Below are 144,179 nucleotides of genomic sequence, written 5' to 3' on the forward strand. Positions count from 1 at the left end.
TTCTGTTTTCAAAATACCAAACAGATCATGCATTTTAGCCATGCCTCATTTCGCTCTATGTGCTGTTTGCTGTCTACGGGTCTGATTCTGCTGACCACGCCCCCCTGCAGGAGAGGGGAGCCGTGCTCTGATCAGCTGCTGGGCTGTCAGAAGAGGGGGAGAAAAAGAGATCTCCGTCCTCCGTGTTTTATTATATAGAGTCGTTATTCATTTGTTTTAAAGCTCAATAAATAACAAAGAAGACCTTTGACCGGCACTTTTCTAATTTTGTCCGGAAGATTTAAACTTTAACGGACATCTTGACTGGCGAAACAAACTGAAACTGAAACTCTGCCGCACGGTCCCCTCGTTCCTTGGAAGAGGCGGAGAGGTGGGTGTTTGTCATCTGCTGGTGGACTAACCGGAGAGAATTACAGTGCTTGCCTCGACGGGGAGGGATTGCATTGCAGCGGGAGCAAACGCTTGCCTCGGGGAGGGAGAAAAAAAGCCACAGCGGAGAATAAACAGAAGGGTAACCATGGTAACCAAGTCTTCTTCGCTGCTTTTGTGGCAGACTACAGCGCCACTTACAGGCCTGGCATATGTACTACAGCGTCTCCAGCACTTTCGAACGGAAATGGCCGTGGCTGTCTCCTCCTGATTGGTGGAGTTGGCCCAATAGCCGTAGCGCCACTTTCCTGACGTCAGTAAAGTGTTCAAATCTGGATCAGTTTTTATCAGATCCGTTGCAGCCCCTTTTTTAGAGATTTGGGTATGGAGGAAAATAGAGAGGGTTGTGTTTTCTGACACTTGGTGAGTTCCCTGGAACACCGGGGACACATATTCATGTATAAAAGACGTACAAAAGTGCATTTTGCATGATAGGTCCCCTTTAAGTACTTGATCTGAGTACTTCTCCCACCTTACACGTAATTGGGGCAACAGAACTCAGAGTTAAGGAAGTTGAAAACGGTGCATTTCTCCGTATGAATATGATGCCTTTTGGCCAGCTGATGGACAGATTGCTTGTGTTTCCGCGAAAATACTTATGGCAAACGAGCATTGACCACATCGACAATTTGACTAAGGATGGATCCACCATGCGATATTTAATGCAAAAAAATAACAAAAGTAATTCAAGCTATATTAATAGGCTTAAATCTAACAGACAATTTGCATAACTCATGAAACCTCCAATAGAGATAAATAGGATCACTGCAGTCTTCAATCCTGGAAACAGAGATACAGTATGAGTGAAAGCTGACCCTTGTTCAGTGACCCGGTGAGATCAACGTCCACACCTCAATGCTGAGATTCTGCAGGCCAGCACAGAGGAAGATATTCCATGGTATAAACCGATACATTCTTTGATAAACTTCTCATACTGAGCTAACTGGGGCTATAAATAAAAGCTGAGGTTTCCTGCAGTCTTTTGATCTGCTCTTTGACAAGCACAACATGTGGATGTATTCATTCAGAACTCAGCAAGGTTCCAACATTTTGGAAAACAGTGAAATTGAAATGTTTTCCCTTTTTAGGGCCCTTATATGAATCCTAGCTTGTAGTGTTTTCAAAGGATATGCTGCATCTCAAGCAGATTTTTTTTCATGAATTGCCAAATTACTTAAAATAAATTGCACAATCAATCAGTTTTTCAAAACGTTCTCATGTTGTTGTAGACGAGATTAAACTCAGAAAACTGCGCTAGTAGCATAAATGTTGTGAACTTTTCATGATTAATTATACAGCAGCATGAACAATCCATTTTGGATGATTACATAAAGAAAACAGCCCAGAGGAGAACAGGTCGAACAGCACAGCTACTGCTGAGCTTCATATGCTTTACATTACTCTCACACACATGCCAATTACTGCAGGCACACAATAACAGACAGTGTGTCTGCGCTTACAAAGACACACAACTCAGACAAAGACACACACTCTGGTGCAGGCTGGCACTCGTTTTTGCCCGTCTTGCGCCTTTGCTCCACAAACACAATACTGTCGCGTTTTGGCGTGTCACATGAGCCAGACAAAGCTGCATTATCAACAACTGGCTGCAGCTCAGGGTGTGTGTGTGTGTGTGTGTGTGTGTGTGTGTGTGTGTGTGTGAGAGCAGCAGAGAGGGTTGAGGCTGAGCTGTCAGCAGCAGACAGGCCCTGTCAAGTCTCCCTCCTCTGTCTCTCACACACTCGGCCTCTCGCCTCAGGAGGTGAGAAGCCGCTAATTGGGAAAGGGTAAAAAACACACATACACTCTCACGGACTGACTGACGGTCGGTTACAGTCACACACAAGCACAAAGACTGGAATGAGAGGCAGACAAAAACACAAACAGACAGATGGACACAGACGTCTGGCTCTGAGAACAGTTATTCAGTGGGCTGTGTAAAACTCTCACACACACACACACACACACACACACACACACACACACTACTGTAGCTAATAATACACACAGCCTCAACTACCCCACTTAGTTGTTATTTCATGACTTGATGTGTTTTATTCACTGTATATTAATAAACTCTACCTTCAGTTTAGAGTGGAGGCTTAATGGTTTAAATAAAGGTTGAATTAATAAAAGACTGAATTACAACAGACTGTGTCTTCTAACTACTACATGTTGATAACATTCATCCCGCATTTAATATTCAAACTGTTTTTCATTATTGCCTTCTGTACATTCAAATAACTGTTGTCTTCTCAGGTTGGTGTTGTCATGGATGAGAAGTCCCCAAAGTGCTCACCATCTCAGAGAGTTTGAACATGTAGTCCCATGGCAACGGAGCAAACATCTGCTGATGTAACACGGTCAAGTTCAAGATGAGACAAACACATATTTTATTATTAGACAAAATACTGTTGTGGCAAAGAATAGTTAAGGGCTCATTTTTATCCTCAACGTACACAATTGAAGTTCTGGATTTACATGTGTGATGACCTTTGCTGATATAACAGCTTAACAATTGTTTTAAAAAGTTTTACATTTAACTGAGAACATTTTAATGAAACTGAGTGGACGGGTGTAGCGTTGACCAGTAAGAACCCGTTACATTACGGAACAGGAAGACGGGACTGTCAGCTTCACAGGCTAACACACATATTTTCCCTTTGTTAACATTGCCAGGCATTTGTGTTCTCTAAATACTTGATTTTAGTTTGATGTGATTATGCGTGTACATCTGTGCTGGCGCATGTTTGTCGTATTAATGGTGAACATTTCATATCAAAATAATTGTCTACTACTGTCCATCATTTAACTGGCCAATAACAGCTCTTCTCCTTTACCGCCCATTAGATCACAACACTAACTGAAGTTCAAGGCGTATCAGAATGAAGAACTACCGTGAACGCCCCCACAGGTCGGAGAGGCAGCTATCTTGGTGATGTTTAAGTGCTTAAAACAATACAACACAAAACATCTTCTTAGAGTGTCAACGATGCTCATTGACACTTGAGTCAGAAACACAGCTTCTCCTCTCAGGCAACGGGACCACCTGAGTCCTTCTAGTCTCATATGACATTTTTGGAAATATTTGTTTAATTCAAATCACTTTTACTGATACTTTGGTATAAATATCAACTCGGACGATAATGTTTTAATTAAGTCTTTCAGGCAAGCCAGTGTTAACCTGTGTGAGTCCCTAACATCTGTTCACATCTGTAAAGACAATCACACCTCTGTATTAAAGGTGCGCTGTGAAGGAGGTTTTTGCAAACAAACAAAGATCTGTTCTCTTGAACTGTTTCCAAATCAGAGTTTACAGCCGTTCTCTCTTCTTCTTTCTTGCCTTTCCTGGCACATTGCTTCTTTGGGGGGGCTTGACTGCCTCCAACTGTCAGTGGAATAGTGTGAAACTGTGTAGGCCCATTACCTAAAACATTTCAACATAAAGGAAAAGCTCAAAAAGGCACCTTTAAGTTATTAGAGAAGACATTATAGTCTCTATAGCTTATAGAAACTATTCTTAAATATACTTTTATCGTGAACTTGCAATAACTCTGCAATAAGAATATGACATGGAATAGGCACTAAAGATGTATTTAAACATGTATAATACAAAGATAAATGCCTACTGGGCGAGTGTAATGCCTGTTTTAACTCTAAAATAAATAACATATAAAAGAGGGTCAACATATAGATGACTGGCACCCAAAGAACTCATCAGTGTTATCCCATAATACTATAATCCCCATACCTCTTGAGCAGTGTGACACCCTGGCATGTTGGCAGTGTTTGCCTCCCGTATGTCTCACAGGTACCTGATCATCATTATTCACTGAACCCTGCAGCAGCCACAGAGAAGCAAGCAACCATCCCAACGGCTCGGATACAAGCATATAAGTTGGTGTCAAAATGAGAAAAGAATTTGTAAATGAGATCAAAAGGGAGGAAAGAGAACTTGAGAGAGAGTGTATGGGGGTCCCATGCAGGGAAACAGAGAGGATAAAGAGAAGAACACAATGAAAACAGTTGATAGGCATACAAAATACCACCGGTTCAATGCTCTAAATCTCCTTCTTATCGACAGGTGACTGACATTCAGCACAAGCAGAAGCATGATCAGCTGATATACAGCTAACAAGCCTGGCAGGAAACCAAACACACCCTCTGCAAGGATTTGATTTCCCCAACCATGCAGAATAAAAAGAATGTGAACTGATCAGTGGACAGTCACTCAGACTCCAGTGCAGTGCCACTGTACAGGGTCACATATAGACAGGGCCGTATCCAGGATTTCCTAAATACCGAGGTCCAAACATGATAAGGGGGTTCGGGGGTATACCCCCCTGAGATTTTTGGGATTTTCATGATCTAAATAGGTGCTTTTTAAGTCCTGTGGGGGGTCACAAATTGGATAATATATTGATTTCAAACCATGTCAGTGGGCTGCAGAATACATTATTTTTGAAAGTGTAATGCATAAGAATCAGTTGATTGTTACTATGAATGATCTGGACATGCAGAAGAGGCTAAAATGATCACAACACATTGTCAACATTCATTTTCCATGTCTCTCTCCTTTCCATAACCTGCAGCCTCTCTTCCATCTTCTTTAGTCTCTCTGTCTTCTTCCTGTTCATTACTCTCTCTGTCCTCTACTCTTTCTCTTTGTTCAATCTCTCCCTCGTTGTTCACTTTTTGCTCCTCCTCACTTGTCGCTCCTGCCAGTGAATTAAAAGCAACTCAGCAATTTAGTTCATTTCACTTGTTTGTTTGCATTATTTTTTTTTATTTAAATCTGTTGTGTTTGATTCTCAAAAGAGAACAAAGATGTAAGCAAATTGTGTGGTTTTATACAATTGTATGTTATTATGACATAACTGCAATAGATATATGTTGTTTTAAAATGATGCCTATTGTCTATATTGTAAATGAAGACTATTGTTATAGATAAATAGATAGGTAGGTAGGTAGGTAGGTAGGTAGGTAGGTAGGTAGGTAGGTAGGTAGGTAGATGGGGTTATTAAGCCTACATTCTTTTGTGTGCCTGTACCTGCAGTTCCTCCCTGACTTCCATCACTTTCTCTCTCTCTCTTTCTCTCTGTCCTGTCTCTTCCTAACCAAAGCTGAGCTTCGACTGACGTAGTCTTTTCATTATATCTGAGTCAGTGTAAAAAGAAAACAATACAATGTTATATCTTCAATGTTTTACTCAAATTGAAATGAAAGAAAAGCATTACAACATTTGTTAAAAGGTAATCCTTCTGACATTGGATGAATGTAATTAACTGTAGCTCTCTAGCTAGTTTATTCACGCAATGTAAACCAAAGTATAGCCTACAGCTGCAATATAAGTTAGTGTGCATGTTGTCGGACGTCCACTGACTAACGTAGAGCGTTCACACAGCATCTGCTGGTCATATGATGTCCTGATGAACAGAAACACAAGCAGCCCGCTTTTTAATATGAGACCGTTGTCAGCTTTAGGTCAAAGTCTGCAACACGGCATGGTGAGTTGTGGTGGATGCTAAATCTATCTTGAGAATGTTTGAATTTGCAAATATCTGCAACAGAAAGAGGATAACTTTTGTTGTAGCAGGTTGCAGATGTTGATATGATACAGAAAATTCAGATATGCCAATATTAACATAATTTTAACATGGCCATATGTGGCAGGGTGAAATGTGGATGGGGACTGTTAATGTAACCTTCATCACCTAAAGATGATGATGAGAGGATCTGTCTGAGTGGATAGAGGTACTTTCATACTTTGCATAAACAGCTGGGCAGCCCCTGGCCTAACACATGAGTGACAGCTCGTGCTATTAGATATAATATAGCCTCCCAGCTAGCTTGTTCATCATATCAAACAGGGAAGACAGACACAGCAGACAGGCAGAACAAACCCCACCTCTGTGTCACCACTCTCAGGGTGAGAGAGAGGGGCTGAAGGTCTAGGTCAGTGGAGGTGCACGGTCCCCCACAGGGGGGCAGCCACAGCGGGGTTATGTGGTTCTGTGGCCCCGATGAAAGGATGACAGTCAAAGCTAGCTGTTAACTTAGGCGTATTAGCTTAGCTGTGCTGTCTGGCGCAGCTTGGAAGGAGCCCCAACTCTGTCCGCAACTTCAGTCGGCAGAGCCCGCGCCGGACAGTCAGGCGACGGTAGCCACTATACTTACCTTCAAAACCTCTCTTAAAGAGCACCTTCGGGGGAAAGCATTGCAAAACTGGCCCCGGTAATGGTACAAATCTCAACCTGTCGTACAATGGACAGCTTCCCCCCCCCATCTATGTATATACTCGCATTTTAGACTCTGTTACTAACTGTATATCTGTAGACTTGGTATGTCTTAAATGTCCGGTTAGGATGTATTAGAACGAAATCTAAAATGAAAATTGTAAATAAGCCATCTGTATGTAAAAAACCACCTGTATGTAAATTGTAAATAAGCCATCTGTATGTCAAATATGTCTTATATGTCTTAAATGATATGATGAATTGGAAATGGGGGACCCTGATGTAAACAAGACGAAAGTCTTTCTCTGGTCTGCATCCCCTTAACAATTGTATGTTTTGAGCTGTACTGTACTGTACCCAATATACAAGCTGTTAATAAACTTTTCAATCAATCAATCAATCACACCCGCTAGCACAACCAAAGAGTCCTCCAGCGTATTGCAGGCATATATAACAATGTACAGAAATAAGTGTGGCAGGCTCCTACCTGTTAATGCAGCCGCTAACGTGCTAAGGCTTCGGGTCTGGTGGTTTACAGTCTGTGATGGTGTGTTCAGACGCCAAGTCCAACTGCACTACAGTGGTTTCGAGTGAGGGGGGGCAACATAAAGCTGAGCTGCCACTGACAGCGCGGTGAGGAAGGGGCTCTGGCGACCCCTGCAGGCCGCTCTCAGTATAGCAGCCCGCTGACCGGGTCACAGGTCAGCTGCAGATCACAGGATCAGATATAACAGCATTAGAGGGAGGCTGCAAGATCTGGAAGACTCAACCAACTGTCTGCGATGATGTTGAATGCTTGCGATATGATTCACGAGATAACAGTGATTGACCATGTTTGCATAATGTTTCTCATTATCACTGAATATATTATTTACAATTTTGCTCTTGTCAATTTTGTGGTTTCATTTGAATTGTTTTAATTGTGCCGCCCTAACCCCTAGTGTTGGAAGTCTTGCTTCAGAACATTTTAAAAGGGGAATTTCCTGTTATTTCTTCAAAAGATCTTTTGCAAGTCAGATGTTACCACGAGTAAATAAACGATATCTCTATGGTACTGTACAAAACAGATGCAAAGGGGGAAAAAAAATCGAATCTTACTTAAGAGGGGACTCAGGGAGATGCTACAATAGAGAAAATACAACAATATAGTAACAGATCATAAACTATTGGAGTAAAAATTCAACATGGTTAGTTAATGCCAGTCTTTACTAGTGTGATATACTGAGGCGGAAGACTTTTCCAGTTAGGAGCAACAATAATGAAAGTAAGATCCCATTTGATCTGAAATTAGCGTGGATCTCAGAACACTCAGTCCTGTGTGGTGCTGAGTGCGTTTCGAAACAAAATCAGTGGCAAAACACCTTGAATTGTGTACATGCTTTGATGTTGAACAGACTTAATGAAAGACAGGGCAGGTGCAATGTTACTCACTCAGTTGTTTTGAATATTGACAGCAACTATGTGCTGCATGGTATCAAAACTGGTTTTCATGCTGTTCAAATCCTGTTTTAATCATTATCTTTTTGTTTAAAGTTGTGTATTACGTTTTAAGATGTACTTGGTGTTTTTGCTTTTATTATCCTCTAAACAACACAAGCAGAGTCCAGTCAGAGAAACAGAAAGCTACCGGTCTTATTTTTACACCCCCAATCTTTGCTACTTAAAAACAGACAACCTTTTTTAAGACAAAACTTTATTCAAAATGTGAACATACAATATATTACATTATATTATATTTAATGCATGTGCAAATTGTAAATCTAAATGTTTCAGGGTTGTTGTCAGGGGATGTTGAGAGCTGCCTTTGAAAATATTCTGCCTTCATAAGAAGACTTGAAAGGTCTACTAGCAGGGAAATAATGCTCATCTCTAGTGTTATTCACTTCCTTAGGGTTGACAGTGCGAGGCATGTCAAAGGTTGACAACTCATGAAGATGAAATGTCTAGCCATTCGAGCTCCAAAATCAACAATGGATGTGTATCCAATACCCCAGGCAATTTTTAACATTTGCCCCAGAGCCATAAGAGGAAATTGGGATGTAATGTTCTGTGACTGGAACTGTGATTAACACTGTTTTGCCATGGTAACCAACCTAAGCAGGCCTGGCAAGCTGCCAAACAAAACCCCCCGCCAGATGAAACTCTGTTAGCATGTAATAACAATCATTAACCATTCGAAAATTGCTGTGAGCGTCACTGATCAGGTCCAAATTAAATACATCTGGACTGTTCGGAAGGAGTCTTGGAAGATGCTGGGAAGTCAACACATGGGGCTGATGAAGGCCACTGTGCAGGTGGCCTCCACAGGATGAGAAGCCATCTCCATAGAAACCACACCATTATAGAAGAACAGGAACATTTAGTGCAATGTAGACAGACTTACATTTGACATTTTTGAAAAAGCAGAATTCATAAATCCCAGTAGTCTTACTATCACAAGGTTACAAGAAATTAATTTAGCCCCTTTTTCACATTAATACTGTGCAACATTGCAAATTAAAAGAATCAAATCAGAGACAAAAACATTCCTGTGTAAACAACTCCAAGTAGTGCCTAACGTATCGCAACCAGTAATGTCTAACGGGGGGCTGACTTATGATATGACTCGGTGATGAGGCAAATACCAGATCCACAGTGAAGGGACAACCATCATTCGCATTGTGAAATGTCATAGTTGTGCAGACTAATTGTGAGCCAGTCAGGCCAAATCATTCAGCTTCAGACCTCATCATTGTTCATGGGCCGAGGAGGACACCGAGCTGAGGACACCTGTGCCACATTCTGAGGCAGAAGGCTCTGTGTTGGCAGCAGAGGCTCAGTCATCTCCAGTTCATCAGCAAATATTCCCAAATACATCAGAGGAGCCATATAGCTAACCTCAAAATATGATGATGGGGACAGGTTTAAGTCTATGGTTGCTTTATTTGTAGTTATTTTCCTCTGGTTCCCTCTTGTTTGTCCCATGATGAAGAGTACAGGGAAGAGCATCCCTCCAAATCCAGCCAGCCAGCATGAGGAAGTGTCATAGGTTCAAGGCGATGCCTCACCGGTCAGCTGTATCACAAGCCTTCCACTTGTTTCTGACTGGATGAGCAGCACACCAGCCTCTGTGCCTGCAGTACTGGGCTTGAACTGGACAGGTAGCTTCAGATAGTGTTGTGATCTAATGGGTGGGAAAGGAGAAGAGCTGTTATTGGCCAGTTACATTATGGACAGTAGACAATTATTTTGATATTAAATGTTGAGCATGAATACATCACATGCACCAGCACAGATGTACACGCAAATCACACATCACAAAACTAAAATCAAGTACTTAGGATTTCCCTTTATGAATCATGACTTGCTAGACTTCAATTCAACTTTAAAACACTGTATTCATAAACACACACACACACACACACACACACACACACACACACACACACACACACACACACACACACACACACACACACACACACACACACACACACACACACACACACACACACACACACACACACACACACACACACACACACACACACACACACACACACACACACACACACACACACACACACACACACACACACACACACACACACACACACACACACACACACACACACACACACACACACACACACACACACACACACTTTAGTTGGGCATTACATCAGTACTCTACCAGAGGCCTGTACTACGAAGCCGGATTTTCTCTTAGCCGGCTAACTTCAGGGAAATCTCTGGCTTCCCGGTCCTACGACGCTGGTTCTCTTTTTAGCGGGCTAGATCTCCATGGTAACTTATGCTGAGCGGCTAACCTCCTCCGGAGCAGGTTAGGTTGCAGGCTAAGAGATCAACTCAGTGAAAGCACCGCCTGCTGACCAATCAGAGCTCCGTGTGCGGAGTTTAAAGCGATCAAGTCATATTACAGGATAGAGGAAATACAGAAAAACTGCCGTTGCAGGAAAGACGGCCGGCAAAAATCAACTGACTGTGTGAACGTGAAAATGAATAGAATATCCCCTCCCATCTTCAGAGCAATCTGACTATTATAATATTAGCGTTAAGAAAGCTTACTTAAATATCTGCCACGACATAAGTAACCGGATCAGAGTAACATTAAGTACAGTCCGCGGCACTGTGAGTGCAGACGTCGATGTGTCCCATTATCATTCATATCACATCACATCATAATGTATCATATATTTCCTTATTTGAGTCAGCTGAGCCGTATCTGGCCGTGCAACACTCACAGTGTCACATACTGTATGCAGAAGTATTCTTTTAAGCAACACATTAAGTTGACGAAACACTCAAGTCAAATGTAATTAAAGTCAGATCGTGTCTTGGACGGGGCAGTGATATCATAAACCTGTTAATGTACGCATTCAAACACTTTTTCTTTTACCAGCTGTATTCACCTTGCAGGTGCAGCTATGTGGCTTTTATCCTGGATAAAGTGTTTAAGTCATGGATGTTTAAAGTTTAACTTCTTCATATTTGACTAATATTAAAGTTGACTTTTCATTCAGGAAGTATGACGCTGCGCTGTCAGTACGCTTGTCCATGTTTGTGATTGGTCGAATGCTCCAAATACCACCCCTTTCATGTGAACGCGCACCTAACTAGATAGGACACGGCTGGCTTGAGCGATCCACTTGATAACCAGCGTCGTAGTACAGCTTAGCGAGAGCGCGTATGTTTTGGATTGGGCCAACCGGCTAACTCAAACATATCCAGGTTAGGTTGAACCAGCTTCGTAGTACAGGCCTCAGGTGTGTACTATGTTTAGAAACATTATCCTCTTGGTCCCAATATCTCACAGAACCTCCCACAGTGAGCAGTCACAATGGGAAGATAACATTAAACAAACTAAGTTTACATCACATAGTTTTTATTTTATTTTTTATTTATTTATTTTTTGGTTCTATTTTTTCCTTTTTCTTTTTATGTTTATTTTCATGGCTCTGTTGTTTAAGTTATATTGATAAGCATTTTTTGGTTTTGCCTGTGCGGGTATGTGTGGGTGGAGGGAGGGAGGGGGGAGTGTAGTGAGTGTACTGTGATATTACAATATAAATGAAATAGCATCGATTACTGTACACTATAATGAAATAAAAAGACTTGTAAAAAAAAAAAACAAAAAAAAAACATAGTATTTACTATTCCTATTTTGTTGCATGAAAGAATTTACATAAAAAAACATCTCTAACAGATTAACACAACAACCCTAACATGGAAGCACAGTAACAAGTAAAAACAGGAGAAGGTACTTATTATAAAGATGGATTCCTAATGCTTCACCTGTCTACTATTGTTATGACCCTGGGTCATTATGTCGCCTGTGTACCGACTTTTTCTTGGGAGTGGGAAGAGTGGGGAGAATGTGCGATTTTATGCTACGCCTAGGTTCCCCTAGACCGGGGCGTAACACTATGAAAATGCAGAAAGGAGCCAGGGATAATGACCATTGGACTCACCTCAGAGAATATTTGGAATGCTTGATGTGGAAGGGTTCCATAGGGTTTACAAATTTCAGCTGCAAGTCAATTAGAGAAGCCACACATCAAATATCAAATCCATGCAAAACATAATTACGATTATTTAGGGGTTTGACATTTATCATTCAGTACAAGTCAAGAGTCATGCAATTTGTATAGGCATGTGGAAAAACAGTGTCCACAATGCGAGTTAGTATAAAGCACTGTTCCTCTCACTTTCTGCTGATTTTTAACCCATTTAACCTGTTCGCATCTCCAGAAACTACTGAAACCAAAGACAGTCCAATTTCTTTGGTTTCGATAGATAGATAGATAGATAGATAGATAGATAGATAGATAGATAGATAGATAGATAGATAGATAGATAGATAGATAGATAGATAGATAGATAGATAGATAGATAGATAGATCATTTCAATTTCTGCTGCAGTAAATGAGAAAGGAAAAATGTTTCTCTCTTATGTCATCTTCAAAACAGGCAACCTCACCTCATGTGTGTCGGATGAGTTGTTGCGGATGTTGACCTTCAGAGTGCTGGACTCACCCACCCGTGTCACTGGGAAGGTGTACAGATCCTGTTGAGAATACACACCCCTCCGCACGGCCTCCTCCTCACTGACAATTATACATTGTGGGATTAAGGAGAACCATCACCTCAAGATGAGAAACCTACTCTAAAGCATGGCTGCTACTTCCTACAGTTACAGACCTTCCCAAGCAAAAGGACTATTGGAGTGGACTCACCTGGTTTTGCCTGCAGAGGCCTCAGCTCTCTTCCTGCTCTTCACTGTGGCCTCCGTCTTCACCAGAGAGCAGTCTCCTTCCTGTGGTCCTGCCACTGTTCCAGACTTTACTCCCTTTGGGGACACGGACACACACACACACACACACACACACACTAGGATTTTGGCTAGACAAAAGAAACATGCTAGCTGCCATCTCCATACTAATTAAAAACCTGGTTACTACAATACAGTTGAGAAAATATCCGCTCTTCATGTTTTAAGTGTATCTTGCATTTGGACACATTAGACTTTGTTAAACTGATTGTAAGAAACATCATTACTCAATCGTATGCAGACATGATAAAAACCAAATGTGAAACATTTTGCATATTCAGTTCCACATCCCACTGTGAGTTACAGATCTAAATCAAAGTATTGCAGCCTGTAGTCACAGATTAGCATTTAACACTCTGCAGGATGTTGCACACTTTAAGACATAAGGCAACAACAACAAAAGCCCTCACATCATAGCCACTTAACCTACTTATGTGGAGCCATCTATCTGACATCCCTCTAGCTGTGTATGTATGCTCTTATGTTAACTGGGTCTGTCACAACACTTCACATTAAAGCGGCGCACATGCAAAGCCTGCAGGCTCATCTCAGCAGGGGGGCTCTGCTTACTATCTCACAACACACTTTTCTCATTTGTTAGGTCTGCCACCAACACTACTAAACCATATTCAAGGTACTACAGAAACAGATTAAGGTAATAGCGCAAAATCTACAATGTTTTTCAGTAAATATTTACATATCTGTCTCCTAAGGTTTGCTAGCAATACATTAGGCGCGTTCACACCGGAGTACTTTTCCCCGTACTTTTCCCCGTACTTTTCCCGTTTAGTTCCGTTAGTACCCCTGATGTCGCGTTCACAGCAAAAAGAGTACTTAGTGCCGGGAACTTTTACCCCCATTTTAAGTGCCTGCTAGAGAGGTGGTACCAAAAAAGTACCAATTTCTATTGGCTGGGCGAATTGCAAACCACGCCCCGTAAAACTCTGAAAAGTTTTTTGAAGCCGCCATTGTATTTGCTGGCATTAGCATTATTAGCATTAGCATTAGCCCCGCGCACCAACAGAGAGAGAATAACTTATGGCAACACAAAAAAAAACATGGGAGCGGTGGAGTGATGAGGAGGTGTTGGCGTTCTGGCGATTTACCCGGCCGGAAGTCCCCAACTCCGGGGACTTCCGGCCGGGGACTCCGGGTGGCAGTATACACCGTGAAGTGGTTTGCGGCATGCCAGTAAACCCAAAGCAGAAGACGACGAAGTGACGTCAGCGGCTCATTTGCGTAATCTTCCCTCAGGGAAAAGCACTCCGGTGTGAACGCGATTGGTACTTAGTGCCCAGGGGTACTAAGTGCCGGGGCACTGAGTACGGCAAAGTACTTGGTGTGAAAGCGGCTATTAACATAAAAAAGGAAGATTGAACAGTCATTTGGATAACCGTATTTCAAGCTAAATGAAACGTCCAACATAAATCACGTTGTCCTTTACTACTTTACCCATTTTTCTCTATTTATTATGGCATAACTTAAAATGAGTCCTCACAGTGCCACAGAGTTGGAAGCGGATTCTGGTTTTCTGCTGAGGCTCAGACACAGGGTGGCACTCCAAGTCCCAGAACTGGACGTAGTCCCCTCTGTCCCTGGGCAGAAAAGTAATAGGCACCTGGAAGAGCAAGAAAACAAGAACAGTCAGAATAGATTAAGCCATATCAATTATTGCTATACACATTAACCAACAAAACGCTTAAAATAAATCTAATCATAATTTGTTTAACTTGACATAACATAACCTAAGCTGGCCTCCATTAAATAAAAGTAGCTGTTGTAAATGGAGTATGGGTTACTATTGGTTATTCTTACCCAAGATTGGCCAGGATCACAATATATTTGTCTAGTAGAAACCCACAACATAAGCAGTCAATGTTGTCCCATCCTTGTAAAATAAAGTACTCTATACAATTTACAGACAACTCTAATTGGTTGTGATTGCCTACCTGCATCTTCTCATGGGCCCCCAGAGTGCCTGAGGCCCCGGAGCATCTAAAGGCAGTGTAAGTGGCCCGGTAAACATCTCCTGTGTTGTCAACCCCCTGTGGAGAGAAAAGAGACTACAGCCTGAGTCACTGCTTTCACTCAATGCCCGGTAAAAAGACACTGATGGATGTTTGAACAACAACATCCAGCAAAACTTACAAGATAAACACAATACCAAAGTGAATCATGAAACAAATGATGGATCTTTTGGATACACAGAGACTAACTAAATGAAAAAAGAAAATAAATAAACTAACAAGTTAAAGCCGCTGATTCTTGAAGAGTTGACAGAAGAAAGAAATTGTAAAAAGAAAAAGCACCTTGACATATGGAGGAGCAAATGATGACAGGTACCACCTCACTTCCACTTTCCCATTCTGCACCTCCAGCTGGGCCTCTGAAGTAGAAAAACAGAGTATAAGTCTCCGACAGATACACAAAACATAGTATGCTGCCTACAGAGCATTACTGAGAACCACATTAGTCTGAAGATTTCAAACCGTTTTCACATTATCAGGCTTCTAAATCATTGTTTTAAGGCTGCTCAGATTGCCAACAACATGTTGCTGTAACGCTCAAACCCAGATATAGAAGACAGAAAGGTTTGAGCTGCGGTCAGCCTCCTCCAAACCTGATGTTTCCCCTGAAGGAGTGCTGGGGAACATGATGGTCTTGTTGCTGATCTCCAGCAGGGCTAGAGGAGCCTGTGGGGTGTGCTGGGGTAGTGACGGCTGGACAGTGAGTCTGGGCACAGTCAGCACTGGAGTGGCAGCCTGAGCAGGCAGGGCTGACAGAGTGGAGTCTGCTGGGGCTGCGGACACATCCAAAGCCAGGTCCCCACGAATCTGGACCTTAATCAACTGAAACAGCAGTCACAACACACACATTCAGGTCTTAGGTTCTCACAGCAATGCATGCCTGAGTTGTCTTGAGGTTTATAAAGCGGTGTGTCCCAAGTGTTCCATACCTTCTGCTGACTGTCGCACTGGACATAAATCTGTCCACTCCATGGCAGCAGGGTAGATTTAGTTGCTAGTGAGGGGTTGGGGCTGATCAAAATCTGTAGGTGGCACCTTTTTTTTTTTAAATGACATAAAAATAGGACACAATAATTCCAATCACATATACACACAGTGACAGAGGATAACATTAGCATTGGATTTTCTCTTTGTAATTAGTTGTTTATTGAAGCTATGTTGACAGTGTGGTAATTACAAACATAACAAATTGTCGCATTAAATACATGGGCTCTAATTCTAACCCAATAGCTTTGCTTTTACCATAACCAATATTTTGATCGAACAACAATGTGTATTCTTACTGAGGCTCAATAACTCCATGCTGAGGGGTGATGGTGAGGCAGTGAGCGGGCCAGGACAGATCGAAGCTCAGCTCTCTGGAAGTATTGTTCCGGATCTGAACCTGACTAGTGGAGGCCGCACCATCTACAAACAACAACAGTAAAAAACAAAGGTCTGCCGCTGTGTACCAATAACCAGAGGTGGGACCAAGTCATTGTTTTGCAAGTCCGAGTCAAGTCTCAAGTCTTTGCGCTCAAGTCCGAGTCAAGTCTCAAGTCAGGATGGGAAAGTTCAAGTCAAGTCCAAGTCCTAAACTTTGACAAAACGAGTCTTAAACAAGTCATTATGTGCTTTTCAACAAATGTAATGACATCGATCAACAGAATAATACTTAATAATCAAACTGCTCTTTATTAGTCACATTAATCATTTAATAATCCATTTCCTCTCTGCTGGTAAAGTAACGTGTTTTCTTCTATTGTAAGAGGGATCAGTAAGGTAATGCTACCGTGACGGTTTGATTCAGAAGGAGTTTAATGGATAAGATCCCTGATGTTGAGGTAACCAGAATGTTTATTTCCACTGTGTACAACATGTTATAAGGGACCCACAATCTATCTTTATGCAAGGGATAATGTGCAGCGAGGCGGTCTCTATGGGGAAAAGAACACCTGAATCTAGATCCCTCTGCAGGTGGTACTTTAACTATATTTTGATGCTAATACTTTTGTACTTTTACTTGTAACATTTTGAATGCAGGATCTTTTATTGTAACCGAGTATTCCTACACTCTGGTACTTTTACTCAAGTACAAGATCTGAACTTCTCCCACCTCTGGCAATAAATCCTGAGTGGTTACCAAAAAAAAAACCCTGCTCTGAAGGTTATTTTCATTTTACAAATCCTGCACTCAGCTTTGCTTTCTCCAAGATCATTGAAATGCAGCCAGAAGCTGCTTCTTTTTTCGGTTTTCGCAAATTTCTTGACTTTTTCCGACGCGCTTGCATTTAAATCCGGCTCCCCGTCACTCTGTGTAGCTGGCCTGTACCACTACACCTGCTGTCTTTGGAGCGTCTGCCCCCCACCCTTCTTTCACATAATGGTATGATCCTAGTGTGTCCTCGCATATGATTGGCCGCATGGTGGCTCAGCAAAATAAATATTAAATAATAAATGTTGGAGACCCCTGAATTAAATTATCAAGTCACCTCAAGTCAGAGGGCTCAAGTCCAAGTCAAGTCCTGAGTCATTGGTGTTCAAGTCCAAGTCGAGTCGCAAGTGTTTTGTGATTTTGTCAAGTCGAGTCCAAAGTCATCAAATTGGTGACTCGAGTCCGACTCGAGTCCGACTCGAGTCCAAGTCATGTGACTCGAGTCCACACCTCTGCCAATAACTCTCTGATGCAGAATCATAAACCTATGGTTTAGAGTAACTTGCTTCACCAATCATACTCAAAATCTGTAGTGCAATTTAAAACTAAGCTGTTAAAATTTCACACAATATGCTTTTAACATATATATTTCCTACTTACTGATGGTGGGAGCTGCAAGGACAAGTTGTTCTGGGTGGAGGGTCCAGGACTCAGACCGCCTGTGTAATGGCTCTGAAGCCTGTGGAGGGACACTCTGCATTGAAAAATATATATTTTATGCCATATGCAGATTAAAAAAAAAAAAATCATCTAAAACAGTAGAAACAGCACATAGATATTCAACACTCAGCTCATCATTAAAGTGGTATCATTAAAGAAGCCTTATGGTACCTTTAAGGTTGGCTCTGCCACTCTCAGTGCTGGACCTTGGGGACCTTTCACTGGCAGCACGTCCAGAGACACATTGCCATTTGTCAAAGCACTGGAAATCACAAAATAAACAATAAAAACAACTGTGGCCCAGGTGATATATTTCATTTAAATGCGTTCACCATAAAGAATGCACAGACCTATGAACAGACAGTATTTCTATTTCCAAATCAGTGTGCGTCTTAAGTAGAGTGTATGCTAAAGCCATGTACATCCCAAATGGATGAGATAAATGTATAACGGAGAAGCATTACAATACCAAACTTCTCTCCTTCCTCCTTTGAATTCCATGCCGTCACAGTAACCCATCCTATACAATTAACCATTGTTGTTCTACACCGTCCACCAGGCGCCTTGGGGGACTTCTTGGAGGAATTAGATCATCTCCTCTCACACATCCCTGAAACTGGCCCTCCCACTGTACTTCTCGGAGACTTCAACCTCCAGACAGAGAAGATATCTGAATTAATATTTATTTTAACCGCCTTTGCTTTCTCACTGTCTCCATCCCCACCAACTCATAAAGCTGGCAATGTCCTTGACCTCATATTCTCAAGGAACTGCACTACTTCTAACCTCTCTGTAAACCCGCTTCACACCTCGGATCACTTTTTCCTATCATTCTCTCTAACCCTTTCCAAACATAACAAACTAATCTCTTCTAATTCTGCACCTGTCCGCCGTAACCTTCGTTCCCTCTCCCCCTCTACTCTTACCTCATCGGTGCTCTCAGCCCTCCCTTCCTCTGACTCGTTCAAACTCTGCTGCAGAAACTCTAGAACCATCCTTAGGGCTGCAGAGCGCAAATGGTGGAAATCCAAACACCCTGATAACCTCCTAACCTATCAGGCTCTCCTCTCCTCTTTCTCTTCTTCGATCTCTCAGGCAAAAAGCACTTTCTTTCAAGATAAGATCCATTCTTCCTACACCAATCCCCAAAAACTATTCTCCATCTTCTCCACCCTCCTTGACCCCCCTTGCCCCTCCTCCAAGCGACTTTGTTAACTACTTAGAAAATGAAGAACGAATATCAACCTTTTTTTCAGACTCACCATTAGTCACCACTGGGTCACCAGACCCACCTTTCACCCACATACTAACCTCTTTTTCCCCTCTCTCTCCAAGTGAGGTTCTTACCCTCATTACCTTTGCCCGTCCTACCACTTGTCCTCTGGACCCTATCCCCTCAAACCTCCTTCAAACTATCGCTCCTGATATTCTATCGTTTCTCACCCATCTCATCAATACTTTTCTAACTTCTGGTCACTTTCCAAACAGTCTCAAGGAGGCAAGAGTAAACCCTCTCCTAAAGAAACCCACTCTCAACCCGTCTGATGTTATAAACTACAGGCCTGTCTCTCTCCTCCCGTTCCTGTCTAAAACACTTGAACGCGCTGTCTTTAAACAACTCTCCTGTTATCTCCATCAGAACAACCTTCTGGATCCGCACCAGTCTGGTTTCAAGGCAGGTCACTCCACAGAAACTGCTCTCCTTGCGGTCTCTGAGGAACTGCACACTGCTAAAGCAGCCTCCCTCTCCTCTGTCATCATCCTTTTGGACCTGTCTGCTGCATTCGACACGGTGAACCATCAGATCCTCCTTCGCACTCTCCAGGAGTTTCAGGCTCTGCACTTTCCCTCCTCACCTCCTACCTCAAAGACCGCACCTACAGGGTAACTTGGAGAGGGTCCGAGTCCGACCCTTGTCAATTATCTACAGGGGTCCCTCAGGGCTCTGTCCTCAGTCCCCTCCTCTTCTCTCTGTACACAAACTCGCTCGGATCTGTCATTAGCCCGCATTGTTTTTCATACCACTGCTACACTGATGACACTCAATTAATTTAGTCTTTTCCCCGCTCTGAAACCCAGGTCGTCGCACGCATCTCTGCTTGTCTAGCTGACATCTCTCAGTGGATGTCTGCTTGCCACGTCAAGCTCAACCTTGACAAGACTGAACTGCTTTTCCTTCCGGGAAAAGATTGTCCCACTCTTGACCTAACAATCAACATCGGCACCTCTGTTGTTTCCCCAACTCAGACTGCAAGGAATCTGGGTGTGACCCTAGATAACAAACTGTCCTTCACTGCAAACATTGCTGCAACAACCCGCTGCTGCAGATACACCCTTTACAACATCAGGAGGATACGTCCGCACCTGACCCAGGAAGCGACGCAGGTTCTGGCCCAGGCTCTCGTCATCTCACGCCTAGACTACTGCAACTCCCTCCTGGCTGGTCTACCTGCATGTGCCATTCGACCTCTGCAGCTCATCCAGAATGCAGCAGCTCGTCTGGTCTTCAACCTTCCTAAATGTTCCCACACCACGCCGCTCCTCCGCTCCCTTCACTGGCTTCCAGTAACTGCTAAAATCCACTTCAAGACACTGGTACTTGCGTACAATGCTGTGAATGGTTCTGGCCCTTTAGTCTCCACTTCACGCAATAAAATGAAAAAAAAAAAAAAAAAAACGTCTTCAAGTTTGTATCTTCTTGGTCGAATGCACTTATTGTAAGTCGCTTTGGATAAAAGTGTCAGCTAAATTAAATGTAATGATAAACTAAATCAGGTATCTATTTGTGTATCAGTATGTTGGAAATGAGTGTGGCAGTACCTGTCTGTCTCTGCTCTGTGTTTATCAGCGGGCAGCAGCTCACTGTTCGTACTTCCAACCAACGACACCACTACCTTACTCATATTTCCATAGAAAATGTGAGCTTCATTGGGCCGCTGAGGCAGGTCGTAGACTTAAAAAAAAAGGTCAATACATTTAGAAACGTCAATATTTTAGACATGTATTACAACTTCATTCTTAAATTAAATCTATTATTTTTTACTATGTTTTCTGTACCTTTATAATAATCTATAAATACATATATATGTGAATACATATACATACACATACACATATACAGTGCATCCGGAAAGTATTCATACTCCTTCACTTTTTCCACATTTTTGTATGTTACAGCCTTATTTCAATTTGGATTAAATTCATTTGTTTTCTCAACATTCTACACACAATACCTCATAATGACAAAGTGAAAACAGTTTCAAAATAATTGTTGCAAATGAATAAAAAATAAAACACTAAAATATCACATAAACATAAGTATTCACACCCTTTACTCAATACTTTGTTGAAGCACCTTTGGCAGCAATTACAGCCTCAAGTCTTCTTGAGCATGATGCCACACGATCGGCACACCTATCTTTGGGCAGTTTCTCCCATTCTTCTTTGCGGATTGTCTCAAGCTCCCTCAGCTTGGATGGGGAGCGTCGGTGCACAGCCATTTTCAGATCTCTCCAGAGATATTCAATCCAGTTCCAGTCTGGGCTCTGGCTGAGGCACTCAAGGACATTCACAGACTTGTCCTGAAGCCACTCCTTTGTTATCGTGGCTGTGTGCTTAGGGTCCTGTTGAAAGGTGAACCTTCGCCCCAGTCTGAGGTCCAGAGCGCTCTTGAGCAGGTTTTCATCAAGGATCTTCCTGTACATTGCTGCATTTATCTTTCCCTTGATCCTGACTAGTCTCCCAGTTCCTGCCGCTGAAAAACATCCCCACAGCATGATGCTGCACCACCATGCTTCACTGTAGGGATGGTGTTGGCCAGGTGATGAGCGGTGCCTAGTTTCCTCCAGACATGATGCTTGGCATTCAGGCTAAATTTGGTTTCATCAGACCAGACAATTTGGTTTCATCAGACCAGACAATTTGGTTTCTCATGGTCTGAGAGTCCTCTAGGTGTACCATGGGGGCTTTCCTGTGCCTTTTGCTGAGGAGTGGCTTCCTTCTGGCCACTCTACCATAAAGGCCTGATTGGTGGAGTGCTGCAGAGATGGTTGTCCTTCTGGAAGGTTCTCCCATCTCCACAGAGGAACACTGGAGCTCAGTCAGAGTGACCATCGGGTTCTTGGTCACCTCTCTGACTAAGGCCCTTCTCCCCCGATGTTCAGTTTGGTTTGGGCGGCCAGCTCTAGGAAGAGTCGTGGTGGTTTCAAACATCTTCCATTTGCAAATGATGGAAACCAATATGCTCGTTGGGACGTTCAATGCTGCCGACATTTTTCTGTACCCTTCCCCAGATCTGTGCCTTGATACAATCCTGCCTCTGATGTCTACAGACAATTCCTTGGACCTCATGACTTGGTTTGTGCTCTGATGTGCACTGTCAACTGTGGGACCTCATATAGACAGGTGTGTTCCTTTCCAAGTCATGTCCAATCTATTTAATTGACTACAGGTGGACTCCAGTCAAGTTATAGAAACATCTGAAGGATGATCAGTGGAAACGGGATGCGCCCGAGCTCAATTTTTCAGTGTCATAGCAAAGGGTGGGAATACTTATGTACATGTGATATTTCATTTTATTATTTTTAACACATTTGCGAAAACTTCTTTAAAAACGTTTTCTATTTGTATGTATGTGTATGTGTATGTGTATGTGTATGTGTATGTGTATGTGTATGTATATATATATATATATATATATATATATATATATATATATATATATATATATACACATACATATACATATACATATACATATACATATACATATACATATATATGTGTGTGTATATATATATATGTGTGTGTATATATATATATACGAGTAGCACAATAAAGACATCTTACCCTCTGTAAGGTTTTCTTCTCCCAAAAACGTTTCATAGAAATTGATGTTTTTCAGCAGACTGTTTTCAGACAGAGCCTTCTTCACAGCCTCCGGTTTGCTCTGAAGCAATCTGAAAAGAGAAAACAGCTTTCTTACAAAAGCAGAACCATCTGGAATTGGATGTACAAACTATAAACGCGTTTAAAAGTTTGCTAAACAATGTGTATTAATTCAAAGCTGTTGAAACCGGGCAGCTGGGGGCCAATCGGGGGCCCATAGAGATGGACACATCTTTGCCGACTTGTTATTAAAGGGGAACCTCTAATGCATCGACTGTTTCACTCAGCCATCTGGGTAACCATTGACAACAATAATGAAATTCCTAAATAAAGCTACATCTATATATATCCTGCAGTTTTGTATTTTTTTTGGACCTTGATAGTTTGTCCTTGATTTATTTTTTGGGAAATGTTCCTAAACTGCATGTTTTATTGAAAGAAAAACAGTATATCTACATACACTTACATTTAGTTGCTTTTCTCAAAAGTTATCAAGGAAATATTGTGTTAGAACATCGGTCCCTTACCTTGTTCCCTGTCTTATGAGATAATGAATGTTGATGATGAATTCAATAAATGTGTTTTTATAATTCTTTCAATAAAAGGGATTTTCTTAATGGCTATTTGTTTTTATTCTTAATGACATTCTGTATACCTGTATCTACAGTTGTGTTGACTTGTTAGTGTAAGCTGCCTTAAGCTATTTCAGAAGTTGGAATGATGGAAAAAATTGGCTGTAGTTTGAGGCAAAACTTTAATTGCATCAGGGCCAATCACAATTATGGAGTTTCACATAAATATTAATTTGTGAATAACAAATAATACGTGACTATGATGTTATTGTGGAAATAATAAAGGATATATTAAAGGAACTGCTTGTTTGATAAATGTCAACTTCCTCTACATTCTTCCTCCTACTACCACTACTCCCATACACGCCAACATGACTCTTTTAGCAAGTTTACTGAACTAAGCGTCTGAAGGCCTCACCTCCTGTACTGCTGCCTGGAGACCTCATCTCCACAAAACAGGCAGACGGTAGCCAGCATTGCATTGGCCGACTGACATAGGGCTTGTTCTCTTTGAGTGGACTTTATTAGTACAGTTATCACCTGAAAACACAAACAAATATTAGTAAGAAGGTCATATTTCTGCAAGAAATGTCCAACTACTAAAAAGGAGTACTGTTTCAAAAGCAAACAACATGGCTGAAGCTGTGGAACCTTTTGTTGAAGCTGCTATCGCGTCAGTATTGAAAGAAGTGGGAGGGATATTTTTGTTAGAAGAACAATTGCTGCACATAAAAGATTAAAAACTATAGTGCAGGGATTGTCCCATTATTCTGGATCACTGGGTCCTCAGCGCACCAACCCATATTGATAACTCTTAACAATGCTCCTTGAAATATAAAATGAGGATTTCAAGTTTAAAGCTAGACTTATGGTCGTCATACACGAGTTAACAATGATGTGATTGTGCAATTTGTGAAAGATTGCCACAAATACTGATACTTTAAGCAGTAAAAATAATTAACGCATTTTCCACAGTCATGTCACAAGATTTAAGAAATTCAATACCAATTAGAGGTTCTAATAAATCTACATTAGAGTTTTTTATTCTAGCGAGCAGTTGTTTACAGGATATTCAATCTTCATTTCCACATAAAACATTTGTTGTTCAAATAATATACTTATAAATACACAAATGGATAAAATATTTCTATGCATATTAGCAGGCCCTGCCTACACGCAGATCACGCAGACTGCGTGGGGCCTCATCTTATGCGCAAAATGCGGCACAATAAAGCGCGCCACAGTTTCGCCGCTGCGAGGCTCCGGCATTCGCAGTTCACGCACGTGCTCCACTAGCAACTCCCCCCCCTCCCCCTGTTGACTCTCGCAACACAGATATTTTGCGTGGGGCCACAAGTTAGCCAGGGGCAGCCCTGCATATTGGATACAAGACTTTTTAGTTAATTACATTGCCTCCACCATAAAGTAATATTGTCTTTGGCACAACAAAAAACATGTGGGGCATAAAGGACTTGTTGCTAGCGAGTCATCAGTGGCAGCCCACACGACTATGAAAAAGTATTAATATGTATTTGCGATTTGATCTGATGATGTGATGCTAACAGACACTAGCTAAGTCTAAATCAAGGGCATTTTTTTTGTCTCATGATTTACTTCTCTTATTTTTTTTTTTATTATTTAGGGCTGGGCAAGTTAACGCGTTATCGCGTCTACGCATTAATTAATTAACCCCGACAATTATTTTATTGCGCATTAACATTTTTTGTATTCATATTATAATTTTGAAAGTTAGTTTCTCACTGGCTTTGAATACACATACAGACAAACCATTGGGTCACAGGAGGGGTGGGATGTTGATCAGTATTGGCTTAGGATGGGCGACATTACGCATCTCAACCACTGAGAGCATAGGGGGTGGGCCTAATGCTGCAGCAGCATTCACATGAACAAACTCTTACATGAACATTTACATCTCTTCAGACGGCGGAGTTGATAGAACCAGAGTTATCACTGGATTGAGGGTAACTTGTTTTTCTATAACAAACTAGATCAAACGTTAATGCCCTGGCAAATAGCTTTGGTTTTATATTTGATAACATTAATTAATGTTGAAGTTGAGATCTACAAGAAATAAAAAGGGAGGGGAAATAGAAAGGGAATACTGCTGTCAAAAAGCACCTTATTTGTTTAAAAGTCTCCTATTATGCTATTTTTAGGCATATATTATGAGTCTCAGATATATAAAAATAAATAAAAAAACATGTCTATGATGTGTTTTGCTCAAAATACCAAACAGATCATGCATTTTAGACATCCCTCATATCCCTCTGTTTTAGCCCTGTTAACTGCAGGTTCGGGTTCTTAGCTTGAAAAACTAAAAAAGAGGAGGGGGAACTAATGGCTGCTCAGAATTACCCGGCAGATTCAGCTCAATGCTGCCGTGATTAAACGCCATATCATGTTCCAAACCACTTCAAGGATTATTTCTGAAACAGTATGGAGCTCAAATGCTTCTTCTCTTGCGGCTTTACCACAAGGCGAGTTCCTTTTTTTATATCCTGCTTTTAAAACACATGTGCTCTCCAGTACAGGTTAGCTCTGAGTGTTAGCGATGCTTGCGAATATAAACACAGACCATATTACATCCAAAACAGTCGGGCATTGTTTCTGATAGCAACTTTCTGATAGTGCCGTGGGTCCGCATGTCCGATATTACGTCATATCGGACGCAAATCTGGATCAGCTCTGTTGTACCCCTGTTTTTCGAGATTCGGGTACGGAGGAAAAGAGAGAGGGTTTTATTTTCTGACACTTTGTGAGTTCCCTGACACACCGGGGACACATATTTATGTATAAAAGACATCAAAAAGTGCATTCTGGGTCCCCTTTAAAGTGTTTGCAAACCAAATGTTACTGCACTTTTGTTCAAATAGCAGTACTTTTAAAATAAAATTGCACCATACACTACTTTTGAGTTCATTATTGAATGTTGCGCATATCAATGAGATTAATCGCAGAAAATACTTTTTTTTAATATTGCATTAGTATTAATATAATTACTAATTCTGGTGTCTTTATTTTATTTTAAGAAACATTTAGAATATCAGTTTTTGTGGTTCAAATCCGTAATAAAAATTCTCGCTACCTCTTGTGTCCTTTCCTTAAGCACAAACTGTGACGGGGCGATGCTGATGAGAGGGGGTTCCATAACTGATCGTGTCTGCACATCTGAGAAGGCCACAGCTTTGATGAAAGCTGCTCTGGAGCCAGTGTTCCTCACGCAAATACACACTTTACTGACACGACCGACAGCGATGTCAGTCAATGTTGCCACATAGCCGTCTGCCTGTTTTCTCTGGTCCTCCAGAATGATGTTGCTCGTCCCACCGTAGCCCGACAGTGGAATCTGAAGATAGGACACAAAGGAATCTAAATAAAGCCAGTCTTTCAATAGAAATGAAGAAAACATGAAAAAAAAACGAGGCAGGAAAAGAGAGTAAAAATGGTCAGGTCTGACAGGGGTCATGTGCTCACAGTGAATTTGACCCCTGGCTGTGAAGGCCGGACTCCAGACTGTTTAATCTCCAGTTTGGCCAACATGCAGGCCACTCTGGTGGGAGCAAAGAGCAGGTGGACGGTCACATCTTCTCTGGGACGAATGGACAGCTCTCCGTGTCGGGTCAGGCGCTCTTCAGGACTGAACATACTCTGCAGCTGAAAGAGAAACACGTTTTAATACTGTGTTACAGTGTAGGGCATTATTCACATCATCTTTTAGGGTTGTATAGCCGTTCTGTTTTATATAAACAACTATGGCACTATGACAGGATGTGCAAACACAAAAACAGGATGTGAGAAAGATAAAAGAAAATAGAGATGACATGTTTTCCAATTTGCAAATATTACAATCTACCTGAAAACAATCCTGGTCTTGACCACGGATAAGCAACCGTAGCTGCTGCGTGGCGTCGGTGGAATTGTTCCTTAGAACCAGCTTCTGTTGCCTGGAAAGCAATGGCAGATAAGTCATGTAATAACAATGTGTCCAGCAGTCCCATGGCAAACTAAATGTCTTTGACAAACTATGATTTGATATTGAGTCATTATATTTGTGTCCTGACCTAATAAGACAGCTGAGCTAAACCTGGGTCCAAGAGAAAGAATGCATACATTGTGTTTGGGAATTTTAGCTCCTTACTGCTGTCAGTACTTTACCTCCATTCAATGAGAAATTGTCCATTATGTTGCTTCTGAGAAATAACACTCCCTATAGACTTCGGTCCCTTCTTATCAAAACCATTACACAAGATTTAATTGAAAAACATAGACGACTGGACTTCAGGTTTTTTATGGATTACTTTTCAATGAATAATTGATACCTATATAAGTGTTTTATTTAGTAACAAAAACAAATTATGAAATGAATGGAAAAGTTACTTACACAGCTCGTCCCAGAGTGACTCCTCCCCAGGCTACAAACTGTTTATTAGAGAGAATTGGTGGAACATCATTGGCCACAGCGAGAACAACGACATCAGCAGAGGGACTGGGAGCTTTCCCTGAGTCCTCTGGGACAACTTCGCCTTTCAGGGTTACCTCATACTGAGGACCTGATGGCAGCACCAAGATGGTGAGAAGGCTGCAACAAAACAAGCACCACCAAGTCAATCCAAATGGGTTGTAAAGATGGCCACTGAAGATGTGACATGTTTGGGATATACAAGGATATAACCCAAGACTCTTGCTTATGAACTGTTCATCTAAGCATATCAAATCCCCCTAATATAAAAAGATAAGAGATGTCAAATGCATTATGTTGTTCTTTGTATCCAATGTACAGAACCATGGCTGTCCATGTGAACTACTGCAAAAGCAATTTATGTTTGTATACCTTTCTTGATATTTCCTGCTGCCCTGTGCTTTGAAGGAGACCACGATGCCTTGCTCCTCTCCCATCCTCAGGGACAGTTCATCAGGTGTCACAGAAAAAATGTCCTCAGCATCACTGCACTATAGAAGGAATATAAGTGAGAGGGCAAATGTTTGAATGAGGCACGAGAATGATGGGAGGCAACAAGGAGGAAGAGATGGAGAATAAAAGTAGCTAAATAGCAATGAATCCCTACTGTATGTTTCACAGTCTGAGCACAAAATGTCACAGAGGCTTACCCAAACCCCAGATCTGATTGGAAAAGTAAAGGTCAGAATTACCTTGAGTTTCAGCTGCACGTCAATGTTTCCAGCATTCTTTAATGGCAGCGTCTGTTGACTAGATTTACCCAGTGGAGCAGACAGACTGACAGTCTAGACAAAAGAAGCACAAAAAGTATTTTACTGCCATCTCTACAGAGGCCAGGAAAAGCTGAACAAAGAACTAAACATGATGATGAACATGATGATAAAAAAGTTTGAATACAAACTAAATTGCTTGTATTCATTATTGATCTAGTCATTTTATTTCCCAATGTCTTTTGACATCATATGAAACACTTTCAACCCTTTTAGATGCAGTTTGAAATATACAAAAAGAACCCAGCAACATTTCAAAGTTTTAAGCCATGAGTGCTCATGTGTACTTGTACAGATGTAAAACTAATTCTCCATCTGCTTGCTGCTGTTTAAACATTTGGATGATACTACAATTGCAAGATACCCTCTCTATGGCTAAGACTATCTCACAGTTAAGTTTAACTAAATAACCTATTTTAAAGTTGCGTAAGCTACAGGCTTACAGCTCTTAAACAGAAATATGAAGTAACTGATTAGACTTATTGTCCAAATTGGTAGGTATTTTCCATGCATTTTCTTTTTTGAGACTACTTCTTTTTCATTATCTTTAAATATACCTTGTTCGGGTAAAGTGATTTCCAGTTCAATTAAATTGGCCAATGGAATTCAAGCTGGTGTATCTAATCAGAGATACAAACATGCATAACAATGTTTTTGAACTGTAGTGGTGGGCAGAGATACACTGTCAGTCGACAAAAAAAACATGGCAGTTTTACTACCTGCAGGTCTTTAGGAGCATGGACCCTTGCAGTTCCACATTTGGCCTTGAGGGGAACACTCCTGATCACATGACTAGGACCAGGAGAATCCACTTCAATGTCCACACGACCATTGTACTCATCAGCAGGACCAAGCTCTCCTGACAAGCACAGCCACACACAGATAGGGTTAACAGAACATATTTGGTCTGTAAGTACATTTCAAATGGTTTGTGTATGTATGTTTCTGCTGATAGTCTTTAGTGTCATAGAACTCCAGGTGTACAATAATGAGAAATGCAAGGATAGATATTGGACCAAGTCATTGTTTTGCAAGTCACAAGTAAGTCTCAAGTCTTTGCACCCAAGTCCAGAGTCAAGTCCCAAGTCCCGATGGGCAAGTCGAAAACTTTGAAAAACAAGTCTTAAACGAGTCATTATGTGCTTTTCACCAAAACAGAATATAATATCTAAAATGTACACAAATCATGAGTGCTTTTACACAATGTATTTATTTCTCAAACAAGTTGCCCCTGAACTCAAAACACTAATACAAACAAAAACAATCAGTGAAAGCATAGTTGTTCATTATTGAATTGCAGATCAAACTGCTCTTTATTCGTCATATTAATAATTTACTAACCAATCTCTCTGCTGGTAAAGTAATGTGTTTTTTTCTATTTTAAGAGGGAACAGTAAGGTTGGGCTACTGTGACGGTTTGATTCATAATGAGTTTAGTTTATAAGATCCCTGATGTTAAGTTGACCAGAATGTTTATTTCCACTGTGTACAACATGTTATAAGGGACCCACAATCCATTTCTTTGTAAGGGATAATGTGCAGCGAGGTGGTCATTATCGGGAAAAGAACACGTACTTAATACGTTAAGTAGGTATATACGATATGATAATACTTTATTGGTCAGATCAAGTCTGAAATGTGACTTGCATCACAGCAGCTCCATGTCCAACACCAACATAGACAAATATCAAGAGACAAATATCAAGAAACACATGAAACAAACAACGAACATTTAACATAACCGCACAATCACTGAGAGAAAACATTTTCATGACCCTTCAGCGTGCATTTGATCTGGGATTCAGCTCAAAGAGGATTGACTGATGCACAAAGGAGTGCTTCAGTCTGACCTTATTGAATCGTGGGACCCTGTATCTCCGATTAGATGGTAGCAGTTCATATTCACTGTTCAGAACATGCTTTGGGTCAGAGATGATGTTGTTGGACAGCATCACTAGGTTGTTATGATAGGCTGAGTCATAGAGTCTCTGACAGGGTTGACCAACAATCTTTGAGCAGATTTTTAACAGGTGGAGCAGTTTTGATTTGAAAGCTGCTGACAAACATTTGTACCAGGTAGTATTGCAGTACTGTAGAATGGACATGATCACAGATGTAAAGAACAACAGAAGAATTTCTCTGCTCGCCCCAAAAGACCTAAGACGGCAGAGAAAATCAATTCTTTGTTTTGCCCTTTTGTACAGATATTCAATGTGCTCCTTCCATGACAGCAGATGGTCAATCATTACACCTAAGTATTTGTATGAAACTCCCTGCTTGATTTCATCTGTATGGATGACAATGGGGACTTTATGGGAGTCAGATGGTGAGACAAAAATGGTATAGGTACTTTAAGTATATTTTGATGCTAATACTTTTACTTGAGTAACATTTTGAATGCAGGACTTTTAATTGTAACAGAGTATTCATACACTCTGACTCTGGTACTTCTACTTTTATTCAAGTATAAGATCTTGAGTACTTCTCCCACCTCTGGCAACAACAACATTAGAACCCTGCTCTGAAAGATATTTTCATTTTACAAAATCCTGCACTCAGCTTTGCTTTCTCCAATATCATTGAAATGCAGCCAGAAGCTTCTTTTTCTGTTTTCGCTCATTTCTTGACTTTTTCCCCTAAGCGCTTGCATTTAAATCCGTCTCCCCTTCTTTCTGACTCTCTGTGCAGCTGGCCTGTACCACTATACTTGCTATCTTTGGAGCGTCTGCCCCCCCTCCCTTCTTTCACATAATGGTATGATCCTAGTGTGTCCTCGCATATGATTGGCCGCATAGTGTGCCCAGCAAAATAAAGTCCCGCCTCTGCCTGCATGGATTTTCAGCAAAGCTGAGTAGGAGCGGCTGAAGCTTGCGATCGACGCATTGAGACCCCTGCATTAAAGTATCAAGTCTAATCGAGTCCAAGTCCCGAGTAATTGGTGTTCAAGTCCAAGTCGAGTTGCAAGTATTTTGTGATATTGTCAAGTCGAGTCAAAAGTCATACAATTTGTGACCTCTGGCAGTTACTATAATAAAGTGTCAAGTATCTAATCCAAATTGATTACCTGAAGTAACTGTGTACTTCTGAGGAGCCTTAAAGTGAACCCAGACCATAAAGCCCTGTGGATTCTGAAAAAAGAGAACAAAAGTGCAATTTGTCATGTTACTGATGAAGCAAATTCCACTGCTTACTAGCGGATACAGAGAACTGGAACTGTGAAACTATGTTACCCATATCTCCACCTGTCTTATCACAGCAATAACAGTTTTCATTTTGGTGGATACCACAATTGCCTGAGCATGCTTTAGTTAAAACACAAAACAAAAACTGGCAGAATGAATAAATAATAAAATAAGAGACCAAGAAGCTGAATGAGGTTATAAGGATTATGGCAATTCTAACCTGTTCGTAGCTGGCATGCATCACATGATTCATCACCGAGGGAGAGGACACTGCGGCCATGTGTCCAGCCTGCTGTTTCGCCTCAGATGTGTTGGTAACAGGGTGCTTGGAAAAGGTGAAGCACCTCCAGGCTGTAGCGTTCTGGGTAAATGAGATGTGAAAAATGAACCACTCAGATATTGTTTATCATGCTCACTGCTGTGTTTTTGCACTTTTGCATTGCAAAGAAAAGCAAGTGCTTGTAATGAGAACATTTCTAAATGGTACTATTTACTCACTGCACTGATGACCAGACGGATGGGCACTGTAGCATGAGTCATGTTGAGCAGTTTGAGAGGAAGGGATCTGGCACTGCCTCCTGAAAGGTCTCCAAAATCCAGACAGCCTGATTCATTTAATTCAACCTGGGAATCAAACTCAATTTAAGAACCTTTCTTGCAATTGATAAGCAACATATTCAATTTAAATAAAAGTGTGATTAGCATTGAATCTCTACAATATTAAAACACAATGTTGAATGAATCTCTGAAGAGTGTGATCTTTGCACTGGGGCCCTTACCTCTAGCGCAGGATTCTCTGCTATAGCAACCAGAACAACTCTTTTAGCAAAGATGTTGGCCCTGGCTGCAACCTCTGTCTCGGCAGATGCAGGCCAGGAGCAAACACTAAAGACACACTGGTAGACACCAGCCTGTGGAGGGATAAACAACAACTTCTGCTCCTCTGTACTCTTGGGGGCAATGATGGTCTTGTTTTTCACTATAAGCCACTGGAACGGGAGGCTATCCACCTGTAGGGTTGGCAACAAAGACAGAAGTAATAATTTGAGCATTGTTGTCAGTAGGGGTGACCCTGAATATTAACTATTAAGCGATTTAAGGAACCAGGTTAACTGCTAATCTTACAGTCAATCATACAATACAGCTTTATTTATAAAGCACTTTAAAACCTCCATACCAAAGTGCTGTACAGTCAAATAAACAAAACATACAAAAAGTAACACAGCTCAGCTCACACACACCATAAAACAAGTACAAGAAAAAACAATAGACTATTTAAAAGCATAAAAGCAACAATCAAGATGTCAATACGCTAAGGAGAAGAGCTGGGATTTCAGAAGCGATTTATAAACAGGCAGTGTGGAGGCCTGTCTGATGTGCAAGGGCAGATCATTCCACAGTGTGGGAGCCGCTACAGAGAAAGACCCCTCTGAGCTTAGACCTGGTTCTGAGCACATTCAGGAGCAGTTGATCAGCTGCAATCATCACAGTAGTGGTTAAATGGTGTTCATGAAAAACGTTTCTGGATTGCTACATTGGTGGAAATGGAGTTAGTGCTGGATTTACAATCACAAAATGGTTGTCTATTCGATTGATCTCCAAACCGTGTCATTACAACTAGACTCAAATTATTTTGCAAGTTATTACAAGCTGACTTTTTTTTTTGGACCCAATCTTTTACGATATTTGTTGCATTATGCTCTTTGCCACTGTATAGCATCAAGCCAACTCTGCTCACCTTCTCTCCATCAATGGCCAAGCTGGTGACAGTAATTGCTACTTGCTGCCATCTCTCCGAGGGGTTGAAGAGACTCAGGGAGGTTTGTGAAGCGATGCCTACACAGCAGGTGTGAGGGAACCGCAGTTCTTCTGGCACCACCACTTGTCCTGAGGATGACAGTGGAACAGGGAGAGCTGATACAGGGAAATGCTGCCACTCCATGGAGAACAAGTTGGAAGTGGTGTCTTATTGTAGGAGACAATCTTGCAGCAAAAATGAGTGAAAATGCTTGATACAATCTTCTAAAACAAAACTATCGTCCTGTATTTAACAAAACAGTTTTCCACATACTGTATATGACTTATTATGGTATTACAAGATAAAACATTAAGAAGAAAATCATTTCAAGAGTGTACACAATATAATAAAATAGGTAAAGGAAGTGAAGTCCATGGCTACCTCTCAGATCCTCAAGACCACCGGCCCCAATTGGCTCTACACCATATTGACTGAAGGGTTTTCCCATCATTCCCCCGTCCTGCTGGCCGTAATGGGGTCTATTGAGGTGATGTGTTCCAGCAGAGCCAGGAATCCCCAGAGGAACTGATGTGGGATGGACGTGTCTCCCTGTTAGTTCAGTGTTGGGTATGCCTAGTAAAAAAATGGGAGAGAACTAATTTATCTCATTGTATTATATATTATAGGGGCTTTAACCATCATGTTGCATCATTATTAACTTTGTAGTGGTTTTAGTATATCTCATTCATGAAAGCAGAGACAAAAGACATGCCTGTAGAGGACACACTGAAGAGACCATGTCCTGTTGCTCCCACATGATAGGCACTAGGATGTAATGGAACTTCAGGTCCCAAATACTGCTGAGCCAGCTGCGAGTTGAAAAGTGAGCGTCCAGCGAGAAGGGACTGTATATCTCCTTGGTGGGGAGGGTCAATCAAGCCAGCACACTGGGGCTTAAAGCTGGGGATGGGTACATAGTGAAGTCCCCCTGATGTGTATGATGGCATTCCAAGGCTACCAGCATACACTGACGATGCCATTGAGCTAGCAGCTCCCCACTGAGAGCTCGGAGGTGCACTGCTGTTAGTTTGCTGAATGTTCAGATTACTGCAATAGCCTGAGTCCACTTTAGTGAGCTGTCTTACATTGGACTCAGAGATGTGCTTGTGGTTCCCGTAACCTGCTGAGTGATCCCCAGGTCTGTCTCCGGGGAAGTGGTAGTTACATTCACTCTGGCTGCGAGTGCAGCTCAGACCAGATGCACTACGTGAGGGCTCTGGGCTTTTACTCTGCTGTGCTGGTAGTGGGTCCAGACTTTTAGAATGCTGTGGTCGCACCTGGTCCAGGCTTTTAGGCAAGCCAAGAATATCTTGGGCAGACTGTTCATCTTGATCCAGAGGTGGAGTTGGACTGAACCTGATGATGGTGGTGCTCAGTGCCATGGTACAGTTATTCTGTGGACAGAATAACAACTCAAGATAATGAATACGACACTTGTGAGTAATACATACACAGAAAAATAAAATATACATATATCATTTTTAATATAAGGTTGTCTGTGCATTCATCCTATCCAAGTATTAAAAGCAGTGGGCAGCTATTATACAGCGCCAGGAAGCAGTGTGGGGGTTCCAGTGCCTGGATCAAGGGCACCTCTGCAGTGCCCCGAAGGCAAACTGGCACCTGTTTGTTTTGTTTTTTTAAATGTGTCTAGCAGGACCTGAAGTTTACCTACGTAAGCACAGACCATTTTGCTTTGTGTAACATGAGGGGAGCTTTTAGTCTGGTTTCATCTAAGGTTATATTCTTGCATGAATTTGTCCTGCGGTACCTTTTGCCTGTCAGGTGTAGGTATGACAGTGCCATCATTCATTGAGATGTATGTGAGCCTGCTGAGACTGGGGCTGGAGCAGGTTGACTGAGGAGAGAGGTCAAGATCTGGATGTCTGCCTGCTAGACCACCACTGGATGAATCAGGGGACACCATACTAGGACAAGAAAACATGAGAACAAAGAAATACATGAATAATGACTGAAAATGCAAATGTCCTGTGTCTAACCGTAATAATATGAATCAACTAAACAACAGACTATTTATGATTAAGTCATTATTACTATTTCATGTAATCTACTATTATTAATTTCTTTGATTCACTGAAAACCATCTGTAGAACAGTACCCATCAGCTTTGGGAATGGAGGTCTGACTTGGAGAGGAGTGAGTAAGCGGAGAGGTGGACGGTCGGAAGTTATACTGCGTCTCCTCCGCGCAAGGCTCAGCAAAACCCTTCAGCAGCTCTGGGAAACAAGTATAGTTACAATACACATTTATGATGCCATCTCAATGTTCTCAGAGGGACAATACTTTCTCATCATGTACTTTCATATTTTGTGATGCTTGCCGAATCAGTGAAATCACTTTTCAAAACATAGCATTTAGCAGTTTTATTTCCGTTTTATCATAGTCTATAACCTTGAATTGATCTGCATACATCCTGTGTTGTTTTTAATCTTGCTTTAACTATGTAATGAACATGTTTTGGAAAATTGCATTGCATTATTATTATTAATAATATGGTGGCTACTGGTCTTCACAGTTGTTTGAATAAGGGTGCTTACAACTGTTGCATGTGTACGGTTTTAATTAGAAACTCCATATTTCTGTATTTGTACTCACCAGGTGCAGGGTCTAGTGGATGCTGGTTGTTTTGGCCAGAGAAGCCAACATGCTTCTCCACAGAACTACCAGGTAGAGGAGCAGCCATGATATTCTTCGCTGGAAAATTGCTTTGTCCCTCCTCCTCCTCCTCCTCCTCCTCCTGCTGCTGCTGCTGCTGGCCTGCAGTCTTCACCCTCTGTGGCGGAGAAGAGGAACCTTTAGATGAACCTGGTAGGATATTTTGCATTCCAGGTGTAGAAGAGGATCCTGTTTCACTCTTTTGTGATGTTTCTAAGGAAGATCTAATATTGTTGGAGGCCTGTTGGTTCCATTCTCCTGGCTTGACATTTTCTGTAAGGTCCCTGCCAGAGGAAGTCCTTTTGTCTGCCAGAGTCGTGAGAGTTGAAGTCTGCCTTGAGCCCTCAGATCTTCTGGCAGAGCTGAAAGATGTACGGGGACGAGGGATAGAGCTTATTTTTGAGTGACCCTTATGACCGGGAGATAATGAATTTGGCTCTGTAGACAAGCTAGTGTTTGTTGAGGTCTCTCCTCCTCGGCCTTTCTCCCCAGTTTCTGTTATTGTTGGCTTCTGTTGAGTCTTACTGTCCACTTGCTGAGCTGAGCTCCCCTGTTCCTCAGGAAACCCCCCCTGAGGGTTCCTTTGAGAGCTGCTGAGGTTGTTAGCCCAGGCAGTCAGGTCAAAGGTGGTGTGAGCCACAGAGGCGTCAGGGCTGTATGACACTTCAGTCATTTTCAGGTATTTCTCCATGTCAAAGGCACTCAGCTCTCCAACACAGGTGCTTCTGTGCAGTATGTCCAGCAGGCTGCTCTGATCTGGCTCAGGGAGGATCTGTGTAGGGGGAACATTGAAAAAAAGGAGAGGGCACTCACAATGTTGACCTGTCCCTGTATCGTAAATACAGAGTTTTATCTAAAATTGGACACTCCAAAACATTTGTAACGTTTAAGAGGGAAACAAAAGTAAGATTTTGAGTTTTCCTCTAGTGAGATTTTTTAAATAAAGACTAGACAAATAATCAACATATTATGTAATATGTAATAAAGCTATTTATAAAAAAAAATTCAAATTCAAGAAAACAAACCAGATTGAGAGCAATTGTACAGTACATAGTTGATCAAACCAAAATGCACACTTTAAAATATAGAATATCAAGGCCTTACATGTTCCACTGAGTGTGGTTCCTCTGTAAAGTTGACCGTAGGTCCAACATGGTCTGCTCTCTCAGGTCTATTCATCGCCCTACTTCTCTTGGAGAGCGCCATTATCATGGCAGCCAGCTGCGATGGGTCAGTGCTGATGGACGCATCAGCAATGGCTGAAGCAATTGTGCTGATACTCAGCATCATTTGGCTGTTGTTACTGTTAGGGGACACACCGCTTTGGTTACCTAAGCTTGAATCAGAGCCAGAGCCCTCATGGTGGTCAGGTGCAGCTCTTACAGTATGATCCTGAAGAGAAGAAGTGATTTTATGTCAGAAAGACATGCTGCCATGCATGTAGTCCTACATATTACATATCAGAAAAGCCCCTGTACCTCCTGTTCATACGGTGCAATTTCATCTTTCAGTGACATCCTTTCACCTGGTGCCTCAAGAGTTTGGTCCAGGTCTTCTGCAAATGAGATGATCATGAATAATAATCAGAAAAGCAGTCTAAATCATTTAGAAAATGCAAACAAAAAGGTGAGGCTAGAAGGTGATTATGTAAGGGATAATGTGCAGCGACGCGGTCATTATGGGGAAAAGAACACTGACAGGCAGATCAGGAGCCCGACGCGAAGCGGAGGGATCTAGATCGGCATGAAGGTGAAAAGCATCGGCATGAAGGTGAAAAGCAAACTGCATGCAGTTTGCTTTTCGGCCAAACTGTATACAGTTAAATCGAACGGACTTGTTTGTGCAGATGTGAGCGTCCTTAACAACGGTCAATAAGTCCTTGACAGCGGTCTGTCTGTTCTGGATTAACAACGTGTCACGTGTTCTGAATTGACCAATCAGAATCGAGTATTCAACTAAGCCATGTAATAATCAGCAATAACAATATTGTGAACACACCTGGGTTGAGTGTCTCATCTGCTTCACTGGGTTCCATAGTGTCAGCTAGAGAGTTGCCTGTAGCTGATAACTCTGAGGGATGAATGAGGGGAAATGGGTCCCTTTTCTCTGGAGAGGTAATGATGTAGCCAAAGGAAGGCTAGAGGACAAAAGACCAAGCTTTTACTACATGTTACAGTCGGAAGTTAATGCAACCTCAACCATTAGAGTGTATTAACTTGACATAAAGTTAGCAGAAACACAACAACTAATACAACATCTGCAGCTAGATCAAACAGCAGCTGCATATCAATGTGGATGCACATCTCATCTATAGGTTTATGTATGAACACATTTTTTATAGTCTTGAAATCAATTCCCAAAGAGACTGATACTAAGGACATTATTTGTGTAACAACACAAGGAAAAAAGAAAATGGTACTGACCCGTTTAACAAAATCCAAATCATCAGCACTGCCAAGACAGCCAAGGGCTTCAGAGCGCTGTCCAAAAAACTGGCCCAAAGTCAGTCGCAGGTAGCTCTGGTCCCCCTGCTTGTACTCTGTGGAGACCTGCGAAGCCCTCATCAGGATGTTACTGTTGGGGGGAACCTTCCAAGAGGAGTCGCTGTTAAAGGTGCTGTTGCTGCTGGCTGGTTCCATCTTCTCCTCCTGTGTAAACAGCAATACTCACAATAAACCACAAGAGGTTGTGCTTTACTAAATACAGCGTGGCTGAGAGTGTGCCAGACTCTTACAATTCATTTGATTGTGACAAACAATATTTGAAAAAAGGGAGCTGTTGTATACCTGCATAAATTGGTGCTCTTTCTCAAATTTCTCTTGATCCTTAGCCATCTTTTCCAAAGCATCACCTGCAAAGGATTATTTATTAGCAATAGGCATCGATTTATATAAGTACAAAAAAATTGTTAAATAAGCTTTGGACTTTTTTTACATACTGGGAGGAAGAAATTCCTCAGTCTGTAAGTGGCCAACATTCTCTGAAGTCTTCCCATCAACCTCTTTCTCAAAGGAGGAGTAATATGCCAGGTCAGTCACCCACTGTCCTTCATCGTTCTGGTAAACCACACTCTGTGTGGCATGTGCACCTGAAGAGGAGAGCCATGCTGTTAACACGTATATACATATACACTTACACCAAGAAACAAGCCACAATATGTATTGAGATAAAGACAACCTTGTTTAAATTCCTGCTCCAGGTTGTCTGGGCAATAATTCCACCCATCATCTGAATCTTCTGTGTCCTGGTGGATGCTCTGGGAGAAATACTTGGGTTCCAGGGAAGTTGAAAGGGGAGTGTTGTCATCCTCACTGGTACCGTCTGAGGCCTCTGCAACACTTACATTCCCACAAGGCCCTCCTCTTAAGCCCAACGAATGCCTGGCACCATCAGGCTCATCTACTCCATCATCACCATCTTCATTGTCCCCATCATGGCATTCAGGAAGCAGTACCTACAATGTTTTTGAATGCTTTTGTCAGACCTATTATTTAAAAGTGTCTTGAAAAGCTATAATGATAACATTTCTTCTTAAGTAGTTTACATTTGAAATGTCACACAATCAATCTTGATGAGGTCTATAACTTCCCTCTTCAAGGTTGCCTTCTCCATGCACTTTACCTGTAGGGGAAGTTGTGACAAAGCCCAAAACCAACAAAGATGACCAGATTGCAATGGTAGTGTCCTTGTTTCATTGTGTGCTCAAACAATTTCCCAATTTGGGATCAATAAAGTACTATCTATCTATCTATCTATAATGCTGACATCCAGTCAAAATGCCCCAAGGATAATAGGTACATGGGTCTTTATAAAACCCTGACTTTCGCCCATTCCCCTGTTATGTATTGTACCTGAGAGACGTGGAAGCTCCCCTGGGTGCCTTGAAGGTAGGAGAATGTGAGGCTGGCCGATTCCTGAGGTCTCTGGAGTGCAGCTCCACTCCTCAGGTAGGCGGAGTCCAACAGTCTGTCAACAGCAGGCCTAGACTGTGAGCTCTCCATGGCATCCTGGTGTTGAAATGAGAATCACATTGACAACCAGAGCCTTATGTTATATGCATGAATATTTCAGCCTTTGTTTGAGTTGATCACTGTATTCTGTTGTGCAGTGCTTCACATCTCCATGCAACAGACAACGTTACATTTTCTAAATCCTTGAGGCTAACGGTCCTCAGTAACAAACAGGCAAACACACTATGACAGACAACACAGTTTTAGAATGTATATTTTACTCCATATCTAACTTTCGGAAGAGAAAGACTAGATAACTCTTTGTCTGGAATGTGCATGGTCGACAGTTTGCTACTTATTTTGCTTAAAGGGGACCTATCATGCAAAATGCACTTTTGTACGTCTTTTATACATGAATATGTGTCCCCGGTGTTCCAGGGAACTCACCAAGTGTCAGAAAACACAACCCTCTCTATTTTCCTCCATACCCAAATCTCTAAAAAAGGGGCTGCAACGGATCTGATAAAAACTGATCCAGATTTGAACACTGTCCTGACGTCAGGACGGTGGCGCTACAGCTATTGAGCCAACTCCACCAATCAGGAGGAGACAGCCACGGCCATTGCCGTTCGAAAGCGCTGGAGACGCTGTAGTACATATGCCAGGCCTGTAGGTGGTGCTGTTCTCACTGAATCTGCCCTTGCAAAAACAGAGCTAAAATATGTCAAATTGAGCAAAATGAGGCATGGCTAAAATGCATGATCTGTTTGGTATTTTGAAAAGAAAGTATAAATATACCTTATATAGGTATGGTCCTACACTATATTATTCAAATATAGCATGATAGGTCCACTTTAAAATAGAAGCAAAGTTTCAACAAAAATAAAAAACTATATCATACAGAGATGAAAAATACAGTGGAGGAAATAAGTATTTGATCCCTTGCAGATTTTGTAAGTTTGCCCACTTACAAAGAAATGAACAGTCTATCATTTTAATGGTAGGTTTATTTTAACAGTGAGAGTAAGAATATCAAAAGAAAATCCAGAAATGGACATTATATGAAAGATCAAAATTGATTTGCATTTAAGTGTGGGAAATAAGTATTTGATCCCCTTGCAGAACATGTGTTAGTACTTGGTGGAGAAACCCTAGTTGGACACACAGAGGTCAGACGCTTCTTGTAGTTGGTCTCCAGGTCTGTGCACATCTCAGGAAGGATGTTGGTCCACTCCCCTCTGAAGACCCTCTCCAAATCCTGAAGGTTTTGAGGCTGATGCTTGGCATCTGGAAGCTTCATCTGCCTCCACAGATCTTCTATGGGATTAAGGTCCGGAGACTGGCTAGGCCCCTCCATCACCTATATGTGCTTCTTCTTTAGACACTCCTGTGTTGCCTTGGCCGTATGTTCAGGGTCATTGTCCTGCTGGAAGACCCCTCCATGACCCATTTTCAGTGTCCTGGCTGAGGGAAGGAGGCTATCGGCCAAGATTTTACGGTACATGGCCCCGTACATCCTCTCCTCGATGCAGGGAAGTGGTCCTGTCCCCTTAGCAGAGAAACACCCCCAAAGCATAATGTTTCCACCTCCATGCTTGATGGTGGGGATGGTGTTCTGGGGTTATAGTCAGCATGATCCTCATACCCCACAGCGCGAGATCTTGTGTGGAGCCCCTGACCGAGGGTGAATGATGGTAATTTTGTCTTTCTTCCATTTCTGAATAATGGCACCAACAGTTTTCTCCTTCTCACCAAGCTACTTTCTGATGGTCTTGTAGCCAATCCCAGCCTTGTGCAGGTCTACAATCTTGTCCCTGAGGTCCTTAGACAGCTCTTTAGTCTTGCCCATGGTGGAGAGGCTGGAATCTGATTGATTGATTCTGTGGACAGGTGTCTTTTATACAGGTAACAAGTTTATATTAGGAGTACTTTCTTCAAGGAAGAGGACTGATGTAACCGGTCTGTGGGAGCCAGAATTATTGTTGGTTGCAAGGGGATCAAATACTTATTTCCCACAGTTAAATGCAAATCAATTTTTATCTTTTATATAATGTCAATTTCTGGATTTTCTTTTAGATATTTTTTACTCTCATTGTTAAAATAAACCTAACATTAAAATGATAGATTGTAATTTCTTTGTAAGTGGGTAAACTTACAAAATCGGCAAGGGATCAAATACTTATTTCATCCACTGTATATGCACAAAACATCCCACATAAAATGAAAACAAGTCAGGCTATAATAGTAACATTAGAGTTGTCGTGCATATGCACTCACCAGTGCCTCCTGTCTGTCTAGGACCATGCTCCAGTTGACAGAAGAAAGCCTCTGAGTTCCCCTTGATGCACCGGAAAAAGAGCTGGCCTCTCCTATTCCTACAGGACCCACACGGTCCCCCATCTGCAAAACATTGAGTCAATTAAGAAGCAGACCTGCAAAACTATTAGTGGATCATTTATAAACTATAGAGTATTAAATAAATATAATCCACAGTATGAGGGCAAACAGAAAGTGTGTGTGGCCTACACAAATTATGTCTTCAATATGCAAGATGTTGTGTAAGAAATCTAAATAAAAACTGCATCAATAAACTTTGTCAAGAAATGCAGCCAATAGTATTTTTGACTCCTGTGTTTGTCTTTGTTCCAGACATGAGTCTCATTCTTACCTCGGTATGTCTGAAAAGACTATTCCTATTATGTCCTTGCAGATTCAGCTTGCCATCATTTTCCTCACCAATAGCACTACTCCCCACAACCCCCAGCCCACGCAGGGCATCATAGGTGGTCTGGACCACAGTCGCCGGGAGAGGGATGGTCGCAACCCCACCGTCATTTCCGCTTTCTTCACTCCCACTGCTTCCATCCCCACCTCCTCCATCCCCTTCAGTTACATGAAGACACAAAACCAAAGAGTTGACACCTTAAGGAGAGGAGTATTGGTCTTAATTTAGTGTCCCTCAAAACTACAAAAAAAATCAGTTCCCTGTTAAATGATTTCATGCTTTAGTATCCTTTCACTTGGAAAAAACAAGAAAGCAAGAAAACGAGCCAGGGAACACAAAAGAAAGAAAAACAAGGCAGCGACAATCATTTAAGCTGCATATTGTACCCGTGACTGGAGGGTTGATGACCTGTCCCTCAGCCGATCGTCTCTGTTCAATACCAGACAGAGATGGACCGCCGCGGCCACTGGAAGCCTCATCATCAGAACTGCCTCCCTCTAAGCCTGGCCTGAAACTGGGACGATTGCTCTCTCCAACCTGTGTCCACATGTAGACATTAACACACACAAAAACAACAATTGTCCAAAGAAAACTTGTTTTACAAGACCTATGAATAATGGAGCTACTCAATACTTGAGAGTTTAAAAACAATAACAATATTGTTTTCTATTTCTGACCAGTTGTCTTGAAGTGCTGGGCAGCAGCCGTGTCCGGGTAGCATTGCTGTTCCTTCTAGCAGACTCCAGCTCATCCTCAGTGTCCTCATCACTGGCTGGACAGGAGTCCATACCTGTAGCAGCAAGACGCACATCAGGCATCTGAAAGTCTTCCTGAGGAAAACATAGGTACACAAGATACAGAAAGAAATGAGAAAAAATACAAAGTGAAACATATATTATGCAGAGACATGATTTAAGAGTTCTTTAATTTGAGTCAGATTTACAGAAGTAATGTCAGAATTGTAGAATGTCAATAAGTGAACTTTAGAATGAGTAAAGCCGGTGCAATCGGGTTTCTTGCTCCAAATTTCCAGTTAATAATTATAAAACTTAACAGTACTTTCAGGAAGATGATATTTCACGCAGTGTGTAAATGTGCTCACCTGATTGTAGTCATCGAGAAACTGGTGTCTATACTGTTCTGGTTCTGTAGAACATGGGTTTGAATTGTTGTCAGTAGCACCTGGCCGTCCCTATGATCATTGAAGTCAGAAATTAAAATGAATAGGGACAGTGAGTAATATGGATTAAGGGAATGACTCTTGATGCAAAAGTTGATTTAAATAGAACTGTTTTATAAAGGTTCACTTATGATGGCCAGTGTAAGTGAACAAGTCCTAAGAGCATCAAGTGTTTGAAATGGAGAAGAGAATTACTGTCACAGGAATCTCCTGGCCCTCCACTCTGCCTCGCTGCATGGCAGGAGGCACCAGCTTATTGAAATACAGCTCCAGCTCATCATCAGGCAGGTTTTCGGAATCTATGTCATCATCTAGGGAACAATCACATGTTCACAACATGACTCAAGCTTTTACAGAATGTCTGCAATCCATGTTTTTTTCCTACATTTAAAATATAAAGAATGTATGAACCTGTGATATCGCTACTGATGCTGTCCACGGACATGAGCTTCTCATTTGCCAAGAAGCTGGAGTTACTGCCACTGTCCACTCCCTCACGCTGCACATTGTCCTCGTCAGCTGTAGCGGGTAGAGGCTGAGCCTAAATGAATTGCACAGGAAAATAAAAGTATTTGCAAAAGTTTTTTGTTTGAGATAAAAAAGACCATTTTGAAATAAAATCATCCAAAACACAAACCTTTATTTAAACATAGGATTTAACTTGTTATTCCTTAAAGGTATACTGGGTTGTTTTTTTTAATCGTTTTAGAAGAAATACTGTATATTGAAAAAGGTCAAATATGCTTATATATAAAGACAAGCAAAATTGCATGGCTTTTTCTTTTATAATATACAGGACATATTTAGTTTGAGCAGTGAATTATATTTATTTGTACCCATTGACAAGATGGGTACAAATCGGCAAAACAAGACTGTAAAAATAACGGCAAAACAATTATCCCAGATAAAAAGTACAACTGCTATCTGTTCAAGGGCAAACCAGAGTTGGTACCTTTGCATCTGTGTTTTCTTTTTGCCCAAAATGGGCAAACGTCAGGAGCCCCGTTGAAAGATCTGTCGAACAATCAGTAAAAGCTAAATGCATTAGTATCTTCAAGAAAAAGTGTCATCACCTAATAATGAGAATATGTTCTTCTCTTTCTATCAGAAAGCACAAATATACCATATCCATATACACTGTAAGTCCCTGAAGTACTAGGTGAAGCCAATTTGACATCATTACCGATGATCAGGATGGGAGTATTGCCACAGTGTTATACCTATACATGAGGCGAGACAGGTGCACTACCACGTACCAAGCTCTGTGGGCCGGCTGTGCACTGAGCCCATCTGTGGAGAACACAGCCTCAGCATGGAGGCTTGCTTTTGAGATGCACTCTCATCCAAATTAATCTTTACGAGCATGTCTGAGAGACGGTGTGCTGCAATGAAGTCATCCGCATTGTCCCTGTAATACAGTCAGTGATGTATATCATTATGACCACATCAAAGCTTCATGTGAAAAGGAAGAATATAAATTACTATAGTTAAACATATATATGAATGTTCAGTAATGCATTTAACATTTGAGTATTAAAATGAGGTAGCTTTAAGTATGACTGGCTGTAATTGAGGTCCTCTTTGTGAAATGTAAATAACTGTCAAACAAACACACAATGCAAACATACTGCAAGTACAACATTTTTAGAAAGAAAATCTGTTTTGAAAAAAAAACTGAATATAATATGAGCTTTTTTAGTCACAGACAACATTGCAAAACCAAATCAGCTGCGTAAATACTCACAAGTCATCCTTGAAGCTTAGGGCGAACATGGGTTGTTCCCTAAGAAAGGACTGGGACTTGGCCTGCTGCTCTTGGCCCTCCAGATATGACGCCTCAACAGGGTCTTCTCTGTAAAGCAAAACTTAGCATTGATCCAACAAGATTTGTAACAGACTAAACTGCTCTAAATCATGGTTACTTTAAAATAGTGAGCAACTGAACACTGACTCACTATGAACATCCCCAGTGTTGTTCCTGTTCACTTTGTGGGACATTTCAAAAGAAAATAGGGCTGTAACAACTTTTTATTAACAAACAAGTATCCATATTCAGTTCTATATTTGGCAGGCGTGTAAATATGTATCTATCTTTTTGCATATCAGTATTTCCTATTTCCAGTAGCCTTTAACTGCTTGAATTAGTAGAAACATAAACTCTGAAATAGGAATACGAATGATTTCAGCATACATTATTTCCACACTAGTCAGATAGCCTGTGTGATGATTCAGAGAAACATGCATGAGGTCATTTCCATATCAAGTCACATCTGTCCAAAGCAGCAGCATGCTCCCACCTGTTGTCAGATCCTGGGTTAATTTTAGCCACTGTAGAAGCAGCCACTGGAAGCCCTGGGCCTGAACCCAATGTCACATTCCCCAGTGTGGCACGGCCACTGGTGCTGTCCAGAGAGTTGCAGAGGAAACTCGGGAAGGCTTCATCTTCCAACTTGTAAAAGCGGTCTGCCATCTTTTTTGAATGGAGCAGGGAAACAGCCAAATGTGGCTTGACTTCAGTTCATTTGAAGTCCATCTAATGACTAGATACATTAAAAAAAGAGACATTTCGGGGGGATTAGTAGCCTACGTTTTAGTAAACTGTTTGAAACTTTACATTGCACGGATACTTTAATCTAGCAGCAGCTTTGAGTGCAACGTTACATGTTTATCGACACCACCTTGTGAAAACTAGCGGGTAATTTGTAATACTTGTTTTGAATATATGCATACATGTTGTAGCCTGGCTTTACAGTTTGAACTTGTCATCTACAAAACAATTGAGAGCAATTCATTAGCTAATGATGCTAGGTTAGCTTACTCTTTACGCTAGCTAGTTTACGGGACTTGCTAAAAACAAGTGGGTTTGTCAAAACTAACGTTACTCCACTATGTTCGTTTATTCAGTTACAGAGAGAAGTGTTCGAGAACAAAAGTTAGAGGCAACATAGATAGGTTGAGCAGTTAAACCTGCTAGCTACTCTTACCAAAATCCTTAAAGACTGTCAATTTTAGAGAGAATAAGCGTTAAATCAGAACGCAAACGTTATCGTTAGTTGTACTTCAACTTACATGCAATACTCCAGAAGGGCCGAAAGACCACGGTTCTTATTCCAACTCGAATGTTCCCTTATAAACTATTGAACACAAGTTGCGAAATGCAGTTACGTTCCAAAAGTGACTTCACAAATCCTTAAGTTGTTCATTATTAGTTAGAGCAGGCACAACAAACACCGTGCAACAGTTCGAAGCAAGCAGCGCCCAGAATCGGCATGAAGCCCGCGTGAGCGTCATGTTATGTGGGCAGGACTTAACCAAATTCAACCACTGTGATTGGTCAAAAAAAACTGAGAGGGAGGAAATTGTCTATCATGATAGGATGGGATTTATGTTGTTCTTTTGGACTTAGTTGGAAAAGTAACTAATTTCGTCAGTCGTCTTACATGATGGATGAAAGAAAGAGTGGATATGATTGTTTTACACCATACTGTAATGGTAGTATACATGACTTACAGTAACTTGCCAAGGGTGGAGTTTGTTATATCAAGCTTAGCAGCTGCAAGAACGCCAATTTAGCAGACAGCTGCATCCCATGCATTCCAGGTTTTGAGTGACAATGATATTAAATTGTAGCCTCCCTGTCAAAACAAATGAGTTTATTTCCCTAATTTCAGAGTAAAGATCACAAGTCTGTTTCTGCCATCAGAAGTCAAGTCCACAAACACAATAGCCATTGAATTAATAAGGATCAGTTACATAGTCATGCATTTATTAATGAAGTGTATTGTTTGAGTGTAATGGGAAAATTGGGCTATTTATTATTACTTCCAAAAAGGGGTACGTGTGCCGTTGAAAACCTCGATCAGCGCAGTGATAAAAAGTCCTCTGCAGGAATTGATTAGGTTGTATCCTGGAGAAAATAGAGTGCCACAGTGACGCATCCTAAAACCCGGAAGTAAGCTGTGCATGGGTTCCTTCGACAAAAAAGCAATTTCTCCATAGGATTTTGGAAAATAGCTGGAAATAAGGTCTGTGGTTGACACACATTTAAGAGACGGATCACGTTTTGTTCAGTCGGATAATCTCCACGTCTACCCTACTTTTATAATTTTCGAATCATAAATCTAATCGATAGATTTATGGTTTTTGTCGAAGGAACCCATGCGCAGCTTACTTCCGGGTTTTAGGATGCGTCACTGTGGCACTCTATAAGGCCAGCCGATACAGACGTTGTTTCATTAATCCAAAATCAAAACATGTGCTTTGTATTGGACATTCTTTAAAGCACTAGCATACAAAACCAAATATGTGAGATGTTCAGATTTTATTCAAGGTTACAAAAAATGGCTCTACTACTAGCCATACAACAAAACATTTCACAAAAACTTCATGACACCTTTTTCTATATTATGCACAGGAAAAAGAACAAATCATTAGAAAATAGAGACATACATTTAAGTCTTTATTAGAAATGAATGGCACTTGGGAGTTTTGTGCCCATCCCCCAATCAATCCCTTTTAATTCTAGCTATAACACCGCTACATCACTGTCCTTCAGCCTCTGGTAAAGGCAGCAGTGCTCTGGAGGAGAGTCTGTGGGGAAGAGCCTGTTGCTGAGGCTGAATGGGCTCAGCATCACAGTGCTCAATGAGGGAGGAGGGAGGCAGCAAGTGACCATACCTGGTCCCCGCTCTGGGAGGGTCCAGAGGCGGAAAGAAATACCTGAAGCAACACAACATGGATCGAGACGAAGACGACAAACATGTGGACAGGGAGAAGACGATGACAATGGAATACAGAGAGGAAACAATTCAAAGGAGATATGAGATTTTTTTTTAAAAGGAGGAGGAAAAAAAAGTGAATGGCAGACAATAGTGATGGGTGCATGTCATTTTAAAGGTGTATGTTAGTAAAAGAGGTGAACCGTCAGCAAACATATTGGATCAGAGAAAAAGGAACACTGTGGAGAACAGAAAATGCAGTTTTCAACACAAACAGGGCTTTTAACAGCACAACCTAAGATGGGACATTACTCACACATTTCAAATGCATTAACACAAGCTCAAATGGTTGCTGGTTCAGAGGAGACATTAATAATATGCAGGATGCTGCTGGGATATCTTTGGAGAGGTCAGCTGCCGCAGGGGAGGGGCAAAGGGAGCTCTCTTGCCAATCCTGCATGCAACAAGCATTACAATACCATTACTTAAACCACCCAAACTCATTCTTTGTCAACAAGGAATAGGGATGCAAGAAAAAGCTTTTCTGCAAAGTTATTTTCCAGTATGACATTTTAGTACAATCACTTTGGTTGCAAAAGTATTAGAGCACAGAATTTCATACAGTAAACAAATCTTGTTACTCAGGTTAGAGGTTATTCAAAGGTCAAGTCAAAGACGACAAAAAATGCTATGACGGATGTTTTGTTGAGTTAGAGGTTATTTAGTTGAACATAAATACAGCCACATACAAACTCATAAAAACAGTGGTAACTTTGAACCTGTTTTATACGCAATCAAATAGTAACAGTTGCTTATTTATAATCCAAATGTTAAAGCAAGCCTGTGTTACATTTGCTGAACAGCGACCACTGTGGCTTTAGTGAAAGTCTTTGTTTTAAACTTTGTAATTGTAGAAGATGTAGTCAGAGTCAGCAGGAAGTAAGCAACAGAAAGGTTTTGATCAGACCCAACAATGTATGGCTTGAGAGCAATACCCGAGTACACTGTTCGCAATTAAGAAAGAGTGAGTTTTATTGCTCAATTCAACACTTCATTTGTAAAAGAAAGATGTGTTATCTCTTCTTTTAAAAGCCATTTATGTCAGCAGCTGTATCCATACCCATACTGCATGTGTTGTTCTATTTCTGTTGTCATTTTAGTGGGTTAATGAAGTTATTCAAGCTGTTCTTCTGCTCAGCAAAGAGTTTGGCAATACTTGCTCGAGGATACATTCAAATGTAAAAAATGTTTTGAAATTCAAGTGAAATTAAGAGACAGATTACTGAGCTTTGATTGAATTGCTCATCTCAAAATGGAAGTAGTCACAACAATGTTGGATGTCAGGATGTAGTAAACTGAAGCTAATCAAATTTCTCGATATTTAAAAAAACAATCTTCCCCATCAAAATAATAAAATAATCATTTGAAAAAGTCAAATTTATATAAAACAGGTTTATTTTACATTTTGCACCAATTATATGGTTAGCAGGGACAATACAATGCGGAAACTACTCTTGCATGCATCTGTACAAATCAAGAGCAAATTGCCTAATAAAAAAAAAAAAACACAACACATCCAACAGGCTTGATGCAGACTCTTTGCCTTGAAGCCAAGCTCTTTGCCTGAGTGCAGCATTTGGTCAGTAAGGGCCTGGGGAGTTTGTCAGGGAGCAGCTGTAGTCCCAGTCAGTGTGAGGCGGAATAAGGGGTCAGTTCTGTCTGGTGCGGGTCAGGCTGGGTGAGTGGCGGCCACACCACCTACCTTCCTGCAGACATCCCGTTCTGGGTGTTCTGGGATGTCTGAACGGAGGAGCCCACAACAGTGCTCATAGCTGTGGGCTGACCCGATGAGCCGGTGAGGGGGCTGCCGTCTCCCTTCAGGATGCCCGTGCACTTCCAGTTGTCCATGTAGTTAGCTGCAGGAATCAAATCAGTAAAACTAATTGTAACTTAAAATGTTAATAATGTCCTTTACACATGCTTTATTTTGATTTTACTATATTTGTCCTTATTTTTTTAATGTTATTATAGTGTTCTTAAAATGGTTCTCTATCTATGTTTTTTTACTTTTATGTATGTCACGACACCAAGTCAAATTCCTCGTACGTGTCAACCTACCTGGTAATAAACCTGTTTCTGATTGTGATTACACATGGGGAAGTGGAAAAGCTGATGGAAGAATTTGAAAACAGCTTAACTTTTCCCTTTTATAATTTTTCTTTGAGTGTATTTTCTACTTTATGTATATTCTGCATTAAAATGGACAGTTGAAATGTCACACAGATGTGACGGATCTATGGCATAATCACACTAATGCATCTCATGGACTTTTGTTTTGAAATATAACAGAAATGTATGCATCATAACAACTCAAAAGATATGAGCAAGACTGCAATTTTTGTTCAGGGGTCAATGACAAGCTAATTTAATTAGTAAAAAAAAGGTCATACAATTTGTAATAGCAAGCATCAAATTAATATATGACATGTTTGAACGTAAAAATAAAAGAACTACATGACTAGACTGAGACTTTGCTGCTGCACATCATTACGTAGATGAGTTAAGTGCATGGAACACCACTTAGTTAGACAACAATTAGAGTTTCTAGAATTGGTGAAACCCAATCTTAACACTGTGCGAGTATTTCAGATCTGTTTGTGACATTGGACTGTCTGATTGATCATTCCTCAATTGAATGACGTCAGCAATGCATTAGCAAAAGTTGCGTAATACCTGCTGAGAGTCACTGTTCATTCAAAGTAGCATTTTTCCAAAAAAAGTTCTGGTAGCTATCACTAAAATGAAAAGAAGACCCATGAGCAATCATCAACAGAAGCAAAAAATAGCCTGTTACCTTTCCAGAGGCGCACACAGCCATCGTCCCCGGAGGAGGCCAGCAGGGTGCTGGTGATGTTCCAGCTCACACGCCACACCTGAGAGTTATGGTTATCAAACTGAGCCACAATCTGCACTTCCAACTTGGTGGGTCCTGTAGAGGTGCTCTCCTTCCTGTCAGATGGATCCAAGTTTCAAACAATTATTTAAAGTGGAAGGATTTAATTCCCATTATTACGGTGGCCCTTAAGTGCAAGTCAAAACAGCATTTCAGAAAACGATACAGCATTTCACAAAACACTACAGCATTTCAGAAAACACAACACCCTGTATTACAATTAAATCACGGTAAAATATGTTCATTTTGTTGTAGTTGGTATCTACCAAAGTATTTACATGGAGATACGCCCCGCCCCCTCTCCAGCGCGTCTTGTTTGAATGACAGGAGTAAACACAGCTGACAGCCGCGGTGAAACCTGAAACTCGAGCGATTAGAGCGATGTGAATATTCGGGGCTTATATCCATGTAAATACTATGGTAGACTACAACAAAATGAACATATTTTACCGTGATTTAAATTGTAATACACGTTTCAAAATGATGCCGAAGTAACAACATACTGATACCAGTTAGTAAAAACCATGAATTAATGCTGTGACAAGTCGGCAGGCGAAAAACCTTTTTAAATGCGTGTTTTCTGAATGGAGATCGGATCGATCAGGATAAACTAACCTGTAGCTGCTCCGTCCACACTCACAACACCGGCATACAGACATAAATAAAGCAGCAACTGTATTCGCCATGACACAGACAGTCTGTGGTTTGTTCTTGTTTAACTTTTGTCCAGTTTCTGAACAGATATGAGGAGCTGTGAGCTCTGAGTGTGTGCTCACAGCTAACGGCTGATGTTTCGGGACATGTTGCGCTGCCGGGTGCTGACCAATCACGAAGCGTCATTTCTTGACTGGCAGCAAAAACAACCAATCACAGCAGTGCTTCTCTGGCTGGCTCTGTCCAATCACAAACAAGAAGTGTTCTCCCTAAAGGAATACCCTTTCCGTCCAATGTGAAATGCTGTGGTGTTTCCTGAAATGCTGTGGTGTTTCCTGAAATGCTGTGGTGTTTCCTGAAATGCTGTGGTGTTTCCTGAAATGCTGTGGTGTTTTCTGAAATGCCGTAGCGTTTTCTGAAATGCCGTGGTGTTTCCTGAAATGCTGTAGCGTTTCCTGAAATGCCGTGGTGTTTCCTGAAATGCTGTTTTGACTTGCACTTCAGGGCCACCGTACATTATGTTTAAAAACAGTTATAATGTATACTGTCCTGCAGTGAAATGCAGGATTTCATCGACTACACTAATGTGTTTGTTGCGAGTCCTTCACATGAACACTGTGACTTAACAGAGAAAATCATGGAATCAGTCACCTCATAGGAACAAGTTTAAAGATCCTGACATCTTTTGTTGCAATAGCGAGCACGTGGAAAGACCTCCCCAGGTTTGGGGCAAACGCAATGTCATGGACTGCATCTGCGACGGTCATCAGGGTCTCTGCTTTAGCATATTTCCTGTAAACAATGGTAAAACAACTTTTTTAACAATCATTAACATTTTCTTTCAACTAATTGGGATGTTTGATTTTTGAAAAAGAGTGACATAAAGATTGGTAAATTCAGTGAAACCCACCTTGTGTTTTCATTATACTCATAGATCTGAACTTTGCCACCATAATTCACATTACTGTCGTCACTACCCACGGCAAACATTGGTGGGTGGGCCCGAGAGCTGTGTGGAAGGGTGAAAAAGCACACATTATACACTGACAGAGCCTCAAACTCCACTGTCATATCCTACAGGCTGTGCTATGTGTAATATATCAATGTTATATCGATAGCATGATATGAGAGTAGATATTGCCTTAAATTTTGAATCGTAATATGTCATTATTGACTTTTCTTAGATTTAATTCTGCATTACATTAAAGTGGTTTAATGTTATAAATTATAATATTTGTCTTTACCCACTACGTCAGTGGTTCCCAAAGTACTGGGCCCCTGCAGTGCTATTGCAGGGGGGCGCAGCAAGGCAAATGATTGAGGCATGCTTAAGCTCACAGCTGCTGAAAAGATCTGCAGCACAAAGCAAGCCCACACCAGTCACTGAAAATATGTGGTGATTAAAGGTGTATTTTTTGCAAAGGAAATGTTCAGGTTCCCTTTTTTTCTCTCAGGGAGCTGGTTTAGTGAGCCCCACGGACCGCAGGCCTCTGTCTCTGCTCCGTATCAGCTGATCGCTGAACGCCCGTCATCTTTATCGTAATGAAACCTATTAAAAGTTTTAGATCCTATGTTGTTTGACCGCACGCTGTCCTCACATCCCCGGACTGTGAGACAGACAGGCAGAGGGAACTTACTACATATTGTTTGTGAAGCAGAGTATAGGAAGTTACTTTTCTTTATGAAATGATGATTTATTTACTTTTGCAAATAGTGAAGCAGTTGGGCAGCTGTCAGATATGTATTGCAGGACATGTGTTGGACACAGACTGTGTGTGGTCGGACTCTGTCTCACAGGCAGGTTGCAGTGTAACTTCAGAGGAGATGGGGAATCGACAATTCTCAAATTGCACCACTTAGAACTAACTTGTGAATGCAAAGACAATGCAGAGTTGATTAGTAAATCATTGTATTCAATAACAGCGACGGAATTAAACAGTATGAAGTGATTTGTAAATATGAATAGTCATTTGACTAAATGTTTTCATAAATACTTTTTTTTTTCTGTGAAATTGGCATGTGACTTATTTTTACCCTCTCAAAGAATCGAAATCCAGAACCGAAAAGAACCAGAAATGAAAAGCAGAACCAAAATCTGAACCCGAATCGTTAAAATCCAAACGACACCCAACCATTACACAGTTAGACTTTTAATAATTCCACTGTGAAGGTGATTCGTCACTTTATTATTCATTTTCTTCTATCAAATAAGACGTTGCCGTTTTATAAATTCAAATTTTTTAAATCAATTTTAATCGAAGATATTCTCATCTACAAAGAAAAAGTTTGGGAACCACTGCACTACATCATTATATCCACAGAAGTGATTATTTATCAAAAATCTCATTGTACAAAGATAGGTTATACATATAAAAGCAACAATTCAGTATAGTCATAATATAGATATCAAGGTATTAAGTCAAAAAGTGGTATCTTTTTTTCTCCATATTTCCAAGCCCTGAGACTGCATTAGGTGCAGCTAAGAGTACCTCATCAAATGGAAATTGAGTGTATGTCAAGTACTCTGTTATACCTACTAAACATTAAATGTATATTATTTTTCTATGATATAAAACACATGATCTGTAAAATGTCATAGGGACTGTGCATAATAATCAATAAAACATCAGAAAACAGTGATTCTCACTTGAAAACCTACAAAACAATTCTTCAAAATCATTGCCAGTAAGTGTTCGACTGGTTGTTACAGCTCCACCTCCTATAAACAAGATGTATGGCAAAACCGAGATACAGTTCAGCCAGGAAAATGAAATGAGGAACTGTAAATCTCTATATACATTTCAGTGTCAGTTTGAAGCTAAGTAAAACGATGGTCTCACCTTGAGGGGTTCCAGGAGATGCAGCTGCAGCTGAGCTTGCAGGAGATCTCGTGCTGCAGGGACCACTGACTCAGGTTCATCACATCCGGAGCCTCATAGATCCTCACCACTCCGTCCGCAGAGCAGGTGGTCAACATCAGGCCCATGTGTTTAGGGGCAAACTTCACATCAGTCACTGATGTTCGACTGTCCACTAGTGTGGTTCTCTTAATCTATAACGAAACACCATAAAAGATCATGTGTCAAAAAGAAGACTGTAGAAAAAGTGACCAGCAGTTACAATGTTAAATAGGGGGAGAAGTAAATGATGGTGTGTTAGTGGGAAACATTATTATAATAACCACACAACACTGGGGGGGTACTATCATCATCATCATCATCATCATCATCATCATCATCATCATCAACTGAACTGCAAAGAAAATAAAGAAATATAAATGTGTGGTGTGTGCTTTGCAAGTGTATAAGGATGCCAGAGTTTCACTCACCCAGTGGCTCAGTCCTCTCTGCTTGTCGTTGGACTCCCCTACAATCTCTTCCCACACAGCAGCGGTCCTGTCAAAGGAGCAGGAGGCCAGAACCTGCCCGAACTCTGGGTGAGCCCAGGTCACTCTCCACACGGAGCCGCTGTGTGTCTGCACACAGAACAGCTTTAGTCAAACCAATAGAGCCCAACACTAGATACTGATTTTTTTAATATCAGAAAAGTGACAAGAGACAGAGTAGGACATAAACAGTCATTGCAAAAATGCTAATGTGATATGCCGTTATGCAAATACTTGAAATTAATATTTTAGCTGGAAAGCCTTTTAATGGTTAAATCAATGATATAAGCAGCAAGTGGCCTACCTTCCAGCTGGCTGTGCAGTGCCACTCTCCGTTCTCACTTTTGTCCCAAACCTGAATGAAATAACGTGCAGGTAACACAAATTAACAGAAATACGAAATATTTCAGATACGAAGTCTATCTATAGCCTATACTTGTGTGGCTGGTAACACAGGGCTCTCAACGACATTCCTGGATGTGATAACGTGAAGCTACATTAAACTGTGCATCTCAAAGTTATCTGTAGCTACCCTAGCCTGTATGCTACAGGCACCATGGCTATCAAGCTAGCTAAATCAAACAAGGTTTAGATTCCTTCGACATTCAAATGTTTCCATATATATCGCAAATGACCTAACTTTACATCCGTCAACAATGGAATGAGAGTCAGTCTCTCCAATAGGGTGTTAAGAGTGTGATACTACGGGTGGTGTTAACAAGCTTGCTGTGAGAGCTAACATTAGCAAACTGAACTTACCTTCACACTTTGGTCACTGGAACAAGTGGCCATTCTCCGGCCGTGGAAATCATACGAAACATCATGAATGAGATCTTTATGATCTGCTGCGATACTTCGCGCTACAAACATGATTACAATTAGCAAATATTAACCAGCAACCCTAGCTTAACTAGTTTCCTAGCAGGCCTGTCATGTGTCCACTTGTGTGTGTATGTTTGGCGGGTCCTGTAGAGTGCTATCCCTGAAGTTAACCACGGGGGGGCGCATTGAAACCAAGTTTAGGTCAATCCTTTTTTAAGCGACTCCATGATAACATTTATGTTGAAACGTGTCATGTCGATCTGAACATCGAATAGTATATCATTTCGAAAAAATGAAAACTCTTAGCTGAAATGTATTAGTTAACTCTATTAAGTGACATATTCTTACATTTTTCCCGACCGGTCACCGTGGTTGCCAGGTTAGTAGATTAAAACACTTATATTTGAACACTTTTAGACTAGAGGAATGTGACAAACTTGTTTTAAAAAATATTTATTTTGTATTGTATGATACTTTATTTGTTACTCTAACCATGGCTTCTGTAGTATGTAAACAAATAAATAAAGATACATTATTATTTTCTTAAATAGCTACATTGGTTATTGTAGTAGACCAGGTTTGTTTTATTTATATATATTTAAAATACATTTTATATGATTTAACATAGTTGTACACAAAGATAACATAACTATTTGATTTTAGTTGATTCGTTGTTGTTTTTTTATTAAGTTGACAAAAAAGCGCAACTGGCAACCCAAGTCAGTGAGCCTGCATGCAGTATTGTGCAGGAGCAGACTCCCCGCAGGGATCCCCAGGGTTACACACACTGCTGTTTAGATGGCTGACAGAAAGGAGTAACTTGGTGAACGGTGCTGCAAACACTCTGGGATCATCTAGCAAGTGTCTCGGGCAGTTATTACGATAAAATGGAGCAAGAATTTGAAGACATTGATTCGTCCGGGAGATGGCAAAACCTTTACAATGTAAGTCGGGACACTGGGCCTCTGGTGTTTCTATGATGATCGGTTGCTAACTTACTTGGCTAGCTAATATGGGTAGCTAGCCAGTAAGATACCTTTCCCGGTATCTGGTTACTTTTAGCCTTCTACACGACCAATGTAATTGTGTTAACTTATACAACTCGAAACATGGTTTGAGGTTATATGTAGTGCTATGCAGATAGTGAACAGCTTAGAGGCGAATGAGAAACAATCAATCCGCGCTAGTAGTCGCTGACTTCCGTAGCTAGAAAGCTTGTAACGTTAGCTTGAAAACGTGCAGCGGCACAGTGTTCATGGTGGAGCTCAGTTAGCTAATGCTGAATGACGCTAGCAGACGTCAGCTGCAGTTTCTGAGAACTCATAAGGACTTCCAGAGAAAAGCGCATGTGTTTCACCACCAGCTGTCCAACATAGCCCAGCTAGTAGTTTATCATATGTCTGTTCCGGTTTTCTGCTTAGGCTTTCTGCTTAGGCTATGGCCATGTCATATTTCACATTAGCTACTCACCTGGATCGCCTGTAATCTGAGAGGTTGTCTAGCTAACCGTTGGAAGTTAGAGAGGCAAACTAAAATAACGATGCTACCGTAAACAATCATTTTGTTCATTTAACAGGAATATAAATGTTGTCATAGAAGTGAACTAACTTCAGAGTAAATGCCTGAGGGTTGTATAGGGGAAATGTATTATTTGTAGGGGAGGCTGTGGCTCAGTGGTTAGTGTGCTGGACTTCAAATCAGGGGATAGCAAGTTCGAGTCCCACTGCAGTCAGCATGTCCTTGTGTCCCTGGGTAAGACACTTCACCCCAAATTGCTCCTGTGGGGATTGTCCACAGTATTGAATCTGTATGTAAGTCGCTTTGGATAAAAGCGTCTAACAATTACATGTAATGTAATTTGATAGAAAAATAATAGTCTTTATTTGTTTTGCTGACTTATTAATTGCATTAAAGGTCTACAATTATTCAGATGATATTATTATAATCTACTGAGAAGTAGAATACTATTTTTAATGTTACTTTATATTTGAAACTATTATGCGGCCTCTCAAAAACTTCTTTAGATCTATCATAATGTTTTCAGTAGACTCTTATAAATCATCCGAATCCCCATCCTATACACACATGAACAGCTCTGTGTCATAAAAACAAAACACAAAAGCATCACAATAGAAATATTTGTCAGTAATAGATGACATTGAATTCTAATAAACCTAGCACAAAATACATAGTGGATTGAATAGCTTAGATCTGTGTGTTTTGACATGAATGTCGTCAGTGTCTCTGGCCCCTTTAGACATGCAGGATGTGTATTTCACACGTATGTTCCTGTTTGTCTAACAGTATGTCTCCCTTCTTTGTTTTGTAATCAATAATACCATCTCCTAACTCCTGACACTGTTTTTTGTCTCCAACAGGAGATCCGTAACCAAGCCAGCGAATATCCTTACAAAGTGGCAAAACTCCCAATGAATCGGAATTTGAACCGCTACAGAGATGTCAGCCCATGTGAGTCTTAAAACAAATATGGCAGCAAAGCTTTATTGTAAAGGACATATGTGTAATGTATGTATGGGCTCTCATCTGGTTTCAGTCGATCACAGTCGGGTCAAACTTGAAAACTCTGAAAATGACTACATCAATGCAAGTTTAGTCATGATGGAGGAAGCCCAAAGAGCTTATATTCTGTCTCAGGTATGATACAAGCAATATCAATGTCTGCAAAAGAATACGCTGCATCTTTGAAGTATTTGATAAAGAATGCAACATTTTGCTCTGATGTTTGTGAACTTTTGATAAAGACAGGACATGCTTTCTCTATTTATATTCATTTCTTGTGCTTCAACAGGGGCCTCTAAGGAATACCTGTGGTCACTTCTGGCTGATGATTTGGGAGCAGTGTTCCAAAGCTGTTCTAATGCTCAACAGAATCATTGAAAAGGGATCTGTGAGTATACCTCAACACCTGCTTATCATTGCTTTTCTTGCTGTCTGTTTCAGCGTGTCATATCGTGATCAATCAAATGCATTGATATGACACTTTTCTAGCCTTAGGGACCACTACACACAGGACAGTCACACAAGACACACACACATGCACACACTGGTGGAAAAGGCCATACAATGTTTTAAAAAATAATAATTTCCTGGCAAATTATTTTAGAATATGTATATGATTGTTTTTTTCAGTTTTACTGTTAAAAGAAGAAGACTTATTTTCTGTTAAAGAAACTACTGAGAGGAAAATATTTAAATAACATACATTACCGTACCTTTATCAACTACCGCTTATCTATATCAATTACTATTTTGTAGCTATTTACTTTTTAAGACATATAAAATGCTTTGGCTTCAATAATCAGGGTTCTTACGGTCATTAAAAACCTGGAAAAGTCATGGAAATTCAAAATGCTAATTCCAGGCCCTGGAAAAGTGATGGAAAACAATATTTTCCCCAAAGTTTTGGAAAAGTCATGGAAATGTAACTAAAGTTGCATCAAATATAATTTATATGTTATCTAATCGCCAAAATAGTAATACTATAATGATAATAGATACTGTATCGTATAGTAATGAAACTACTAAATGGCATTTAACTGTCGAGGTATTTTGCTGGTGTGAGATTTGAGTTGCTTTAGCGTGTAGAAGCTAGTAAGCCTATTTTATTTGTTTTAGATATTTTCCTGTTCCATGTTAAAATAAACCATTTTCAGTGGTACCGCTGAGAAAGAGTAATTTTTTTGGTCATGGAAAATTAGGTAAAGGTCATGGAGAAGTCATTGAAAACCATTGGTGAAAAAGTGTATGAACCCTGAATAATGATTTGTATCTAATGTGTTTGATGGTTGAACACAATATGTCTCCTACTAAATATCCAGCTGTGTGCAGTGGAGGTTTGAATATGCTTTGTGGGAGCTGCCTATTTATGGATCCTCAATCAGTGTTCATTTATTCTGCACATAAATGTGGCTTCCTATAAAAAAATGAAGTCAATTCATTTTTGTGTCAACAGGAAAAGTGTGCACAGTACTGGCCCACCTCAGAGGAGCATCCAATGTCTTTCACTGACACAGGGTTTGTGGTCAGGCTGCTCTCAGAGGAAGACCAATCCTATTACACAATACGGGTGCTAGAACTGCAAAACACAATGGTGAGCATGAGAAGCAGTCTATAAGATAATAACTCCGTTTTAATGCAGTGGTGCAATTTCAGAGGCTAAAACTGCTTTGTGTCTAGTTTAGAAAAAAGTCATGTTTTTCTTGCTTGTTTTTCTTTATTCAGACTACTGGCTCTGAGTATTACTTGAGCTGTCTCAACTTGTAACATCTTGAGTCGTATTGGCCTAAAAACCTTTCTTTAAAAAAAAGCCTTTGATTAAACTTGTGTTTATTTTTTTTAATATATTACGCCCCTTGTAGCACTTTGGGATTACTTTTAGCAATGAAAGGTGCTTTACAAATAACATTTATTATTATTATTATTGTTGTTGTTAGGACAAGCATCAAAGTCTAAATGTACGGAGAGGATAAACGCTGTGATTGCATCATATGTTGTGTGATGATTTCCTAGTGACAAATCATCATGCAGTGCTCTGAATAAAATGCTCCAAATGATGTCAGTCCTCACGTGTTATCTGTCACAGACGGGGGAGTCGAGGGAGATCTACCACTTTCACTACACCACGTGGCCTGACTTTGGAGTCCCAGAATCCCCGGCCTCCTTCCTCAACTTCCTCTTTAAGGTCCGGGAGTCCGGCTCGTTGGGAGCAGAACAGGGTCCCGCAGTGGTGCACTGCAGCGCTGGGATTGGACGCTCGGGGACCCTCGCCTTGGTGGACACCTGCCTGGTCCTGGTGAGATTGGGGGGGGGAGTGTCCGCACCTACAGTCAGTATTGGAGGGAATTGTTGCTTAATGTTGAAAACAAAGCGTTAAAACATTACTCAGGACATTATTCTTCCAAGAGAGTCAAATGAGATGATGGTGTTATGATTACTTACTGGGACATAGCTGCAATCTGAAGGTGGTATTATACTTTAATGCATTGATCATTTTTCAATGGTTTATGCATTGAAGAAGACTATGACCAAGGAATAACTCTCAACTTCCTGGTCTCTTATTATTTCCAGAGCTGTACAGTATGTGTGGGAAGTAGCCAAATGTCGCATTCAGAATATTTACTTGAGTTTAAGTTGAATTTATTTTGCAAAATTCTTACAATACTAGTTAAAGTCCTGCTTTACTAATAAGGCTTACTACTTTACAAAAGTACAATAAAGTCAAATAACTGATTCCTTTTTTTAATGAAATATTGGGAATTTGGCCCCAGTTATTAAACATCAGACCAGTTTAGGAACTACTTAAAACTCAAGTCATCTAAACTAAGGGTGTTTCTCAATCTCGAGTAAAGCTGCTTCAGAGCCACTATTTCAAGCATACTACGTCATCAGTGCCGCCGAAGTACTGTTCCAATCTCCAGCATACTTGGAAATCTACCGAGCCCGGCGTACTTTGTTTGGAGAAATATCGAGCCTGCACATGTGTAGACTCCGCGGTCTTAAAATCCCCACAATGCTTTGCGCACGGACCAATTTCCCCAAATCTGTGGCGGAAAATGTAAGGCGGGGCCTCTCATATGACGCACACCTGCACACTTGCTAGCGTGTTCCACTCTTTGTTTTCCGAATGCCAGGAAGTATTCTTGCCTCGCTTCTGAAGCAAGACGCTCGGAAGACATGTGCTACCAAGCAAGCGTACTCGAGATTGAGAAACACCCTGTGTCTCAGGTATCATGATCTCTAAGGACCTGTGGAAACCTCCAGCAGGAACCCGGAACTTTTCATTACCATACAGGATTGCAAACATGACACTAGCTTGGGTTCAGCTGTCTGAATGTTTTGTTGTTTAGTTAGGAGCTAAGCTTAGCTGCAAAGCTCTTCCATCTGTATTCCTAACATGTTCATCTGATTTGCAGATGGACAGGAGGAAGAACCCGTCATCAGTAGACATTCAGAAGGTGCTTCTGGACATGAGGGAGTACCGCATGGGCCTGATCCAGACCCCAGACCAGCTGCGCTTCTCCTACATGGCCGTCATCGAGGGAGCCAAGCTCACCCTGCCAGAGTGCTCAGCAGCGCAGGTAGCACAGGGCTGGGGGGTAACCCTGTAATGACCTCAGGCTCATCTCGGGCTGTTATGTTGGCAGCAAACCTCAGATACCTGAGACCAGACAGGAGAAGGCCAAAGTCTGCAACTGTATTCCATCACTGTTATTGAAAGTATTGTGCAGTCTTATGTAAACAGTTTTAGTCATTGAGCTAGAACAGACATTTTTACAGTTTTAAGCTCTCGTTTTTACATTAAAACAATTTTTGGAAGCAGGCGGAGGTTATTCACCAGTCAGTGAGTTTAGGCGTCTTAATCAGCAGCCTTATCCTTGTAGCTGAGGGCTTGGCTCACACACCTAGTATTGATATCATTTATTTGCACCTCTCCCTGCTCCTGGTAATATGCAGCTATTTTTAGGCTTTGACTTTGTAAACTACAAATGTATAAACACAGAGGTGAATTTTGTCATCTAAAGATTCTCTATTAACTATTGTAGAGGGAATCTTTGGCACAATCTTAGGCCGTCAAACATATTTCTTTAGCTTGCCTAAGTCTGTCTTTCTGTAAGTTGGGAGTAAACTTAATTTTTCTTGTGTGTCTTTGTGTCTCATCCCCTGTAGCAGGATAAGCAGATAGTGATGTCTAGAGATGGTTTAGAGGCAGATCTGCCCCCTCCACCTCCTCCACCCAGACCTCATCTCAACGACAACAGGCCCAACGGTCAGCCGGGACCCTGTGCGGAGCCAGAGGCCACCTCAGGAGACCCCCTGTCAGCAGAACCCCTTTCAGCAGAACCCCTGTCAGCAGGAGAGCCAGAGAGTCAGGACCCCGACACAGCAGACAGCTCTGGGCAGTAAGTAACAGACATGGGGCACATTCGCAAATATTCTGACACTCTGAGAGCTCCTAACTCAACCATTTCATGTTTAGCAAGGAGTCCGAGCTCAGGAGTGATTTAGGAAACTAACAGAGCTTTGACAGCGATTTTACCGGTGTGGTTGGGGCAGTTGCTAGGTATGACAAATCCCCTCAAAAGGATTAATTTTCTGATAAAAAATAAATAAATAAAAGCACTCGTATTGACAATGAGGATAGAATCGGAAGTGAAAACAATAAAATTATAATAATGATAAAAATGTTCACTTATATAAAAATGAGCTTTCAAATTGCTTCATAGAAACAGAAAATACGCAGTGTAATTATAAATTAGAACAAAGGACATTTGCGGTAGCTAATTCACATACAGTACTATTTATTTGGTTTTATTTATTAACCATCCTGGTAGTTTTAGTATTTTATTTTAACTCACCGTCATTCAATGTTTGAAAAATATTTCTCCTACCTATCTATGTTTCGACATGTTCTCCTCTGTTTAAGAACCTGAAGCCTCTGAAAAGTGCTCCTTTCAACTCCTAATAGTTCACTTAGAAGCTCTCCTAAGGGCTGAGATGCTTTATGTTTTATCTTTACCAGGATCTAGTCTTAACCGTAAGAGGAAACCATTCTTACCCCTAGATTCCACCGGGTCCGTCTGCGGCGCGTTACGGGCGCGTTACGGCTGCGCCGCGGTGCTCACGGCGATCGCGGCCACTCTAGTCAATGGGTGCTATTCCACCACACGCGGCGCGTTACGGCTCAGAAGCGTCCCAGAAGCGGCTCGGCGCAGGGCTCCTCTAAAATTAGGATCGAATCCTATTTTTGTCGCGGCGCAGCCGTAACGTAAGGTCGGGCAGGCAGGAAGTGGAACTTTCAGAGCATATATAGCATATATATTAGGGCTGTCAAGTTAACGCGTTAATAACGCGTTAACGCAAAAAAAAATTAACGCCACTAATTATTTTAACGCGATTAACGCATGTGTATTTTTTGTCCTCGGCCGCCGTAGTTTCAGAGCGCATCGAGTTTAAAATACCATCTCCAAGCTGATGCTGACAGCCCCACTCCTGCCGCCCGCTTGTGGCAGACCACACTTCCACGCTCACCGGCAGGCCCGGACTGGCCATCGGGAGGACCGGGAGGGTGTGTGTATGTGTGGCGCGAGCGAAGCACACCTTACGTGTTGTTGTTAGCATCTGGTGCTAGCTAGCTGAGCTAACGGATATAAGGAGCTGTTTCAATGAAAACAGAGCAGCGACATTTCGCCGACAACTGCGCCGAGCACTTGACTTTATGCAGGTAGCCAGACAGCACACTCAGCACGGATAGTGCCGCAACACAGCTCATACACACAGGCATATATGCCTTGAGCTGCACATAGCTCCAACGATCCTCCACATTCACACACACACACACACACACACACACACACACACACACACACACACACACACACACACACACACACACACACACACACACACACACACAGTATTGTATGAGAGAGGTTCTAGGTTGAATTGAGGCGAATATTTGTAATGTTCAGGTTGTTGTGTTTAATATTCATGAGAATATTTGTCATTGTTCAAATGATAATAAACAAACATATAAAGCATAGTTGTCCACTCATATGTTGATAAGAGTATTAAAACTTGAAAAATATCCCTCTAAGGTACATTTAGAACAGATAAAAAATGTGCGATTAATTTGCGATTAATCGCGATTAACTATGGACAATCATGCGATTAATCGCGATTAAATATTTTAATCGACTGACAGCCCTAATATATATATATATATATATAGATATATACACACACACAAACTAATTTTGCAGACCCTATCCCTCCGTAGTCTTTCAAGTAGGAGGAGAAATGCCAGCGGTCTCCTCCGGTTTACAGGCACTGTGTAGATTATATATATATAGAATAATTATGATGATGAATGCATTTTTTACCACTAAAATACAGCAACACATCTTTGATTCATGTCGTTTATAACTGGAATATTACAGTTATTATTAACTTTGTCTGTACAAAGTAGCCTGTCCAGGAAATATGCCCAAATCAACAAAAACTGCGAGCCGGCAGGCAAGACGCTCCGCTTCTGAAATGCTTCTGAAACGCGCCTGGTAGGGTATGACGCCGGAGGAGGCCGGACCAAAACCGCAACGCGGCGCAGACGGACCCGGTGGAATTTAGGGGTTAGAATTAGATGTATGAATACAGCCCCTGATCTCTAACCATCTTATAGTTTCATTTGACATTTATTATGTAATAGTTTTCTGGCAGATCAGTGGCACTGTGCGTCAGAAAAGCTGACTTCCTACTGTTACCTTGATCTTGTTTCAGTGTGAGAAAGCGACACCGTGAGGAGAGGATCGCCAGCACCTCCCAGAAGGTCCAGCAGATGAAACAGAGACTGAGCGACTCGGAGAGGAAACGGGACAAATGGCTATACTGGAGACCCATCCTGCTCAACGTGGGGGCTGGGGCAGCGGTGGCTGTGGGCCTGCTGGTGGTCTGGATGTACGCCCAGTGAAACACTGGGTCACTTTAAACTGACTCCTATTTTGCACCAGTACCTGGGATTAGGTACTTCTCTAAGTAGATGTAGATGGTAAAATGTGCATAACTGAGGGTATTTATTTCTTACGGTCAAAATGCGGGAGCGCTAGATCAAATGATTGTGTGTATATTTTTCATGTAAGATCAAACAAACTAGTAACATCTCAGGATCTTGGTGCCAGCACGATGATTTCATTTTCTTTTCTTCTTGTCACTCGATGAATGTACTGTATCTTTGGAAGAAACTTATTGAAGGTGCAGTACAAAGCAAAAAAAAACGTTATCTGTGATGGTCAGATTTGTGTTGATCATCTGTGGACACGTTTTACAATTGGCTTTATAAAATGACTTGTGTTGATTGTCCATCCTACCATAGATATGTAAGAAGACTCCAGTTCCTATAGGTCAGCTGTGTGATTTTCCTTCATTTGTTTTTCTGTAGTGAAAGGTGCATATCAGACATGCATATAGAAGTTTTCCAGAGCACCCCACTTGTTCTTCCATTCACATTAAGCAGGGCATCCCAATAGGGCCAGATATATATTTTTTTGTGACTGGACACTTCATAGGGAGCTGCCTTGCTGATGTTTCAAACTCTGCTAGAATGTTAATCTTATTATTTTCTGTTCTGAGCACCTTTTTTACAGATTTTGGTTGTCACATGGATCATATAAGCTGTCGGGTCCCTCACCGCTTAGTGTGTGTATTTACCCACTGGATGGGTTCATGTGTGTATGTTCATGTTGTCCCACTGTTGTTTTTATGGAAACCAAAGCAAGGCTGTCCTTTTTTGGACGGTAACAGCCAGGCAAGCTGTTCAGTGATGAAATCTTGTACTCCCATGTGGAATGTGTTGTCCGTTGGATTTCTGACAAAACTGCATTACAAAATGATTCATATTAGCTTTACGTTGTGTGTGACTTCTTAATTTGAACCGGTAGAATCATCACTTGTCATCATTTGTTTTCCGTTGACTAGGACCAATCTAAAGCTATAATAGTGCAATTTAGAAGTTGTAGTGGAGAACCTTGGATAAAATTTGAGTTAGGAAAGAGTGATAGCATACACGTTTGTATCTATTTGTTTGCTGGTTGAGCTTTTAATGTGCCTTGAAGTGAAAAAAAATGTGTGCTCCAAGGTTTCCTAGTATACAGATTAAGGTTAATGTGAGGAATAATATCCCACATAACATGAGTAACATGTTAGCACTGCATTGACGGGTTTGTAGTTACTTGAGGTTTGAGTTGATTGTAGACCTAATGTGTCATTAGCATGTACTGATGTCTGAGAGGAAATTGTGTGTTGCTAATTTACTAGTTACCACTGATGGACATGGCTTTTACTTAGTTCTTATTTAACCCAGAAGAGACACATTTGATCATAACATTCCATTCATTCTTGTTTTCCACATAAGATTTCAGGGGAGTTTTGTACACTGCTGAGCTGCAGTGAGAACATGAGAGATGGCTTTTGAAGACGAAAAAAAAAGCAAACAAACATGAAATACTTCTTAAAATAAACATGCATCTTTTTTACCAAATCATGCTGTCTGCTTGTGTTTTTTCTTTAACTCTGGGTCCACCATCAGCTCTCAGCTCCCTGCACTGCTGTGCCGTGCATAATTTAATTCTGACCATGAGCTAAATCAACGCAGCCCGACCGGAGGCCTCAACATGGATTCCAGGAAATGATTCAATAGTTCAAGAAGAGGCCTTGCTCATATTGACCACTGTAGTCATTTCATCTTCTCTTGTCTGTTGACTGGCATCTGCATATGTGGAGTAGGCCTACTGGTCTATCCACAAAAAAAAACTTCCGATTTCTATATACTATTACTAGAAAAAATAAACAAAACGGCTATATTAGTAAGTAAAGTTTAGAGTAAGAATCATTTAAATCGTCTTAATTTAAAACTTGTAGCTTAATGAGTGAAAAAACAAGTAACAGGTGCACTACAATTTGACTACAAAGGGGTCCTCACAGATTACAAAACAATAGGACGACTGATACAATACCTGAATAAAAGAGCGGAACAAAATTCTACCGAAATTATATAAAACTAAATCAGACGTAACTTAACATAAATGATTTGGTCAGTGATATCAAAATGGACGTATATTATGTATTTGTTCTAAGACAGAGTAGTTGAAAGCGACAGTTGTCCTCAGGACTCTGCCAGGCTTCCGTGGAGCCACATTCCCGCTTCCTGTTCCGCCACAGTTTAAAACTACGGCAGCTGCCGTCATAGATATTTGACTATGTTACAGACGAGACATGTTTACAAGGATTGAGATATTACTCAAACACACGCGTATCGTTACTTATTGTACACTATTAAAAAGGTAGTTAGGTATTTGTGCTCAGAACGCTCCCGGACTCCTCAGCAGTGATGTCCCTTTCTCCGGAGAGAGCCTCCGAGCTGAAACAGATCATCCATAACCATCTTCTGAAGGTGAGCAAACCGCTGTAACTTCGGAATGCTCAATAGGCTAGGTTTGGTAGTTATGCATTGTGTTTTCGAAGGTAGACCGGTATGCTAAATAACTGGGGTTACGTAACTTATTTCGGAAAAATTATGTATTGAAGTCAATGGCGAGAGAAAACGTATCTTTCGATCCCGTTTGAATTGTGCCATAAATTACACATATGATGTTAGGTCAATCTTAAAAAATCATTTCCATGTCAAAAAAAGTCACAGTTTGTCGTAAAACTGTTGAAATATAAGACTGAAAAATATGCAACAAGAAAGACTACAAATTCCAGAGTCGCGTAAGTGATGTCACAATTGTTTTCCTCCACTAAGAGATAGCTAAGATCAGCGCCATAGAGATATAATCTATCTATATGGCGCTGGCTAAGATAAGATAACTTTAACAAGATGCCTGTGTGCTTAGTACCAGGTTGTTATCATACCAGCAATGGGTCTTGCTCGTTCTTTCGCTTCCCGTCTGATGAAAGGACCAGGAGTGTCTGGATCAAGTTAGCTACCTAGCTAGTAGCTAGCACGTTAGTTAGCATTACAGCCATGTCATTTTTATTAGCCTTAACATGAAGTAACATTAAGTAACCCAAAATGTTAAACAGTAAGAGTAGTAGTCATATTTCGTGAACCCTTTGAAGAGTACTGTCACCGGTGTGATCATTCTATAATACACACTTTAAGACCGGGGGAGAAATGCTAACGCTAGCATCGGTGATCTTTTGCACTTCATGCTATCTGCACAAATGGTTGACATTAAACATTAAAAAGACCAGGCAGTTCAGAGAGAATCAAAGGAAGGCAGGCAGGCAGCTTTGCATGACATTCTTCAGGACGTGTTTCATTGTGGTGATAGTGAGGGTAGTCAATCGTTTTGTTGACAAGACAGTAGTGACGGCCATCTTGGTGACGTGTGTTGTTGTGCGAGACCAGAGATGTAGTTCATTGAGCGTTTCACACAAACAAATGTGTTACTTCACAGTTTTACGACACTTTTTTTTTTTTTTTTACTTGCAAAATTATCTTTTAAATTGACAAACATCATATGTGTAATTCGTGGCACAATTCAAACAGGATCGAAAGATAATCTTTCTCTCTCCATTGACTTCAATGCATAACTTTTCCGAAATAAGGTCCCATGGAGGTCCACCGGAAGGGGAGGGACTTCGCCACTCTATTACAGCCTTAGCCCCGTCATTTGTATTAGCCTTAAAGCTCCCATGTCATGCTTTTCCGGTTATTACCCGTCCCCTTGTGTGTTATGAAGGTTTTTATGCATGTAAACGGTGTGCAGAGTCAAAACCCTCAAAGTACACCCTGTAGCGAGTAAAACTCTAACACAGAAAATACCTCCCCAAAACGCCTCGTTGGAGATACGTCACTGCCCATTTGAGTCTTCCATTTAGTTCCGGGTACCGCCTGATGTCATGCGGTACCCGGAACGAAATGGACCAATCCCGAAGAGCTATGGCCACACCAGCAGCGGCGTGTTCCTCCTCCAGAGGTTCGAAGAACCGGCATTTCACAGACGAAAGCTTCCAAAAACATTGCCCAGTTTGAGGCCGGATATGCACAGCTTGTTTGGACCGTTTGGAGCAGGGGAAGATCTGGGTATACAACCTGTAAGTTTGCATTGTTATTTGTGTATTTATCAAACAAGACTGTTTAAATGTGTAAACTGTGTTGGACTGCTAAGCCATTGACACAGTGCTAACTGTGCTAACTAAGTTGCTAGAGTTTCCATATATCAACTCTAATATCAGCAGATGGCCTTGCATACATGTATCTCATAGCAGGAGAATGTCTGCATTCACACACAAAATACCTATTGACAGTATACTGCGGGTGATTTGCCGGTCAGTCGCGAAACGTAATTACATTATAGCTGGCGTAGCGATCTAACACACGGAGCTTGAGCTAGTTTTGGTCAGAAAAACATTTTTGTGATGCTACGTTGCTAGCGTTTAAATATATCAACTACAATGTCAGCAGATGGCCTTACATGTTTGTCATGGCAGGAGAATGTCTGCAGTCACACACACGGAAATACTCATACAGTATACTCCGGTTTACCGTACATTGTGACCGTACATATACTGCATGTAGCTAACGAGGCTAGCTGTATGCTAGCGCAAAACAATGTATTCATGCAAGTTACATTGTATGGTAGCAGAATACCCGTATACGATTGCAATTATAAACACGTTATTGCTAGCCTAATATGAACCACTAGCTTTTGTTCATAGTAGTTTTATTACACTGCATTATAGTTGCCTTTCCTCCAAGCTAACGTTCATATCGTGTTAGCTACCAAGGTAAACAAAGCTAGGTTAGCATATTAGCAGGCAAGCTGTTCATTACACAACTACTACTAACGAATCTAAAACAACTAAGTTTCTCTAATATTTTGTGATTTGCATTTGATTTCGTCCAGCCAGATCCTGGCGGACAATCCATGACGGGGAAGGGATTCTACTACTACTGAGGCCTCGTGCTAAATGGCACCGCACCGCACCGGCTGTGCGCAGGCAAGAGGAGGAGGAATGGATGATATACCGTGTATATATGTATATTTATGTTCATTTTGTACATTTCTAAAAATAAAGTTTAATGGAAATACTTAGTAGGCCTATCCTTTCTTCCCTGAATTCATATATAGCAAACCATGATTTGATTTCTCATCAAACAGTAGTAGTTTATAACGGGTAAAAATAACTTACTCTTTGTTATGAGAGTAGCTCGTAGGCCACAACGGAAAGACAAGGAGACATACACGAGTTTACAAAACCACGGCACATTTATTGTGGTAAATGCAAAGATAGGTGGTTGAGAGGATCGCAGAGTTAGTCTTCCTGCAGCCGCTTTGGAGAGAGACTGGGGCCGTAGTGTCCGGAGGTGTCCGTGATCGTGCTGATTAGCTTCTTCAGCTCCACCCCATCGTAAGACAAAGGCCCTGGGGCCGTCACACTCTTCTATAACAACAGTTAAAAATATATATGTATATAAAATATACCGCTGTACCGACGCCATGATAAGACTGATGTTACGCTGAGAGCAGCCGGGAAAAGCACTGACATGGGCGCAGCCTCTCTGGTGGTTGACTAATCAGAACGAGTGGCCGAGCTGACCAATCGGAGCACACTAGGCTCACAGGGAGGGGGGGGCAAGAGCTCCAACGAGTCGTTTAGTGGAGAAAGTGAATACTGCTGAATACACATGCTTGACAGAGATGCTGTATGCGAAACCAATGTGAGTTTGGAAAATTGCACAGTATAAATCTATTTTAGTATACCTCAACAATGTAATTATGATCAGTGGAAATGGCCATGACATGGGCCCTTTAAGATGAAGTAACATTAAAGGTGGGGTAGGTAAGTTTGAGAAACCGGCTCGAGATACACTTTTTGTTATATTCCATGGAATGCTCTTAACATCCCGATAGCAATGAATATCTTAAGTGCTTTGACAAAAAATCCATAAAAAAATATCATCTGTGGAAGCCGTAGTACTGTAAAAAGCACGACCAATCATTTTAGCCGGCCCGGCTGAAATAACTGGATGGCCTACCTGCCTGTCAGCCTTCCATCTGTGCACAAACTTATCTCGTGCCCTCATTGGTCATGTGCGCGTTTGTGTGTGTTGGAGGAGGGGCTCTGTAAGGAAGTGGCAGATTTTTTTCTGTTGTGTATTTTCAAATTCTAGCGCACTCGAGCTGGTTTCTCCAAAATTACCTACCCCACCTTTAAGTAACCCAAAATGTTAAACAGTAAGAGTAGTAGTCATATTTCGTGAACCCTTTGAAGAGTACTGTAGGTGTGATCATTCTATAATACACCGTTTAAGCCCGGATGCCCCCGGGGGAGAAACGCTAACGCTACATTAGCATCGGCGATCTTTTCTACTTCATGCTATCTGCACAAATGGTTAACATTGAACATTAAAAAGATCAGGCAGTTCAGGGAGAATCGAAGGAAGGCAGGCAGGCAGCTTTGCATGACATTCTTCTGGGCGTGTTTCATTGTGGTGATAGTGAGGGTAGTCAATCCCTTTGGCAAGACAGTAGTGACGGCCACTGTGAGAGGTTTCACACAAAAAAAGTCTTACTTCACAGTTTTAAGGCAAAACATTTTTTTTAAACTTGCAAAATTATCTTTTAAATTGACAAACATCATATGTGTAATTCGTGGCACAATTCAAACGGGATCGAAAGATAACTTTTCTCTCGCCATTGACTTCAATACATAATTTTTCCGAAATACGGTCCCATGGAGGTCCACCGGAAAGGGAGGGACTTCGCCTCTCTATGAGTATAGGCGCAGCCCTCTAACCCCAGGATTCCACCAGGTCCGTCTGGACTGAGGTTTTGGTCCGACCACCTCCAGCGTCATAACCATAGACTGTATATATAAATGGGACGTAGGGTCCGTGACGTCACCCATAGGATTCTGTAGAGTGGCCGAGAAGCCTAAAGTAGGCGGAGTCGGCCACTAACGGCTCGACAGTGACTTCAGAGTCTAACTCCCGCCTGCTCCAGCCTGATCCAAATAATGGCAAAGAGGCGGGACCTGCTGCTGAAGCACAAGGCTGGGCTCCAAGCTCCCGATCTAGCTGAAGCTACCAAGCTAGGCTAACATGCTCATATGCTCATGCTCACTTAATAAGCCTTGTTCAACATAATTTCTTTAGCTAATACTACAGCGGGCTGCAGGCGAACCAAGTCCGCGTTTTGCTGCATTCCTTGATCTCCAGTTATAACGCCGGACTCCGCCGCCGGGACGCCGGAGCTAACGGAGCCGCAGGGAGCTAGCTAGCCCCCTGCGGCTCTGTTAGCTCCGGCGGCGGACTCTGGCGGCCACCACTGGGATAATTGGGTCCCTTTTAACATTTGCTCCCATTTAGCATTACGGGCGTCATAGCCATAGACTATAAAAGTCTTACCCAAGGCTGAATCATAAACTAAACTGTATATATATTAGGGCTGTCAAGTTAACGCGTTAATAACGCGTTAACGCAAAAAAAAATTAACGCCACTAATTATTTTAACGCGATTAACGCATGTGTATTTTTTGTCCTCGGCCGCCGTAGTTTCAGAGCGCATCGAGTTTAAAATACCATCAACAAGCTGATGCTGACAGCCCCGCTCGTGCTGCCCGCTTGTGGCAGATCACACTTCCACGCTCACCGGCAGGCCCGGACTGGCCATCGGGAGGACCGGGAGGGTGTGTGTATGTGTGGCGCGAGCGAAGCACACCTTACGTGTTGTTGTTAGCATCTGGTGCTAGCTAGCTGAGCTAACGGATATAAGGAGCTGTTTCAATGAAAACAGAGGAGCGACATTTCGCCGACAACTGCGCAGAGCACTTGACTTTATGCAGGTAGCCAGACAGCACACTCAGCACGGATAGTGCGCGCAACACAGCTCATACACACAGGCATATATGCCTTGAGCTGCACATAGCTCCAACGATCCATCACAGTGTCTCCACATTCTCTCACACACACACACACACACACACACACACACACACACACACAGTATTGTATTATTGTATGAGAGAGGTTCTAGGTTGAATTGAGGCGAATATTTGTAATGTTCAGAGGTTGTTGTGTTTAATATTCATGAGAATATTTGTCATTGTTCAAATGATAATAAACAAACATATAAAGCATAGTTGTCCACTCATATGTTGATAAGAGTATTAAAAACTTGAAAAATATCCCTCTAAGGTACATTTAGAACAGATAAAAAATGTGCGATTAATTTGCGATTAACTATGGACAATCATGCGATTAATCGCGATTAAATATTTTAATCGACTGACAGCCCTAATATATATATATATATATATATATATATACGTACCTGTCCATCAAAGTGACCACGCCCTAATTTATGCAAAAACTTTAAGACCTAATATAAATAAAAGGGTTGCGTTATAAAACAATTCACTCAACAATTAATAATCATTAAGGTGGAATCTAACTATATCCCGAATAATTTTTATTGCATCCAGGGGTAGAAACATGTTTATTTCTGCTGTAAAGTTGGGCATTTTAACATGGGGGTCTATGGAAATTCATCCTTTCTGCTAGGGCTGTGCGATTATGGCAAAAATCATAATCACGATTATTTTGGTCAATAATTGATATCACGATTATTAAATACGATTATTCATTGACTTTGAAAACATCAATTTATTGAACTTTTAAATACAAATAATAATTTGAACAGTATCTTTTTAACTGTTGATTTCCCTGAGCGTATAATTCAACTGAAAAACCAATTCAAAAATAAATAAAATAAATGATACATTTATTTCTACATTTAAATAAATAATATCAAAATAATAAATACCAATTAAAAAAAAAAAAAAAAAAAAAAGATCAACAAATATTTTTGGAGCGCACTTCAACAAGCTACTAAACATATATAAATATGATAAATACAAATAAATGTGATCAAATATGTTGCAGTGCACTGTCACAACCTAGCAAAGCAAAATAATCGTTTTTTTCGATTATGTTGTTTTCGTAATTGTGGCAGGCCAAAATCGTAATTGCGATTAAAATACGATTAATTGCACAGCCCTACTTTCTGCAGTCATCGCCTATCGGCCAATAGATGAACTGCAGTTTGTGGCACTTCCTTATTGGCGTCCCGGCTCTGCCCCAGAGTTTGCCGCTTGGTCATAACTTTACAGCAGAAATAAACATGTTTCTACCCCTGGATGCAATAAAAATTATTCGGGATATAGTTAGATTCCACCTTAATGATTATTAATTGTTGAGTGAATTGTTTTATAACGCGACCCTTTTATTTATATTAGGTCTTAACGTTTTTGCATAAATTAGGGCGTGGTCACTTTGATGGACGTGCCTCACTGTCAGCTAACAGCAACTTGTCCACTCTGCTAGGCTACAACGTTAGCTAGTTGTAGTTACTGTACTTGACCCTTTAGCCGTGTTCGTGGTGATTGTGCCTTTTAGGGAATGTTGTTACAAATACCAGACAAATAAAATGTCGTGCTGTGCGGTTGAATATACTAACAGAACTTCCAAGAAGTCTAAAATGATAATATTATACATGTTAACCCCGTTAGCAGGTGTTTGTGTGCTTGTTAGCTTAGCTTGTTATATAGCTTATTAGCCAGCTAAGGACGTAACCCTTTATACATGTGTGTGTGTATATGTATATATATATGTATATATATATATATATATATATATATATATATATATTAGGGCTGTGCATCTTCACTGGTCTCACGATTCGATTCGATTACGATTATCCTGTCAACGATTCGATTCAATTCGATATCCCGATGCATCACGATTCATACCAATGCGTTGCATCCTCAATTTTCTATATTACTGCACATGGCTTATTTTTCATCAATGCATACATGCAGTAAATACATATGAACTCTCTTTTTATTATTTAGAAAGTGCTTCAGAAATCAATAACATAAATGTCTTGACATTAATTTATAAACCAAAATAAATTAATTGTATAGGTCTAGCCTCCCTATATCTGTGTGTGAAGTTGTTCCATCCTCAAAAACCAAAAACGAATGCTTCTGCAGTCTAGCTGCAGCTTCTAGCAACGGTCTTCTGTTAAAAAAAGGACACTGAATGTCCTGAATGTGGCATCACACACAGGACTTGAGTCTGAACACAGCAGACAACAGGAGTATTTACAATAGCATATACAAACAAAAATACTGCATGTGGGTGCACACTTACATTCTCTGTCTTACTGTTACATAAATCCCATGAATGTATGAGATTAAGTTAGCTTCATTATATCTCAATCAGTGATTAAGTGAATAATAAAGTTTCTATCGGGTCACTATCAGCCTGTCACTCATTATTTTTTTCCTCCTGCCTTCACAAACTTTACACACGTATATATATCGTCTGAAAATTGCTAGAGGACATTCATACTCTGCAATCCAAGACTTAATTAAATCCACCAAAAACCTGACATGATTGTAACGCGATTATTTTTGAAAAACATAAATAAAGCGACACGGAGTGATTCAGAGCGGGTCCTTCTGCTGTTGGTTCTGGACTGGTGTTCTTGTGTTGGTGGATAAAGCAGACTGCTCGTGTTTGGTGCCGCTGTCACGTCTGTTCCCTGATCTCTGCGTCACCGACCGATTTGATATTAAAGTGACAGAAAAAAAAACGTTATAGTAAAGCCGTGGCCGGAAAATCAGGAAGCAACGTTACTACGCTATAATCGGTTATCTTCCGTCACTGCATCAATACCGAATCGTCCACGTCCGCATCGCAATGCATCGTAGAAATGATTATTTTCAACACCCCTTATATATATATATATATATATATATATATATATATATATATATATATATATATATATATATATATATATATATATATACATATACAGTTTAGTTTATGATTCAGCCTTGGGTAAGACTTTTATAGTCTATGGCTATGACGCCCATAATGCTAAACGGGAGCAAATGTTAAAAGGGGACCCAATTATCCCAGTGGTGGCCGCCGGAGCTAACGGAGCCCCCCTGCGGCTCCGTTAGCTCCGGGCGGCGGAGTCCGGCGTTATAACTGGAGATCAAGGAATACAGCGAAACGCGGACTTGGTTCGCCTGCAGCCCGCTGTAGTATTAGCTAAATAAATTATGTTGAACAAGGCTTATTAAGCTGAACATCGCCACAATTGTTCTGCGATCGGTACTTATTTTATTTGATTAACGTGTGAATGACAAAAAATGCACCCCCCATCCAAAAATCCCCTCAAGAAATCATCTGTGCATGTGATGGAGGAATGCACAGTGCCTGTAGGGGGTGTGGTCTCAATAGCCATGCAGTAAGCAGTGTGCTATGTGCATGTGATTGAGGAATGGCATGGATATTCAAGTGTACTTGAATGGCATCTGTTTGTTTTAGTCAAGATTATGCTAAATTAGGGTTGCAAAATTCCGGGAATTTTCAAAGATGGAAACTTTCCACGGGAATAAACGGGAATTTTTGGGAATAAACTGGGAATTTTCAAAATTGAAGGTTGGCTCTTCATAGGGAACTTAAATATAGTTGGGGAAAGTATATTTTAGCATAATCTTGACTAAAACAAACAGATGCCATTCAAGTACACTTGAATTTCCATGCCATAGCACACTGCTTACTGCATGGCTATTGAGACCACACAAAGGTTCGCAACAGGCTCACAAATGTGAGAGTGGAAAAACTGGTTGGCATTCGGGCAAACTTATGGCTCTTTGAGCCTGACACAGAGCCATCCTCAACAAGGCTGGACAGTGACACTGAAGAGGAAGACTCAGAGTTGGATGTTGATAAGGAAGAGCCTGTTGACTGAAAGGGTTTAGCAAAAATGCAGAGGATTGCTTGAAGGAAGATTTGCATGTTTAATGGGACTTTTTGGAGGGAGAAGGGCTCTTTTCATTTAACATTTTGAATGGGACTTTGTGGGGATTTTTGGATGGGGGGTGCATTTTTGTTCATTTTTTAATGAGTGGGGTTGGGGGGGATGAGTAACATTTAACTCAACATTCCTGTTTATGTTCTTCAATGACACAAATAATTGTTCAATAAAATAATTAAAACTTGTTCTGTTATACTTTTTTTTTTTTAAACAATTTAAAAAGAAAATCTGTTGAAATGTCATGTTTTTTTGTTTAATTTTAGATCGAATATTTCCAAAATTCCCCAGCTTAACTTCTGCCCCTTTGCAACCCTATGCTAAATATATACTTTCCCCAACTATATTTAAGTTCCCTATGAAGAGCCAACCTTTAATTTAGAAAATTCCCAGTTTATTCCCGTTTATTCCCATGGAAAGTTTCCATCTTTGAAAATTCCCAGAATTTTGCAACCCTAATAACAACACCCTGGGCCAAGGTCTGTGTGCGAACGCATCCACCCCCAGGGGGGGTGGTCCTGCGTTCTCAGGGAGAACCAGAGGGCACATTGCACGTTCCCGCGTGCAGCGAACAGATCCACCTCCGCTCTCCCGAACCTGCTCCACACCTGGGAGACCAGTTCGGGGTGGAGGCTCCAGTCCCCTTGGCGAGGACCTCCTCTGGACATGAGGTCTGCCCCTCTGTTCAACTCGCCGGGAATATACACTGCTCTGATAGAGTACGTGTTTGCGCGCCCAGCACAGCAGCCGCCTGGCTGTGTTCAGCAGCTGCGCTGATCGTACACCTCCCTGGCGATTGATGTAGGCAGCCGCTGCTTTGTTGTCTGTGCGAATCAGCACATGTTGTTTGTACAGCAACGGGGCGAAGTGCTGGATTACTCTCCATACGGAGAGTAATCCAGCACGTTTATGTGGAGAGACATTTGAGCCGGCCACTGTCCTCCCACTACCTGTGACATGCACGTTCCTCCCCAACCTGAGAGAGATGCGTCTGTGAACACCGAGGTGTGTGACGTCACTCTGCCCAGGGGCACCCCCACTGACAGGACGTGGAGATTTTTCCAGTAGATTAAATCCAAACGCACGGAAGGAGGAATGAACACCATGCGTCTCTTCTGACGCACGGGGTCGATGTGCAGGCAAATAAACCACCTCTGGAGTCTCCTCATGTGAAGGAGACCCAGGGGGATCACCACGTGACCGGCTGACATCACCGGCTGACATCATGCCTAACAGCTGCATCACGGAGAGGGCTGTGACAACCCTGCGGGTGTGTGACGCGTCGGAGGAGAGACACTGTTCCTGGGATGACAGGATTGTTTACTGTATCCCGTTGAACTGCTAGACCGTAGTCGAGGAAACAGGGGGGATGACTCTCTGTCGTCTCCCAGGGCAGAAGCAACAAGCTTCAGGTTCAATAACCCACTTTAACTTAAATGACTGGAGAGAGGCGAGCTCTTCTTGGGAGGCCGTTGCATTTATTTAGTTGTTCTTCTGTTTCACAAAATACATCACAGACCTCTGTTTTTCTGCTGCCTCGTTTCACTTCCAGAAACATACACACGCTCGCTCACTCTCGCTCTACCATCCACACACGCACACGCCACACCCCTCTCTCTCTCTCTTAAAGGGACAGCGATCTCATCTCACTCTGCATGACCCTAATATCATAACATGTGTGTTCTGGAGAATCACAGAACGGACGATCGTCCTTATTATTATGCCGTTTAAACCAATTATTTAAATGTGTTTGTTAAATTCGGCATCATGTAAGTTGCGCTGACAGGTCCACACACTGCTTCCCCGCAACGAGGCTCCTCCTGTTGAAAGTTCACGAGCGTCGAGCTCCTCACCCCCCCCGTTGATAATTCACGATCGTCGCCAGAGCCCTCCACACGCTGCATTTCACACAGGCTCTCATTATGTCGCCGTTTAGGAGAAGACTCGTAAACCGCGCATTCACGCTCAACACCACTAAGGGATGAGCGGAGGTGTGTGCAGTGCTGTCCACACGAGGCGTAATAATGGCCCTCGTGGGCTCATTACGACCGTGGGTAGGAGGTACGTCTGAGACAGAGGAAAAATCCGTGCTGCCTAATAACCGAAAGGTTAAGATAGACGGATTGAATAGTAAGCCCTGCTGTTTATTAACCGATAAGTTAAAAACAGCTGGTTTATGCACCTCCACACGCTGTATTGCACAGTGGCTCATCATGTCGCCGTTTAGGAGAAGGCTCGTAAACCGGACATTGAGGCGCGTTCACGCTTAAACCCGCTTGAGGAATGAGCGGAGGTGTGTGTAGGAGGCACATTATGCAGCTTTTTTTTATGTCATCCGGAGGAGAGCTCTCCTGAACCGGGTTAACGGGGAGATCTCATTAGGCGGCTGCCTTTTCCGATGATCTCCGGGAGTTCCTGGAGAATACCGCCTATCGACGGCAGATAGGCACCCGGGACCCAGTGTCAGCCCTGTGTCCTCCGTCCGGAGGAGAGGGAGGATGGGGGAACCACATGGTGATCCGTGAATGGAGGGGAAGGAGTCGTCTGACTGCTGCCCGCCACTCGGATCCAATAAGTCAAGGGCTTGGTCCACGGAGTAAGACTACTGGACCAGCCAATCATCCTCGGCCGCAGCAGCGAGAGCGTCCGCTGTCTGTGGGCCAGAGGGAGACGGACACAATGAGTGCACGACACCTGGGGAGTGAGAGCCGCGTTTGCGTGCTCCAATCCCAGGCAGGACTCACACTGTGAGCGTCGGTCGTAACTCATAATGTATCCTGTTTGGCATCTTAATAATTGGAACAAAAGCTTTTTAGAAGAGCAATCTTTGCTTTTTAGCCTGCAGCTCTGAAAAGAGCTTGTGCCTGACGGTGCTTCTGCTGTGCTGAAGAAAAGTGGGAGCAGATTGTCGGGCCTCCTTCCTATTTATATGGAAGTGAGTCCGTAGGTGGGGCCCACGTCATAGGTGGGCGTGGATTAAGTCTGTCAGTGCTGCGCATGCGCAGTGGGATTACCCAATAGCGATAGCCTTGGAGGGCGAAGCCTATACGATATAGAACATTGAGAGTAGTGGTGGTGAGGAGGGCACTTACCAACTATTGTCCATCATTGTCGACCCTACCCTCTCCACCAGCAGCTGGACAGACAGGAGCTGCTTCTCTACAGGCGGATCAGCCCGCCCTGTCACAAGTACAGATACAGGATTCCTGCAATAACACTTTACAACAGTTAACAGTTATTACATCGTTTCTTATGTTGCTTTGATAACTGGACTTCACTACCTTTATAAACCGTTCTTCATCAATCTTTCTTCACAATGTACAGATACGAAAAAAGGTCTTTTACATTTAGATTTAATTTAATCTGCTATTCCTTGCACACTTGTCAGTAATATCCTACTTTAAAATCTTCGAAGCTGTAATTGGCTCTTCATATGGTATATATTTGACAGATAGTCTACAGAAATATATATATTTAATTGGCAATATGTATATTTTTAGTTCGGTTTTATTTTCTATCTCGATATGTTTATATTTTATGTTTTTTATTTTCTACTCTTTTACATGTTCACACTATGTGCAATACCTTGTTTACATGTTGCTGTGACGAAAACATTTCCCAAATTGGGATCAATACAGTAAATCTTATCTTTAGCTTTTTCAAATTTTTAGCAAATTCATTTCTACTCACTCATTGATGAAAGTGCACACATGTTTTTCCTAGTAACTGGTTCAATATGCAGGGTGCGTACGGGTGCTGGAAATCCTTGAAAGTGCTTGAAATTGTACGAGGTGTTTTCAAGGTTTGCTTGCATTTTGGGAATGGTGCTTGAATTTGGGATAAAGTGCTTGAAATTGTAAATGCTTTACTTCGCTTTTTAGATTAAAAGAAAATAAAGAAGTCGGAGCGCGCTTAATTGCTTCGCTTTTACATAAAACAGCTCCGCTCCGGCCTTCCCGCGCAATGCGCGTGACCGGCAAGTGTTTTTGTTACGTGTGTGACCTGGGCATTCTGATGAGAGTGATAGATGACAGTATGCCAGGAGGTTGCCGTTTCAACGAGCGTTGGCTAGCAGAAGACAAATACAAGCCATGGCTAAGACGAGGGTCAAGCGAAGCCCAAGAGTAGCCTCCTGCAAAGTGTGCAACAATAACGATGCGAGAGTCTGCGCTGACGAGCCACACACCACACGAAAGGTACGCTGTCGTAGAACATTTTAGATTAGGCTATCGTTGCATGTAAAATACATGACACTTTTCTCTGTGCGCGGCAAAACAAGCTCGCCAAAATGGCTTCACTAGTCTGGCAGTATTTTAAGTGTCCGAAAATGACAATAAAATAGCGGTATGCAACGTGTGTGAAGCAGAAATCCTGCAGCTCCACCCGCTGTGACGGACGGGTGAGCGGAGCAGAACACACATTAAGAGTTAGACCTAACACACTTAGCTATTTTATCTACCTCTGGAACAAGCTAAACTAGTTATAAATATATTTATTCTTCACTGTCGGGTCACTCATTACTGGATCAGTGAGCTGCAGGAGACGATACTGACGGGCTGTCAGGAGAGAGAGAGAGGGGGAGAGAGGAAAAGAGAGCGCTTCCGCTAATTTCTCCCGTGTTATTATCCCAAGTTAATGTAAACTTGAATAATGTACTTCATTTGAATGTAATAATTATGTTGGTTGGTTGGTTTGTGGAAGCGCCAGTGAATGAGCCCCATTAACTGAGTTTTAAACATCACTTTAAATGGAAGATCCCCATAGGCCCCGCCCACTCGATCGGATCGGCGATCGGTATCGGCCGATACTGATTCCGGCGATCGGAGCATCCCTAATAATTGTATATGATATGTTTTATAATGATTGATCAGTGGCGGCTGGTGGAAAATATTTTAGGTGGGGCTGTGGAAATGGTGATCAAACAATACTAGGGGGCATTTTTTTGAGAAAAGACCCCCTAAATTATGACTTCTGGTGATGTTAGAGGGGGGGGGGGGAAGGACAATTTGAGGCTTAAAAATATGAGAAGACTGATCAATACCTCCATAACGTCAGTGTGGTTAGCTATGAATCTTCCAAAACTTCCAAACACCTTGTCCTGGACATAGTTTCTACAGCATAAACTGTGCAACAAGCTGAGATTCCACAGATTCTAGAAATATAAGTATCATCACTGAGCGATCAGAACTCGCGACAGGGGAAGCAAATACAGACATCACACGACGTAGCTTTAGGTAGCAAAACACGGAGATATGCTTTTGCAGAATAACAATTCTGATCAAAAACGAGAAAAACGCAGCTGAAAGTTAATCCAATGTGTCTGTCACTTTGAAAAAATGATTGATGATCCATAATTCAATTTTTATGTCAAAAACGAAGTTTTCATTAGCTGCTAATGGTAGCTTCCAGAGTGTATGACAGCTTCCTGTTTTGTCTCCTTGGATACGAGTCCAAACAACTCACAGACTGCACCGGGCGCTCACGTAGGAGCCCTGTGACCATCAGATTTGACGACGCTGATTGGCTGAAATTATGTTTCGGCGGCATAGTTTAAAGATAGCAACAGTTGGCTTCTGCTGCACTTGCTGCACTCTCGTCTGGGCGCTGTGCATAGCGCCCAGACGAGAGGGAGTAATGATACACGGGCAAGGCCAGGCAGGAAACATGTGACTTATCAGTAACTTTAGACATCGTAACACAATTTTAAACGAGATTTTATTGTAGATTATACAGTTTACTGATACCAGTTATATCATATTTACCTTGTTTATTAAAAATAAAAATAAATATATTTTTTAAATATTATTTTTTTAATTTTTAATGTGGGAAGAGGGGGGGCGGCGCCCGTAGTGCCCCTATGGGCCGGCCGCCACTGTGATTGATCATTAAAGTGTTATCAAAGCTGGTAAAGGTGCAGCTAGTTTGAATGACTTTGTATACTGCAGGGTAGCTTGTGCATTTTGACTTTAAAGTGTTAAAGTCTGATTTAACACTTGATTATATTTCACATCATTGATCCACATCTGTAAAGTAACTAAAGGTATTAAATACATGTAGTAGAGTAAAAGTACACCATTTACCTCTGATTTATGTTTACTGCCAACCTAAAAGTACCTCAAAAATAGTAATCAATAATGTATTGAAAAGTTATTTGGCTGATTGTTTTATATTGGCTCAGCCAGGTTATATGGGATGCCCAGTCTACGTACAGATGGGTCACTCATTTTGAAATATTAAACTTAGTTTTCTTTTCTAAAATTTTTAAATGTAGAATGCTATTATGAAACACACATTTGGTTGTTTATAGCATAAAGAACATCTGATTTAATGTGAGGTAGGGAAATAATCATTTGAGTATAAGTATGTGTATATAAATATGTAATTTACAACCGCTGTAAGATGCTTGAAAAGCTTGAAAATGCACCTTGAAAATGCTTGAAAAGTGCTTGAATTTGACTTTGGAAAAGGTGTAAGAACCCTGAATATGGAACCACTGTGTTTGAGACATGAATATCTTGATGTAAATACAAAGGCAATTCTCTATTTTGAAACTGCATTTGTACTAAGATTCTAACAAAATATAGGTTTCTTCTTTCCCATGAAGATTTTCAAGATAATAAGCACTGCTGCTTTTTGACCACCAATCGCCCCAGCACAGTGAAGATGGCTGATGGCTTGTAAACAAACACAGAAGTGTGATGTCAGCGGTTGTCAGATGTTGCTATTCATACATTTGCTGTGGGGTATGGGAAACCATGCATAATTAACCTTAAATGACAAAGTGTCTCTCTATACAAGATATTTTGTCACCTTGACAAAAATGTGTTAGCTCTGAGACATCTCCTTCTGACTGTATGAGAGTGTTTATTCTGTCTTTTTTGATTATCAGATGAATATCCATGGGAGGATCCGAGAGGTGCTAGCTGAGACTGTGAGGGAGGACCACGGGCCCGCACATCGCACTCTGTCCCAGGCTGATTTTCTACGTGCTCTGCAGCACAGGGGCATCATAGATGATGTGATGAAGGACCTACAGTTTACCCAGGTTGGCCATCCTTTAACAGGCAATTTTTCCAAGTGACATACTTAATGATTAGTTCACTTGAACTAATTTTGATTCCAACATTTTAAAATACTGTAGATTCTTCCTATCACAATAACCGCTTTCTTGAATAACTTCAGTCATGTTGGTCTGCTTTGGTAGGAAGTACTCACAGATGCAGAACCAGGATCCCCTCCAAAGCCTGCCACTCACTTTGTTGACAAGAATATTACTCAGCTGAAAAAAAGTAAGAGACATCATTTAAAAGCCTAAATAAACCAACATTGTAAAAATGCCTCCTACCTTCACTTTTTTTGTCCTTGTTAGTGTTTGAACATTTAACTGAAGACATTTTTAAAATAATTGCAGCCAATATTGACCCATCCAGGCGGCACCTGTATCTCCAAGTGCTTGGTGGGAAGGCCTTTCTGGAGCACCTCCAGGAGCCAGAGCCTTTACCTGGTCAGGTGTGTTCTACGTTTACAGTCTACTTGCATTTCCGTAACCAGAGGTTCCGCTCGAAGCCAGTGCCCTGTGCCTGCGAGCCGGACCTGAGGGAGGGCTTCCTCTTAGAGATCCACAGAGAGGGCACAGGTACACAGGACCAATCAGGACCTTACCGGTTGTTATACAGTTGATTAATAAATTATCTATGCTGACTTTGTAATTTTGTAATAACTTCTGGCACTGCAGGTGAAGGCAGCAAAATGGCGGACGGGACCAACATGCTGTCTTTGTGTGACCCGGTTCATTTGGTGCTGATCAAGACGGACACCTCCAGTGAGACAATGCTGGTCTCCTCCTACTTCCTGGACTGGAGGGTTGTCCTCTGTTCGCCCAATGGGAAGACCTGCTTTGCTGTGGAGCTGATGGGAGTCGGTATGGAAAAGGGATAAATACAAGAGCAACAGTGTGATACTGAAATGTCATGCTGTATATCACAATCATAACAAGCTGATCATCCCGACTACACTGAAAACTTTTGGCGGGGTATTTCATGGTTGAACCTGTTTAGCTTCCCTGACCTCTCTGGCTCTCTATAATGGAGCAGCTTCTGTTTTCCTTAAAAACAATTTTTTTTGAGAACACCGAATAACGTTTAAGGCATTATGTAAAAGATCAGAAAAATAATTATAGATAAACACATATTATACACTTAGGTCAAACTATATTTTCTTCTTTTCTGTCCCATTAATAATCGTATGCTCCCTGGAGGAGTACCAACCCCCAGCTTTGAAACAGATGTTGTACAATATAAATAGTAGTTATATGCGTCTACTACCTGTAAATTAATTACATATGCTACAAATATACGGTTTAGAATCTGCAGTTTTGTCTCTTCCCTGCTCTTAGTGACTCGGCTAGAGCTTTATTAAACATCTCTGTGTCTATAGGAAGTGAATGTAAAGTCCCAGCTGGAGTTCTGACTGTGGGTCTGGAGCTGTACCCCCCTCTCACTGATACTCTGAGCGCTGACATCATCAGCACACAGGTCAGCACACTCAACCCCTTCATCTCTCTATCTGTTTATTCATCGGCTTCAGGATTATTCATGAATAAAACCACTGTGAACAACTAGTGAATCATTACAACAGATTTCAATTACTGGTGTTAGGAGTGTTCCTCAGAGTTTATCTGAAGGCATCATTGTGAGAGAAACATTAGTAGGGATGGGTACCGAGCCCCGGTATTAAACGGGCCCCGGGGCTGAATTATTAAAGACCGTGGTACCGTTAAGCTCCGACGTTATTGGTCTTTTTATCGGTACTGGAGACATCTAAAAAATATGTCATATGTATTATTGCTACACAAACATTATATTGCAGTTTTAGTGTCGCCAACTCCGTTTCTAATATGCAAAAAGACTGCAAAATGCGAGCAACTTGCAGCTTAGAGACCAGTGTAGGAAAATAATGTATACACTAGATTTTCCAAAAAATATACATAAATATACACTACAGTGACATCTGGCACCGTTTTTGTAAGACATTTTTACTTCCGCATAACGTATTAATAAACATGGATCACAATGCTAGTTTTGACACAGAAGAGGTTGAAAATGTATATTCGAATGCATATGATGGACCACAACCTTATAATTATGAGCCTGCTAGGCGTCCAAGAGACCAGGAGCAGCCAAGGATTAGAAAAAATAACGGCCATCTGAGAGAAATGGAGCTGTGGTGTGAGGAGAACCAGTGGAGAACTGGGCAGCTGTCTTGGTGAGTGACCGGCGTTAGCTACAGTTAATGTTAGCTAACGTCGGTCCCATCACAACATTGTAAAGTTAGCTATCATATATCAGGCTATAACTAAAGTAGTATTGATAATATAGTAACGTTACTGGCAGGACTGTTGATACTGATTCATAACAGAAACGAATGTGCAAGTCTCAGCCGTATCTCGCGTTACCTAATGCAACTCCACACTACGTCTTACGGTGCTGTGTACCGGAGGGGAGAGAGAGAGGAGCGAAGTGGGGGGAGAGAGAGGAACGAATGGGAGAGAGAGAGCAGCGAAGGGGGGGAGAGAGATGTAATACGGTTTCCTGATAAACGTTTTGTTTGATAGGCCTCAGCTGTGGAGAGTATGTGCTGCAGGGAGGTAGATGCACCTCGCACAACGCACCCAGGAACGAGTTAGCTAGCTCCGGTCCTTTTCCTGTTAGGGGAAACTGTGGACTCGATGTCCTGACAGGCTGGAGTTTGTGCAACCTGCACAAACTCAAGCTCACCATGATTAAAAATGGTGAAATGCAATGTAAAATTACCGAAAAAATACCAGCTCACTAAATCAAAACCGCTCAAACCAACTACAAACTACTACCGCGGATTGGGCAGAGAAGGAGTCCGAGAAAGTTGCTCCCCCATGTGACGTAATATGACGCGTTTGACGTATGACGTAAAAAAAAAGCAGTTTTTAGTAGCAGAGCCCAAAACGGCTCCTTTCCTTCTGAATTATTGCCCTTATGTCTTGTAAAACATATCAAATCCTGCATTAACTTTTTAATTGTAATTTTCAGGCAAGGTTAAGTATAAATCTAGTAAAAAAAAAAACCTGCAAGTTGCTCTTTAAGCTCCGACGTTATCGGTCTTTTTATCGGTACTGGAGACATCTAAAAAATATGTCATATGTATTATTGCTACACAAACATTATATTGCAGTTTTAGTGTCGCCAACTCCGTTTCTAATATGCAAAGATGCAAAATGCGTCTATGATTATTTTTTTGTATTTTCGATCTTCCCAATCCAGACGAAAGATCTCTCTCTCCCCCGTCTGTGTGCGAGGGGGCGGGGCGGTTTACACACACGCAGCTGCTACGTGCATGCAACACACACACACTGCGGAGACGGAGAGAAAGCGCTCCGAGGTGTGGTTAAACTTTACCCGTCTCGATGTGGACAATGCTTGTTACCAAAAGTGCAATAAGAGTTTAGCATGTCAGGGCGGCAACACGAGCAATTTGTCTAAACATCTTGCAAAAGTGCACCACGTTCAGACGGAGAAATGCACCTTTTTAGACTGTCTTTCTAGTAGCTCTGTAACGAGTAACGTTTCCACGTCGGGTATTATGTATGCTAGCAGCAACACACGGAGTTAACTTAAAAGTTTCAGCTATTCTGTCATCAGATTACTTACTACGATTTGTTAAAACACTGTTGTTTCTTTTGATGTGAAATATTATTTATTTAATTTAAATAAAAAGCAATGTTCATTTTGTTCACAATTTCTTTAGTTAGTTTACCTTCTTTTTCTCTCTAAAAGAACCGATAAGAGTACCGTTAAAGGACCGGATCGATAAGCGGTATCGATAAAAGTAGCAGTACCGTTAAAACCTTAACGATACCCATCCCTAAACATTAGAGCTGAGCTCTAAACATAGTCACTGAAGTGTGTGTTTCTCATTCAGCAATCACTGGAGAGGCAGAGGACAGCAGAGAAGGAGAGACTCTTCTTAGTTTATGCCAAACAGTGGTGGAGGGAATTCCTGCAGATACGTCCCTCACACCAATCCAAAATGGTCAAGATTTTTGCACAGGTTTGTTACATTTTCTTGTTTTGGGGGGAAAAAATCTAACAATTACATGATAGGTTTACTTACTTATAAAGACATTTATTCCCAAACTACATAGATTCTTTAATCATTTGATTTGAAATGTGAAGTAAATGAAATTAGCAGCATATGAGTTGCATATCAGACAGTGGACAGGGAGATCCTGAATCAGCCACGACTCAAGTTCTTATCTCTCTGTCTCTCTCCCTGTCTCTTTCTTTCTTTCTTTTCTCTCCCCCCCCCCCCCCCCAGGATGAGAACGGCGTCAACAGACCAGTGTGTTCTTACGTGCATGTCCTGCGGGCAGGGCGCCTGCTGGAGAGCCCCCGACAGGCGGCCCGCTTCGTCAGCCTGCTGGCCCACGAGAAGGCCCCGGTGGTGGGAGGGGGGGACAAGCAGGAGCAGTGGTGCACATTAATGGCTTTCCTGTGTAGAGGCAAGGTAAGGATAACTGGCTACTGCCTTTAATCAGATGACAATCACTTCCTATACTGCTAGATCTGTGATGACAGCTGATTTATAGCTTCTCACACCAAACCTTCTCTACAGTGTGTCCTTAGGTCTAAAATAGAAGAATTCCCATAGCAAACTACCTGGACTTTTATTAACTTTAATTAAACAACTTCAACATTAGACATGAATTGCACATAACACGTCTTTTCCTTTTCAAGTATGTATACAGCTTTAAAGTCCCATGTCATGCTTTTCCGGATATTAGCCGTCCCCTTGTGTGTTATGAAGGTTTGTATGCATGTAAACGGTCTGCAGAGTCACAAACCCTCAAAGTAAAAACTATCTTCTTTTCTGTGTGAAAAAAGTCAAACTTTTATTTTGAAGGCCCGATTTTCTATCGCTGTGCATGCAGTAGGCGTTGGACTGGAAGTACCGGAGACCATAAACGGTTTTGAAAACTTCTGTCACGTAGTGATCATCTTCTCAATAAAACATCTTTGCTGATGTTTTTTCGAGTCTTCTGGCCAATCAGAATCAAGATTGTTGGAAGTCCCCACGGAGAATAACTTTGCGGTAGAACTCTTCTTTATACATCCATGGGTACAACTTCAGATAGAAATGAACACGTAATGAAATATGACCCCCGGTTTGATGATTGACAGGTCACAGAACAATGGGAGCTACCTACCCTTACCCACAATTTAAAGTAATTCACACAGACTATCTCCTCTTTGCTCTTCTCTCTGTGTGGAGCAGCAAGTTCAGCTGTCAGAACAAAGTGAAAAACAAACAATGGCATCAAATATTATTAATAGATCGGGTAGTAATAGATTTATTTATTTTCTTCTCAGAGTGTACCAGAATGCGTAGTTTATATGTTAGTATTTCTAAAAATCTTCTGGGGGAGAATCCCCCCAGACCCCCCTTCTGGGGTTGGGTTTTCAGCATGTGTGCCTTTTGATGTTATACAGTTCAGCTTTGATTCCATCATCTCATTAAACCTTTAAAGCGTACTTTAGTTCTGTGAAGGGATATAAGGGATATATGCACTGTACTTCACTTTAATTCATATTGTATGCTGAAAAGCGTATATTACAGCACAATTCTTTGTTGAATAGATTTGAGTGGTTCAAAATTTCGGGTCGCGATTTATTGACAAAGAAAAAAGTGGGTCCCGAGGCCTGACCAGTTGAGAACCACTGTTCTAAAGCATGTCATAAAATCATCCAGATCACATTCTGCTTTCCAAAAGGAAAAAACGAAATAAGAAAAACCTTTCCGACTGGTATTTACATCAGATGGTATATTTGTATCCACATGATCTCACCAGCTGGTCTGACACATTACACAGATGAAAACCTCCACCACCTTATCCTACGCCAAGTTCATAGACTCAGTGTGCCATGAACGTCTGGTGGTACCACCTCATATACATGTATAGTCATGTATTGCCTCAGTCCAGACCATGATGATGACATCATGTCAAAACTGGCTCCTGATGAGGAGTACAAGATGACCTTTTTTTGGTTTACATTTCTAAATTCAAACTAAATGTGATGCTCATCTCACAGATAGCTGCCATAACGTGTTGCTGAACCTTTCAGTCGTTTCCACCCTTTTATCTTCCAGTGACCTTCAAAATGCTGCTGTTGTTAACTCTGAGCATACAAACCATCTGTATTTATTTTCCTATCAAGACATATTTAAGTTCAATCTAAAGATGTGTTTTTAGCAACACTAGATGTTCAACCTGTTTTGCACCTTTTCATTCTGATCCCAGAGTCAAACCTTTTTGCATATTCTCCAAACGCCAAAACAGATATATATTGGTGAGTGTAGTGTGAGCAGTAGACTTATTTGAAATCTGCCTTCAGTGAGTGGACTCGTGTTTAATGTGCTAAATGTTTTACCAATCATTATTTCTATGTGATATTTGTGTTTCAACTTGATTGAAGTCATCTCATTGATATCAAGATCAGATTTCATGATTTCAAGAGTGCAGCAGAGGGGAAAAAGCAAACCTAACCAGTGTCTCTGTTTATTTCCCTTAAAGGATATTATCCTCATATAACTTTATTATGGCCCCTCTGAATGCAATGCATGTTAAGAATTCGTTTCACACACTTCTGTTTTCTTAAAACAATTTGATCCAAGAGCCAGAAGTCATCGCGCTGACTTGGTTCAGCTGTGTTTACATTCACTCTGTTTCTGAGCACAGCTGATTGTGTCATTTCTGAGAAAGGAGGATTTGTGCACAGTCGCCTGATTGATGCATTTTCATCTGTACGAGATAGTGGGGAATTCTCCAGACCACCGCAGGATAAATGTTCCCTGCCTCTCCTCTGTGAGCGGCTGGCGAGACAGACACAACACAAAGTGGCCCCTGTCAGCAGTGATTTATGAGTTTCATTCCAGGGGAAATTAATTTAGCCTCATCATTCCCCGGCCTGTTCTGATGCTGCCGTCCATATTGGCCCTTCTGGGGAGCATCTATCATTCTGACTCGCCCACAGCCCGAGCCAGCACGCAGCAACAGCTCAACCCAGGACTGTGCTGGAAGAGTTTTCAAGTGAAATAAGAGTTGCCTACTGCCATGGAGGATTCAATACTACAGAGCCCCCCCCCCCAGCAGAATGTGTGTGTTGAACTCTCCTGAGAAAGGCTAACAGTGCAGTGAAAACAGGATATTGCATTTCTGTTTAACAGACTGTTGTAGTGACGGGATGAATTACACAAGCAACAAGCACGGCATGAAAATAGTAAATCTCTTCAAATCTGTCTACATTTAGGATAAAATCGTAATTTGTTTAGATAAAATGTTTATATTTTGTGATGAAATTGGTTATACTTAGTTATACCAAAATAAAGTTGAATATTCCCTATAAAACTGAACATTTAAGAATGAAGATGTTCTTTTAGGAAATGTTAATCCTCTAATACTCCACCGAAAGATAATACTGACAATTTGGCAATATTGTATTCTTTCCTTATAAGAAAGAAAACAATATTGAACATTCCCGAATACAATATGTAGCTAAATTCTCCCTTCTAGCTTTTGGAGCTTGATCAACATCTCAATAGAAGCTCATTGTTTGTCACACCAGGGTTGAAAGAGTTGTGTAAGTTGTGTTTGGCCTTCTCTTAAGGTTAGGCGAGTTTAAACTATGAACATGGTGTTGATACTACAGATTCCATTTGGAGCTGCCTGAAGGACCTGACCTCCTCTCTGTGTCCCTGCAGGGGGACTGTGAGGACCACGCCACCCTGCTGTGCAGCCTCCTGCTGGGCTTTGGCCTGGATGCCTATGTGTGTGTGGGCACCAAGGCCAAAGGAACCCCTCACACCTGGGTCCTGACCCGCGGCACCGATGGGAGCATCACCTTCTGGGAGAGTCTCACGGCTCACAGGTGCAGTCTATCTTTTTATTTGTTTTCCAGTCAAAAACAAAAAACTGCTGCTTTACTGCCCCCCTATTAATGTATTGGATACTTTGTAACAAAATGTGTACATCTGGAAAACTCTTCTTTAAGAAACTCCTCCAATGTTTAACATTTATAGTTTTTTCTCTGACCGCCAAACAGTCTTAGAATGAAGTGCACTGCATGATTCTTTTATCTTGCATTAGCTCATCCTGTCTTTGTGTGAGTCAGCGGGGGTCTCAGATGCTGTATCCATCACATCTGGTGGCCAGGCTCTGGGCCAAGGAAGAACTGATTATATTTTCAATGGTCATTCAGTTCTGGGATTTTGTCAACTATTGTTCTGGCGATGACTTAATCATCTTTCATTGGAGATAGATTTGATTTAATATATTTTGTGTATATATATTAAAAAACTATATATATATATATATATATATATATATATATATATATAGATAGATATATATATATATATATATATATATATATATATATATATATATATATATATATATATATATATATATATAAGCAATAGCTCACGACAGGCCGTGGTATATGCCCAGTATATCACAGCTAAGGGGCGTGGTTCGGCCCGACGCGAAGCGTCTAAAGGTGTGAGCAGGGAGGGCAGGCAGTTTGCTTTTCAGCCCAACTGTATACAGTTTTTCTCAGACGCGGAGGGATACTGAGACGGAGACTTGTTGTGAAAAGTAACTACAATTCTACCCGTGGTATACGCTCAGTATATCACGGCTAAGAATCAATCAGATTGCTTGATTTGACTTGTCTGTTTTATAAATAGATATAGTTACAGTAAGTCAGTGAGAGGAACTAGGTTTTTGATGACAGCAAGAAGTATTGTTGAGGAGCACTTTCATCTTCTGAAATATTTTCATTTAAATGTTACTTGTTTCCTTGGTCATACTTTTATTTTTACTTTCCTTACTTCAATACCTGGGACTATATTATTCAGGCAATCTCCCAACAATTATTTCATTATTTATTATGACACTGATTACCCTTCTCCTCTTTGGTCAGATACGTGCACAGGGCCATCGACCCAGACGCCCCGCCCCTGGCCCCCCAGCCCAAACCCACCTCCCCCTACCGCACCGTGGGCTGTGTCTTTAACCACCACACCTTCCGGGCCAACTGCCAACCCTCCGATGCTGTGGAGCTTTGTGTCTTTGACTTCCAGGTAAGAGGGTGGTGTCCCTACAGATGAAATGGATCTGGACTGCATTTATAAAACACTTGTCAACCCCTCAATGTGCTTTATATGTACAAGACAGCATTCACACATTCACACAGGCTGCCATCATCTCAGGGAGACCAACACTCACACACACTCACGCACTGGTGGCCATAGAGAGCAACTAGGGTTTAAATCATTTGCCCAAAGACACATCATGCATCAACATGCTGACCGCTGGATCACAGACTTTCTGATTGGAGGACAACCTTCTACCTCCTGAACTACAGCCGCTCCTAAATATGTTTTACTGATGATTCATTGTTGTTTTTCGTTGATTATTATGGCACTTTAGTGTTGAAAAAGTGCCACTTAAATGTCAATATGCTGGTCATGTGTTTTCATTGCCTGGTATTGCCTTAGTCAGGGACAGGGAAAGGAGTTTAATATGTAAATGTACACTCCATATTGAATGGGCCACAGAAGATCTATTCAGATGGACAGTGCTGATTTAGAGTCAGACAGAGTTGGTCTGGAGCGGAGAGCAGTGGGTTGGGTGTGGTGCGTTGCCAGGGAAATTAAATATGCAACAGTTGCGTTCATCAGCAGCTCCTGTACTGATATGTTCCCTGAAGGCAGCAGCAGACCCCCAGATTAAACCCTGTTCTCCTGTGTGAAGGAAAGGTAAGGCCAGATGAGAGCAGCAGCTAAATATCTATATTTTCCTCCGTCTCTCCCTTCAGAATCAGTCTCGGTGGAAGGCAATGAGTCGAGAGGCTCTGAAGTCTGTCTGTGCCCCCGGCTCCACCACCTCCCTGCCCCCCGTGCCTCCGCTCTGTGCCCCCTTCTCTGGATCCTGCTGCTGCCAGCAACCAGCTGGAGCTGGAGCTGCGCTCCCTGGTGTCTGAGCACAGGAAGGTAAAGAGACGCTCGGACATACGGCTGCTCCTTCGGGAGCTCTGGGTTTGAGTCATCTGTGCTTTGCTGAGAAAGAGAGCTGCTGAGGGCATTGCTATAAAAGAACTCTGTTTTTATTCCACCTGTTTTTGTGCACATTTTTTATTCTAACGTGGGAATTTGAAAACAAAAGTTTAAATATAAAAACAAAAGTTTGCAGGCTTGGCTGCTGGAAGAGTTGATGTATGAAAAGCGATTCAATGTGACAAAGTGCAATGGCAACAGGCTTGGTAACATAAACCCTAACCTATATGAAGCATGTCTCTTATTTGTCACTGTAATTCCTCTCAAAAGACAAAAAGCTCTATGGACTGATGAAGACACTGTGAATCTTCCTCAAATGAATTCAACAATATAACAACATTTAAAAAACAAAGTGAATACCAGATTCCTTTTTCACAGTTTGAGGTTTGACTGTCGGTCTTCTCATTACGTCATCTTATTTCACAGAAAGTTAGTAAATGGAAACATGAAAACCATTTTTTTCCTTACGGATTTCTGGATCTGGTGTTTAACATATTTAAAAGCTTTTATATAAGGCTTAAAAATCCCATTTTGGATTTCCAAATATCAATAAATGAGATTCGATTATTTAAGATCAGGAAGTGTATTTCAGAATTGCATTTTAGAGATAAAACACAAGGGTGTGTGCAGTATATAATAATATACTATATTTGTATCATAATGTATGTTTATTAGAAGTGATACAGATTGACTGTTTGTCCAATCACTTGTTTATATTTCAATATAATGGTTGAATGCATGCATTTGCAAAGTGAACTGGGTCCTCATGCTCTTTACAGCCTGGCTGTTCTGTCAGCCTGTGAAGTGAGGTGTATTGATGCAGTGTGACCTCTGCCCCCCCCTGCAGGACCTGGATCTGGCCACATCTGTGGGACGATCAGCTGTCCTAACCTGCTGTCCTCTGCTCTGTCAGCGTACGAGCTGGAGCGCTGCTCCGGCGTCTCCTGTGGCAACGAGGAGTTCCAGGACGCAGTGAGGAGGGCGGTGCCGGACGGAGCACACCCTTCAAAGGCTTCCCATCCACTTCCTGCACCGCAACGCCCGGAGAGCCTTTGCCACCCTGCCTCAGGTGAGCAAGAGGGAAGCATGGGATGTTTTGGCTAAGAAATGCCTTCATTCTTTCTCAGAGTAAGCTTTATGCTGGCAGACATCTTTCAGTTTACTTACTTCTCCTTAACCACAGCATCAATTTACTCAAAATCCTGCCTTTTTACTTAATGTACTTTAGTGTTGGTTTTGTGGCATCCTTGCCTCATAAAGAAGTTTGCTAGTTATTGCTAGAGCATCCCCGGCCCAAAAGCACCTCAAAGCAGCAGTTGAACTGTGTTTGTAGTAGGAATTCATGAAAGAGCTTTGACAAAAAAAAGGTAAAAGAGCCTCTGGGAAAATGTTAACACATCCTGAAAGTAGCCTATGCATACTGCAGTGACAGAAGCCCAAAGCACTACTTCCAGAGCTGGCACATGCCTGTAGAAATAGTTAAAAGTTTTGACTTTACCCATGCTTTGGAAGGCCTACATGCAGCGCATTGTAGCAGACCCTGGAACTCAGAACCTCCCTACAGAGGGATGTGAGAAGAGAAGAAGCTCACTTTATCCGTTACTTCAGAGTTTCTGCTTCTTGATAGGAATCCATTCATTTCTCAAATATACAGTATGAAATGTTCCATGTGGTGATTTAGCTAGCTAGCTAGTTAACTAACAAAGTGTGGGCTGTGTGCATACTTAGGGTTTAAAGAACGCATTTAGAAAGTCAATGTTTTACAATAAATAATGAATAGTAATAGATTTATTTAAACTCAGCAATTATCATTAGATTAGGTTAAATAAAGGTAAAATAAATACAAATTAGCTTTATCATGCTACATCGCACATGGATGCAGAGAGCTTGCAAAAACTAATAGCTGTAAATTCTAGAGTGTGTTTGTCCCTGTTGACTGAAATATCTTTGATTTTAACAATATTTAATTTATCATTCCAGCATATCTAGTTGTAGGTCTAAAGAATCTCTCCTACCTTTTATTTGTTGTATGTTATTTTATAAAATACTTTATAATGGCACTTTAATATTTTTTTACTTGGTGTCTCCTGTCCTGTGCAGGTCTCCGTTCTGTGAGGAGATAGTGTGTTGTCGTGGCGACCATGTGAGGCTAGCCGTCCGGGTTCGTGTGTTTGCTTATCCAGAGAGCGCATGTGCAGTGTGGCTCATGTTTGCAGTGAAATACCGCTCTGTACTCTGACCAGCGGACATCATGGCGACCTGGAGAACACCAGAGTGTGCATGAACACATAATGAGACCCATAATGAGACCAAAGTTAAACCTGTACTCAGTGATATGTGCCACATGTTTGAAGCTGTCGTCTCTTCTCTGATACTGAGGCATTTATTTAGTTGTCTAGTATACTCATCATTTGTACAGAAATGTATTTATATATCTATTTTTGTAAATAAATGGAACATTTTCATTTGTACTTTTAAGAGGCCTTCATGAGGACGTTTCCCCAAATAATAATACATTTATTGTATTAAAGGACATTTTCATTATTGAGATAATTGCTATGGCTCTGTTTTAACATCAAATTTGCTTTAAAAATCTCACGTAGCACACAATAAACAAATCTCTCAAATGAGGTCATAAAACAATGTTAAAACAAGATCAATGAGAATTATGACTGGTAATCAATTTCCTTTTTCAGTTCTGTTTCTGAAACAAAGTTTATTTTTTCTTTTTCAAAATATTGAAGGACTTCTAATGAACATCCATGCCCTTATGGGAGGCCTGTGGTCTGAGGATAACTGTGATCAGGTGGATACGGTTCAATCGGTCTATAATCGTGGAAAGTATACAACATTAAACCAGATTTAAACGCAAGTCATAGGAGGAAAGAGTTATTTCATTTATTTGTTCAAATGTTTGGCAGGGGGTTGAAGTAATTACCAATTATGTTGCCGTCCTGCTGCTGGTTGCCAGTATTTTTATTTAGAAGGAACGAGTGTCAATAAGGAATCTGAACGCCTAGGAATAAGCCTCGAAACCTGTAGGTAGTATTCGTTGTTTTACATTTCATTAAGCTGATGCTTTTATCCAAAGCCACTTAAAGTAAGTGCAATAAACCATGAAGATAGAAAGTCCAAACAGATAAACATGCAAATCAGACAATAAATTACAACAGCAAAATATAAAAATCAACACACAGGGAAATGTCATGAGTCGTGCTCCGCTCTGACTAGAAGGCCAGGGAGAAGGAATGCAGTTATGTTTACTTTAAAAAAGCCTGAGTGGCGGTTTTTCAAATGAGCTTTAACCCTTAAAGTACTGTGTTCTTTCATTTTTAGGTTTAAATAAGTCCTTCATCTCAAGCGTTGGTATAGTGAGGCCTTAAAGGTCACCTTTTATTACATTTTCATGTCTTCTACATAAATATGTGTCCCCTTTGTGTAAAGAGATTCCCTCTCTTTTTGTCCTGATCCATTTCTATAAAAACCTGTCTGAAAATGAGCTGATCAGATTTTGGCCACTTTGTGATGATATTTTTTGTGTTGTGTAACCATTAGTTACCGCTTGCTCACCTCCACCCGACGCTCCGACCACATCACCCCTATCCTCCATGACCTCCACTGGCTCCCCATCAAACACCGCATTGACTTTAAAATATTACCTTTCACTTTCAAAGCCCTCAACAACCTTGCCCCCCCCTACCTCTGTGACCTCATCCAACGACACACCCCCACCCATCGCCTCAGGTCTGCTGAAGCTAACCTACTGCAGCCCATCAGGACAAAGCTCCGGAGCTGGTGTGACAGGGCCTTCGCAGCAGCTTCCCCCACACTCTGGAACTCCCTCCCCAGCCACGTCAGATCCGCCAACACTCTCACATCATTCAAACAATCCCTCAAAACTCACCTTTTCACTCTTGCCTTCAACTCCTAATCAACTAACCCCTTGCCCTTATTCCACCTAGCTTAGCACTTTCTACTTTTGTTGTTATTTTTGTTTTACTTGCTTGTAAGCGCTTTGAGCACCAGGAAAAGCACTTTATAAATGTAATGTATTATTATTAATAGCCAATAACCAACCAAGGTAACCCCCTGGTTAGGAATTTAGCAATTATGCACACATTATGGATTAAGAGTCATCGTAAAATATTGGTATATTCATGTGTACCACATGAACTGAGCACTAGATGGCGTGTTAACACTAATGTTGGCTCACTGGATGCTGCTGCCTTCTGTTCATCCTGCTCCATGCAACACAGCAGACTCTTATTGCATCTTTAAATACAGATGGATAACATGACTGTGGTCACTTCATTGATCCACAAGATAAAACCAGTGGATTATAGGAAGTCAATATGATTCATACATTCAAAGATTCAAGAAGCAAGGCTTTATTGTCAGATGCACAGTAGCTACAGTGTAGAGATGGCAATGCAAAGTCACAGGCTCCTCCAACAATGCAACATAGTAAAGATAGGACATAAAACAATAGAACACATTTCAAAATAAATAAAAAAAGACTGAAGAAGAAACAGAGAGTAGAAATAAAATAGTGCAGATTATGTTGAAAGACCAATGTGCAAGTAATGCAGGAGAAGTGAACTATATACATGTCAGAAAGAATACATCAATACAATAAGCTAAATGTTGCAGAGAATTGTGTAAGTGACCAAGTCAATGCAGGAGTCTATAAACATGTAAATAGAATAAATGAAACAAACGTTAACATTGATTTGATTTATGTTGCATCATTATATTCATGTTCTGGCTGAATGTGAGTGATTGTGAACCAGAGGAGGGCGCAGCTTCCTGCTGGACTGTCTCAGTGCTGTGAGGAGTGGTCTCAGAGACTTGGCCCTGGTAGAAGTGCGCACAGAGGGTAGTTGTGTTTTATGGAGTGCTCCGCTCCTCGGTGTTTTCCGCTCTGTGCCATATTGCGCATTTCTGTTTGGAGTTCTGGGGGAATGGTTGACACATCAGCACAAACTTTGACAAGAAGCCTGTGAGGATGGCCAATTCATTAGATTTTTCCGGGAGCTAATTTGCAATTCTGCATTTGCCCCAGAGTTGTTGAACATGAAGATCAGGAGGGAGCCTGAAAGAGCCAAATAGAGCGCTCATGAATAATTCTTCCTTTTTCTGAATGTCACACACACACACACACACACACACACACACACACACACGTATAACACTGGAAGAAAATTCAGGGGAAGGAAGTGTTTGATGCTGCACTCAGGTATGTTTACAGCCCATAATAACCAGCAGCTCTCAGGTGTAATTGACTAATAGGTCCTGTGGGACAGGAGGAAGAGGAGGAAGAGGAGACACTCACACGTCGTGTCTCTACACTGCACTGTTTGCATTCAGGTGAGACCTTCAAATGAAATATTTCTGTATAAACTGTGAATTGATCATGGAAAACATACTAAATGTTCGGTATCACACTGTGAGGTTTTCTTTTTGTAATTAGAATACTAATTATAAACTGTATATTATAATCACAATTCTTTATTCTTCCTGGGAGATATTAGATGTTGTGACAGTTGCTTCATTTTAGAATACAATTTATAAAATATATGTTAAAAATACAAATAAATCTAAATATTTCTACAAAGTTAAAAGTAAGATTATGCAATAAAAAAATGAAATTATCATTAGATTCAATAACTACATTTATATCAATGTCCAATTCAAGGAAATATATGTTTAAAGGTATTTAAAGTAAATGACCTTGCAGGTGGAAATGCTGTTCCTCATTTTGAATCATTGTGCCTCCACTTTATTTCTCACACATACTGTATAATCATCTTCCTCGTCTGAGGTGGCAGGAGCTGCTAACGAGTATTTTCCATCTGTACAATTCACCTGCAGTTCACAATTATTGTCAATAACTGCATCATCAGTTGTTAATAATGGTGTTGATTGGGGGAATAGATTCTAGCTCACAGCCAACTTTACCATATTACTGGGGCATATCTGTTTATTGTGCCTCGCAGGCAAGGAACCATTTCTATTGAGAAATCATTTATTTTAGAGAAACACGAATAATAATCTGAATAATTTGAACAATATTTGATATATTAAGGATTCTGGCACTATAAACATCCACTGTTTTCGGGTTTTCAATGTTCAAAATCGTTTTTTCAAAACTATATATATGACCAATGATCACCAGCACATTTGAAAGCCTCACTGTAAGATGAAACATATTCATCACAGTTGTTATGTGATAACAGAAAGCACCACATGCAGCATCACTTATGTCCAGAGGAATATTAAATATGGTATAAATCTAAATATGAATTATCTGAACATCCAATTATTTTTATTTTGAATCAATCTGCAATAATTTTCTAGATAATGGTTTTGTCTTTAAATTGTCCAATCTCAACGCCTGAGGAGATGTTAAATCCGAAAAGCAGGATATGCCATACTCTGCTTTTATTCATTTATTTTTTATGTTGTATCTTCTAAAATGGACAAATTGTGATTAAATCTAATTTCCAATAAAAAAGTATTTCTGATTCTGATCAGGTTTATCCATAATTGAGAAGGTTGAAAACAGCATTTTCTGCAATTTTTGCTTTAAAAAACACATCGATGGATTATCAGAATAGGTCATTTTTCTGCTGATGGACATGCAGCTCTAATCCCCAATAGATGCACTGGTTTAATCTTTCACATGTGTCAGAATTTACATATCTTGCCAAGAATGCATGTGCACAAAGAGGTCTCTGGTAGTCACGGCGACATAAACCCAGTGTGGAGCAGTGTTACCGTGGTCACACAGCGCACAGCTCTTTATGTTGCTGTCACAGGACGGACCTGATTCAATGTGAGGCCTTGGGCTCTGTTAGAGTTTGTCGTGTAAATGAGAAGATTAATGGTGCATCTCCTTATCTGCGCTGTTTTTCAATTGTGGTAATATATCTACTGAAAGACACTGATGTGTCAACTAATTACTCTGTTTCGGCCATTAAAAAAGGAGCGTTCACACATTAAACTCTGCAGTGAGTCTTATTTCTGTGTGTTGCCATTTGCCATCTTTGACAGACATTGTGGCTAATTATTAAAAATGTTTAAATCACACAAAGGATGTAACTGTTATGACTAAATTAAATTGTAAGAACCACGTATTCCTCGTTTCACCTCCAGATACAGTGCTCTTACTCATTTCTTTTTCTGGGGACACCCACACACACACTGCTTACACATAAATGGCTTGAAGCTAATTGTTAAAGTAGTCATTAGGGCGTACCTGTAACTCCATATCTGTTCAATTATTACATATCTGGTAATATCTCCCTGCCACCCATAGCTGCTCTTGGTGCCTCTCTTTCTCTCGTCTATTTCTATTTTTGAAATGTAAAAATCCTGCAGGGGGTAAAAGAGTGGGAGAGAGATAGCGGGAGGAGCGTTGGGCATTGGAGAGAAATGTGTTGCATGGCCCCGAGCCTAACGGGTAATAAAGTCATTAATTCAGCTGATTAAGTTGGCCTTTGGGTTAAAGAAAAATCATATCCGTCTCCCTTTGAGATGTGACTGGGGAAGCACAGAAGAGGGAGAAGCCAGCTAATTAGTGCTGCAAAACAGGGGGGGGGGGGGGGGAGATGGAGGATAGACAGAAAGAGAAGGAAACTGTTGTTTGTGTGTGTGCGTGTGCGTGTGTGTGTGTGTGTGTGTGTGTGTGTGTGTGTGTGTGTGTGTGTGTGTGTGTGTGTGTGTGTGTGTGTGTGTGTGTGTGTGCAGATAGGTGTTTCATCTGAACTATACTAATGAGGAATGTTTGGGGTGAGGGAGTGACAAGCTCATCAAAACGCTGTTTGCCAGGCGAGCCGTTTCTCTGAGAATTTTCCCGGGAACCTTTGAGCCCAACGCCGCCACTTAATGATGTGAAACAAGAGAGAGAAGGGGAGAAGTGAGGGTGAAATGTCACTTTGCTCGCTGTCTAATGAGCTTGTTGTTGGATGCAAAAGAAGAAAGCACATGGAAAAGAGCACCACGGAAGCAGCCAGGATCCTGCATCGAACCCCCCCCCCCAATAACACCCCCTGACCTTGAAGAACGCATGAACTTGTGAAACTGTGATGTAATGTTCCATAACTGTGACTGAATGGAAAATGTAGAGTTTTGCTACTTTCAATATTTTAACATTTTACATATCTCTCTTTAAGTTTATGTGCAAAATTATAACAAATAGGCTTGATTTTCCCTAGGAGTCCCCAAGGTCGCGGCTCATCTCACCCTACTCCCGCTTGACTGCCAATGCTCAAGCTCCAGATCCTGCTCCGCCCTTGCAATCCTCGTGAGCCCTTTATCCCCACACCCGTCAGGTATTCAGGAGATTTAGGGTCTTGTAGTCAGTTCTTGCACCAGTGTAGTCTTGTGTTTGAGCAACAACTATTCACATATTCCACTGATAGATCTAGGGTTGCTTTTATTATGAGCCTACTGAGTGATAAAGCAGCAGCATGGGCCCTTGCCATATCTAACAGCAACTCGCCTATCAGTCATTCTCTACAGTCTTTTACTGCAGAGATGCGTAAGGTTTTTGATCATCCAGTGAGGGGGAAGGAGGCTGGTAAAAGACTCCTTTCACTCCGCCAGGGTTCAGGCTCTGTTGCTAATTTTGCTATAGATTTCCGCATTCTTGCAGCTGAGAGCGGTTGGGATGACATGGCCTTGCTGAGTATTTTTTTTTAAGGGGCTAAATTATGATTTTAAAGGATGAACGAGCTGCCAGGGATGTCCCTGGACATTCTCTTCCTCCTCCAGACTCCTCGCCTTCCAGTGCTTCTCCTGCTACCAAGGCCTCTCCCTTCCTCATGGAGGAGCTCATGCGGCTGGGAAGGATGACGCTTACCCAATCAGAGACTCTGCTTCTACCAGGCTGGTCACTTCCGCTCCGGTTGTCCTTCTCAGCCAAAAGACCTGGCTCATCAGCAACAGGGGGAGCACTGTTGAGCCATACCTCTATCAACTCAGCCTCCTCCAACCGCATCCCAGTCAAAGGTACTATTTCTTGGTCTCAGGCCTCCTTTCCGCTTCAGGTCTTGATAGATTCAGGTGCGGATGACAATTTAATTGACTCTGACTTTGTGATGCAGTCTAAACTCCCCTTTGAGCCTCTTCCAGAACCTAAAGATGTGTTTGCCTTAGACGGGAGACTCGCAGCGGCGAAACTGTGCCGCGCCACACTAATTGCGGCGCATAAGCGCTTAGGCGTGCCGCATTTTCGGGTCAGTTGAGGCACCCTCCGCAAGATGAGGCACCCTCCGCAAGATGAGGCCCCATGCAGTCTGCATGATCGGCCTGTAGGGAGGGACGGCCCTGTCTGGGAGAGATGCACACACAGACAGTCCCCCAGCACCACCTGCTGTTCCTTTACAGTCAGTCATTGTCCTTAGCCCCGCCCACATGTTCCTGGCGTCAGAGCCTCTCAGTCTCCTCCTCTGTGCTCAATAGTCCACGCTTTCAGCTTTGCACGGACCTCATCGTTTATCCAGGGCTTCTGACTTGGGAATGTTACAGTAATCTTTGGTACCACCTCATTGATGCATTTGCCAATGAAGCTAATGACTGCGTTCGTGTGTGTGTTGATGTTGTCATCCTCAAACACACACCACTCCGTAGATTCAAAGCAGTGCTGCAGAGCTGAGTCTGACTCCTCACTCCAGCGCTGTATAGTCCGTGTCACCAGTCTGTCCCGTTTGAGTTTCTGCCTGTAAGCAGGCAGCAGCAGCAGTGAGATGTGGTCTGATTTGCCAAAGGGAGGGCGAGGCAGAGCTTTATATGCATGTCGGAAAGGGGAATAAACATGATCCATTGTGTTTCCACCGCGAGAGAGGAGTTAAGCCAAGTCTCTGTGAAAACCATAACATTACAGTTCTTAATGTCCCGTTCATCCAGCTTGTTATCTAGTGACTGGACATTTGCCAGAAGAATACTCGGAGTAGTCTCAGCACTCCGGCCCGGGATCCCCGCTTGGTCTTCCTCCTGCGCCGCTCAGGTAAAACAACGACAGATAGTCAGGGCGATTCCTCGTTGTTTGCCGGTCTCGGTGGTAGACTGCTGTCCACACAGTTTCTAATGTGTAGAAGACCCTCTCTACCATATTGTATGGTAAAGTTGGCGTAGTCTGCTTGCATGTTGTGGACAAAGTGAAAAGCACACAGTGGAATGTAAACAGACACTGAAATAAAACCAATGAAATGCACCAAAGAGCTCATCTGCAACATCGTCATCACCCGCTACAACAACCCCAACAAGCCAGATTTACGTCAATAGCATCCTCTCTCAGCTCACCAGGGAGCCCAATATGCAGCTGGTAGTGTACAGCGCCATCAAGAACCTCTGCTGTGTCAGGAGCCCAGGCGATTTTCCAGCCGCAGAAGTTGAAGAGTGTTGCCCAAAAGATTCTCCTGCAGATGAACAGCAAGTTAGGAGAGCTGTGGACGGTGAGACTTTCCCCCGTTACAAGCCCAAGCTGGTCTTCATTGTGGTCCAAAAGCGCATCAGCACTGCCCTTTACACCTTTTCTGAGAACAACAAGATGTCTTTATTTATATAAATATTATTAATAATAATAATAATAATATAAAATATTGTATTTGCGTGCATTTCCTGTTCGGAAAGTGGCGCTGTACTGAGAGTGGCGATTTTATTTTGTAATTATATAATAATGGTGCGTTTACACCGGATGCGATGCGAATAATCGCTCGAGTTTCACGCCGGCTGTCAGCTGTGTTTACTCGCCTCATTCATCTGAGTCAGCTTCTCGAGCCGTATCTGGCCGTGCAACACTTATAGCCACATACTGTATGTCGAAGTATTATTTTAAACAACACATTAAAGTGGACCTATCATGCTATATTTAAATGATATATTGTATGGCCATACCTATATAAGGTATATTTATACGTTTCTGTTTTCAAAATACCAAACAGATCATGCATTTTAGCCATGCCTCATTTCGCTCTATGTGCTGTTTGCTGTCTACTGGGCTGATTATGTGAGCTGCAGCTGACCACGCCCCCCTGCAGGAGAGGGGAGACGTGCTCTGATCAGCTGCTGGGCTGTCAGAAGAGGGGGAGAAAAAGAGATCTCCGTCCTCCGTGTTTTATTATATAGAGTCGTTATTCATTTGTTTTAAAGCTCAATAAATAACAAAGAAGACCTTTGACCGGCACTTTTCTAATTTTGTCCGGAAGATTTAAACTTTAACGGACATCTTGACCGGCGAAAGAAACTGAAACTGAAACTCTGCCGCACGGTCCCCTCGTTCCTTGGAAGAGGCGGAGAGGTGGGTGTTTGTCATCTGCTGGTGGACTAACCGGAGAGAATTACAGTGCTTGCCTCGACGGGGAGGGATTGCATTGAATTAAAGCAGCAGGAGCAAACGCTTGCCTCGGGGAGGGAGAAAAAAAGCCACAGCGGAGAATAAACAGAAGGGTAACCATGGTAACTATGCGCGGGAAGTCTTCTTCGCTGCTTTTGTGGCAGACTACAGCGCCACTTACAGGCCTGGCATATGTACTACAGCGTCTCCAGCGCTTTCGAGCGGCAATGGCTGGCCGTGGCCCAACCCCACATTCCCCTGATAGGTGGAGAGTTGGCCCAATAGCCGTAGCGCCACTTCTGTGACGTCATAGAAGTGTTCAAATCTGGATCAGTCTGCATCAGATCCGTTGCAGCCCCTTTTTTAAAGATTTGGGTATGGAGGAAAATAGAGAGGGTTGTGTTTTCTGACACTTGGTGAGTTCCCTGGAACACCGGGGACACATATTCATGTATAAAAGACGTACAAAAGTGCATTTTGCATGATAGGTCCCCTTTAAGTTGACGAAACACTTGAGTCAAATGTAATTAAAGTCAGATCCACTTGTGTCTTAGATGGGGCAGTGATATCATAAACCTGTTAATGTACGCATTCAAACACTTGGTCGTTTTTTTGTACCAGCTGTTCTGTATTCACCTTGCAGGTGCAGCTATGTTGCTTTATCCTGAATTAAGTGTTTAAAGGTGGGGTAGGTAAGTTTGAGAAACCGGCTCGAGATACACTTTTTGTTATATTCCATGGAATGCTTTTAACATCCCGATAGAAATGAATATCTTAAGTGCTTTGACAAAAAATCTATAAAAAAATATCATCTGTGGAAGCCGTAGTACTGTAAAAAGTACGACCAATAATTTTAGCCGGCCCGGCTAAAATAACTGGATGGCCTACCTGCCTGTCAGCCTTCCATCTGTGCACAAACTTATCTCGTGCCCTCATTGGTCATGTGCGCGTTCGTGTGTGTTGGAGGAGGGGCTCTGTAAGGAAGTGGCAGATTTGTTCCCGCTGTGTATTTTCAAATTCTAGCTCACTCAAGCTGGTTTCTTGTTTCATTGTTGGGTTTCCATGGTAGCGCGTCTCTTTAGTAGCACGCGTAACTGAAAGTCTGAGAGGGTGTTCAGCATGGTGAGGAAGATAGTCACAGAAAACAGAACAAGAATGGACAACTCTACCCTCTGCTCACTCCTTTCCTGTAAAATACAGGTCCAGCCCGCTCATATGCTCCATCAAGGATGGTGCTACAGGCAGCAAGGCATTGCACTTACAACTACAATAAGCATGTGTAGATGTTCTTTTCATCTTTAAAAGTATGTTTCCCCGGTGCGAGGCTCCGGCGCTAACAGTTCTAACAGCTTGAAATGCTCCCAATTTCTGAGGTCTCAAGGTTGGCAAGTATGGTCGTAGGACCGCTTAGCGGGATCTCGCTTGTTAAGGTTAATTAAGCCAGATAACTCAGAGATACCAGGGTCTGTAGAAATGAAGCTCAGCGCAAGTTCAACCAGGAAGACCGTCTTTACTCTTCGTTTACTATTCCCATGTAACTACTCTCTCTCCTTTCAATAAGTGATCGGGGGCGTCACTCTCCAGCTTAACCAATCACTTCGCTCTATTCCCAAGAGCCTATCATAGCGCTCTGCCAAACCTTTTAAATCTGCTCTCCCCCCTCTGACAGCTATCATTTCAGGTGACCCGACGCAACCCTCCTCCACCCCTTTTCACCTCCCGTCCCTCTGAATCCAGGGCTAAGCTAAACCACTCCTCTTCATACCGACCCAACTATCCATTCACCACCACCAGTGTCTAGACCCCAGGGGGGTTTCATCGGATCGGTTCTACCCTCCCGAATTATACTTCCTGCACAACAGGGCCTAATCGCCAAAATCACCATTACATTCATTTGTGTATCTCTGCAATAAATATGTATTCTTACATCAAAACCGTCTCTCCTGATTGAACTGGCTTCGTAGTACAAGCCACTGATCGATTAGGCTAAGCTAACCTGTAGCTGCTCCCTCCACACTCACAACAACTTCATACAGACATAAATAAAGCAGCTGGATTCGCCATACAGGAAACACACATTTAAAACGGTTTTGCCTGCCGTTTTTGTGTACACAAGCATTCATTAATGGTTCGGAAAGTGGCGCTGTACCTTAATAATATAAAGGCTTGTATTTGCGTGCATTTCCTGCTCGGAAAGTGGCAATGTACTGAGAGTGGAAGTGTCCTGAGATTAGCGCCTGCAGGCAGGCTCCATGGACCTGTCAGCTCCGGACAGCGCAAAATGCGTACATGAAGTGCTACGTCATGAACGCAAGAAATCATACCCTCGTGGGGACGCGCTCATGTGATTGGCTTAGAATGGAGGAGACATCTGATTGGCTATAGATAGAAAAAATTACAAGTACGAATCGGGTCACCGTCAGGGGAGTCTCAAAAAAAACACACGAATGCGCAGCGATCCATGCACAGAAAGCGGTTTGTGTTTGCAGGTGCACCGGTTTTAAACGGAGAAAAAATATGTGTGGATCAAAAATACATATGTAAAACTATTTTCTGTATTTTGATTTTATTTACATGTATATGAAACGGAACACATTTGTGTGTGCATTGAAAAACACAAGTGTGGTTCTATTTCGTCCCTACTGACCGCCAGAGGCGGTGCTTTTAGCACTGGATATGTCCATCGTGCGCATGCGCAGTACGAGTACCAATATCAACAAAGTCACCTGTGACCCACGTGACACCGGCTATATCAGCCAGTGTCATCAGAGGATCTGCTCCTTTCATCTTCTCGCTGCGCGAGAGTACCGTGGCTGCATTCTTGCAGCCTACAGCGTTCAGGTTTGAACGTTTGATCTGAGGGATTTCTCTGCATACAGCTGGCCGCGGGGAGCTTCGCGACTGATAGTCGGAGCTACGGGTTGTTAACGCGTCCTCCAGGAGCTGTGGCCGGCGGTGCGCCGTGCAGAGCCTCGACGGACAGGTTCGTGTCAACTTGTGGTGATGGCTGTGTTCCCGCACCCTCTCCCAGCTAAGTTGTCCTGATTGCTGTCTTGTTATTGTCGGGCTACTTTCTGGTGACGACAGTGTTCTCGCCTCCTCTCCCATAAAGTTGCCCTTATGATGCTCTTTCGAAAGTTCTGCTTGTGGCGTTGTGCCCGAGCTGTCTTTAGCATTTGAGTTCCCAGCTTTCGCTACGTCTCTCATTTAATTTGTATGGAAAGCCCAGTGCCATAAATTGCCTGTTTTTTGTTAGGTGCAGAGAGTAAGGTAAGTTCTGGCCAGAGTTACTACTGTAACTACGGTCCTAGGCCATGCAACTACGGCATGGTTACTGCTGTAACCATGGCCTATGGTTCTTGCGGGCTGTTCTATTCCTTAGAAGCTAATTAGCTTCATTCTCAGCGACTGCAGTAGCGCTATATTGTTGTATTTACCACTCCTAGTGCTAGTCTCCTAGCACTAGGATGGGTAGATGCGGAGAACAATCTTCACTGTGTGTGCTGTGTGCTCCGCATGTGTGGCCATTCACCGGCCACGGTTACTTTTGCCATAGTTACTACTGTAGCTACGGTTCTAAGCCGTTTAAGTATTGGCCATAGTTACTACTGTAACTACGGGTCTACGCCTTGTAAATACTGGCCATAGTTACTACTGTAACTACGGTTCTAAGCCGCGTAAGTACTGGCCATAGTTACTACTGTAACTACGGTTCTAAGCCGCGTAAGTACTGGCCATAGTTACTACTGTAACTACGGTTCTAAGCCGCGTAAGTACTGGCCATAGTTACTACTGTAACTACGGTTCTAAGCCGCGTAGGTACTGGCCATGGTTACTACTGTAACTACGGTTCTACGCCGCGTAAATACTGGCCATGGTTACTACTGTAACTACGGGTCTAAGCCGTTTAAGTACTGGCCATAGTTACTACTGTAACTACGGTTCTAAGCCGTGCAAGTACTGTCCATAGTTACTACTGTAACTACGGTTCTAGGCCGTGTAGGCTGGCCATGGTTACTACTGTAACTACAGCTCTGTGCTGTTCTCTTCTTTGGAAGCTAGTTATCTGGTCTTAAACATTGTGTTTTTTGACTTGATTTCGCTTGATTGTTAGCAGCAGCCGCTTGACTAACACCTTGCATGGACCGTTTAGCTTCATTATTTAACTCAGCTGGTGAAGGCAGTGCTCTCGCTCCCGCTCCCGGTAACGTTGCCCTGTAACATATCACTCTGGCTATTAGCAGCGGCCACTTGGCTAACATCTGGCGTGTTCGGCGTGCTGCTTGATTCTTAGCAGCAGCTGCCTGGCTATGCTGCCCTGTTAAGCTTCTTCGTTTAATCTAGCCAGGTGTAGGCAGTGCTCTCGCTCCCGCTCCCTCTGCTAGTAGCGTGGGTGTAGGTCATTCACATCCCCCTCTGTGTTCGGCGAGTAGGAGCAGTGCTCTACTCTTTCCGTTCAGCAGGTAGCCGGTGAAGGCTGTGTTACCGCTCCCGGTTACGCTGCATCTGGCATTTGTCTCTGACTCAACCAGTGAAGGCAGTGTTCTCGCCCCTGCTCCTGGTAGACGTGTACTTGATTCTAGCAGCAGCCGCCCGGCTAAGCTGTCCTGTTGAACTTCTTTATTTAATCCAGCTAGGTGAAGGCAGTGCTCTCGCTCCCGCTCCCTCTGCTGGTAGCTCCGTGCTTCGTTTACTCGGCTAGGTGAAGGCAGTGCTCTCGCTCCCCGCTCCCTCTGCTAGTAGCCTTGCACTTTCATTTACTCAGCTAGGTGAAGGCAGTGCTCTCGCTCCCCGCTCCCTCTGCTAGTAACGTGGGTGTAGGACATTACACCCCTCTCGTGTTCGGCGAGTAGGAGCATGGCTCTACTCTTTCCGTTCAGCAGGTAACTGGTGAAGGCTGTGTTCTCGCACCCCGCTCCCGGTTACGCTGCATCTGGCATTCGTCTCAAACTTAACCAGTGAAGGCAGTGCTCTCGCCCCCGCTCCTGGTAGACGCTAAAACTGCCTTGTTCGTTAATCCAGCTAGGTGAAGGCAGTGCTCTCGCTCCCGCTCCCTCTGCTGGTAACGTGGGTGTAGTTACATCCCTCTTTGTATTCGGCAAGTAGGAGCATTGCTCTACTCTTTCGGTTCAGCAGGTAGCTGGTGAAGGCGGTGTTCCCGCACCCGCTCCCGGTTACGCTGCATCCGGCATTCGTCTCGAACTTAACCAGTGAAGGCAGTGTTCTCGCCCCCGCTCCTGGTAGACGCTAGACTGCCTTGTTTATTAATCCAGCTAGGCGAAGGCAGCGCTCTCGCTCCCGCTCCCTCTGCCGGTAACGTGGGTGTAATTACATCCCTCTTTCTGTTTGGCGAGTAGCAGCACCGCTCTACTCTTTCCGTTAAACAGGTAGCTGGTGCAGGCTGTGTTCCCGCACCCGCTCCCGGCTACGCTGCATCTGGCTACCCACAGAATGGCTCATTCATGTGGGCTGTCCCCTAAGGTGGATCGGTTAGCTGCCATCATGGAGCAGACAAAGCCGCTCCTGTTGGCCCTTCAGCCAGGGGCCGGTGTGGGGGCTACTAGCTTGCCGCCTGGCCTGCCTTCGGTTGCCACACCTCCGCTTGAGGATGCCATGTCGCTAGCGGCTCCGGCTGAACCTCTTCTTGAAAGGCGGGGGGCGGGGCCCCGCTCACCCCCGAAGAGGCTCCCCACTCCTCTGCTCAGAGCTCTTTGCAGGGCACGGAGGACGGCTCCATGGCGCCCATTATTCGTGCGGCCCTGGTACGCTTGCGGCTTCAGGTTCCGCAGGCCGACCCAGGCTAGCGCCTTCTTCAGGCATAACCCTGCCCCCTTTCATTCCCACTGTTCCTCCTTTAGAAGAGTACCTGAGGGAGCTCCATGCATGCTAGAGACACACCAGGGCCCTCTCCCATTCTGCTGCCATGCAGGATCCGGCGAGGGTGGGGCTGGGTCGCTTGCCATCCATTGAGCCTGCCATCGCCTCCCCGATTCTGGCCCCGGATGCCAGGCGCCCTCGGCCTCAGTGCAGGGTCACAAACGAGCTGCTCTGTAAGGCCTACGACACAGCGGCACGGGAACTCCCTCTCCCACCTGATACTGGCTGTCTCTACCTCTCTCCAGCAGGCTCCGGCTGAGCCTTCTTTGCTGGGCCTCAGTGATGCATCACTGCAAGCTTTTGCCCTAATGCTAGGGAATTGGGACGAGTCATGTCCTTATGGTGCAGACTCGTCGCCAGGTTTGGCCTGCTTAGTCACCACTGTCGGAGACATGTCCTCCGGAGTGTGCCAGTCGAGTCAGGGGAGCTGTTTGGGGCAGCTGCCCTGTAGGCACTGGAGCGTGCTGCCCAAGCTAGGCAGACCAGGCAGCAGCTATCGGGTCTTTTATAGGCCTGTGCCCACTCCCAGCAGGCCCAGGGGCCCCTCTAGCAGCCGCACTCAGCCACCAGCTTACAGTGGTGGTCTGCGCAGGTCCCAGCGGCCCACTCATCCGTTGTGCTGCCGGCCTTCTAGGCGGCCTCGTGCCTCAGAGCCTTACTGGCCTCCCCCCAGCAGCAGCTCAGCTACTGGGCTGTCTGTACTTCCGGCCCTTGGGTGGTTTTCACCTTAACCCAGGGGTACGAACCGCAGTTCCGGCCCCTAGCCTTCGGCCGGGCCAAAATGGCAGATGCCCTAGCTCTAGCCAAGAGTTGTCCGTCCTTCTGCCCAAGGAGGCAATCGAGCCAGTAGACCCTCTGCTTAGCCCAGGGGGTTCTACTCTGCGTACTTTCTCGTGGCCAAGAAAGTCGGCGGATTTCACCTGCTCTTGGACCTCAGAGGAATCGACAGATTCCTGGAGGTGCTGCCATTCCATATGCTGACCGCAGCACATGCACAGTGGGAGTGGTTCGCAACCGTGGACTTTAGGGAGGCCTACTTCCTCGGCAAGAGGGTGCCTGATATTCAGTTCCTCCGGCCCTTGGGCAGACTGACGGCTGCCTCAGCCGTTGGGCCCTTAGGCCCGCTGTCGTTGTGCCCCATGCAGATGTGGCTGATCAGCCTTCTCTTGGATGCCAAGTGGCACAGGCACAGGAAAGTCAGAGCGTTGCAGCGTTGTCTCCACTCTCTGTCACGCCGGAGGGGCAGGGTCTATCTCCTGATGGGCGTGCCCATGGGCGCCATCCCATCCCGCCAGGAGACCGTCACCATAGGTGCATGTCTCTTATGGTGGGGTGCAGTGCGGCAGGGCAGGACCGCTCAGGGTCAGTGGTCTGCCCAGGAGGGTGCACGCCATGTCAGCGTGCTAGAGCTTCGGGCTGTGCAGCTTGCACTCACGTACTTTCTACCCCAACTGAGGGGCAAGAATATGCATGTTCCTTGGGACAGCAGGTACACTGTTGCCCAGACGGCAGTCCCTTCTAGATAGTGGGCGTTCTCACTCCACTCTGAATTTATGTGGCTGCTATTTCTGCCCGACATGTTCGGGTCGACGGCGCCACGGCGGGGTGCCTCAGGTCGGTGTCCCTCTTCCTGAAGAGGGGCTTTACGGCAGCGTCCCCCTAGCACCCCGAGGGCTCCGGCTTGGGACCTGCCCCTGCTGCCGGATGCCCTATCATCTCCTCCCTTCGAGCCCCTGGCCCAGGTGGGGCTTTGGTGGCTGCCCACGAAGGCAGCATTTCTGCTTGCCATGGCCTCAGGGAGGCAAATTGGGGAGTTACATGTCCTCTCCATAAACGATACATGCCCCAGGTGGGACTCTCAGGTGTTGCCCTTGGCATTCCTGCCCAGGGTGCTTCCACAAACCCACTTCAATCAGCCTGCCCAGCTGGCACGCTTTGACATTCGGGAGAACGGCACGTCGAAGTGGCTGTGCCCTGTGGGTGCCCAAAGGGCGAATATCGAGGCTACTGCCTGTATACGGCAGTCGGAGCAACTCTTGTTTTTGCCATAGCGGCACTAAAGGAGGTGTGCCCTCTACCAGTGGCTGCCCCACTAGGTTGTCGATACCATCTCACATGCCTACGGGGCCAGTGGCCGCCCCTTGCCATCTGGGCTGAGATACCACTCTGCAAGGAGCATCTCAACATCTTGGGCTGCCCTGAGAGGGGCGCCCCTGGAGACCATCTGCGCCGCGGCGTCGCGGGCGTCTTCTGGCACATTCTCCAGTTATCGGGTTAATGTCGCCACTCCCCATTCTTTGGGCATGGTCCTTTTGCCAAGCTCCGCTGCTTCCAGTAGTGAGCCAGGGCTGGGATTCTTCATGACATGGTTGGTATAAGTCATCCAGTGCTAAAAGCACCGCCTCTGGCGGTCAGTAGGGACGAAATAGAACGATAGTTACGTCTGTAACTACGGTTCTATGAGTCCCGGATGACCGCCAGAGTTTCCTGTCACTCAGAATTCTTGTGTGCTCGCGAGAAGATTCTGGGAACAGATCCTCTGATGACACTGGCTGATATAGCCGGTGTCACGTGGGTCACAGGTGACTTTGTTGATATTGGTACTCGTACTGCGCATGCGCACGATGGACATATCCAGTGCTAAAAGCACCGCCTCTGGCGGTCATCCGGGACTCATAGAACCGTAGTTACAGACGTAACTATCGATCCGGAAATACAAGTGTGAATCCTTTTGCGGATCATGAAATACAAGTGTGAATCCTTCTGTGTGCATGTGTGTATTATGAGACTGTTCTGAGCCCATAGTCTTCCCCCTTCACTCTGACCGTAGCTACAGTCCAGATTGTAATTAGCACTTAGTTTCAAGCATAGAAATCTAAAATCATTTTTGAAGAATAACATGCTGAATGGAGCAAAAGAATAATGAACACAACTGGATCAAACATACACATTCAATATCCAAAAGACAGACTTCAAACTAAACTAATCAATGTTATTAAAGGGAATTGCTCTCAGTAATACAATCATAGGTATATAAAGGTGATGTGAAATTCCCCCTCTGGTTTGCTGCTTATTTATTAGCTCCATTTATTAATCCTAAAATGATGCAGACACAAATACATTACAAAGATGTTTTGCCCACAGACAATCTGAAATTCAACACTGTAAAGATATATAAAACTTAAGAGATGAACTTCCACAGCGCTGCCGTACCTCTATCAATTGAAGCCCCATCGTCATGTTCTGCTTCCCTGTTGGCTGAGAGAAAACATTCCTCCTCATTCACAAGGAGCTGCTGACCCCTGCATGACCTCTATCCACCCCAGATAGTTTTATATTGTGTGCTTCGAGCAGCGGGTACAGAGCTGCACTGCCAGCCACTGGCAGAAATCAAGCCTTTAATACTGAGCTGGATTATACTGCATGTGAGGAGCGAGGAAGAAAGTGATTCTTAATGGAACAATTGACTTCGCTTTAAAAAGTGGGATTACCCAATGTATTTTATCTCTTCACGACTCATTTAGCAATTTCCCCTTAATTATGGGCTTTGAGCAGATTAAATTAATCGTTTTTTATTTGAAAACAATGAAAAATGTTGAAAGGGGAAATGTATGAGTGTACTAACTAGAATGTATGTATTCATACCACTGTGACAGACTTTCAGGTCCATATTTGCCTGGAGATGCCAAGAACACATTTCGAGAAAATGTCTTAATTTCAATACATGAGCAACTCAGAGAGCGCTATGAAAAATGTAAAGAAATGTCAGTTTTTGGTTCATGCTATGAGCTGCTGTCAGATCAGTTGCATTGTAATTGTAGGATAGTGAAAGAAAAAAACCATCAAAGTCTTTAATCAAGGGCTTACAACTAAAGATGTGCACTGAATGGTCTCTGCCTTTTGGGCAGTATAGCAGTGTCTATTACAGAACAACAGCACTGTAATCTGTCCGATCTACTGAATTTATTATGTGACTTAATGGCAACTCATATGTATCTACTTCACTGAAAAAACTGAAACATTAACTTTAATATAATGTATTATGTCAACATATTTCACATAACTGTATTACAGTAGGTTAGTTGAAAGCAATAATATTAAGTTGAAATACATTTTGGTTCAACTTAATATTATTGCTTTCAACTAACCTAATACAGTTATGATAAATGGACTGTACTTATATAGCGTTTATCAGGTCTTTATGACCCCTCAAAGCACTTTTACATACTACAAGTCATTCACCCTTTCACACCGCAATCATACAGATCTGTGCCACTTCACTTCCATTCACACACCATTGGACATGCCATCGGGAGCAACTCAGGGTTAAGTATCTCACAGTTATGTGAAATGTGTTAACATAATAGACTCGGGTGTGGACCAATGTAAGGGTACTGAATTAGTTTATCCTCATTTTGCGGTGAAGAATGCTACTATACCAAATGGAAAAAGTGTAGGATGAGTTTAAAGTGCAGTTGTTAGTGCCTATAGCTTTCCACCCATCAGTGTTACAACTGGCAAATACACGGTCTGCTGGGGGAATATTTAGGGGGGGGGGGAGTTGAAAACTGCTGCAGAAGTTGTCCCGAATGCCAGCTCGAGGCCATCAGTATATAAGATAAGATAAGGTCAAATGTACTTTATTAATCCCAATTTGGGAAATGTTTTGGTTACAACAGCATAAAACAAAACAAGGCATTGCGCTTAGTAACAAGAGTATACATTGACAATTCTAAAATATAAACATCTCAAAATAAAAATAGCAATAAACCAGTATTAGGGAGTAAGACAAATATACAGATGTCTATAAAATAAAAACACAATTGAAGGGCCAATAATACAAAATATAAGCAGGATATCATTTACATCAAATGTGCAAGGAATGGAATATTCAATTAAATATAAATATAAAATGTACAGTGTGAATGTTATAAGTCCAGTTAACCAAGGAGAAACTAGGAGAAGTGAGTTCTCTTCCAGCCAGAGGTGATGTGTTCTATAGAGTTATGGCAGTAGGCAGGAATGTTTTCCTGTACCTCTCTTTCTCTTTGTGACAGCGGAGCTGGAGCAGTCTGTTGAAGAAGGATCTCCAACTCTGGGTGGGGTTATCCACGATGGATAACAATTTAAGTGTCCTCCTCTCCTCCACAGCTTCAAAATTGTCCAGTTTGATGCCGATGACAGAGCCAGCTTTCTTAATCAGTTTGATCATCTCTCTGGTCTTGGCCACCTTCAGAAGCAGGTGATTTTCCCCCTTTCACTCCACAAAATCACCCACCAGCGCTCTGTACTCCTCCTCCAGTCCATCCCTGAAACACCCTACCACTGCAGAGTCATCCGAAAATGTCTGCAGGTGGCATGACTCTGAGTTGTAATGAAAGTCAGAGGTGTATAAGGTGAACAGGAAAGGAGACAGCACAGTCCCCTGTGGGGCTCCTGTGCTACCAACCACCACATCAGACAGCACACTGCCCAGCCGGACGTACTGTGGTCTGTCCGTGAGGTAGTTGGTAATCCAGGAGATGGTGGACGAGTTTACCCTCATAGCCTGCAGCTTGTCACTCAGTAGCCGAGGCTGGATCGTGTTGAATGCACTGGAGAAATCAAATCGTTTGGTGCAACTGCGAATGACGCGTTCGCACGGTAGCCAATCAGTGGTGAGGATCTCAGCCTGCCGTCTAGGGATGGGTATCGTTAAGGTTTTAACGGTACTGCTACTTTTATCGATACCGCTTATCGATCCGGTCCTTTAACGGTACTCTTATCGGTTCTTTTAGAGAGAAAAAGAAGGTAAACTAACTAAAGAAATTGTGAACAAAATGAACATTGCTTTTTATTTAAATTAAATAAATAATATTTCACATCAAAAGAAACAACAGTGTTTTAACAAATCGTAGTAAGTAATCTGATGACAGAATAGCTGAAACTTTTAAGTTAACTCCGTGTGTTGCTGCTAGCATACATAATACCTGACGTGGAAACGTTACTCGTGGATGGGGCTGCAGAGCTACTAGAAAGACAGTCGAAAAAGGTGCATTTCTCCGTCTGAACGTGGTGCACTTTTGCAAGATGTTTAGACAAATTGCTCGTGTTGCCGCCCTGACATGCTAAACTCTTATTGCACTTTTGGTAACAAGCATTGTCCACATCGAGACGGGTAAAGTTTAACCACACCTCAGAGCGCTTTCTCTCCGTCTCCGCAGTATGTGTGTGTGTTGCATGCACGTAGCAGCTGCGTGTGTGTAAACCGCCCCGCCCCCTCGCACACAGACGGGGGAGAGAGAGATCTTTCGTCTGGATTGGAAAGATAAAAAATACAAAAAAATAATCATAGACGCATTTTGCAGTCTTTTTGCATATTAGAAACGGAGTTGGCGACACTAAAACTGCAATATAATGTTTGTGTAGCAATAATACATATGACATATATCCAGTACCGATAAAAAGACCGATAACGTCGGAGCTTAACGGTACCACGGTCTTTAATAATTCAGCCCCGGGGCCCGTTTAATGCCGGGGCTCGGTACCCATCCCTACTGCCGTCACTGACGTTGAATCAGAAAACCAAAACATCAGCCGTTAGCTGTTAGCACTCAGAGCTCACATCTCCTCATATCTGTTCAGAAACTGGACAAAAGTTAAACATGAACAAACCACAGACTGTCTGTGTCATGGCGAATACAGTCGCTGCTTTATTTCTGTCTGTAGGCCGTTGTTGTGAGTTTGGACGGAGCATATACAACGTTAGTTTAGCCTGATCGATCCGATCTCCATTCAGAAAATACGCATTTTAAAAGGTTTTTTCGCCTGCCGTCTTGTCTACACACTTGACAAAGCATTAATTCATGGTTTTTACTAACTGGTATCAGTATGTAGTTATTCCGGCATAATTTTGAAACGTGTATTACAATTAAATCACGTTAAAATATGTTCATTTTGTTGTAGTTGGTTTCTACCATAAGTGCAGTGAGTTCCAAAATATGCAGCATCACTTTAAGTCAGTCTACTATTTTCGGGAGAGACAGGGAAGGTAAGACGTATTTGCCGTTTTGGCCACGTAAAGTGAAGTTGTGTGTTGTCTTTGCTGGCTTTCGCTGCCGCGAGTTTTGGAATCTCAGCTTTCATATGATATCTTGTTTGTGCAGATCCGATGAAGTATAAAATATTTCTACCGTGAGTTATGTGCTAAGTGCGTGAGCACTCTTTCGCTTAGTGCTAATTCAGAGGCTCGGCGTTAGACTTTTGTTTCGGTAAAAATGGTTCATATCGTCAGGTAGCTGAGTTTCTTCCCGTTAAGTGGGTATGACACATTCATAGGTTGTTAAATGTTAAGAAGCCCTCAGACGCTGTTTCTTGCAAGATGCTTAACAGGTTAAAAGTGTTTTCAGGTTACTGGTAATCCAGGGTTTATTGTTAAAGTAGCAGTTAACAGTTTTTGCCGGCAATGTGGTTTGTTCACAGAAGTACATTTATTTTGTGATACAGTCGAACATGTTGTTAATGTCCTCTCCATGTGGCACACAAAGCACGTCCCAGTCAGTGGTCTCGAAGCAGACCTGAATAGCCTCATTGGCCTCCAGAGTCCACTTTCTCACAGTCCTAGTGGATAATGTTAGGATTTCTTAAACCCCGAGACCAGGATAAACTGAAAAGAGTCCAAGGAAGCTTATAAAAGTTAACAGCATTTAATTAAACAAAATAATGCGATGATATACAAATGAGATTCTGCTTGGAGGCGCTCTCCCCATTCTCTTGTTGCCTGGCCGGTGGGGTCGAGTGGAAGAGGGCAATTCTTGGCCTGCTCTTCCTGTTGTCCAGCTTTGTTTTAGTAATGTTCATTACAGAGAAAACCTGTTCACAAAGGTAGGTGGTCCCAAACATGCTCAAAACCTTTGCTGCCAGGGCTGTTAATTTGGGGTATCCTGGCAAAAGATACCGATAAAATGTGCCCAAGTCCGACGAGGCAAATTTGTCCTTTAAATCCTGATCACATTGTAAGTCGATTATCTCAAGTTGTATGTCGACGGGCAGATCCGCAGCCTTAACTGCAAATGGCGAGCGAAAAACTGCAAACTCTGTCTCAAGCTCACCAAAGACCTGAAACCGCCGCTCAAACTCCCGCAGCAATTCCGTAACTCATGTCAGCAGTAACTCCGGTCATATGCACATTTCTTAGATGAGGGAAATGAGTAGGGTCACCACTTGACAGCTGTGTCTCCCACAAAGCCAGCTTCAATTTAAATAATATTCTGTGACAACTTTTTTGCGACCTTGCATCGTTATGTTCAGATTATTCAAGTGCTCTGAAATATCCACCATAAATGCAAGGTCCTGCAGCCATTCTGGGTTTTTTAATTCATGCACTGGCTTACCCTTTTTCTCCATGAACTGTCCAATTTCCTCTCGTAGATCAGAAAAACGCTTCAGCACGGCACCTCGGCTCAACCAGCTTACTTCAGTGTGATATGGTAGACTACAGGTGATGTCTTTATCACTGAGGAGGCTGTCGAACTGACGGTGATTCAGCCCTCTGGCTCGGATGAAATTAACAGTTTGGACAACCACTTTCATGACGTGATCCATTTTTAACGACTTGCAACACAATGCCTCCTGGTGCAAAATACAGTGGAATGTCCAAAAACGATCTCCTCCATTTGCTGCTTGTACTTTCTCCCTGAATTTCGTCGCAACACCTGCTTTTTTCCCAATCATTGATAGTGCGCCGTCTGTAGTCAGACTGACAGCCCGGGTCCAGTCCACTCCGACCCTGTCCAGTGCTTCAACGAGAGCGCTAAAAATGTCATCCGCTTTAGTGGTGTCTGTCATAGGAACCAACTCAAGGAACTCTTCGGTGACCGTCAAAGTCTCATCAACACCACGAATGAATATGGGCAACATCTGTAATGTCAGTGCTCTCATCGATTGCAACTGAAAATGCTACGAATGACTTGACTTTTGTTTTTTTCTGGCTATCCAAATCTGCTGAAAGATCGGCAATCCTATCCTTCACTGTATTCCTCGTTAGACTAATGTTGGCAAAAGCCTGTCGCTTCTCAGGGCACACGATTTCTGCAGCCTTCAGCATGCATGTTTTCACGAACTCACCCTCAGAGTATGGCTTTGAGGCTGATGCTATTTCGTTAGCGATGAGATAGCTGGCTTTCACTGCTGCGTCACTTATATCTCGGCTCCGGGTAAAAACGGCCTGTTGTTTCTTTAGACCTGATAGCAGGTCATTTATCTTTTCTTTTCTCCGTTGTCCTTGCAAGCAGTCGTATTTCTCTCCATGGTGAGTCTCATAATGGCAGCGAATATTATATTCTTTGGGCACAGCAACTTGCTGCGAACACACCAAGCATACAGGTTTTCCATTTACCTCTGTAAAAAAATAGGATGCGGTCCATTTTTCTTGGAAAACTCGGCACTCCGTGTCCACTTTTCTCTTTTTTGACAGACACATTTGGGGATGAGGGTGTCAGAGGTTATTGACTGCAATCACTACTCTTACTCATTACTTGTTTTACAGTCTGGCTGCGCTCTCACTGGTACCGGTGCGGTAGTGCGCCCACTAGTGGACGGATTCAAAATAGCAGTTTTTTTTTCCTCCTCTCATAGCCTACTTAGCAAAGTCCTTCAGCTCCGTGGGCCACGCTGGAATGCCTCCCGGGCCGGGTCCGGCCCGCGGGCCGTATGTTTGCCATCCCTGGTCAAGAGGATGAATAGGTGCAGTTCCCCAGACTGTGTAATTGTGTCTTTTCTTTTTATGAATACTTTTTTCATATGATTGCGTTATACAGATATAGATGAAGCATCTTTGTTTTTAAGTCTCTTGTTTTTGTTCTTGTTCTTGTTATAAAAAAATAAATACTGTGGGAAAAAAATAATAATAACCAGACTTGGTCTTACCAGAAACATTAGTGGACAAAATATAAAAACAAATCAAGAGTTTTATTTCAGTCCTAACTCAGAAGCCCTGCGCTGAGTGGCACCTGATATTTCTAAAACAAGAAATATTCTAAATCACACCTTACACTCACTCTTTTATAACTGCAATATGTTTGTGAGTGAACCTATCCGGACCATTTCATTGTCCCATTATAACAAATTATATTTAGCAACAGTGCTGAAAATGCTTTTGGAATGAAATAACAAATACTGTTGTCCTGCAGATGGGACTGTCATGTCACAAAATGCAACTTTTGGAAGGACCTATATTACTTAGTTTGAGGACTTGTTATAACTAACCAATGTTAAATCTTTTGCTTCTTTTATTCTTTTGGTTTCCTTTATTTTTAAATCATCATAACCGGAACTTGTTGGTAAGTGAAGTGAGATGCAGTTTATTGAGGATCACTCACATTTGGAGCTGCCAATATGCCAAGTTGCCACGTGTAGCTTTAATGTCCTATAGCAGGAGGAATATATGGACTCCAGGGGTTAGCAGCCTGTCTGCTGCCTGCTACATCTGGTCCCATGGCAGACACAGAGAGACACCTTTGTCAGCGTCTACAAAGGCAGAGAAGGAAAGAGGAAAAAGAGAGGACGAGAGACTTTGCTGGCCTTCTTTTTAGACCAATTCAAAGGAACTCTCTCTTTTGGAGTCCATTAGAATAGCAGAGTGTCTTCTTCATTGCAGAGAGGGACAAACAAATGTGCTCTGTGGCGGCTGCCAAATAACCTTGGCCACTGCTATTGAAATGGTGGTCAATCAAAAAGAAAGGGAGAGAGATTTGGAGAGGAGGGAAAGCTGTGAAGCAGCAGAGGGGGGTGGGTGGGGGGAATACATAAAGAAGCACAAGAAAGAGGAGAAGGAAAGGTTAGGATTAAAGCACGAAAGCTATACATGCATTATATCGAAGGAAAGTCAAATTAAGTTCAATATCACTTAAATAAGTAATCACGGTGAGGGTCAGGGGTCAAACACATCTTAAACAAAAACGTTAAGTCAGAACCAGAGACAACTTTATGAGTTTATTATGCATTCACGCAATGTCGTAATAATGAAGAAGAGTATTAAGTAAATTAATATCACACTACTTCCACTGTGAAGCTTTGACATTTTCTTTGGTCTCGTTATGGCATAAGCACAGGAAGGTAATGGTAAGTAGTAAAGTCGCCTTTTGCTTGATTTGATTGGTTGCCAGGGCCAAGTTTGACACTAATGAGCGGTGAACCTGGCACTAAAAGGTCAAGGCTCTGTGATAAAGATCGCTATTGTTGGAGTAGAATACCTCTGCTACGCGCCGTTCGTTGGATGAGGCTGGATCTCTATTAAATTAAGAAAGGAATTGAAAACACCGGAATCAAAGTTATAACAAATTATCTGAGTTTACTTCTAGTAGGAAACCAAACACATATACAAGTTATACAGAGTACTCGAGTACCCCGGACTTTTAGATTTGTGATGCGATGCGGATAAATGCATCGGGACCAGACAAAGTCATCAAACGAGAAGAAATTGGACTTCAAGTTTGTGATTCGATGCGGACACAGATATCAGGACCAACAAACTCACCAAACCCAAAAGCAATTTTACACACACAAACGTCAGTATTTCTATCTGTCTTTGGGGCGGAGATTTGTCGATTCTTCCTTCCCACTTTTCTCCCAAGCGAATCAGAGAAGCCCTGGGGAGGAGCTGTTTAAACTGACCACCTCCTCCAAGTGTCCTGATTGGCTGGATTCGCTTCTGGCCGGGTTCAATAGTTCTCTCCAGGACTTGAAATTCCAAAGTCCCCTAAGGTCAAAAGTCAATTCTTATCTCCGTCCCGATCTCCCCTCCCTACCTTTTCCAGGGGATCTTTTCCTATTTTACGATGTCTTTAACGACTTAGAAACAGCATCTGGCTCTTAGAGATGATAACAGCCAATGTTGGTGTGTGAAACACAGAATCTCTAAGTCAGTGAGTTTAAAAGTGAGAATAACATTCTTTTTCTAAGTGATTATCAAAACCCGTTCAAACAATACATGTTTACTTCAATACAGTGTAGAATCATATCTTCTTACTTCACTATGTGATAAAAATCGCTAGAAAATCCCAGCTCAAGGGAAGAGTAGGCTGCTCAGGCGCACTCTTCTTTGTTGCTGTCAAAGCCATTCTATTGTTCGGGGCCAAACGTATTCCTTCATTTGAATTATCTAAATCGATTTATAGTATCTATCTATTTATAGTATCTACAGGGTCGGCGTCATGGGGGGCATTTGCGGGCCATGCCCCCCCAAATGAGTCACTGTGCCCCCCCTAACGCAGGCCAGGCAAGCCCTGCCACTTTGCCGTTTTTTTAATTTATTTATCATATTATAAGTGAAAACGTTTCCACTAAATGTTTTTTGTGTGAAATAAATCAGAAATAAAGAATATAAATAAAAAACACAGCCTGAGGTGTGCTCACTGGTGATTGGTGTGTTGCTTGACCAATGACCCCGGCCTTTGATTTGTTGTTATTACTTCAAAAAATGCGCCCACAATTAGCAAGTCAGTGAGACGAAGCTAATGCTCGGACATAAAGTAATAAAGTAATGGATATACGTAAATGGCTGCAAGGTGCAGCTGCTACACAGCCTCCTCCAACTCCTCCACCGACTGAAAACGAAGGGAATGCACCCAGCTCCAGCATCACCGGCACCACCTCTGAAGAGCTGGAGCCGTGCTCTTCGACCAGCCAATATACACCTGCTAGCCAAGCCCATCCACCTGCTGCAGCTAACGTTAGCGCTGGAAATCAACCCATAGATGAACTTGGAACTGATCAGCCCAACCAAATTGTTTTAAAACAGTACCCTTACAGCATCAACACTGGCAGGAGGCGTTCGTTTGTCTCTGCTTGGTATCACAACCGAGACTGGCTTGAATACAGTGTCAAGGCCGATGCTGCATTTTGTTTCTGCTGTTGGCAGTCTAGCAAAACCCGGAGAATGGATGCATTTGTGACTGTTGGCTTCCGTAACTGGAAAAATGCAGTGGAGAGAGACAAGGGATTTCATAAACATGGAAATTCAAAGGAGCATCTCTCTTGCTATGCAATGTGGAAGGAGGCGTGCCAGCACTGGAAAGGAGATTTCTACACTTGTTAACGCAGACCAACTTCGAAAAAAAAGGTATTATATCTCCTCTCTTATTGATGTTGTTGGATTTCTGGTGGAAAACCAGCTGCCTTTACGAGGGAAGATAGAGGCTTTTGATAACATGTCAGAGGGGGGCAGTGGCCTTTTCCTCTCCCTGCTGGACTATACGATCAAAAAAGACCCCGAATTGGCTGATGTAGTGAAATCAATCCCTCGAAACGCCACTTACACTTGTCACAAAATGCAAAATGAACTCATAAGTACACTCAGCAATGTGGTGACTGAGGCTATAGTGGAGGAAATAGGAGACTCCTTTTACACACTGAAAGTAGATGGAACCCATGACCCCACGGGGTGTGAAAACATTTCGATTGTCATTCGATTTGTAAATGAGACATATGACGTCACAGAGCGCCTGCTGCTCATATCGACAGCTGACAAAGGTGATGCACAGACATTAACGGACACAGTCGTGGCAGAGCTCAACAAAGTTGGACTGGACACATCAAAGATACTAAGCCAGGTATTTGATGGGGCTGCTCTGATGTCTGGGAAACATGGTGGCGTCCAGAAGCTCCTGCAAAAAAAACTAGGTTGTGAGATTCCTTATGTACACTGTTTGAACCACCAGCTATACTTAGTTGTAGTACATGCTATGTCAGCAGAGACAGCTTTAGTGGATTTCTTTCATGTGTGCAATGCCCTCTACAAGTTCTGCAAGAAGCCCACAGTTGCTGTGCATTATAAGGGTGTGCACCTTAAACGCCTTCTGGAACAGAGATGGACAGGACATCTTGCCACTGTGTCTGTAATTATAAAATCCTTTAAGGAGTTTAACAAAGTGTGGGACATGGCCATGGCTGCCAGCGCTACTCCGAGACCCGAAGTGCCCAAACGGAGACGCAGAGCCAACTCGAATATGGATGGGTATGTAGTCGAGGGAACTACAGGACACAGGGATGATGACAAAACAGAACTTCAGAGACTGTACTACAGCACGATTGATTGAGTGCTTGGAGAAATGGATCAGAGATTCAGCGAGCGCAACTCGCAGCTGGCCAATTCACTTGCTGCGCTGAATCCAGAAAGTGACACATTCCTTGATGCAAAGGCTGTGAAGCACATTATGGACCTGTCAGGATCACCTGTAATTGAGGCAGAGTACGAAGTTGCGAAACAGTTTTTCAGCATGCAAAAACAGTCACAGCCAATCGAGGGGGATTGGACTATACAGCACATCCTCTCCAATTACCACACGCACCTTAAGGCAATGCCAAGCGTAATGACTGCTTTCAAACATGCCTTAACATTTGGCGCCTCCACAGCAATGTGCGAGAATTCATTCTCCACTCTAACCCCTAGATTCCACCGGGTCCGTCTGCGTCGCGTTACGGCTGCGCCGCGGTTTTGGTCCGGCCTCCTCCGGCGTCATACCCTACCGGGCGTGTTTCAGAAGCATTTCAGAAGCGGATTGTCTTGCCTGCCGGCTCGCAGTTTTTGTTGATTTGGGCATATTTCCTGCAAAGGCTACTTTGTACAGACAAAGTTAATAATAATTGTAATATTCCAGTTATAAACGACATGAATCAAAGATGTGTTGCTGTATTTTAGTGGTAAAAAAAAAAAAGAGAGAGAGAGAGAGAGAGAGAGAGAGAGAGAGAGAGAGAGAGAGAGAGATAAGAGAGAGAGAGAGAGACGCGATAGATAGAGATATAGAGAGTATAGAGAGAGAGAGAGAGAGAGAGAGTATAGAGATAGAGGATAGATGCGATCGGATAGAGCGGAGAGAGAGGAGAGAGGAGAAGAGATGATAGAGAGAGAGAGACTTACTTGAGGCGCACCAGTAGCTGTGTGTGTGAGAGGGAGAGAGTGCACAGTGCAATGTGTGTGAAAGACAAGAGACTTTACAGCATATTTTGAAATTGAAGTTGCGTTGGTGTTTGTGTGTTGGTTGTTGACGGCAGTGTGTGCCCCCCCTTGGTAAATGATTGCCCCCCCATTCGATTTGTTCTGGAGCCGACCCTGAGTATCTATCTGATTTTCCTGATTTTTTAGGCTTGGCTGTGATTTAATCACTCCCTACGTTGCTACATGTTGGACTTTGAATCAAGCTAAACCAACAGTGCTGAGGTGACAGGACGGAGGTTACGTATTGTAACCCTAGTTCTATAAGCACAGGCGGAGCCCTCTACTGGACTCTATGGGTACTACTCTTCACCAATGACACGCGAGCGTTCTCATAAACGTAGCCGGCCAATCAGGGCGAGCCTACCTGAATGCGCGCGCAGGCCTCACAGTATATAAGGCAGCTACACCTCCGATTGTCATCCTTTCCTCTTCAGCGAGCGGCATAGGAAAGACAGGGCCCCTAGGTAGAGGGCTCCGTCTGTGCTTATAGAACAGGCTCCGCCCTCTACTGGACTCTATAGAGAGGCGAAGTCCCTCCCTTTCCGGTGAAACTCATGGGACCATATTTCGGAAAAATTATGTATTGAAGTCAATGGCGAGAGAAAACGTATCTGTCGATCCCGTTTGAATTGTGCCATGAATTACACATATGATGTTTGTCAATCTTAAAAAATCATTTCCGTGTCAAAAAAGTGTCACAGTTTGTCGTAAAACTGTTGAAATATAAGACTATGAAAAATACGCAACTAGAAAGACTACAAATCCCAGAGTCGCGTAAGTTATGTCATAATTGTTTTCCTCCACTAAATATAAGAGATAGCTAAGATAAGATAACTTTAACAAGATGCCTGTGTGCTTTGTACCAGGTTGTAACCATACCAGCAATGGGTCTTGCTCGTTCTTTCGCTTCCCGTCTGATGAAAGGCCCGGGAGTGGCTGGATCAAGTTAGCTACCTAGCTAGTAGCAAGCACAGCCTTAGCCTTGTCATTTTTATTAGCCTTAACATTAAGTCACCCAAAATGTTAAACAGTAAGAGTAGTAGTCATATTTCGTGAACCCTTTGAAGAGTACTGTCACACCGGTGTGATCATTCTATAATACACCATTTAAGCCCAGATGCCCCCTCCCCCGGGGGCAGACATGCTAACGCTAACGCTACATTAGCATCGGCGATCTTTTCTACTTCATGCTATCTGCACAAATGGATAACATTGAACATTAAAAAGATCAGGCAGTTCAGGGAGAATCGAAGGAAGGCAGGCAGCTTTTTCGTGTCGCACAGAACAATTTTAAAAGCAATGTAAATAATAACAAATTAGAAGGAAAAAGAGATTTAAAAAATACAGATTTCATTATTCTGACACAGAACGATTTTAGAAGCAATGTATTTATATTGGTAGTATGTTTCGTGCCTGCACCAAATAATAACAAATTAGAAGGAAAAAAAGCTTTAAAAAAATACAGATTTCAGTATTCTGAGGCTCTGAGCCCCATTTATTTTCCTCGCGGACGGCAAAAAAACTCAGACATTATACTCAGTGTTGCCAACTCCATAAGGAAAGTAGCTATTGGCTGTCCGAAAAGTCCCCAAAAGTCGCCAAATGACGTCATCGCCTAATTTGCATATCATGTAATGGCGGCTGTAGGAGAGAGCATGGGAGACTAGAGGGGAGTAAAAAAAACGTTCCCAACCCTTCAAGGATCAAAACTTGAAACAACCGGAGTTAAATCCAGACGACAGTAGATCAGAAATGTCTCTAATCTGCAAGGTAAAATTACTTTTTTGCTTAAGGCGAGACACGGCAGGCAAAAACATCGTTTTTCCTGCACTGGTCAATTTTGAGATTTTGTGCTATTTTGATTCCATAACATGTTTTCTTTCAGGCTTTTGGAAGGAAAACGTACAAAATACACATTTAAGTGTTTATTTTACTATAGTTTGTCTATTTGCGTCTGTAGATTTCTCCTACATTCACCAAAAGTTAGCATTCTAACGTAACATAAAGTACCGCGACCGCTGTTTGCACCATGTCATCAGAGGTATCGTTGGAAAGCTCCGTGTCTCCTGCACAATCTCATCGGATCCAAATATGGTCATTTCCTTTGTATCAGCAACCAATCGTAAAAGTGCAAAGGGGGCTTAAACCAAGAAACGAAATCTCATTGGCTGGTGTCAATTTCTGACAACGTGATTCGTTCAGATGCGTCACGTGGTGTGCTAAAGCACTTCCTGGTTAGCTTTCCGCTAGAAATTTAAATCTGAAAATGGCAAAATAACGGAGAAAAAAACGTTCACAGAGAAGACGACAACAATTGTCACTTGCACAAAGCAAGGTTATACAAAAAACAAATGACCCCGAACATGAAATACCTTCACGGAGTGCGTCGATGCGCAAGCTATCATCCAGATAACAGGAGGGTTTAGCTAGCGTCACACTGCAATCTATAAAGGTCGTTTTCTCAAAATGAGTTTTTTCTCCTACTCTGAGTTCGAAATTTCCACTTCAGTAGCAGTTACATACACCAAACCTTCCAGTTATATTCCTATCAATATTATGAAGGCTTTTACAGAAGGGTTTGGTCATATATAATTCATAGCCTTAATTATATAACATTTTATACCTAAAAACATGGTGAAAATTGATATTTTAGGGCTGTTGACAGTATTTTCTGATTTATGGAGTGATACAAAGAGATATCCAAAATCCCTTCTGTAAAAGCCTTAGATACTAATATGACTACAAAATGAAACAATAATTTTGATCCTGGCTTTATCCAAAGTTCAGATTTCGATTCCTGAAATGTGTTAAAATATGCGCATATTTCATGATGGTTGAAAATGGTTCATTTGCATATTTAAACATGCTATTTCAGAAAACCTGTAATACAAAAAACAATTGCCTTATTGTAAGTAATTAACTGGAGAAATTTCTAGCTGATATCTTTAAGTTAAAAAAATTACCCTATTCACCTGGGGTGTCTCGCCTTAAGCAGAACATAACTCAGAACTCTTGCTAGTACTCTTTTCTTTTTTAAACATGTTTAGGACTACAAATTACCTTTCTTCTGTTGATTCTTTTTATTTCTTTATTTTTTTTTTGCCATTGAAATACGCCTAATCTCAACAATTATTTAATGAGTTTAATGGTTTGTCTTGACCCTCATTACATAAATCACATTTTTTCCAATGTTAAATGCTAGAATATTCAATGGTGGAATTGCTAGCTATACATCCAACCCTCCTCTTTTATCCGGGCTTGGGACCGGCAAAGTGACCCAAAAGAGACACTCTGGCAGAGTTACTTAAGTTTTTTTTCAGTTTTTTTTGTTGTGGGTTTTGGTTTACTTTCTAACCATATGCTCCACTTAAGAGCCTAAAACAAGTCAGAGAAAAACATGAACATTTTTGCCATTATGCCTACTATTTGTGTGGTAGTGTTACCACTGACAGGTCTCTCTTGAAAATGAGACCTTGTGTCTCAATGAGATTTTACACCTGTATAAATAAAGGCTAAATAAAATAAAATATTACATTTTTTACATTTTTTTTTTACTTACGTTTTTTTTAAAGTTTTATTTGGGGTTTACAAACCATATGCCCCACTTAGGTGCCTACAACAAGTCAGAGAAAAATATGAACATTTTTGCCATTACTATAACGTTTTTTACATTTTTTTTTTAACTTACGTTTTTTTCAAGAGTTTTCTTTGGGGTTTAATAACCATATGCTCCACTTAGGAGCCTACAACACACTAACACTTGAACATTTGTTGTTGGTTTTTTTCAGACCCCCCTCCACTCACACTGTGCTGGCTCACAGAAAGAGCATGTCATCATTTTGGTCAAGGCTTTCTGTGGCAGGTTCAGCAACTGAGGGAGCTGACTTAAATGAGTAAGCAGCTGATGTGCCAAAAATCTGCAAAACCTCATCAGGCAGCTTGTGCTCATAGCAAGCATCACCAGACAGCTTCAGACCATATCGGACATAAAGGATGGAGTTCAGGGTCTGCAAGGACATCCGGTTTCTGAGTTTGCTTTTTACCACACTCATCTGGCTGAATAGTCTCTCGACTTCAGCATTCGAGTGTGGCAAGGACAGCACAGACACAGCAGCCATGGTAAGTTTGTGAAATGGATTGTTATCAGCTGCATCCCTGAACTTCCCAACCTCAACCCAGAAGCCCACTGTGTTCTTTGTTTCATTCCACTTTCTCAGATGGATGGAACGCCACTGCTGGACAATCTTGTCTATATCTGCAGGAGAGTAGCCAAGGACCTTGGCAGTCTCAACCTCAACTCGTGAGTGAGGGAGATGGTGAAGGCTACACACCGCTTTCGGACCTGGTTCTTCTCCTCAGGCGCAAGAAGGAGCTCAGCTGCCTTGTACTCAAAAAGGTAACCAAGGTACGGTGAGGGACTGATGTATCCATCAATTGGCTCTTTGAGAACATCAATATTGGCAAGTGGATTCAGCACCCTGCTACTCACAGACTTGATCAGGCTAACCAAGCTGTCAAGTAGCTTCAAAGGATCCACCTGCTCTCCCTCAAAAGCCTTGATCGCCAACTGCACCTCACCCAGCACCGACTTAAAAAAAGTGAGGTACAAAATGTTCTGAGGATCACTGTACATGGAGTGTAAAACCTCAGCCATGTAACAGTGTTCACTGGACTTGGTGACTGCAAAATGCAGTTTAAGCGCCTCCCACTGGTCCAAAATGTGTGTAACCGCTGGTTCAATGGAGAGCCAATGTGTCGCACACACCTTGGTTATTTGTAAGGGCTGCTCCCCACAGTTGATGGTCTCATATATGGCCTCCCTGCGCTTTGGAGACACTGAAAACCAGTTATAGGTCTCCCGTACCAAGTACTCCACACTACGGGGGAGGGTGTCATTGGAAGCATGAGTTACAGCAAGTTGCAGAGAATGACACACACAGCGAATAAGAACCAGATCTTTGATGCCATACTCCTCCTTCAGCACTTTATGGACCCCATTCTTATTCCCCGTCATAACTGAGGCATTGTCAGTCCCTATCCCCAGGAGTTTCTCTTTTTTGAGACAACACTTCTCCAGGAAAGCCACAAGAGCTCGGGCTATAGATCTGGCATCTCCTCCCTCCAACTGAACAAGCCCCAGAAATGTTGAGACAATTGTTTGTTTTGTGTCACTAAAGTACCTTATCACAACCCCCAGGTACTTAGAAACACTGACATCCGTGGACTCATCAAGGAGGAGGCTGAAACGCTGGTCACCCACATCTGCGACCAACTTTTTCAGGAAGTATGGTGCTAGAACACCATTTATCATCTCGGTGCACTTTGTCCGATGCATTTTGAAGTGCTTAGCAGCAGTGGAGTCAGAGAAAGCAGCTTTACATGCCTCCCCAATGTGATCACATGCCAGCATTGAACAGTGTTCAGCCATAGCTAATGCCATGATGGCTTCAGCCTTTTTTCTTCAGTCAATTGTTCTAGTGTTGAATAATGGCAGCTTGCTTTGAGTGGCACTGTCATAAGGCTTTGCCTTTTGAGTATGTTTTTGGGTTTTAACATGCTTCTTGATGTCAGACAGTTTGGCATAGAAATCCCCCTTACAATAAAGGCAGAATGCCCGTGTGTCATCTCCAATAAATGGCTTCAACCATCCTTTATACTCAGGGTTTGATTCCCACTCCTTTCTGTATTTTTGAGAATACAATTTAGACTGTGCCATGATGTTTAGCTTGTCACAGAGAGGCACACACACAGTGGACGAGGTGATTGAGTGACTGAGGCTGTGTGAGTCAAAGCAAAGCAAAGGCAGTTATTTATTATAGTGTGAAAGTGAGTGAAGAAACATTTACATTTTACATTTAAATCCCGCTCAAAACCAGGACGGCTTGGTAGTTGGCGCATGCGCAATTCATTTGCAGTCTCGACGCAGGAGAGTGTGGTTGTCTCCTCTCTGCTCTGACTGCAGCTCTGCTGCGGTCAGGCAACTGTCACAGTCTGAGCGCCTGTTAGTGATGTGTCGGTCGCGAACGAGCCGGCTCAAAGAGCCGGCTCTTTTAAGTGAACGACGGGAGCCGGCTCGCACACGCGAACGAGCCATTCTTTTTTTACATATTTTTTTTTTTTTACGGGTGCTCCCACATGCAGTGACTGAATGTCACGCGCATGCTGTGCATCACGTGAGTATAGACATGGAGGGAGGGGCTGCGTGTGCTCAGTGCTGGTTGCTGAACAGAGGGAGAGGAGAACACACGGTGAAGTGTCAGTTTGCGTCGCGCTAATAAGATGAGTGAAAGTAGGAAAAGAAGCAGCATTTGGCTGCATTTTAACAATTGTGCAAACACAAAGGCAGAATGCAGAATTTGCAACATGAAGCTCTCATATAGAGCAGGGTCCACAAACAACCTCCACAGGCACTTGAGAACTGTGCATCCAACAGTTCAGTTGGAAGAAAAAAGGCAGGCCAGACTGCCTGCTTCTGCCAGTGCGTCTACTCCACCTGTTGTTGCTGCAGCTACAGGATCTACCCCCCATGCATCAGGTACCCACAAACCAACAGCTACACAGAGCTCAATAAGCCAATTTATATCAAAGGCAATGACCCCAGCTAGACAGAACATAGTGGATGAAGAATTGGCCAAAATGATCGCAAGTGATTTCCAACCATTTTCCATTGTGGAGGACAAGGGATTCCGAAGCTTCACACAGGCTCTCAATCCAATGTATGTTCCTCCAAGCAGGAAAACACTCTCTCAAAAAATCATTCCGAGACTGTATGATAGAGAACGTGCTTCACTGCAGGCCAGGGTTAAGGAAGCTACTGCAGTTTGCCTTACCACTGATTGCTGGACATCAAGAACCACCACCTCTTTCATGTCTGTTACATGTCACTTTATAGAAAATTATAAAACGGTGGCCTGTCTTCTGGACTGTTTTGAGTTTAGCGACAGACACACTTCAGAAAACTTGGCAGAGGAACTGCTAAGAGTGGCAAAAGAGTGGGACATTGAACATAAAGTGGCTTGCTGTGTTAGTGACAATGCAGCTAACATAACCAAAGCCATTAAACTCTTGAAATGGACCCACCACCCATGTCTCGCGCATACCATCAACCTGATGGTAAGAGATGCCCTGAAGGTCATGAAGCCCACTCTTGACAAAGTGAAGGGGATGGTAGAATTCTTCCATAACGGGGGTCTGTTTCCTGTCTTGTGAGGGGAAATCTTCAATGCATGCCTTACCGAGGGCAGAACCACGACGAAGTCAGTGGTTGACATTTCTTGTTAACACTGTTCCTTCAGATGTTCGAGCCGGTATTGTACTGTGTGCGCGGCATTTCACGGACCATAGCTTCACAAACCTTGGAGCGATTCATGCCGGATATGCACAGCGTAGGACACTGAAGGACGATGCTGTTCCTACTTTGTTTGGACCAGCGGGAGATTCGGGTACACAACCTGTAAGTATTCATTGTTGTTTGTGTATTTATGATGTTTAAACCAAACAAGGTATATCTACCACGACTGTGTAAATGGGTATACGTTTTTCTGGCTGCTAAGCCATTGACATAGTGCTAACAGGGCTAACTAAGTTGTTAGCGTTTCCATATATCAACTCCAATGTCAGCAGATGCCTTACATGTATCTCATAGCAGGAGAATGTCTGCATTCACACACAAAATACTCATAGACAGTATACTCCGGGTGATTTACCGTACGGTCAGTACATTGTAGTTGGCGTTCCTGGCGTGTATGCTACCGAGCTACCGTTCATAGCGTGTATGCTACATAGCTAAACAACAAGGCTACCTAGAGCTAGACATGCTAGGGAAAACATTGTTTTTATGCCAGCTACAATGAATGACCGAACGTAGCAGACTACCCGTATAAGATTGCAATTGTAAACACGTTCTTGCTAGCCTAATATGAACCACTAGCTGTTGTTCATAGTAGGTTGGCATATTACACTGAACAACTAGCAAACGTAGGTTAGCATATAAATCTAGCTGGCAAGCTAACGAACCTGAAACAACTACGTTTCTCTAATATTTTGTGATTTGCACTTGATTTCGTTAGGAATGTGTCCCAGAAAGTGTTGCTTTTAGGAAATTGACTGTTTTCATCGGATACAAAATTAATTGTATGAATATTATGTGTATCTTTCTTAGAGTACATCACAGCAGGACCCCGGTACCCCCCACCGCTCCAGTACAGTCGGGGGAACACAGACAGTGGAATGTAAAGTGTCCGCCGTTTCAGTTGCTACACAGTTGTCCTGGGGAACACTGAAGTCGGCACACGTGAGAAGCAAAGGTAGACTATAACACTGACATTGACTATTTTTTTTATTTGAGATACATTACCTTAAAGGGGACCTATCATGCAAAATGCACTTTTGTACGTCTTTTATACATGAATATGTGTCCCCGGTGTTCCAGGGAACTCACCAAGTGTCAGAAAACACAACCCTCTCTATTTTCCTCCATACCCAAATCTCTAAAAAAGGGGCTGCAACGGATCTGATAAAAACTGATCCAGATTTGAACACTGTCCTGACGTCAGGACAGTGGCGCTACGGCTATTGGGCCAACTCCACCAATCAGGAGGAGACAGCCACGGCCATTGCCGTTCGAAAGCGCTGGAGATGCTGTAGTACATATGCTAGGCCTGTAGATGGTGCTGTTCTCACTGAATCTGCCCTTGCAAAAACAGAGCTAAAAAATGTCAAATTGAGCAAAATGAGGCATGGCTAAAATGCATGATCTGTTTGGTATTTTGAAAAAAAAAAAGTATAAATATGCCTTATATAGGTATGGTCCTACACTATATTATTCAAATATAGCATGATAGGTCCACTTTAATTGTGCTTTTATTACATGTACAGCACTTTGGCTCGACCAAAAATCGTTTTTAAATGTGCTCTATAAATAAAACTTTAGTTGATATTATTGTATATCACAGAAATACTATTATGTGGACTACAGGAAATACAGTGCTGTTTGTAGTTTTTTCTAAATGTTTCATGAATTAATCTGTCAGATGTACACAAGTTGTTGGCCTTTTACAATGTATTAGTGTCTTATATAATGTACAAAGTATTTATGCACTTTTCCCTTTTATTAACAGGCATCCAGGCCACGGTGTCTTTCAAAAGTGTTGGCACTGAAACTTCTACCTACCCAGAATTCCCCTTAGCCTCTACACCAGGGCTCTCCAACACGTCGATCGCGAGCTACCGGTAGCTCGCGGGCAGCTTTTCAGTAGCTCGCCGCTCGATTATTGATTATAGCGTAGTAAGGTTGCTTATTGATTTTTCGGCCGCGGCTGGACAATAACGTTTTTTTATTTTAGAATTTTTTCTGTCACACGAATATCAAATGGTCGGTGACGCAGAGATCAAGGAACAGACGTGACAGCAGCACAGCGACAACACACACGGAGCAGTCTGCTTTCTCCACCAACACCAGTCCAGAACTAACAGCAGAATGACCCGCTCTGAATCAGGCCCTGTCGCTGCGCGTCAGAGACACACAGGGAGGGATTTGTGTTTTTTGAAAAACACTCGTTATCGTCATGTCAGGTTTTTGGTGGATTTAATCAAGTCTTGGATTGCAGAGTATGAATGTCCTCTTGCTATTTTCAGTTGATAAATACTTGTGTAAAGTTTGTGAAGGCAGGAGGAAAGCTTCCGCGATCACCGTCTCCTCTCTGTTCCTCCAAACCCCGCCCCCTCCCTGAAAATAATGAGTGACAGGCTGATAGTGACCCGATAGAAACTTTATTATTCACTTAATCACTGATTGAGATATGATGAAGCTAACTTAATCTTATACATTCATGGGATTTATGTAACAGTAAGACAGAGAATGTAAGTGTGCACCCACATGCACTATTTTTGTTTTTATAATGCTATTGTAAATACTCCTGCTGTTTTCAGACTCAAGTCCTGTGTGTGATGCATTCAAGACATTCAGTGTCTTTTTTTTTAACAGAAGACTAGCTAGAAGCTGCAGCTAGACTGCAGAAGTATTAGTTTTTTGTTTTTGAGGATAGAACCATTTTCACACACAGATATAGGGAGGCTAGACCTATACAATTAATTTATTATGGTTTATAATTTAATGTCAAGACGAAGAAGAAGAAGAAGAAAAAGATGGCTGAACAACTGTTCAGTGTCAATCCTGTGGAGATCTCCAAAATAATGTTCAGCTTAAGTCTCAGCAAAACTCACAACATTTCTGGAGCCTTGTAGACCCCGAAAACTATAGAACATTCACCAAGCAGCACTGAAAATGTCTGCTTTATTTGGTTCTGTTCTACATACCTTTGTGAAGCAGCTTTTTCTGACATGAATGAAATCTAAATACAGAACAAGACCAACTGATGAACATTTAAATGACTCTATTCTATGACTCCAGCATACACCTCTATGGTGGACTGCATGCAGTGCCATTCATCTCACTAACAAAAGAGTGAAATGCTTGTAAGGTGGTGATTAAGGACACTTATGTGAATGCTCAGTGATGTACTTATTATGTGGGCCATAATAATATGTGAGAAATCTTCGTTTTCTTGGACCTTATTTTTGATAAGCTTTAGGTATTGCAATTTCACACGTGTACAAAAGTATAGCTTAATTCAACTGATGAGGGCTATGTGAATAAATGTAAGCGATGTGATGCAAGTAGCTCTTAGCCACTTTCATTTTTTGAAAGTAGCTCTCAGATGAAGAAAGGTTGGAGACCCCTGCTCTACACCAATAAAGGGCCCAGGATTGGGACCTAGCAAGAGACCTCGACTGGAGTTGGAGGAGGAACAAGGAGAGACTTCGACTGAATTTGAAGAGACTCTGGGTTCGAGTTACCACCCTGATGATACTGTAGTAGAATCTGACGTATCGTAAGTTTGGTATATTTGGTACACATTACTATTACTGTTTTTCAGAGTTGAAATCTAATATGTATTGTTAATTTTGTTTTGTTACATTAGACTTCAGACACGATCCACGCACAGTGACGCAAAGTACATTGTTTTTGAAAGCTGCCTCGGACAGCTGTTTGAAAAATGTCCTGTGTGTAAGACAGACTGTGATGTCCAAAGATGAAAAATGGGGACTTTTGTGGCGTTCACACAGCGTTGTCCAAACTGCAGTTACTTCAGACAATGGGAGAGCCAGCCCATCATCGGAAGTGCCCCGGTTGGCAACTTACAATTATCCGCTGCTACATACTTCACTGGTGCAAGTTTGGGAGCTACACACTCCTGCACCTGGGAAGCAACACCATTGTGGACTTCCGGCTTGTTCAGGTGTGATTCTCTTTCTGGGTGCTATAATTTTAGGCTTGCTGGCTGTTGATGCATGCTTCAGTGTATTTATGCCCTATTTCTTATCCACCAACAGAGCAATGAAGTAGGTGGTAGTTACCACATGGAAAAGGAGGGACTCAAAAGATGCCTAGATCATCTGGAGTCAAACGATTTGGTGGTTGAGTACATTGTGACTGACCGTCATCCACAGATCCAGAAGTTTCTGAGGGAACGCAACATAGAACAATTCTATGATGTGTGGCACTTTGAAAAAGGTAATTATCCCTATATGTTGTAATGGAAGAATACCAAATCAGAGACACTGTCCCTTGTTAAGATATTACTTTGTTTTACTATGCAATTTATCCTGAGCCTCTAATCAGCAGCAGACATGACATAATGTCTGGATACATTAATTATATCCCCTACAATTTGGCCTGCCAGACCACTTGATCACAGCACCTTTTGTCATTGTAAATTCAATTTCACTCACTAATCTTAGGATAATCTGAGTACTCTTTAGAATGGGAATTTACAGTGATGTGTATATGAATATGTATGGAGGTTTCCTGGCTATGAAATGTTTTCAGACAGAAGGGTGTCGCACTGACCATTGTCAGGCAATTATCATATGTATGTTATGGTTGATGATATTAAGTGTGGAATTTCCACCACACCCTTGAATCTTGAATGTTGTCCATCACAGCATGTCATTTTCACACTATGGCTTGAATATTCACTTGTGCATGTGCTTTTTTTTTTATCAGGTTTGTCCAAGAAACTTTTGAAACTTTCACAGAACAAGGACTGCAAGGTGTTGAAGAGGTGGCTGCGCAGCATAAAAAACCATGTATACTGGAGTGCGACGAGCACAACCTCTGGGCCGGAGAAGGTGGCAAGGTGGACGTCAGTGGTCAACCACCTACAAAACATTCACGTGCATGACGACCCCCTATTCCCCAAGTGTTCACATCCTGAAAGAGCCTCAAGCGATGCAAATAAATGGCTAAAACCTGGTAAGTTCAATATTTATAAAACAATTGGAAATAACAAGTGAAACATTTTAAAACACTTCACTCCCTTCATAAGATCAACAATATTGAATGTAAATATAACATTGTTGTTATGTTCTAATGATTTACCTAATGGTTTTGTAATTTTACTCAAGTGTCAATAACACTCGCCAAAGTTGAAAGAATACTCAACAATAAGAGAGTTCTCAAAGATGTGCAAAAGCTAAGCCATCACTACCAGACCTCATCCCTGGAGTCCTTCCACAACTCAATTCTGCGTTTTGCCCCCAAAAATGTGGTTTTCCCCTTCATGGGAATGTTGTGCAGGTAATACACTGTATAATTTATTTTGTAGCATCTTATAACAGTCACTGTTTAGTGGCATGAGGGTTTTATTCTGTCATAACACAAAGTCTCATTTTATTTTGCTATTCTATAGGTTGTGTCTAGCAGCCATGCATCACAATTAGAGATGGCAAATCCGGATCCTTTTACGGACTCAGGGTCTTCTGAGTCAGTCATTGAAGAGATCCAGATCATACGAGTCATTTGAGTCATATGAGTCAGCATCACCAAGACCGTAGAAATCCTATCGGTGAAACCGAAAAGTTGTTGCATTTCACGAGCATATTAAACTGACGTTATATTAACCTCTGCTACAGTGTATTTTGCTTTAATAAAAAATGTTGATCACAAAAAAAAGGGTTATTTTGCGATTTGGCAAATCTGAGTCTGCTGTTGACTCGTGCATGAGGACGAGTCTGCTGGATCTCTGGATCTGCTGCTATATGGCTACGGCTCTGAGTCCGCACGAGTCTGCTCTGCTGTGTTTTGCACAATGAGTCAGGATTTGCGAATCTGAGTCTGTGAAGTTCCGCTGACTCGTAGGCTACTGGTCTCTCTCGATCATTGACCTGGATTCACGGATCCCGCGATTTTGATTAAGTCCATTATGTTTCCGGCTCTAAATGAAGTTTCAGTGTAGACTTCTAACAAAATTGTCATGTTGTGCAACAGTCTCCTGCGTGTAATAGCTGCATTTCCAATAAGGATCTACTTGGCAAAACGTTTATTTTGAACATAGCACACAAAAAGAAACAAACAATGACAAATGATAGAAAATTGCAAAACAGTTAGAATATATAAAATGTCTTAATTATACAATTATTATTATTATTATTATTATTATTAAACATATAATTATATCTAATCATATGCCCCCCATATTTTCTCATGGACTGCGTAATCATTGCAATACTGGTGTTTGTATGTGTTAAATGTGTGTAAAGTGGTGTCTTTTGCTTTAATAAAACATATTGATCACAAAAAAAAGGTCATTTTGCGATTTAGCGAATCTGAGTCTGCTGTTGACTCGTGCATGATGACGAGTCTACTGGATCTCTGGATCTGCTGCTATATGGCTACGGCTCTGAGTCTGCACGAGTCTGCTGTGTTTTGCACAGCGAGTCAGGATTTGCGAATCTGCGAGTCTGCTGTTGACTAGTGCATAATATAGCCGTGGGAGCCGGGTGCTGGAGGAGGGGCTATGCTCGTGCACATGGCGAGTATGGATCTCTGGATCTGCTATGCTATTACGGTTAGGAGCCGTCGGCTCCTCTGAGTCCCCACGAGTCTGCAGGAAGTTTCACTGATCCGCGTCTCCTCCCCTGAGCCAAACGATCACTTCTGGCAGCTATCCTACTTGTTAAAGGGTAGGCAGATGGACTGGGGTACGTTGTAATGTGATTTTACATGTTATAAAGAGAGTAGCGAGTGACGCAATTTATAGTTTTAATTTGTACGTCACACCAAGTGTGGGACTCAAGGACTCGGGTTAATGGAGAGGGGAGACTCGTCACGACCAGCTCATTTCTCGGATCCGGGTTAATGATCCGGATGAATCAGGACTCGCTCATCTCTAATCACAATGAGAATGCTGACCGTGAGCAAGCCACAGCAGCTGCAGGACAACATGTCTTCAAAGTGGCCTATCCAAAATCAAAGAGGGGAGAATGTACTGCTAAGCCTGTAAAGAAGGACCCTACATACAGTAAGTTGTGAAATATATCTTTTTTTATTACAAACATAACTTACATTTTAAATGATTATAGCCACACTGAATTATATGTACAATGAAAGTGTTACATGAAATAACATAAGTGAATTAAAATAATAAGTTATTATATGAATGCTATATTTTTCAGTGTACGTGGGTGAGCTGACGAGGCTTGTGTTTGAGGAAGTCTTTGAGGACCCAATACCCTTTGTGGAGGAGATGAACACAATGCCCATCCCAAAGGACCTGTCCACTCAATTTGACAGGCCCTCAAAGGAGAGAGTGGTTGCCCGCCATGTCTCCCGTTTTAGTCAAGGGGAGGTCGGAAGCCAACATACTATCCAGCCAGATCAGGAAACTCCTGGCGTATCCGGCGGACAACACATGACGGGATGACCACTCTGATGCCTCATCCTAAATTTCCCCAGCACCAGCTTACAAAGCTGCGATAGGCAAGATGTTGAAAACGCCTATAAGGGGAGGAATGGATGATATACAGTATATATGTATATTTACACATTTTGTACATTTCTAAAAATAAAGTTTGATGGAAATGCTTAGTATCCTTTCTTCCCTGAATTATTTGCTCCTATAACATATCATTCATATATAACAAACCATGATTTGATTTTTCATCAAACACAGTAGTAGTTTATTACTGGTAAAAATAACTTACTCTTCTTCCGTTCGCCTCAAAGGTCCATAATCAAATCTATAAATATTATGGAGGTTCTGCAGGGTGTATGGATTCAGACAGTTTGGCTCTAGTCCGGGGTGCTGTACCAAGCACATAATAGGGGCTGGGACTTGCTTCATTCGTGTTACAACCTATAGGAAGGTAAGATATTTGTTACATAACACGTTTAGCAATTAAACCAACTATGGCAAGGTTTACAAAATAAACATTGAATTACTAAGGAAGTAATAAAAGTGCATCTAATAGTCTATTGACTTGATAAATATGTATGGTGTATATCTTGGCATATAATGTTGTGTGCTACTGTTGGTGTTTTCAGCTAGCTGGCTACATAATGTTGTAACTGTCAGCTATGCTACCTTTCTAATTTCCTTGTAGCAGACGTTTTCCACTTCAGTAGGCATCATGGCGCAGTTTCCACAAGTGCACCTAAATAACAACAGTTGTAGGTACAGTTCGGTTAGTTAGCGGACAAACTTGTTACTGTGATGTAGATAAATGATGACATCTGAAATGTAAGAGTGATACTAAATAAAAACTTGCCACTGTGAAACTGTCTGCTCTAGTCTAGTTTGGGACAGTGGATCAGGTCTATCACGTTGGTCTGTCTCACTTTCAGGATCAGACTCCGGTTCAAACATGTACGCCATTGTAATACTGATGTTCCGCTCAGAGCCGAAAAATGCTCTGTGTTAGACATGGGCGGAGCCTCTCTGGTGGTTGACTAATCAGAACAGAGTGGCCGAGCTGACCAATCGGAGCACACTGGGCTCACAGGGAGGGGGGGGCAAGAGCTGCAACGAGCCGTTTAGTGGAGAGAGTGAATACTGCTGAATACACATACTTTACAGAGATGCTGTATGCGAAACCAATGTGAGTTTGGAAAATTGCACAGTATAAATCTATTTTAGTATACCTCAACAATGGAATTATGATCAGTGGAAATGGCCATGACATGGGACCTTTAAATTAATTTTGTGACTATAACACGAAATGCCGTGAGACTGGGTTGGTTGGTGACGTGTGTTGTGCAAGACCAGAGATGTAGTTCATTGAGCGGTTTCACACAAAAAAAGTGTTACTTCACAGTTTTACGGCAAATTTTTTTTTTTTTAACTTGCAAAATTATCTTTTAAATTGACAAAAGATATTTGTAATTCGTGGCACAATTCAAACGGGATCGAAAGATAATCTTTCTCTTGCCATTGACTTCAATACATAATTTTTCCGAAATAAGGTCCCATGGAGGTCCACCGGTAACGCAGCCTACACACGGCGGCGTGCGTTGCCGCTTGGCGGTGGGCGTGTCTTGAGCTTGGGGAGTTAACGCGAGCAACGCGACCAACAACCAATCACATCTCCCGTGTCTGCCCCGGGTAAAAAGGCTTTAAAAAGACTCCCGTGTATGAATCTCACCATAGACATTCATGTCTAAAAAGCGATTTTTAATGAATGTCTATGGTGCTATTTTACGCAACATTCCATGCTGGCTAAATACTGTCTATGCCTGCTGTCCATTCAAACGAAGTACACTGGATATAAACTCCCCAAACAGGCGAAAACCTACCAGTTTCACCCACTGTCTCTGCCACCTCCCTCCATGCCTGGCTCCTCCGGTTTGTATCCCGGTAGGTGAACAGGGACTGAAAGCACCGGGTGATTTCCTACCGCTACGATTATTTTCTCCTCCATTTTTTGGCATATGAGGAAATGAACTGCGGTCTGGCTCTCCCA

At 42.2% G+C, this 144,179-nt stretch overlaps 5 protein-coding genes across 8 annotated transcripts; 3 read left to right on the forward strand and 2 right to left on the reverse strand.

The window, feature by feature from the left end:
* Nucleotides 1-8,347: 8,347 nt before the first annotated feature.
* On the reverse strand, nt 8,348-47,380 carry cep192 (centrosomal protein 192). Of its 3 annotated transcripts, none has more exons than XM_034149362.1 (52): nt 47,167-47,379; nt 46,395-46,637; nt 45,842-45,949; nt 45,354-45,505; nt 45,050-45,111; nt 44,509-44,638; nt 44,293-44,408; nt 44,020-44,109; nt 43,595-43,747; nt 43,304-43,454; nt 42,861-43,075; nt 42,470-42,592; nt 40,094-40,249; nt 39,420-39,696; nt 39,181-39,330; nt 39,029-39,093; nt 38,666-38,890; nt 38,241-38,379; nt 37,721-37,797; nt 37,347-37,634; nt 36,183-37,014; nt 35,686-35,803; nt 35,338-35,494; nt 34,279-34,960; nt 33,948-34,139; nt 33,507-33,655; nt 32,548-32,778; nt 32,267-32,392; nt 31,989-32,129; nt 31,651-31,714; nt 29,306-29,445; nt 28,509-28,601; nt 28,189-28,307; nt 27,739-27,936; nt 27,211-27,301; nt 26,832-27,011; nt 26,443-26,703; nt 23,755-23,876; nt 22,726-22,835; nt 20,698-20,830; nt 18,049-18,139; nt 17,818-17,896; nt 16,307-16,430; nt 15,953-16,058; nt 15,617-15,845; nt 15,306-15,382; nt 14,946-15,041; nt 14,495-14,614; nt 12,902-13,014; nt 12,646-12,772; nt 12,137-12,195; nt 8,348-9,828 (listed from the first exon to the last, which is right to left on the reverse strand). In XM_034149362.1, the coding sequence occupies exons 2-52, from the start codon at nt 46,565-46,567 to the stop codon at nt 9,696-9,698; spliced, it is 8,343 nt and encodes a 2,780-aa protein (XP_034005253.1). In that variant the 5' UTR covers nt 46,568-46,637; nt 47,167-47,379; the 3' UTR covers nt 8,348-9,695. The 3 variants fall into 3 exon arrangements, with proteins under 3 accessions (XP_034005253.1, XP_034005252.1, XP_034005254.1); XM_034149361.1 differs by having other exon boundaries at nt 17,818-17,911; XM_034149363.1 differs by lacking the exons at nt 8,348-9,828; nt 12,137-12,195; nt 12,646-12,772; ... (7 more) ...; nt 17,818-17,896; nt 18,049-18,139 and adding an exon at nt 20,409-20,518 and having other exon boundaries at nt 47,167-47,380.
* A 1,023-nt stretch (nt 47,381-48,403) lies between these two features.
* Nucleotides 48,404-56,787, reverse strand: seh1l (SEH1-like (S. cerevisiae)). The gene is made up of 9 exons (XM_034149337.1): nt 56,567-56,787; nt 56,112-56,162; nt 55,751-55,897; nt 55,263-55,474; nt 53,333-53,431; nt 53,074-53,214; nt 51,670-51,824; nt 50,578-50,731; nt 48,404-49,269 (listed from the first exon to the last, which is right to left on the reverse strand). Exons 1-9 carry the CDS (start codon nt 56,675-56,677, stop codon nt 49,185-49,187), a joined length of 1,155 nt encoding a protein of 384 aa, XP_034005228.1. The 5' UTR covers nt 56,678-56,787; the 3' UTR covers nt 48,404-49,184.
* A 556-nt stretch (nt 56,788-57,343) lies between these two features.
* On the forward strand, nt 57,344-67,679 carry ptpn2a (protein tyrosine phosphatase non-receptor type 2a). 2 transcript variants are annotated; one of them, XM_034149336.1, is made up of 9 exons: nt 57,344-57,573; nt 59,008-59,098; nt 59,184-59,284; nt 59,439-59,537; nt 60,603-60,740; nt 61,233-61,442; nt 62,563-62,727; nt 63,320-63,549; nt 65,924-67,679. In XM_034149336.1, exons 1-9 carry the CDS (start codon nt 57,517-57,519, stop codon nt 66,111-66,113), a joined length of 1,281 nt encoding a protein of 426 aa, XP_034005227.1. In that variant the 5' UTR covers nt 57,344-57,516; the 3' UTR covers nt 66,114-67,679. The 2 variants fall into 2 exon arrangements, with proteins under 2 accessions (XP_034005227.1, XP_034005226.1); XM_034149335.1 differs by having other exon boundaries at nt 57,346-57,573; nt 63,317-63,549.
* A 675-nt stretch (nt 67,680-68,354) lies between these two features.
* cep76 (centrosomal protein 76) lies at nt 68,355-97,665 on the forward strand. Its single transcript, XM_034149338.1, is given in 18 exon segments — nt 68,355-68,591; nt 84,932-85,087; nt 85,247-85,331; nt 85,454-85,678; nt 85,778-85,963; nt 86,479-86,576; nt 88,996-89,124; nt 89,392-89,580; nt 92,833-92,999; nt 94,056-94,215; nt 94,953-95,051; nt 95,053-95,127; nt 96,038-96,055; nt 96,057-96,077; nt 96,079-96,186; nt 96,188-96,250; nt 96,252-96,259; nt 97,291-97,665. Coding segments are annotated over 18 exon segments (1,989 nt in total). The 5' UTR covers nt 68,355-68,528; the 3' UTR covers nt 97,430-97,665.
* Nucleotides 97,666-138,535: 40,870 nt separating this feature from the next.
* LOC117497390 lies at nt 138,536-139,736 on the forward strand. The gene is made up of 3 exons (XM_034149367.1): nt 138,536-138,679; nt 138,774-138,954; nt 139,447-139,736. The coding sequence occupies exons 1-3, from the start codon at nt 138,536-138,538 to the stop codon at nt 139,734-139,736; spliced, it is 615 nt and encodes a 204-aa protein (XP_034005258.1).
* Nucleotides 139,737-144,179: the final 4,443 nt, after the last annotated feature.

Source organism: Trematomus bernacchii, unplaced genomic scaffold (assembly GCF_902827165.1).
Source record: "Trematomus bernacchii unplaced genomic scaffold, fTreBer1.1, whole genome shotgun sequence".
NCBI lineage: Eukaryota > Metazoa > Chordata > Actinopteri > Perciformes > Nototheniidae > Trematomus > Trematomus bernacchii.

Excerpts from the sequence above, each read along its gene's own strand:
- cep192 (XM_034149361.1), bottom strand. The coding sequence starts at position 46,567 with ATGGCAGACCGCTTTTACAAGTTGGAAGATGAAGCCTTCCCGAGTTTC. Across the intron at positions 37,015-37,346 it reads AACCACACTCAGTGGAACAT|ATCCTCCCTGAGCCAGATCA; the intron begins GTAAGGCCTTGA and ends CCCCCTACACAG. Across the intron at positions 29,446-31,650 it reads GAAGTACACAGTTACTTCAG|GAGAGCTTGGTCCTGCTGAT; the intron begins GTAATCAATTTG and ends TGTGCTTGTCAG.
- seh1l (XM_034149337.1), bottom strand. The coding sequence starts at position 56,677 with ATGTTTGTAGCGCGAAGTATCGCAGCAGATCATAAAGATCTCATTCAT. Across the intron at positions 55,898-56,111 it reads ACTGCACAGCCAGCTGGAAG|ACACACAGCGGCTCCGTGTG; the intron begins GTAGGCCACTTG and ends TTCTGTGTGCAG. Across the intron at positions 51,825-53,073 it reads TTTAAACTTGTTCCTATGAG|GAAGGAGAGCACCTCTACAG; the intron begins GTGACTGATTCC and ends TCCATCTGACAG.
- ptpn2a (XM_034149335.1), top strand. The coding sequence starts at position 57,517 with ATGGAGCAAGAATTTGAAGACATTGATTCGTCCGGGAGATGGCAAAAC. Across the intron at positions 57,574-59,007 it reads GATGGCAAAACCTTTACAAT|GAGATCCGTAACCAAGCCAG; the intron begins GTAAGTCGGGAC and ends TGTCTCCAACAG. Across the intron at positions 63,550-65,923 it reads ACAGCAGACAGCTCTGGGCA|TGTGAGAAAGCGACACCGTG; the intron begins GTAAGTAACAGA and ends ATCTTGTTTCAG.
- LOC117497390 (XM_034149367.1), top strand. The coding sequence starts at position 138,536 with ATGGGAGAGCCAGCCCATCATCGGAAGTGCCCCGGTTGGCAACTTACA. Across the intron at positions 138,680-138,773 it reads TGGACTTCCGGCTTGTTCAG|AGCAATGAAGTAGGTGGTAG; the intron begins GTGTGATTCTCT and ends ATCCACCAACAG. Across the intron at positions 138,955-139,446 it reads TGTGTGGCACTTTGAAAAAG|GTTTGTCCAAGAAACTTTTG; the intron begins GTAATTATCCCT and ends TTTTTTTATCAG.